Below are 127536 nucleotides of genomic sequence, written 5' to 3'. Positions count from 1 at the left end.
CACAGTTCACTGACTTTAATGAGTTTCTTAGCCATATGTTTATGGTATTTTATATCAGGTTTACATCAGGACTCTGGGCTGGCCATTTCATTATTTCAAAATCTTCCTCTTCCAGGCACTCATTGAGATTATCTGCATTATTCTGTCTTTATCTTTCGGGAATGACCAACCTTTTTGGGTATCTTGAATGAGTTATTGATATTCTAAAGATCCTATTAAACAATATTAACACTGCAATTTCAAATTTACAGATTTAGAAAGACCATATAGAAAGGGTCATGAAAATGGTAAAGTCAGACAGTCAGATATATATGTATATATATACAAATACAATTAAAGTCAGAATTATCAGCCCCCTTTGAATTTTTTTTTTTAATATTTCACAAATGATGTTTAACAGAGCAAGGAAATTTTCACAGTATGCCTGATAATATTTTTTCTTCTAGAGAAAGTCTTATTTGTTTTGTTTTTTTCAGCTAGAATAAAAGCAGTTTATTTTTTTTAAATCCATTGTAAGGTCAAAATTATTAGCCTTTTTAAGCAATTTTTATTTCAATAGTCTACAGAACAAACCATCATTATACAATAACTTGGCTAATTAACCGAACCTGCCTAGTTAACCTAATTAACCCAGTTAAGCCTTTAAATGTCACGCCAAGCTGTATAAAAGTGTCTTGAAAAATATCTATTAAATTATTATTTACTGTAATCATGGCAAAGATAAAATAAATCAGTTTTGAAACACCAGTAACTGGGATGTTTCTGAAGCGTTGTTTATTATTATTATTATTATATCTTTGTTTGTTTTCAGCATACACACACAGAAATAAAGGTACAAAATTTGTCACCATGGTGCTATACCTTTTCAAAAAGTACACTTTTGTATCATACAGGTGGTCATTAGTGTCTTTTCGTGTACATTTTCGTACCTCTATGGTACTATGAAGAACACATTTGTACTTTTTAGGTATTAATATGTACCTTTAAGGATCAGTTAGGAACAAAAATGTACCTTTTGAAAAGGTACCGTCCCAGTGGGAGATTTTGTGACTTTGTTTTTTATTTTGAACCTAGATTTTGTGAATGGAACTCATTAAATACCCTTAAAACTGCTTCTTTACTCATGTTGGGATAACTAGTGACCTTGAAATTTAAGAAAGTGAAGCACAACATTTCTCGAATACCCTCAGTCTTGAGTTGAATAAAATTCACCTTTGCTCTTAATTGCAGTCAGTTAACAGTTATCATTGTTGTCTGATACTTCAGTATGTTTTGTGTTTTTGTGTATGCAGGACATTGGCAGGTATTTGAGAGGGAATTTAGCTTAAGCTGGATGAGCTGTATGTTAATGTTGTTCATTAGCGGGCCTGTTATCAGATAACTCAGCCTAAGGGTCGGGAGGTCATTATGGAGACAATGGGTCAAGCGATGGGGGTCCTCCCAAGCAATTAGGCAAATCTGGTCGGGCCACCCTGCAGGAGCAAACCCCCACTGTGCTGCGTGTGTGTGTGAGTGCAGGTAAGGGTTAATGAAGTTTCCAGAAAAGTTTTGGCTTGTCTGAAGCAGGGGATTTAATCTTGTAGATTCAAATGCCCAAATAGGATCATCACAGTTATTTTGAACCCCCATTCAAAACTGTAAAGCAAGACATTTACATATAGTCATACATGCAGTTAAAAAAATAATTTAAATATGTGTAAAATAATGTAGAAAAGGCATGGCATGGTGGCTCAGTGGTTAGCACTGTCGCCTCACAGCAAGAATAGTTCGCTGGTTTGAGTCCCGGCTGGGCCAGTTGGCACATCTGTGAGGAGTTTGCATGTTCTCCCAGTGTTCGTGTGGGTTTCCTCTGGGTGCTCCCCCAGAGTCCTAAGATATTCACTTGATGAATTGACTAAACTAAATTGGCCGTAGTGTATGAGCGTGTGTGTGAATGAGTGTATGGGTGTTTACCAATGACTAATACTGGGTTGCAGCTGGAAGGGCATCTGCTAATTAAAACACATGCTGGAATAGTTAGCAGTTCATTCCGCTGTGGCAACCCCTCAAAAATAAGGAACTATGCTGAAAAAATGAAATGAAATTAATATTGTAGAAAATATGTAGTTTCAATGATGTTACGTGAGTATGAGTAGGTTACATTGTCTGTTTGTTTAATAAAATATTTTTAATAATTGACTTATTTTTTTTATAATTCAATTATATTATTTGAATAAGTTGTATTTGTGTTTGTTTATACCAAAGAATAAAATTTGGTAAATTTGTTGCAATTAAAAATGTTCAATCCAATCACATTACTTTAATATTTCTGTTTACTAAATTAGTTTGGTCTTTGCTTTTTGCTTTTTGATTGGACATGATTTGAAAAGGCACTTATACACTTGTCTATATAAGGTCCCAGGGTTGACAGTGCATGTCAAAGCACAAACCAAGCATGAAGACAAAGGAATTGTCTGTAGACCTCAGAGACATGAAGGTTACAGAAACATTTCTGCTGCTCTGAAAGTTCCAATGAGCACCGTGGCCTCCACCATCTATCAGTGGAAGATGTTTGGAATCACCAGGACTCTTCCTAGAGCTGGCCGGCCATCTAAGCTGAGCAATCGGGGGACAAGGGCCTTAGTCAAGGAGAGGATCAATAACCTCATGGTCACTCTGTCTGAGCTCCAGCGTTCTTCTGTGGAGAGAGGAGAACCTTACAGAAGGACAACCATCTGTGCAGCAATCCACCAATCAGGCCTGTATGGTAAAGTGGAATTTGCCAAAAGGCATCTGAAGGACTCTCAGACTATAAGAAATGAAATTCTCTGGTCTGCAGAGACTAAAATTGAAATCTTTGGAGTGAATGCCAGCCGTTAAGTTTGGAGAAAAACAGGTACCGCTCATCACCAGGCTAATATCCTCCCTACAGTGAAGCATGGTGGTGGCAGCATCATGCTGTTGGGATGTTTTTCAGCAGCAGGAACTGGAAGACTAGTCAGGATAGAGGCAAAGATGAATGCAGCAATGTACAGAGACATCCTGAATGAAAACCTGCTTCAGAGTGCTCTTGACCTCAGACTGGGGCGACGGTTCATCTTCCAGCAGGACAATGACCCAAAGCACACCGCCAAAATATCAATGGAGTGGATTCACAACAACTCGGTGAATGTCCTTGAGTGGTTCAGCCAGAGCCCAGACCTAAATCCTATTGAACATCTCTGGAGAGATCTAAAAATGGCTGTACACCGTTGCTTCCCATCCAACCTGATCCTGTACCATCCAAGCTTGAGAGGTACTCTAAAGAGAAAAATGGGCAAAAATTCCCAAAGACAGGTATGCCAAGCTTGTGGCACCATATTCATAAAGACTTGAGGCTGTAATTGCTGCCAAAGGTGCATCAACGAAGTATTGAGCAAAGGCTGTGAATACTTATGAAGATGTGATTTTTCAGGTTTTTTATTTTTAATAAATTTGCAACAATTTCAAGAAATCTTTTTTCACATTGTCATTATGGGGTATTGTATTATAGGAAATAAATGAATTTAATCCATTTTGGAATAAGGCTGTAACATAGAAAATGTTGAAAAAGTGTAGCGCTATGAATAATTTCTGGGTGCACTGCATTTATAATGAAATGTATAGTTTTATTTATTTATTAAGGTTGAAGCTTGATCATTGCATTGACATAATTAACATGCTCTTTTTCCAGTACACGAAAGAAATAACTGTTGCCTGTTATTTTTCATTTGTGAATTATATGAAATTGAAAAGAATTAAACAATATTGTCAACAATAAATTTTCCAAAGATTTTGAGTTTATTGACAACAGTGTTGTGGAAAGTTACTTTTTAAAGTAATATATTACAATCTCGTGTCACTTTTTTAAAAGTAAGTAACCGTGTTGCTTAGTTACTTTTCAAGAAAAGTAATTTGTTGTACTATGTTGTACTGTTTTTGTATTACAATTATTATTATTTTTTTTTATCTTGGCAGGATTTGAGATTATTATTATGATATATTAGATATATTAGAAAAGTAAAATTTTGCAGTAACAATTTATAGCTTACTACATGCAACTTTCTTAACCTTAATTGTAAGAAATAAACAAGCCGTTCAGCAAAGAACAGGCAGGCAAAAGTCACTGAAATCACGTAGCTGGCTGACTTCTCGCGATACTTCCTCCCGTTAGCTGACATGATTGTAGTCCTCATGTCAGGGAGGAACGCGACAACAAGTTCCTGAAACAAACATGATAACTCCTAAATACCCAAACTCCGAAAGTTTAGCCTGGACAGTTGGATGATAAAGCGGTGAAATCATGGAGCACATCATAACACCAAAGGTAGGTCTGAATCAGCAGGTGTTCTCGTGTAAAGTCGGCAGATCTCTATTTATTGGTCAGATGTCAGACTCAATAAACTAAACTCTCGACAGATGTAAAACACGTAGAGGAAGCGCTTTGCATCGGTTTGTTAACACGTTTCGAGTTCTTTGGTTTCATTCAGTCTGCTGGTAAATTCATGTAATGCATTTAAGCTCGGTTGGTAAATGTTACACACCGCAATCAAAGTGAATAATCTTGAAGGGGTTTTCAGTTGCAGGAGTAACGTATTCTCTCAAAATCCAGATGCAAGCAGATGCACCCCATCCCAAAATTTGAAAGGCTGCTATATACTTTGTATAGAAACTTAATGTGTACTGAGAAAAAATATTTTAATTATGTTCTAAATCATTTACACTTAATATTAGAATATATTTACTTTCAATTAAGTAACATTGATTGTTTTTCAGTCTACTAAATACAGTTCTAGTACAATATTTCTATATTTATCGTGTTTTCTGTTATTGTTCAGTTATTGAAAATTTTTTATTTATATTAGTTTGCTTTAATTAAGTTTACTTATTTTATTTCTTATATATGATTATAAAAGTATACTTTTATTTTATATGATCCTCATATATTATTTGAATCTTTCTTATTTATTTATATATATATATATATATATATATATATATATATATATATATATATATATATATATATATATATATATATATATATTTATTTATATATTTATTTACATTTGTTTCCCCTAGCTCTTCCGTTTTCTTCATGAACCCTTTTAACATTTAACATGAACCCTTCTCAAAAAACTAATGTTATCATATTGGGTACCATACTGAAAAAAAAACTGCTTAAACCAGCCTAAGCTGGTTGGCTGGTTTTAGCTGGTCAACCAGCTTGGTTTTAGAGGGTTTTTGGCCATTTGCAGGCTGGTTTCCAGCCATTTCCAGCCTGGTCTTAGCTAGTCAGGCTGGAAAATGTCCAGCTAAAACCAGCTTGACCAGCCTGGTTTAAGCTGGACATAGCTGGTTTTGGCTGGGCTCCCAGCCTGAATAGGCTTGTCATCTCTCAGCCAGACCAGCTAAGACCCTGCTGAAAACTTTCAATCTTTCAATTACTAAATCTGTTTGGTGACTAAAATATTATTTGAATAAATATATCTGTTTAATAAACAAATATTCATTTTATGCTGAGCACTGTAGGTACATTTATTTATTTATTTGCATATTTTTTTATTTATGCAGGAATTTATGGATTTATTTACCTGTTTATTTATATATTTGTGTATTTATTTATTTATTTATTTATTTATTTATTGTTTTTGCAGGTTTCTCTATATGGTCGAGGTCCTCTATGGTTTGCCTAAAAGGGCCTTTTTAAAAACCTGGCTGTTTCTATGTATATAATTATTGAAGGAATAGTTCACTTATAACTGAAAATTCGGTCATTATTTTACTTGCCCTTTATTTATTTCAAACCTGCTGTTTTTTTTTTCTTCTGTCAAACACAGAAGATATTTCGAAGAAAGCTGAAAACCTCTAATCCTCGAATTGCATAGTATTTATTTTTCCTTCTCTGAAAGTCAGTGGTTACAGGATTTCAGCACTCTTCAAAATATCATCTTATGTGTTCAACAGAATAAAGTAATCTTAAAAGTTTGTAACCACATGAGGGTGAGTAAATAATACAATTTTGGGGTAAATTATCATTTTAATTCTAACAATCTACAATTTGCAAGTCTGCTTTATCATACATTCAGTGCTGAATTTTTTATTTTGTTAGTAAACATTGTTTGTTCATATGAACATTTCATGTAATCCAGCCAAGAATGAAGGCTGAGTGTGTGTGTGTGTGTGTTTTGTGGATGAGTCTGAGGGGCATGGAGGGGTCAGCTCAAAGGATGTCACATTGAATCAGCAGTTTAGCAGGAACTGTGGTCTGCATTAACAGATGACCCATCTGCTCACATCTGCTCTGCCAGCAAGTCAGTCAGACTAATGCAATCTGAACTGGACCTATCAAGGCTTACCTTAGATTTAAATCCATGCACAAATATAGAAATCCACCATGCTTTATAGAAACAACAGAGATCACACCTGACCAAATAACACCTACTTTTTGGTATCCTCAGTAAACGCATGTGGAATTGTTTCAATCATTTACTTAACAGTAGTACTACTTCATCAAGTCTCAGGCTTGTAAACAAGACAAATACTTCAGACTTTGACACTTTGAGAGTGAAAGAGTATGAATGTTCTTTTAGTGCTGAAGTGGCATCTTATGCGGTTTCATTGCACGTTACTCAGTAACCAAAATCACAAAAGTGTGGAGAGACGGAGGAACAGGACATGCTGACAGTAGTCCTAAGAGGTTCTGCAGGATTTCCTATTATTGTGTTAAACATAGTCTGGATGATGGGTTCTGCTCTCAGAGGGACTCCTGCAACCCTTAGTCTTCATCTATATGTCAGATTAACTCCTGCACTAAATATTCTTCTTAAAGAGACAGTTCATCCAAAAATGTAAACTCCCTCACCCTTTATTCTCCCTCATGTGGTTTTAATTTAGACTTGTATGAGTTTATTTATTACAGAACACAAAAGAAGATATTTTGAAGAATGCCCATGGACTTCCACAGTAGAATATAAATTACTCTCCTAATCCTCCTTTCTATTCAAGAGAAGAAAGAGACTTGGGTTTTAAATAAGTGAAGTGTGAGAAATGAGAGATGACAGGATATAAATTTTGGGGGGAACTATCCCTTTTTAAAAAAAAGATTTATTTATCAGACTTTTATGACAGTTACATGGGCCGTCAGCATCAACGATTCTCATTCACTTCAAATGGGTGACGTCAGGCGTTGTCGAATTGCATTGTGGATCCGTTGGCGCAGCTTCAGTGGCGTTGCTCGTTGCAGAAGTTGGGAACTTTTCTTCAGCCCCAACTTCAGAAACGCCCTCTATCGAGCGTTGACGCTGAAGCTCCGTGTGAAAGACAAAACACAAAGTACAAATAGAGAGAAAAAAATAAATTAATTAATAAAATAATAATAATAAAAAAAAAATATTATATATATATATATATAAAACAGTACATAATTGATTAAAAGAATAAAAAATAAACCACAATATAATCCTAATGGGCATCACGGTGGAGCAGTGGGTAGCATGATCGCCTCAAAGCAAGAAGGTTGCTGGTTCGAGCCTCGGCTGGGTCAGTTGGCATTTCTGTGTGGAGTTTGCATGTTCTCCCTGTGTTCGCATGGATTTCCTTCAGGTGCTCCGGTTTCAAGACATGCGGTATAAGTGAATTGGGTAAGCTAAGTTGTCCGTAGTGTATGTAAGTGAATGAGTGTGCATGCATGTTTCCCAGTGCTGGGTTGCAGCTGGAAGGGCATCCACTGTGTAAAACATATGCTGGATAATTTGGTGGTTCATTTCGTTGTGGCGACCCCAAATTAATAAAGGGAATAAGCCGAAAAGAAAATAAATGAATGAATAACCTTCATATTGTGCAACAAACAGAATATGATGTACCTAAACAATATATGATGTGCTTTCATTTTACAAATTAAGCATATAAAAAAGGTCAGTACAGAAAGTTGAGGTTGACGGTGTGTTGCTGTATTAGGTAAAATAAATAATAATAATAAAAATAATAATAATAATAATAAAGGGAAAAAGAAAAGAAAAAATTTGAGAAAAGGAAAAAGTGCTAGTGCTCATCTGGTGGTACAGGTACAGACTTAAAGTGCAAGATGGGCAACCAGGGCCGGACTGGCCATAGGAAGCATCGGAATATTTTCCGGTGACCTGTAAGTCAGTCTGGCCTGCCGCCTGAAACCACATCCCCACCCCCACCCCCTCTCACTTACCGATTGCACCTTATGCGGCCTGAGCTACAATAAATTTTCCGGGGTGAAAATGCTGTCCCAGTCTGCCCCTGTGGGCAACCATTCATTCTACAGTAACTGCTTCAAGTTTCAGAGATTTAACATGCTCCAAGAATGGCAACCAAAATTTGAAAATTTTATCACTAAACCTTGAAGACTATATTTAATTTTTTCTAATTTAACAAAAAATAAGACGTCTTTAATCCATTGAATATGGGATGGGGGTTGAGAAGGCCTCCACTGCAAAATACACTGCCTAGCTATTAATGACAGAAAGGCTATTCATTCAGAAAATAAAATGGTAACTTACAGTCAGGGGGTAGAACTCCAAATTAACAGAGAAGGATCCTTTTTAATAGATGCAATTGCTGAAAATTAATTAAAAATAGACTCCAAAAAGGACTAGAACTAGATTTGCGGGTTCAGCATGACATTGAACGATCCCTTTAATGTATTTTTTTTTGCAGGTGGAGAACGTGAAACTACTGAACAGGTACACTGAAAAGAAGTCAGCTCTGGGCACTCTTTACTTGACTGCGACTCATCTTATCTATGTGGAACAAACCAGCAACACACGCAAAGAAACATGGGTAATGTTGGCCACCGGGAACAGAATATGCCATGCTCTGTCTCTGAATCTGCCTGTATTCGTCTTTATACTGTATAGTAAAGCTGGCCAGAACGATTTTAAACATGATTTCTGCTGAATAATTTGTCAATCCTACTTGATTTGTTTTTTTTATTTTGTGTATACCACAACATCTAAATAATTTATTGTGAGAAGCTAACACTTAGAGGGGAAAAATCTCAAACCTGACTACAGAATAAAACACACAATAAGATAACAACTTCAGCTCAGCCAAAAGGACTTTGACAATACTGGCAAAAATCCAGTGTTGTGTGTCCTTGTAATTTTCCAAAAGTCCAAAAAAAAAAAAAAAAGAAAAAACGTTTAATTTCTGAAGTTTGTTTATTTATTACAACACTTATTGTTGATTTCTGTAATAGCACCCTTAAAGGCCTTTATCGTGAAATGTATTGTTACTGTTAAATAACATTACTCATGCTGTGAAATTGAATTTTGGTCATACCTCAAACCCTCACTGTGTGGTAGGTGAGAAACAGTTTGAGACCCGAGTGGTAGGGTTTTATGATATTGGAAAAACAACCTGACAATGATTTATTTCTTTTTTATTATTAATTTAGCAAGAAAGCAATATATATTATTATAGGAAACCAATTTCACCTGAGCATTCAAATAGCTCTTTCTGCAAATAAATCAATATATTAGAATGATTATTATTTTGTGGGGAGTGTGCCTGCACAAAATATAATCAACAAATTAAAAGCATAGATAAATAAAATAGAATAGGATGCAACTGATGCATGTTATAGAATAAGATGCAACAGTGCTGTATGTTTTTTGCTAGAATATCGAAGAGTATTCAGGTACAGATTTTGCTTAATCAAATGTAAAAACTAAATGCAGTCTTCACTGTATTAAATGCCATAAAAGGATTAGTTCACTGAAAACGGTAAATCCCCTGAGGCTTTCGTTCATGTTCAATAACACATTTAGATATTTCAGATGAAATCTGAGAGCTCTCAGGCCCCACAAAAACAGCAACAGTTTTGAGATGTTCAGAAAAGGAAGCAAAAGCACTGTCAGGAGATTGCGTGTGACTTCAGTGGTTCAACTCTAATCATACAACGCTCCATGAACACTTTTATGTGCCAAAAACAACTTTATTTGCCAATGCTTTCTCTTCCTTGTCAGCTCATCAGGGTGCGCATTTACTATGGGCAGCACAAAGTTTTGCCATTAGAGTACAGCGCAACAAGCAACCGTCATACTGGCTGTAGTAAATGCACTTCGAGACCTGACTGGACTGAAGAGAAGACATTACAATGTTGTTTTTGCAGTTTTTTGGCACATGAAAGTGTGTTTTCCACTTTGAACCTCTCTGGACCATTGCTGGAGCAGGATGAAAGAGCTCTTGGATTTCATCTAAATTATTTTAATTTATGTTCTGAAGATGAACAAAGATCTCAGGAGATTGGAACAACATAAGGGTGAGTAATTAATAATAGGATTTTTGGGTGATCTAACCTTTATTTTTTTGATAAAGCCACAAATAATATTGTTTCTTCTGCCTTAATGCTTTAATCTTGCTGGAAAAGTTACAGGCCTTAAACACACAGGAGAACAGGATTTGTGAACAGCAGTGGAGCAACAACTGGTGTAATAGGTCACAAGACAGAAATGACATGGCTAATGCAGTACATATATTGATCAAAATATAATTGATGTTATACTGTATAATTCTGGGTATGAAGTAGGCTGCAAACCAAATGCAATGCCATCTTTACAGTATGTAACGTTTGGCTATTTCTTACAGGGTCTTTTAGAAATCCAGATCTAGATATGTCTGATAACAGTGTTTGTGTCAATCCCATGTGTTTGAAGGTGCTTCATCATCACATCACGTCAGTGGAGAAACTTCTGTTAACTGCGTCTGGTTGTCCACTCTTGATCCACTGTAAAACCTTCCAGCTTCTGCATCTGCTGTTTCAAAAAGAGAGGGATTGTCAGGATGTCTATCAGTCACTTCTACGCCTTTCTCAACCTGGTAAACAAACAACACAGACACAATAACACACTCACTGGTGATTAGTTGCAATGATATAATTTGTTGCAATTGTTTTAGATATGAATACAATTGTTTATGTATGCAAGGCAGAAAAAACATACTGTACATCATTTATATAATTTAATTATGTATATGGTATTCTATTTGCGTTTGTGTACGTTTCAGTTTAAGTAATTGATGTTGTTTACAGGTTTGTATTTTTATTTAGCTTTAATTTTAATTTTTTTAATATAGTTTCAGTTTTAACATTTTAAAAAATATTTTGTTTAGTTGCCAATGCACCATTCCTAATTTTCTATATCTTCGTCTTTATTTTAATTGTTTTAGAAAAAAGTTTTAGTTACCGATACAAAACTGGTGCATGATTAATAAACAGTGCAAGGCATGTTTTTATGCTTTCTTATTGGCTGTTCAATTTGGTTTGTTGTGTTGATAGATTATGATATTGTGCATATTGTGCATTTATAATAGTTAGACATATTGCCATCAGCTGATGCCTACTAAGGCAGGGTGTCCGCAGGGTCTTAAAAAGCCTTAAATTTCGAAAATAAAATTTTAGGCCTTAAAAAGTCTTAAATTCGCTGAAATATTGTATTGTAGGTCTTAAATCATTTTAAACGAGTCTAAATTTTTTATGTGCAAGTAAAGCTACCTAATCAGGCTGACTCCCAATTACCAATAATCCATCTCAACTTTTTATTTTAAATTAAGTTTTTTTTTTTTATTGCAAAGAGATACAGTTGAAGTAAGATTCTGTTTAACGGAGAGATTTTCTCAACACATTTCTAAACATAATAGTTTTAATAACTCATCTCTAGTAACTGATTTATTTTTATCTTTGCCATGATGACAGTAAATAATATTTAACTAGATATTTTTCAAGACATTTCTATACAGCTTAAAGTGACATTTAAAAGCTTAACTAGGTTAATTAGGTTAGGTTAGGGTAATTAGGTAAGTTATTGTATAATGATGGTTTGTTCTGTAGACTATCGGAAAAAAAATAGCTCAAACGGGCTAATAATTTTGTCCCTAAAATGGTTTTTAAAAAATTTAAAACTGCTTTTATTCTAGCCAAAATAAAACAAATGAGATTATCTCTAGAAGAAAAAATATTATCAAACATACTGTGAAAATATTCTTGCTTTGTTAAACAGCATTTGGGAAATATTTAAAAAAGAAAAAAAAATCAAAAGGGGCTAATAATTAATCAACTGTACATTTCACAACAGCAGTAAGACATTTTACAGCAAATTCTCCAAATTAAATTAGGGGACATTAGGAAAAGAAAACTAAAGCAACACATCCCTTTACATGATCTTTTATTAATAAATAAAAAAAACTATTTACAGAAGTAACTAGGCCATTATAAAAATCCTTAGTGTTTAGCCCTGTATAAGCCTAAAGTTTCAATCTTAATGGTCTTAAAAGGGTTTTAAAAGTCTTAAATTTGGCTTGAAGAAACCTGCAGAAACCCTGTACTAAGGTGATATATGGCTCATATGTTGAATTAGAAGGATAAGTAGATATACTTGTTATCGCTTATGAGGGAATAATCAGAAGTAACAAAAGGCAGCTTTAACCTTTACTTTTTTGTAATGAGTAATTGACTGTGTTTTGAGACGTTCTCATGAAAGTTTGATAGTTGCTTGTGCGATATCCACAAGCTCATCTTTGTGGTCAATATTGCAATTTAGGGATGATTGAAGACTCTCAATAGGACGGTCTATAAAGTCAAACACTCAACACTAAATCATTTGTTTGTGTTTATTACATGCTGCAAAATACAGTTTTGATGGAGACTGGCCCAAACACATTTGCTCATATTTGCCCAAACATTTGCTCTCAGACTTTAACTGTGTTACTGTATGATTTCAGTCAAAGAAGAGGAGCTTTATGCCTTTCTCTATAACCCACATCAGAATGAGGAAGACCGCAGAAGGGGTTGGGAGTTGATCAGTGTGGTGAATGACTTCAACAGGATGGGCCTCTCCAATGATTATTGGGAAATTAGCCATATCAACAAAAACTTTGAGGTAGTAACATGTCAACCTAGCAAACAATGCTCCTGTTTGGGTCCATTTGACAGTAACTATTAATGAATCATAAAACACCATGATAAACACATGATTTAAGCAAAAACGGTTTCGACCATCACACACTACTGGTTATGAACTAATGTTTGGGGTTAAAAAGAATCTAAAAATGACTCTTGACAACCAAGTCAGCTTATTTGAATGATAAAAGATGTGAAAAAGAATCAAATATTTGAAACTATAAACTATTTTTGTTTTTACTGTATTTTTTAAATGAAATTAATGTAATTTGATTAATGAAATTGTATAAAATGTCTTTCAAAAACTTCAGAAACATTTTACAGACCCAATACTTGACCAGAATACTATTATTTTTAAAAAATTTTTATAATGAATATTGACAAAGCGTTCTTCCCTTTGTCTCTTATTCACAGATGTGTAGCACTTATCCATCTATCCTAGGACTCCCTAAAAGTGCCAGTGTTGCTACGGTAACAGGCAGTGCCAAATTTAGGAGCCGAGGGCGTTTGCCTGTTCTGTCTTACTATCACAAAGATACAAAGGTATACAAGCACATTCACTGTACAATGGCTGTAGTCCACAATCCAGTAACCTCCCTATTTAGACAGCATTTTAAGACATTGAGCCAAATACTAAAGTACGTTTAGGAAATTTGATGTGAAGCATGTTTAAGTTGTCTTTGTTCTAGCTTTTTTGAGAGTACACGAATGTGTTGTCGACTATCCAAGTTTTAGGAAGAACAAATAATACAAATAATTGACTTCTAGTTGATCATTTGGTATCTGAAGTAGCTTAAATGAAAGGCAAAGGCCTCTAGATTACGCTTATTTTACCAAAATAAAATATGATCATGCCTTGATTTTTATTTTTTTAATTAGGACAGTAAAGTCTGACTTTGCTTAGACAAAAGTCTTGCCACTTAACAGAAATAATGTACAGTATAGAATATAAAGTCATGGTGCAGTGGAAAAATAATTAATATTGTGTATGACTCCCATGAGCTTGGAGGACTGCATCCATACATCTCTGCAATGACTCAAATAACAAATATATTAATAAAGTCATCTGGAATGGCAAAGAAATCATTCTTGCAGGATTCCCACTGTTCATCAAGACTCTGAATTCATCTTCAATGCCTCCTCCTTCATTTTACACCAGGCATGCTCAATAATGTACATATCTGGTGACTGGGCTGGCCAATCCTGGAGCACCTTGACCTTCTTTGCTTTTAGGAACTTTGATGTGGAGGCTGAAGTATGAGATCCTGCTGAAGAATTTGCCCTCTCCTGTAGTTTGTAATATAATGGGCAGCACAAATGTCTTGATAACTGAGGCTGTTGATGTTGCCATACACTCTGCAGATCTCTCACATGTCCCCATACTGAATGTCACCCCAAACCATGATTTTTCCTTCACCAAACTTGACTGATATCTCTGAGAATCTTGGGTCCATGCTGGTTCTAATAGGTCTTTTGCAGTATTAGTGATGATTGGGATGCAGTTCAACAGATGATTTATCTGAAAAATCTACCTTCTATCACTTTTCCAAATGATCAACTAGAAGTCAAGTTATTATATGTTGCTCTTACAACTGGGACCTTTGTCAGGTTATGTATAGATTTGGGTTATGCAAGAATGACAAGAAGTTGTGATTTCAACCAAATTATTACCAAATTCTTGTTCTTTGTATTTTGTGCTGCTGTTTTTCAGGCTGCGATCTGTCGCTGCAGTCAGCCTTTGTCGGGTTTGAACTCCCGCTGTGTGGAAGACGAGCAGATGCTTCAGGCCATCAGCCAAGCCAATCCAAACTCTCCTTTTATATATGTAGTAGACACACGGCCCAAGGTATGACCTTTAACCTTAACCTTTCTATATACATAAGGGTGACAAGTCCAGAATGGTACTATAAGTGTTTATCTTTAAACTTTCAACCCTGAATGCTCTGGCATACTTGTACTGTAAGAATGTAATCCTTCACCTACTGACATCTGACCCCAGTTTTATTTATTTATTGAACTAATGATAAAAAATTAGATTAGTACCCAAAGGATATTGGAAACATATGACTTTGTATTATTTAGGTTTTCTGCGATATACATTGCAATATGAGTACAATTTTACTAGATGGCTTTGGAGAAAATCTTGAATTCAGATGAATTAGGGGTGGTTTTGTAAGTGTATGAATCATGTATAAAAGATAATAAACAAATTGCAAGCAAGAATAATTACAATAGAGCAAAGAAATAAGTAAAATAAACAGTGTTTTGTGGTTTTCAGAGAGCCAAACTGTATTCAGATATAGAAATTGATTAATGAAATGTAAATTAACACTGTACAGTCTCTGTATTAATAAGTAAGTTAAATTATTCTTCATTAAAGTTTCAAATGTTTTACATATTCGTGCCCAAACGCTTTAAACTTTCTTGTAATGCCTTTAAAACACATGCAAATGATAGTTTCACTCTACTATGGTTATACTTTGGTAAATCTCATCTATTCTTAACTGTGTTGTACTGATCAACTATAATCCTAACTCAACATTGCATATCCTGCTATGTGACTATTGCGGACACACACGATATTGCGATTGATGCTGAAAGCGCTAGTTTTAACTCTTCTAAGCCATAAAAATACCACAATATGTTTGCTGATATTTCAGAATCATACTTAATGAAAAACAATGCTAAAGTCGGTTATTCTTCTTTGAAAATGTGGGCATCTTTAAAACAGGTATTTCATTCATTAAGTTATAAACGCTGCATCAATATATGTCTACTGTGCACCGGCCAAAAAAATCCAGAGGACTGTTGCAGAAGTTGAAAGGCTTAATCATTTGCCTAGGTTTTTAAGGCCTGTGGCTGTGAGTATTTGAAACATTTGGGCACAAGAAATTTTGATGTTTGGAGGTGTAACAGAGATTAATTGTATAAAAAACATTTTAACGATAAAACTTTCTTACATAGAATTTTTGTCTTGTTTCTAGTCCAAATATCGAAGTTATGATTTTACCTACTCCATTGCCAGATAATATTGCTTGTTTTAAGGAAAAACTCTTAATTTTGACGCATTTCTTCTGAAGGTGAAAACAAAACAATCTTAGAATTTTCTGATCTTAAAATTTTCTGATATTTGGACTAGAAATGCGACAAAATAGTAAAAGTATTTAGCGTGCACTGAAAAAATGCTGGGTTGCACACAATTCCTTCATGTTGTCTCAACTCAAACGAATTAAGTTAACTTCATTGTTTTTACAAATTAAAGTGAAAACAATGAAGTTGTCCCAAAAAACATAAAAATTGTGTAGTTTCAACTCATTTTAAATAAGTAGTTTGAAGTAATTTGTTGAGTGCATTGTGATTATTCAATTTTTGTACCTGAATACTGTTAACTCTCCAGAAACTGGTCAAAAAGAGCTATTCAAACCGTCTTGCAAAACAGTATTCGTTCATTTTCCTTTGGCCAACTATTCCAGCATGTGTTTTATGCCGCGGATGCCCTTCCAGATGCAACCCAGTTCTGGGAAACACCCATGCACTCTGGCATTCACACACGCACTCATACAATATAGACAGTTTAGTTTATTCAATTCACTTATAGTGTATGTCTTTGGATTGTGGGGGAAACCGAAGCACTTAGAGGAAACCCATGCAAACACGAGGAGAACATGTAAACTCCACGCAGAAACAACAGCTTGCCGAGCTGGGCCTCAAACCAGCAACCTTTTTGCAGTGCTAACCACTGATCCACCGTGCCACCCTAATGGTATTCATATCACAATATTTATCGAAGAAAAATAAAGCATTGGATTTTTCCAATATTGTGCAGCCCTAGTTGCTGTCGGCAATCTGTGCGTGTTCGTCATGTCGAATAGAAGCTAGATATATTAAAAAAAACCTGTTCAACATTTTAAATTTGAACCACAGTACCTAGTTCAACACTAGGTGTCATTTCGACATATAACACCTTTAATTCAGTAATAAAGTGTATTTTGTTTTAGTATGCTTTACAAATATTGCATTATTTACTGTTCTATTTATTGTTGCCTGTTACATGTTTCACCAATACTGGAGAACCGGACATGCAACTCTTTTCTCAATTCTTTGGGGGAGTAAACTGCTGTAACCCTGACCCTCTGGAAATAGTGGTGTAAAAATATCTACGTGTCTTTGTCTTTGTCAGTTGAACGCAATGGCGAACCGTGCAGCTGGTAAAGGCTATGAGAATGAGGACAATTACTCCAATATCAGGTTCCAGTTTCAGGGAATTGAAAACATCCATGTCATGAGAAGCAGCCTGCAAAAACTGCTGGAGGGTGAGAGGAAACTCTTTTCATTAGGACCAGTAGTGTAAACTCTATTAGGGCTGCAATAACTTATTAATGAACTCAAACCGACTTGACAGAAACATGGTACTGTTAAAATTAGTTTCCAGTGCTTAAGTTACATTTCAAAAGCCCAGTTCCCACCTGGTATTAACACAAATTGTCAGTGATACGGTTACAAGTTTTCAACTGAGACACATTACTGTTTCTGCCTGGTGTTAACCTGCATTGAAATGCTTTCTTCTGACCACTTGTTCAGCTTTTGCCACGACCCTTTCTTCAATTCAATTCAGTTAACTTTATTGTCTATCCCACAGGGGTTAGAAAATTGTCTTTAGACGCAGGCTCACAGACAACAACAAAAAAAATACACCTACACAATTATTTAATAAAATCCTATTTAAAAAAAAAACAATGGCAGCAGGAACAAATTTCCATTCTACTTAGCCTTTTTTGCTAAAGAGACTTTAAACCGTCTGCCAGACAGAAGTAATTTAAAGGAACCAAATAAAGGATGGGAAGAGTCTCCCACAATAGTGGAAGTTTTTCTTTTTGTCGCCGCTATAAATAAATCAGTGAGAGGTGTTTGTCTCTCACCAGTTATTTTACTCACTACGTTTACCAACCTTAAAAGTTTATTTTTGCTTTCAACAGAGAAGGAGTAAAACCAGGTTACAATGTTAAAAGTAAGGACAGACTCAATAAGTCTTTATCTGTTTATATAATTTTGTTGGGCTGCAATGTTCATCAGTGTGATGCACAAACTCATATTACATCTTATAAACAAGTGGGAAAGCAATTAAATGAAAACCATTTTATGGTAGCAACTATAAATTTAACTATTAATATTTTGTGTATTGAATGTATGAAGTATAATTATCTTGTTTTTGATGTCTCTCGATTAAAAACAACACATTTTTAACTTCCACTGGAAGTGTTTAAAAGTGAACTAACACTCTTTTTGTAGAGTGTCATCTCTATTTTTAACCCTTTAACAGATAAAAATTCTATATTTGTTTTCATAGCCTTCCAATAGTACATTATTTGGAGAACAACATGTGGAATAACATTTTAAATGAAGGACTAAAATGATATTCATTACAATTATAGAATTCAATTCAGTTCAATTCATGTTTAGTTATATAGCGCTTTTCACAGTATAGATTGTGTCAAAGCAGCTTAACATAGTTCTAGTAAAGTCCAGATTTCAGAGTTGAAGTTCAGTTTAGTTTAGTTTAGTGTGGCTTAAATTTCACTGCTGAAAGTTCAAACACTGCAGAGCAAATCCACCGAAGTGCAGCTCCACAAGTCCTGATCCAAGCAAGCCAGTGGCGGGGAAAAAAAACTTCACCAATTGACAAAGTGAAGAGAAAAAAAAAAAACTCGAGAGACACTAGGCTCTGTTGGGCATGACCATTACTCTTCTGGCCAAACTTTCTGTGTGGAGCTGCAATCTGGGCGCCGAAGACTGGAGAAACTGCAGGTGTGAGTAGGGCACCGGCAGGAGGTCAGGCTGGCCCACAGGATCAATGCGGGGACTCGTTTGTCATGGTGGTCTTTCAGGAATCAGTCTCATGCACACCATGACGACCAGAGCATCAGCTCAGGATATGGCCTGGTCCAGGATTATGAATACCTTGGGATCATCTCTTCACAGGTCTTGGATCGCATTAATGGTGCTGCATAATTTCTAGGGACCTCGGAATGAGTATCCCCAGGTGGAAATAGAGAATAAAGAAAATAATTAACATAGCTGCTGTTCATAGTGAATTTAAACGAGATGCAGAAATGAAGTGTTATGAATGAAAATAGCAGTTATATAAACAAATATAGAAAAAAAACATGTAAAGCATATGAGTGTTTCTAACAAAACGTCTGGTGTATTAAGGAGGAGTGTGTCCTACAGATGGTTGTCAAGCCAGCTCACTTGCGTGGAGTACATTCATGCATCATACCGTTATGCAATGCATTGAGTGTTTGCTTTACTAAAAAAATAGGTCTTTAATCTAGTTTTGAACTGAGAGAAAGTGTTTGAGCCTCGGACATTATCAAGAAGGCTAATCCAGTGTTTAGGAGCCATAAATGAGAAGGCTCGACCTCCTTTAGTAGACCTTGCTATTCTGGGTACTACCAGAAACCCTGAGTTTTGAGATCTTATTTCAGAATTATAGAAGTGATTGTTAGGCAATCATATAATAATCAAAGCATTCAAACATAGAGATAATCAACAGATTAATTAATTATCCAAATAATTGTTAATTGCAGCCTTGAACTCTCATTTAGGCTGATGTTTGTAAGTCAGTGCAGTTAAGTACGGGTTGTACCTTCTAAACCTTTAACAGGTGATGCGATTGTATCTGTGTTCCTTCAGTTTGTTCTATGAAGTCTCCCTCTATGAGTGACTATCTGACAGGACTGGAGAACTCTGGCTGGTTGAGACACATCAAATCTGTGATGGATGCAGGCGTCTTCCTCGCCAAGGTATTGACTTCAGTTCTGTTACTACACACACACACACTGACACCTGTTAGCATGTCTTTCTGATGTACTCGGTGGTTTTGTTTTGTGTCGTAGGCTGTGTGTGAAGAGAGAGCGAGTGTGTTAGTACACTGTTCTGATGGTTGGGACAGAACAGCTCAGGTTTGCTCTCTGGCTTGCCTACTGCTGGATCCATACTACAGAACTATTAAAGGCCTCATGGTAATGACACTAACCTTTAACCTCTGCCCTCAACACAGGAGTCCTGTGAACTTTAAGCATCTACTCACATTTATGTCACTACAATAGGGAGGTCATGGCAACTATGTCAATATACCATTAACTATATATACCCATAGGCAACTATGGGGTTATATATAATTATGAAGCTATATATTCACGTTTTTTTTTTTTATAAATCATGTTTATATATACACTACCTGACGAAAGTCTTGTCGTCGATCCCAGTTGTAAGAGCAACATATAATAACTTGACTTCTAGTTGATCATGTGGAAAAGTGGCAGAAGGTAGATTTTTCAGCTGAATCATCTGTTGAACTGCATCCCAATCATCACAAATACTGCAGAAGACCTACTGGAACCCACATGGACCCAAGATTCTCACAGATATCAGTCAAGTTTGGTGAAGGAAAAAATCATGGTTTGGGGTTACATTCAGTATCGTATCATCAACAGCCTGAGGTATCAAGACATTTGTGCTGCCAATTAAATTACAAACCACAGGAGAAAGCAAATTCTTCAGCAGTATAGCGCTCCTCATCATACTTCAGCCTCCACATCAAAGTTCCAGAAAGCAAAGAAGGTCAAGGTGCTCCAGGAATGGCCAGCTCAATCACCAGACATAAACGTTATTAAGCATGTCTAGGGTAAGATGGAGGAGACATTTGAAGATGAATTCAACAAACCTTGATGAACACTTGGAGTCCTGCAAGAACGCTTTCTTTGCCATTCCAGATGACTTTATTAATAAGTTATTTGAGTCGTTGCAGAGATGTAAGTATGCAGTCCTCCAAGCTCATGGGAGTCATACACAATATTAATTCTTTTTCCACTGTAAATTTCTGTTAAGTGACAAGACTTTGTCTAGGCAAAGTCAGACCTTACTGTCCTAATTAAATCATTTAAATTAAAAATCAAGGCATGATCATATATTATTTTAGTAAAATAAACATAACCCAGAGGCCTTTGCCTTTCATATAAGCTACTTTTGATACCAAATGATCAACTAGAAGTCAAGTTATTATTTGTTCCCAAAACCTGGATAGATATATATGGAGATGTATCTATATATCATCATTTATAAATGGTAACTTCATATATACCACCAGAAATTCCAATCTATTACTAGTTTAAACAACTTTTACAGTTTTTGATTTGATCAATAAAAACAGCAATAATTTAACATTTCTGGTATTTTAAAATAAAATGTATTCCTGTGCTGCAATGCTACAATTTTAAGTTGATGTTATTCCAGCTTTCAGTGTCACATAATTCTTCAGAAATCATTATAATATTTGGAATTCAGGAGAGATTTTAAAACAGATTTGTGATTTTGCTGATTATATATTTGAAATTTGACTGTGTAAAAGTCTTCAGTCACTTTTGATCAATTTAATGCATCATTGCTGAATAGAATTGTTCTTTAAAAATATAATACTGATTGCAAACCTTTTCAAAAATGACCTAAAATTTGATTAAACTATAGAATTTAAGGTCTTGATTTTATAGAATTCATTTAGCAAACTACTAAGGAAGTGGCCTGTAAAGTATTTTCATTAATAATTTGACTTTATTTTTTAATACAGGTTTTAATAGAGAAAGAGTGGATTTCTTTTGGTCATAAATTCAGTCACAGGTAAATAACACTTAAAGCATTATTATAGCTCTTCGTAATCACAAATACATAACTACTTGTAGTCATATTATTGAAATGTTTATTATTATTATGACAGTTAAATATAAACCCAGTTGCTAGAATGTAAAAAAATCATTTGTGCCATCATGTATTAATTTGTGTACGTGTTTGTGCTCTAGGTGTGGCCATCTGGACAGCGACCCAAAGGAAGTGTCCCCGGTGTTCACCCAGTTCCTGGAGTGCATCTGGCAGCTGTCACAACAATTCCCCTGTGTGTTTGAGTTCAACGAACATTACCTGATAGAAATACATGACCAAGTCTACGCCTGCCAGTACGGAAACTTCATCGGCAACTGTCAGAAGGAGAGGCTTGACATGAGGTGAGAAACGAATCCACATGCTGAACAAAACAAAATAAAAGACATGCTATTTATTTGTAGTTTTGCTTCAACATTTTGTGTGGTATTTTAGGTTGCATGAAAAAACCTTTTCCTTGTGGCCACATCTTCTGGAAAACCAGCATCAGTATCGAAACCCTTTGTACCGGCGTTCATTAGAAAGCACCATTCTGAGACCCAGCACTTTACCACTACACTTCAAGTACGTACAAGCAAATACATGATTAAACCCACTTTGACTCTTGATTATAAACAAACACAGATGGGTGTAAATTCACAAATTCACACTCAGCTGTGTTTGCTGTAAACAAAATGTTAGCAAATACAAATGAGCTACATTGCTTTTTGTTTACGGAATAGTTTAGCACCGAAAAACATTGTAAAATACAAGGCATAGACGAAGGTGTTAATGAGGAGCTGTGTGTTTGTGTTGATTGCCAGGTTCTGGTGTGGGATGTATAACCACTATGACAGAGGAATGCACCCAAGACAGTCTGTTCTAGACACGCTGCTGGCTCTCACACAGAGGCAGGTAGAAGGAGAGAGAACCATGACGGAATTACAGCGAGTAAGTGGGGTTGTAGTACTCTTTTTCCATGATGGAGATCAAGGTTATTTTAGTAAACAAAAAACTAAAACTATTAATGAGAGAACATTTTTGTTAACTGAATAAAAAACATAGAAAATTCGCAATTAATGAAAATCTGAAATTAACTAAAACTAATTAGTCACAAAAAATTAGCTGAAATAAAATTATAATCAGCAAAAATAATGATCATTTTCAGAATTAAAGGGTCACGAAACACCAAAACACATTTTTTGAGATGTTGACAGTCATATACAGTTGAAATCTTTAATTATTAGCCTTCCTGAATTATTAACCCCCCTGTTTATTTTTTTTTCCCAATTTCTGTTTAACGGAGAGAAGATTTTTTTCAACACATTTTTCAACATAATAGTTTTAATAACTTATTTCTAATAACTGATTTCTTTTATCTTTGCAATGATTACAGTAGATAATATTTGACTAGATATTTTTCAAGACACTTCTATACAGCTTAAAGTGACATTCAAAGGCTTAGCTAGGTTAATTAGGTTAACTAGGCAGGTTAGGGTAATTAGGCAAGTTATTGTATCACGATGGTTTGTTCTGTAGACTATTGAAAAAAATATATAGCTTAAAGAGGCTAATAATTTTGACCTTAAAATGACTTTTAAAAATTAAAAATTGTGTTTATTCTAGCTAAAATAAAACTAATAAGATTTTCTCCAGAAGAAAAAATATTATCAAACATACTGTGAAAGTTTCCTTGCTCTGTTAAACATAATTTGGGAAATATTTAACAAAGAAAAAAAAAAATTCAAAGGGGGTTTAATAATTCTGACTTTAACAAAAGATAAGTTGTGTCATAGCGATGAGATCATTGTGTAAATTCCAGCATGGAGACTGGATGTCTGTACTGGCCGGTACAATGTGATGTCTTTGAGTTTTCATCATTAATTCATGAGGGTTGGTTCGAACCAATCAGCGTGCTCTATTGTGATCAAAGTGAAACTTCATTAATATGCATGATATAGCTTCGAAAGCTGTTTTTACCTGTTACAGTGTTCAGAGAGACGCCACATTGTGTTGCCAACCGTAATTCAAACAAGTAGAAGAAGAATTGTTTGGAGACATGGGTCGTCAGTGTTGTGTTTATAAATGTGCTGCAACAAAAGTTTTGTTTCCATTTCCCCGTCATGAGAGCACAGCTTGCATTAGGACCCAGATGTGTGGATTACAGTGGTCTGCTAACACGTGACTAAAATATGTTTGTAAGGAACATTTTTTTTTTTACCTGAGAGCTTTTCGTATCTGGAAATGTTGAAATCCGGATTTGCCACTCGTCTTCCTTTAAAAAAAAGACGCTGTTCCAGTTCGTGTTGATTGTCCTGTCTATATGGTTTTGGTAAGTGTGTGATCAGTGTTCGTTGTTAATGTTTATTCAGATGGCAGAATATACACTTATTACTAAGTCATAATTACATGCTATTTTAGAATGAATATTCAAAGTAGCATGGTAAACAATATAGAGAGCACGTCACAGGTTGTCATTGTTCAAAAATGAACCAATGTGAATATAAAACTTCACCTCAGTAAAGCAGGCTAGCCGGAATAGCGCTATTTACTTATGTTTTGTTGTTAAACTAAACAAAATCTACATTATCAATGCTGTGAAAGGTTCCTTATGAAACTGAAAATAGTCACATCAATCTTTCGCTGGAATATTTCAGGGGCTGAACAACACTTCTGTGCATATAACCCATTCATAACAACACAATCTACATCAGTTTTGTGTGAATAAAATTGTTTTAAAACATAATATTAACTGTCTGAAATAAATACTTCAGCCATGGTGTCGTCCTTTCTCCAGCATGCAAAAGTAACTCCAATATTGATTCAGGTTTTTTTTAAAGTTTTGATTCTGCATTTGATTTTACAGATGTGCTTTCATGTGTCTCGTGTGCACATGAATGCATGGCGCACATCCACTTGTGCACTCACTAATGGCAGAACTGCGTGAACAGATGCCCAAATCTACATTTGTTGACAGACAGTTTGGGCTCTTTATCTGAATTATGGGAGATGTCAGCCCGACAATATTGAATTGGATGAACATTTTTTTTAGTCTTATGCCTTTGCCAGAATATAAAAATACATATAAATACATTTAAGCCATTTACTTTAATCATTACTATTGGAATATGAAGAGACTTTCAACCAGCACAACAAAAAATGTTTCTGATGACAATCACCTACTGCACCTTTAATTAAACTATTACCATTCTGTAGGATTTTCGCCGTGTATGATTTTCGCTGCATTTTGTGACAGAATAGTCTGTACGAACACGGCTGTTGATGCTATTCTCTGCACCTATCGAGTCTCTGCATCTACTGAGAAATGCAGAGGTTTTTTCTCCCATTCCGTATGTGGTATCAAATTCCATTAAAACAACACTCTTCCAGCTGTTCTTACTCTCATCCAGTATCTCGTTTGTCACGTGGGGCATGCATGAAATGTTCCTGAATGAAAGTGAAAGTGCCAAACTGCAGTTAAAGTTGACAAGTACTTAATTTGAGCCCTTAAAGGGCCATGAAACCCCCGTCTCAGCAGGGTGTTTTCACACCTCTAGTTTGAAAAAAGTCAGAAAAATGGGTGAGTCCAGCTTTATTTAGGTGGGAGTGTCGAAAAAGTGAAGGGTTTGCATGAAAAAGGGAGTTTCGTTATGTGCACAACAGCTGATTTTCACAGCGGCAACACAAACACAGACACAGGGGAGATAGACAGTAATTCAGAGAGCAGCATTTACAGCAGATCTGAGAACTGTGTGGAGCTGTGGCTGTATCTAAATCATTTTGACTAAGGTTTGTCTTTAAAAACTGAAAGAGTACTGCTGATGATACTAACTAACTTAGCCATCTGAATAAACATAAACAACGAACACTGATCACAAATGTACCAAATCCGTAGAGCCAGGAAAAACAACACAAACTGGTACCATGTCTTTTTTTAAAATAAGACATGCAGCAAATCCAGATTTCACCATTTCCAGGTTCGAATAGCTCTCGGGTAAAAAAAGTTTCTTACAAACATATTTTAGTTGCGTGTTAGCAGACCACTGTAATCCAACTGCTTGGGTCTTCATGCATGGGGAAATGGAAACAAAAACATTGTTGCTGCATGTTTATAAACGCAACACTGACGACCCATGTCTACGAACTATTCTTCTACTACTTGTTTGAATTACGGTTGGGAACACAATATGGCATCTGTCTGAACATTGTAACAAGTAAAAGGAGTCTTCGAAGCTATTTCATGCATAATAATGAAGTTGTATCTTCTATATAATAGAGCGACCTGATTGGTTCGAACCAACCCTCATGAATTAATGCACAGACATGCTGAGAACTTGATGACGTCCATTTGTACCGGCTGGTACAGACTGTTAATCTCCTTGCTGTAATTTACACAATGATCTCGCTGCCGTGACACAACTTCAAAATTTCTTTTTAAACCGGAAGAACGAATTTGCTCTGAACAACGCAAAAACAACCAATTTTCACTTTTTTTGTGAAATATATGTGTTCTAATAGTGTTTTTAGCAGCCTGGGACACATATGACTGTCAACATCTCAAAAAATATGTTTTGGGGTTTTCGTGACCCTTTAATGGTGTGGTGGCAAATCTGACCTGCAGCTGTTTAGAGAAGTACCTGATGGCACTTTTACAGACAAACACATTATCTACATTTGCCAAAAAATACAAACTAGACATGTTTTATTACATACATGATCTATAATTTAAAGAGGTTTGTCTGAATTATTCATATTTTCAAATTTTATTCACTTTTTTACAAGTTGCACTTGTGTGGTTTTGGATTAAGTGTCTGTTCAAACAAATGTTTTACTTTTATTACTAAAAGCTTTGCACAAGTTAATGTAAGCTGTGCAAACACTAAGCTTTATTCTGGTTGACACTGAACATGTTCTGTTAACTCTGAATTACTAAAACGAAAGTCTATAAAAACTATGTCTATATTCACAATGTAAAAACTAATCTAAAAGTAACAAAACCATTAATAAAACTAAACAGATTTAAAGAGCCCATGTTATACATGAAATAGGGTCATATTTAGGTTTTAAGGGTCTCCAACAACAGTCTAATATGCATGCAAGGTCAAAAAACACTTTCATGGTCTTATAATCTGCATTTAGTTTTACCTAATTATCCCAGCGACTCCCATATGAATCGTTCAGCGATTCATTTGTACCCAAACCCCTCCTCATCGCGAAGCTAATCTGCGCTGATTGGACTGATGACAGCCTGCTGCGATTGGTCGAAACTGACAGCCTTCAGCGCGAGACAGAGTGAAATGCCCAGCACATAATCAACAATATAAAAGTAGTCACAATGCACACACGCTTCATAGTGGATTTTGGCTGCCAGTGGGTGAATGTAAATACAGACGATGCACTTAAAAAAAACATACGACAAACTATTTTATTGAGCAAAAACTCCAAGAACTGGCGAGGAGCACGTCCCCCTCTACCTGCTCTTTTCACACAGACGCACACACAAACACCTCCTCCTCCTTTGAAGACACAGCACCAATAGAGAGGGAGACGTCCGCGACACCTCCCTCACCACCCGCGTCCTGAGTTATATCTGCGACACCCCACGTCCTCACTTTGCTAACGGGTCACTTTTGTTTTCACTTTCGGGTTGAGGGCGAGGTGATCGTCTTTAACCTAGAGTGGCAGTTCAGCTTGCTGAACCGGCCCTACGCAACACACAACCCTCACCGTTCGCCTAGACTAGAGCGCCAGTTCAGCTTGCTGGGTGCAATTTAGACAGCTCCCTTGAACCTGAGCTAAAATATTTTGAACCTTGACCGTTGCATGTGTGTAGGAACAGCTGGCGATCCGTAAACAAAGCGGCACGCGTCGCGTTTTCAACGTGGCTTTACACGCGATACGAGAATAAAGAGTTAACCTGATACAGTACACGCGGTTACAAGTAACAAAACACAACTAAATACATCATTTGCAAGCTAGAGTAAACGAGTCAACAGTTTTAATCGCACGTACTTACACTGGTGAAATGGGGGAAGAAACTGATTCATGATCCTTGTTCTGACAGTCTTTACTGATCCTTCCTTTAACAAACCGATGAAGTCTTCTTTGTAAGCATGTAGTTTCCAGAATGTTATAATGCTGAGCTTTCATCTTTGGGTAGGCTGTCGATAGTATCCATCTGCACAGCCTGACTTCATTCCACCGGTGTCTGTGTGTGTGCGTGTGTGTGTGTTTGTGTGTGTGGGGCTTTTTTTCTGTTAGTGGGCGGGGCCGCAGGTTTCAAATCTCCCGGGTTTGCGCGTTCAACTACTTGTGTTTCGTAGCTGCGTCATCGCGAAACACCTAATGACTCGTTATCAAGACGACTCGTTTGAAGCACTATGAGTCGACTCTTTTATAGATGAATCAATAGTTTTAAACACTGTACACTTACAGATTTAAGCCTTAGCTGGATATTTCACTTCACTTAGAGCTGTGTTACACACTACATGGAAGGGCATTTTCAAAAACCCATAATATGGGCTCTTTAAACATTGTATTGAAATAAAAGCTCATTTTAAAATGTTAAACTAATAATCTTGAGGTGCTTGATTGGCCTGTCTCCATCTCTTGCTTTTCCAGCAGCTGGCTGTTGCAGATGGAGTTCTGCCTGATCCAGCTGGACCAATCAACACACATGCAGACCAGAATAACCAAAGTGAGAAGATGCCTGCTCCTCCAGTCGTCCAATCAAACGGAAGCTGTGCTCCTTTGATCAATGGCAACGTGAAGGAGGTGGGGCCAGGAGCTGAAAACTCCAATCAGGAAGACAAGGAGGAGCCAGCTGCCAAAGAACACGGTCTGTCCTCTAAAGACAGACCTGTTTCTGTGGAAACAGAACATTCCAAAGAGGAGGTACAGGAATCCTCTTGAGTCGCCATAGTGTTAGCACATCAGAACTGAAATGCCAAAGAACAAATGAAAGCATGCATAAAGTTGTGTTCCCACAACAGAAGCCATCTTAATAGAAAAAAAACAATCATTTAAACTGCAGTGTTCCTCTGCACACCATGTTGTGATGGTGTACTGAGGTTTATATCACTGTGTGGATTGTTTTATCCAGTTATATCTGTTCTGAACATTGTCAAAATGTTAAAAACATGTTTGTGGCATGATGATCAAAAGCTAGGTGCTTTGATCACAGGCAATAATAATCATCTATGTTTTGTTTAAATGCCATTTGGATCATATTTCATCTTGTTTCACTGGAAAAAAACACAAAATGTCACAGGAAAACAAAATGTATTGTACATTTGAAAACCTGAAACAGATTTATTCAGATGCATAGGCGTCTGATCAGAGAATCAGCTTGATAAAAAAAACACTGTTAGAAAATGGATCAAATTATTATTATTATTTTTGCATAAAGGGAATGTTATTGTTTTGCTTGAGAGTGCCAGTGAGCTGTTCATTTTGAATAAAAGGGAATACAGCTTTTTTTTTAATTTGATAGACATGGACAATAAATAATTGTCAGTTTAGCGAAGCCTTTTACATATATTGTTTTTCAGAACAAAATTTTTAATGATGTCTACTGAACTTGTAATATGAGTGTATTGCTAATGCATATGGACATAAATGTACCAGTTTTAGGTCTAGACCAGAGTTTGAGTTCTAATGTGAGATGAAAATCAATGTGTTTAAAATGCTTCATTCATGAGAAGTGTTGGTTTACATTATTTTTTTATTAAACTAAAGGAAAAACTTGTTTTCTGTTGAATAAATGCTTAGCAATACACAAAAGGGAATTCTAAAATATGCAATGAGAGTAACCCATTGAAAGTAACAGACTGTGGTGAGATACATCTGTTGTTTTTCAAACTGTAAAGTTTTGATTTGTGTAATAATTTCTACACGTAATCATTTTATACACTGTTTTGATCATTGCACTGTTTTGTATCTTTTTGTACACCATTCAATTCAAGTAGATGTTTGTTTGGAATAAATATACTTTAATTATAAGAGCGTTATGTGATTATTTTGTTATTGACGCTCTTAAGTAAATAGTCTTAGTGTACATGATAATTAATAGCAAATAGGTTTTCACAGAAAAAGTCAACTACAACAAGATACTATTTACAAATTTTCTATACACGTTGACGTTTGTTCTGTTTATTTTTATGCTTGGGAAACATTAAACCTGTGCATTACTCAAACTGGTCTGTGTGAATCCCAGTGGCGGCGGGCGGGTGGTGTTCGTGGGCACAGCGCCCTCTCTGGTCGCCCGCAGAACATCTTCCGCTGCTCGCCAGTGTTTGGCTTATTATTAGCTCGGTGAGTGTCCTTGAGACGAAAACACACTTTAAATATCTTATATATCGTTATTTTGTATATATGTAATGGTTTAAAATGTTACACTGTGTGTTTGTTCAACAGCCGGCTTGGAGAGAGCGAGTCGAGCTCAGTGTTATTTACAGACAGTGGAGTTAAATCCACCGAGCTCAAAGAGCTGGAGATACAATTTCCTTCCGTATGCGATCAGCATTACTCTTAATATGAGTTTGCGGACATGTAAAAGCTCGTAAGAATGTAGTTTTGCTTCTATCTACGGGTTTTTATCTCGTCTGCTAGCTGGCTAATAGTTAAATGGCCGTTTGTTTTGCTAGTAGACTGTGAAAGGAAGCTAATTCACATGAATAAAGTTAAACAGGAGTCAGGACACGGCGTTCTAATGTTTTAAAGCTTGCATGAAAGATGTGATCAGAGATATTAGTGTTACATCATAAAAAATAGGTTAACAACAGTATTCAAATATGAAGCTTTGGTGTGTTATGCACAAAAAGGGGAATTTTATCACTTGTATTATACCTTTTTGATTTAAATATGTTTAAAATATTTTAATCGCTGTCACTTTCTAATTAGTTCGTTAGTTTATTCGTTTGGTTCTCATTTATAAAAGTTTTAATACCAACACACTTTTGTTTGTTCTATTCTATTTATTTATTTATATATTTATATATTTATTTAGCTTTTCTAACACTAACAACCCCTTTTCTATTTTATATATTTTTACATTTAATTAAACTAACTAGGAATTATGTTATTAACATATTTCTGTTATTTTGTTGCCTTCTATTGTTTTCATTTCATTTAAAATCTACTGAGATGCCTACAAAGTATTTTTCGGCTTGATTTTAGTGGGCAACTCGTGATTTCACAGCATTATTTTCACCTGAGGCACTAAAAGCTCAATAGAGCCATCATTAGACTGCAGCTCTGCACAGGAAGTTTGGCCAGAGAAGAAATTGTCGTGCCCAACTCAGCCTGGCTTATATCAGGTTTTTTTTTTTTTTTTTTTACCTTCACTTTCGTCAATTGGTGAAGTTTGCTCCTCGCCACTGATTTGCTTGGTTCGGGACTTGTGGAGCTGCACTTCGATGGATTTGCCCCTCAGTGTTTGGACTTTCAGCAGTGAAAATTAACCCACACTGAACTGAAAACTGAACTTCAACTCTGAAAACTGGACTGACAGCTTCAATTTACTAGAACTTCTATGTTAAGAAGCTACTTTGACACAATCTACATTGTAAAAGCGCTATAGAAATAAAGATGACTTGAATTGAATTTGTGCATGTTTCTCTACAGGTCTCCTCTATGCTCCAGCTGCGGCCGGTGGAGGAGGATGAATCGGCTGCTGAGAGTCTTGAGCTGAACCGAGCCGTGGCAGATGATGACCATTTCCTGTTGGCCGAGCTGCTGTCACAGGAACGCTACAGGAAGTGCATCAATCAGCAGAGCGGTTGGGGCATCCCTGGTACCCCATTACGCATGGCTGCCTCCAAAGGTATGTGCACCACGCATTTGTATCACATTTCAGTTTGTTGGTATATGACCACATGCATTGTCAGGTTATTAAATGTAATCAGTTACAAATGTATATGTGAACTCACTCTCTGTATGTTTACATTGACAACAATATTTTGTTATTAACATGACTAAGTGACGAGAGTATGATTAAGAATCTAACATGTAACTAGATTTTTCATTACCTTATTCCAGCTAAAGTCATACTTGAAGTGAACAGAAATCAAATGAGGACATGTGGAGTATTCTTATTTAATTGCATTATCAAGTGGAGTATAGAAATTTACACTCCTTAGTTGCACTATTACCATCTTGGATGACTTTTCACCATATTTTGTGACGAGACACACAGTCATCAACACTTATATTATACAGAATTATAGCTTCAAGCAATAATTTGTATGTGTTTACGCATATAGAATGACAAATTATTAACTGCTTTTATAAAATTAAAAATTAAACACTTCAAATTTTATTTGGTACCATGAAGACCAACTGTTTGTGAAATTCTGGAGGGAACACAAAACAGCGTCGCGTGGGGACTTAATAACATGTGCCATTAATCAATCTAGTGCCACATTCCAGACACATGTAGCAGCAGCAAACTGAAAATAACCTGTTTTAAATGTAATTAGCGCTTAAGCAACAACAATAATGGGACAGGCCTCTTCAGATTTGGTTGCTGATTTAAAATATGTAATTTAATTGCGAGTTCAGGAGGCAGTTTTGGGATTACAGGATTCCCCTTTTCATTTAGATAGGGTTTTAATTTTGGATGATCTGCTTGGAGGCTTTGCGAATATAGTCCGGTTGAAATCAAAATTTGAAGCGTTTATTGTGCTAGCTCAGTGTTTTTCTTAAGGTGAATAATTAATCAGTGGAAGTTAATCCACTGAGTTTTTGGTAATCTTCAATTAAAATCTGACCATTTGCTACTGCATTTGGAGTCCTTCTGTTGATTCTGCTTCCATAGCAACTGCATATTAAAGACTGAATTATACTTCTGCGTCCAGCGCACGCGTATGGTCCGGCACAGCCTTCGCGCAGTCCCATAGCCCTCGATGTGGCTGATGTGCACCTCTCAAAAAATTCAACTACACGTTGCAACAACGTGTAGCGCAAGCTCTGTGATTGGTCGGCTTCGCAGCGGTGACTAGTGTGGGCAGTACTGAGAGCCGCAAGCCTGATAAAGCGATTGTTTATAAGTGTCGAGTCCTGTAAAGGAGCTCCAGATGGAAATTTTGTTTTGACCTTATGATTAAAGGCCCGTGCACACCATCGAAGTTTAACGCCTCGTGACTAAATAAAGGGCGCCAATGTGATTGTGCACACCAACGTGTAAAACGGCAGGCGTAAAAGCGTCATTTTTAAAGAAACGCCTCATGCTCATTGTTTTGTTTTGACATGCCACGTCAAAACCTTCTCCACCAATCAGATTGGCACTTTAGTTCACATGCACAGAGCTGCTAAAGTTACAGTAAACAGTACTTGGAGGCACTCGAGCACAAAACTGTCAATGCAAGTGCACATTGAAGAAGATGCCCAGAGGCGATATGAACGTGGAGCTGCTTATTGCACTGGTAAACAATAATCATTCTTCATCGCTAGAGCTGGAGCTGCTACTTGGACCATTCATGCTTGTTCGAATCACCAGTAACTTTAACAACAAGAATGTCAACTTCCTCTCCTTCTTCTTCTGTGTTACAAACGGGTGTCAGAAGTTTAGAGCCATCTAACGTCATGGAGTGACTCTTCTGCTCGACGCTAGTGAAAATTGCTTGGGTTTGAATCCAGAAAAACGACTCGAAAAATGCTGACGATAAACGCAAACGAAAAGCGTTCTGGTATGTACGAGCCTTAAAGTTGCTAAATGAGCGAGTTTTAGCTACTTGTACGTTTAAGGTAGCGTTAAAAAAAAACCTGCGAAAAAAATCATCACAGAGGAACCCAAGAACCTACATGCAGCTAGCGTTTTGGTAGTGGTTTTGCAACACAAACAGCATGCAGAAGAATAAAAGCACAACTAAGTACAATGCGTGCACCGTGGGTCACACCCAGCACTTGACGCAAAAGTAACAATCAACCTATAAACTATTAGTTTACTATGAGGGAATGTTGCACAAAAGAAAGCCCCGCCCCCCTACTCAATATTCCACTTCAGTTGAAAGTACATCAACATACTGAAATAAAAGTCTCACCAATGTCTGGTTCATGCAGACTTTAAAGAGACTTGTCTGCAAGTCAGAATCCAAATTTCAAGTACTCTGGAAAGCAATATGTCCAAGCAGGTAAAACGTGAACATCAAAAAAGCAATATTCTAAAAGCAACTTGGGCAAGTAGTCTTATTCAGAAGAAGGTAAATAGCGAAGACTCTAGAATACACAAGACATGTCACTGGTATAGTCTTGAAGGGGGGAAAGTGTAACAGTCAATATGGCGAATGAAGCCCCGCCTTCTCGTACAGGAGCCAATCATCGATCACTATAGGCTGAGGATTCTCTGGGGGAGGGGCTTGGACCAGACGTGAGATTCTGCAGATTTTGTGTGACTTGAACACTTAGAAATGAAACAGAGATAGTTGTTTAATTTCCTAATATGACATTTAATCATAAGCTTGGCAAGAAATTTGATGTTTCCCCATTCAAACAGAAGCACACTGCCTGAGAGGCGTTTCAAAGATGGCCGCCGAGTGAAAGGACTTGCCTTAAACGGACTTTGTAAATAGTTTGATTACTGATGTAAATGCTTCATTAATGCTGCAACAAAAATCTTCTCTTGCAGGTCATCTGAGGTGCCTGCAGTTGCTTCTGGCTCACGGGGCAGATGTGGACCGTCTGGATGTGAAAGCCCAGACTCCTCTGTTCACAGCAGTTTGCGGCCGTTATTTGAGCTGCGTTCTTGCTCTGCTCCGCGCTGGGGCTAATCCCAACGGCAGTCACCTGAACAATAGCTCGCCCGTCCTCACTGCCGCCCGAGAGGGAGACCCCGAGATCCTCCGTCAACTGCTTCAGCACGGGGCAGAGGTCAATGCCAGGTCAAAAGTCACGCTATGGGCATCGGGGGTCGCTGTGTGCAGCGGGCCGCTTTACCTGTCGGCCATATATGGACACCTGGACTGCTTCAAAATGTTGCTGTTATATGGTGCAGATCCGAACTATAACAGTCCGGAAGAAAAGGTGAACGGTAGGGCCACCCAGCAGAAAACCGTCATGGAGTTGTGTTTGAGACACGGCTGTGGAGTGGAATACATTCAGCTGCTCATTGACTTTGGAGCAAACGTCTACCTGCCCACTCTTATTATAGAGAAAAGCACCAAACAGAACGAAGCTGTTGAGCTGCTGCTAAAAGAGAGAGGTGAGGAAACTCTTTTAGCTGTATTGTGTTTCTTCTTCTTTCCAAATTTTCGTTTTGTTGTTGTTATTATTGTTATTTCTTTCTAAAATGTTAAGATATTTTACCAAGACAAACATGGACAGAACACAGAAGAGAAAAAAGACACTAAAATAGAGAGCAAACAATCTGAAGTGTTTATATAAATATACTGGTCACTGGTTCAAGTCCCGGCTGGGCCAATTGACATTTCTGTGTGGAGTTTGCATGTTCTCCCCATGTTCGCGTGGGTTTCCTCCGGGTGCTCCGGTTTCCCCCACATTTAATTGCCATAAACTAAATTGGCAATAGTGTATGAGTGTGAACGGGAGAGTGTACTGATGTTTCCTTCTTATCTGCAGCTGACATCAGAACAGCAGAAACCGTTGCTACTTCACATGCGTCACTTTAGAGCTAGTATTTAAAGAGCAAATTAGCATACTGTCTAAAATGATGACAAAACAGGTGTTTTTGCTCACATTTTAGGATTATAAGGCTGAACAGCATGAAATGCCTCAGTCTACAGAGATTTCCCAGTATTTCTTTGTTGCAATCGGAAGATCACAATAATAAAAAAGTAAAAACTAGCAGATTACTATGGTATAAATACAGCACTACAACATACAAGACAGAGATCAATTTAGAGTGTCACTCACCTGTTTTATAATGATTTGTGCAGCTGTAGTTTGAAATCAGAAAAGAAAATGCTGAGTTTTTCCCCCCTAAGAACTTATTATGCTGTCTCTGTCGCCATCTATGCTCTGCTCTGCTCTGCTCAGTATGACATCTCCTAAATTAGAAATATTTAAAATAGGCACTATCCTTACAAATAAACTGAATAGTTGCAATCTAAACAACTTAATTCTTGCCTGAAAAGCCTCAAAAGTACATTATGTTGTCTAACAGCTGCAATATTTGTCAAACTGTAGTGAGTTTATTGATCTGCTGTCACTGTATGGGCAGAGTAATACACAAGAGTGAAGAGGCTGTACGAGTTCTGATATTGCAGAATATCACATGACTATCAGCCAATCAGATTCGAGAACCAGACAGAACTGTTGTGTATGTGTATCTATCTATCTATCTATCTATCTATCTATCTATCTATCTATCTATCTATCTATCTATCTATCTATCTATCTATCTATCTATCTATCTATCTATCTATCTCAGTCAGTTACATAATTCGTTTCCTGTGGAAACGTTAGTTTGGTAAACCTGAAGATGTTTTTTGTCATGATTCAAAACATTTACAAACAACATTTATGCAACAATTAGATTTCATCGATGATTCAAAATATGAAATGTAATCATAAGCTTGGCAAACAGTCTGGAGAATTTTTTTTTCAAAGCAATTTTAAAGAGAGGGGTTTCAAGGATGGCTCCCGAGTGGTGACTTTGACAGTATACGCTATCATATTGTCAAATAACACTATCATTTGTTAAATAACATTTTTTTAACTCTCTCTTTTTTCCCAGGCTGCCCAAAGAGTCTTGCTTCTCAGTGTAGATTGACCATCCGCCGACACCTGATACAGGTGAACAAGATTCAGTGTTTGGACTCTCTGGAGATTCCCTTCAGACTCATCAATTATCTCAAACACAAGCCTATGAACACTGCGCTGATTCACTGACAAACCAGAGCCAGCGCAACTGTGCCTTTAGTAAAGAACAGACTCATTTACACAACGACTGAAGCAGACAGTCCACTGCAATCTCAAACGGACTGATACACCACTAACAAACCCTGGTTTACATATGTGGAGTGTTAAACTTGAACATCCTCATACATTGTTTTGCTTGATTATGTGGAGTTGATACTAGACCCGCTCATTGTCATACAGCTCAATCACCCGGAGCTGCTGTAATAATGATTTTTATTGAATCATAAGTGTTTTGTTAATCGATAACAGCTTAAAGGAAGATGTACAAATGTTGCTGAATGTCTTATTGATCTTTATGTAGTGATTTGTCTATGAATCACTTGTTTAGAGGAGATTTACTGCTCTAACAGGCCTCATTGTGAAAGTAGCGTGTCGTGGAGATCCTTCTGAGGTTAAAGACTTCAAAATGAAGGTCGTCTGAAGGATTTAAGACACGGCTGTTGAAGTATCTGGCTAAAAGACTTCAAAAGTATACCGGTCTGTGCTAAATGGGATCTGCATATGGGCTTACGCGAGTGTATTTCAACAACATTATTGCTATGGATGACAGCTGGCTTGTTAGTTTGTTCATTAAATGGTTGAACATCTGACTCTTTGTCTGTTGTTGTTTGCTGTATATGTGCACTTATTGGCTAGTTTGTCAGTTCCTGTCGAGAGCTTTTTGATGTAATATTTTTAGTTAACAGTTTGGTTTTAAAAGCAAGACTGTGACAAGATCTCGGATACAAGCAGCTGAAATGAGTTTCCTTCGCAGGGTGGCAAGCGCACCCTTATAGATAGGGTGAGGAGCTCTGTCACCCAGGAGGAGCTGGAGGAAGTGTCTGGAGAGAGGGAAGTCTGGAGTTCTCTCCTAAGACTGCTGCCCCTGTGACCCGGCCCCGAAAAAATGCATGAAACATTAGATGAGATTGTTAAAGTGCTGTAAGAAATGTATTTTTATTGGGATAACAAAAAAAGAGAAACAATAAATTGCAGATACGTTCAATAATAATAATTCCTTATGTTTGTATAGCGCTTTCCTGTACAATCAAAGCGCTTTACACATGTTTGGGGGGAATCTCCTCATCCACCACCAGTGTGCAGCATCCACCTGGATGATGTGACGGCAGCCACATTGTGACAGACAGCACACCACACATCAGCGTATTGATGGAGAAGAGACAGAGTGATGAAGCCAATTATGATATGGGCAGGAATGGGATGATTGACATGTATTTTAAAATAAAATACAAAGTACTTCAATTTTATGTGTATCAAAGTAAACTACAAAACACAGCAGCCACAAATGAATCAAAATAAAATACTGTATTTTGAAAATACAAAATACTTTAACAAGGGAGGATGACATTTCTTCACAGACCTTCTATCGACAGGTCTATTCGATCAATCCTCTTACCATTAAACTGACTTAGTGAAGTAAACAAGGATTGACAGCAACAGCATTTCACAGAGCAAGTTCAGTTCAGCTTCTCTGCACCTCATTCACCTCTACTATACTTGAATATGTATTCATAAACTTTTGTTTCTCTTTGACTTTAGTATAAATTTAGTACAAATTTCATACATAAAGTCCTGTCCTAAAGATGACCTCTGGATGAACTGTAAAAACCATCTAATGCAGTTAATGAGTTGGAATATACTATATCTCTTCATTGTGTTTTCATCTATTGTGTGGCCAGTAAAATTGCCACCATCTCTTAACAGTCTTATATTTTAAAAGGGTGATATATGAAGAGGTTATTTAAATTTTCTTCTATTCACTTTACTTTGGCTTAATCCCTTATTTATGAGGGGTCGCCACAGCAGAATTTACCGGTATTCCATCATATGTTTTACACAGCGGATGCCCTTCCAGCCCAACCCAGTACTGGGAAACACCCATACACACTCATACATCCACACACCCATACACTATGACCAATGTCATTGATTGATTCATTTTCTTTTTGGCTAAGTCTCTTTATTAATCAGGGGTTGCCACAGTGGAATGAACCACCAACTTATCCAGCATATGTTTTACATAGCGGGTGCCCTTCCAGCTGCAACTCAACACTGGGAAACACTCATACACTTGCATTCAGACACACACTCTGCAGCCAATTTGGTTTATTCATTTCCCCAATACTGCATGTCTCTCGGCTGTGGGTGAAGCCGGAGCACCCGGAGGAAACCCACACCAACACAGGGAGAACATGCAAACTCCACACAGAAAATACCAACTGTGAGGTGACAGTGCTAATCACTGAGCCACCATACCCCTTTATTTTCTTTCATTCTTATTGTAAAAACATGATGTTTTAAAACTACTAACATTTCCAGTTTTAGTCATTTCCGTAAATCATGTTTTGCAGTTGTACACTTTAATGCACAACATAACACATGATGATATCTCTAAAAAAATGTTACCTGTTTTTGCAAATAAGCTCTTCATATCCTGCTGTGTAACAGGGGTCTGGAGTTTTTGACCAGACTGTATAGACTGGAGTATTATTAAATATTTGTGTCTCATATACTTTATTGTGCCATTTTGACATCTCTTCATTAACTGTACAGAGCACCTGCAGATCAGCAACTGGCATTTGAAACAGTCTATGACGTATTGGGAATCACCAATGTAAGACTTATGGTATGTTGCTTGTCTTATTTTCTTGGCATCAGCAATCCACTTAAAACTACTATTATTTGTGCAGTATACGCATTCTCCCAAGATGTGTTCAGTTCTTCTTTAACTAGAAGGGTCCCAGTTTACCCCGTAGTGAATTTCAGTACACCATCTTTAGCTGTTTTATATTTCTAAAGTTCCTCTGCATTTCCACCTGCAGCTCTAAGGCTGGCACTGACTATGTTCTGAAGCTCCTCATCCTGTTCTTAAGGACTGATATTCTATTCCATCTCATTTCTGAATCAAAGATGCTGATGCCGAATTGTAAACTAAACTGCCATTACATATTAGCATTGACCAGCTGCTTAATCAATTCTCTGTTCTGATCTCAAGACTAGGCCAATAACTGAGAAGGCACCAATCAGAGGCCGCATTTTTATGATGTCATCATGTAGACTTTTTTAAAATACAAAAATACAAGACACTAAAGTATTCTGATACAAAATATTAAGCCATTTTCATAAACCCTATCAAATACAAAATACTATTTTGTATTTAAAATACATATTTCAAATACATGTATCATAAATACTTCCCATCCCTGGATATGGGGATGGTTAGGAGGCCATGATGGACAGAGGCCAGTGGGCAAATTTGGCCAGGATGCCGGGGTTAAACCCCTACTCTTTTTCGAAGTACATCCTGGGTTTTTTTTAATGACCACAGAGAATTGGGACCTCAGTTTAACATCTTATCCGAAAGACGGTACAAATAAATATAATAGAAATAGAGTTTTATTTATTGTATAAAGACCCTATATTGTTAAAACTTACTATTGTTGATGAGTCAAAATTATTATTTTGAATATTTAGTTTCTATTAAGTTACATATTTTACTAATTTACTATATTTATTTATTTACATGTTTATTTAGCTAAATGTTTAGCATTCATTTCAATTTATATATATTTTTTGTTTTAATTATAGTAGTCAACATTTGAAGTGGATCAAAAATTATGATGTACTATTATTTAGTATTGTAGTATTATGTATTTAGTATTACACAAGGTTTTGATCCACTTCACATGTTGACTAAATTTTATTTATTACAATGATGTGTTGATTTAAATTCTTGTTTAATTTTTTTAATTTTAATAATATCTAAATTATTTTATAATTATTTATTTAATTTCATTAAAATTTGGTATTTTTTATTTGTTTTTATGTGTTTGTAATTATTTTATTATTATTCTTTACAAAAATATTTTTAATTCTTTAAGCGTCGTTTCTCTTTCCTTTTTACTTGTCGTTACTTTTTAAGAGTATGCAAATATAATAAGGGAATAGATAAGAGTATGCGAAACATTTTGAGAGAAAAAAATAGTAATCAGCAACATACTACATTACCCAAGATGCACTCAGCACGGAAACGCCGCCAGCACCAGCCGCTCCAGCGCTCGTCGAACAAAGTGAATCACAGCCGTGAGCTCCTGCAGCGCTGCGTGAGGAGAAAGCTCATCACTGCACTCTCTGACGGATAAGATGGAAAAATAAGGCGAGTATCTCTAGTGTTTCCGTCTTTGTGTAATAATGACTCGAACCTAGTGAACTTGTGAGAGTGGACGCGCAGAAACAGCTGTTTGCGATGCGAGTTTTGTGAATATGAGCGCAGCGGTCGCGAGCCGTTAGCGTCCGGCTAGCGCGCTCTAGTTGCGCGTTCATTCACGGGGATGATGGTGTCCAGCTGGGGACACTATGTGCAATCTGTTGATAAAACTTCCATTTGTTATTAGTCATGTTTTAGGGGTCTGTGGTGGGTTTAGTTTGTGTGGGGGTGTTGTTCTTTGGAGTGCAGGCTGTGTGTGGGTCTTTTTCCCTTTGTTTATGATGTTCATACAGTGAGTGTCCACAACAGGCCCTTTGGCTTCAGTCAGCTTTTGTTTTGATTGAATCCAGCGGAACTTCACTCTCGTTCTGGGGTGCTTTTCAAGACTCACCGCTTTGCTGTTTTGGAATTGTGTTATTGTAGGTTTCATTTTGTTTTTGCCTTTATTTTTAAAATCATAGCCTTAGCGCACAAATTCAATGATATATTAGTTTCATTTTGGTGTTGGTTTTAACCAACAAACTTCAATAACTGCAAATAATGCTCATTTGTTCAATAATGGCTAACAGCTTTTACATAGTAGTTGTGGGGTAAACTGATGTGATAAATGAAATATAAATGTATTACTGATTTGATTTTATTGAAAAGCTGTTTTTTTTTTTAAATATATAAACATGAATCAGTTTAAATGTCAGTATAAGTCAGTGGTTCCCAAAGTGGGGATCGTGGGACAATAACGGGGTCGTTTGGTGATTTCCAAAAGTTAAATAAATTTTATTAAACTATTGGAATCACCATATTTTATTCATAACCCAAAGACGATAAAAATAGCAGTTAATAGTTACATAAAAAAACAACATCTTGCAAATGAAAAGCCATCTGCCCTTTAATTATTTGTGTTTACGTTAGATTAACAACACAGCAGTAGCATTAGCTGCAGTAGATTGATTTTATAGCACCGGGTTAAACTTCCTGACACCTTTATTGCAATCAAATACAGTAAAAATAAATACAGACCACAACTGATCATTGAGGATGATCGCTGAGTGGCGGTCTCCAAAATTAAACCAAGAATAGACATGTGCTGAAAACATCATGCCCACCAGTCTCTTTAGGTGAGGTTAATATTAAATTAATAAACAACTATAAAAATGATATGGTTGTTAGACTGTTGCACTTTTTTGTGTTGTCAATATGCTTGTGTTTATATAGGCTTATTGTTGTGTGCACAACATTTGTATATTTATAACCACCTCTGAGGAATGTGGGGGTAGTGAGTTACTGGCATTGTTATTTTGGGGTGGCGGGCTGAAAAGTTTGGGAACCCCTGGTCTTAGTTGCAGTCATGTTTACTTGTGAGCCTGATTAAATATTATGTTTATTTATTTTTATGGAATTTTGATATTAAGATATAATCTCTCACAGTGGATTGCATTTTTATAATACAGCAGTGTACATCTCCAATGTTTACATTAAACAATGACAATTTGTAGTGGACAACACTAATTTTGATCAGAAACTTGTTTTGGGACTTTAAAACTATTTGGTGACAATGAAACACACAAGGTTTGTGTTTCTTCTGCTGAATACAGAAGAAAATGAGAAAATGTTGGTTACTGTTGTCTGTAACCGTTGACTTTCATAGTATTTTATTCCAATGGAAGACAATGGATACTGTTAACTGGTTCCCAATGTTTTCCTGTATCTTAGCATATTTTCTTTTGTGTTCAGCAGAAGTATGAAATTTGCTTGTTTCACGTGTTTGAAACAAGTGGAGGCTGAGCAAATGATGAGAATAGGGATGTAATGATTTACCTGACTCACGATGCGAAACGATTCACGATAGTAATTTCACGATTCACATTGTAGTCACGATTTTTTAAACAAATTAAAATCTTTTCTGCAATAACTAAATTGGTATTTTAAAATGAAATCCAAATAAAAAATTGAGTGAATAATACAAACTAAAGAAGACTGGCCCTCTGGCAGACCGGGCAGTTTCCCGCTGGGCCGTCATACTTTTTGGGCCGGGCTGATCATCTACTTCTTATATGATCGGCCCATAAAACACTTAGCAGGCTATCGTTTTTTTCTGCCTAATTAATTGACAATGCTGTTATCTGTGATGCTCTGAAAGTAAGATGTTTCTTTTTCAGACAGACCGGCCCATGTAACATAATCTGCACCCCATTGGTTCTTTTCTTCATTGACATTAGGGCGACCCAATAACAAACTTCCATTTTGGGCTCTGCGTAATCGTGCAACGTCGGTGTGTATTTGTCAAAACAGTCGAGCGTCAAGCCTGTTTCTCACCCCACGCGTGCGTATGGAGGGCAGAAGCCGCGAGCAGGCATTTGCCTTTTGCGTCTACAGCGCGGAGCGGCAACTGTTCCACAGATCAATATATTTCTGTCTATTCGATGTAGTTAGATGGTTATCTGTCTATGTAAATATACTTTTTTTTTTACTTTTCATCTACACCAAGATCAACTTCCTCCTATGCTGTTTCCTTAACCTGCAAGTCTTATTTTACAAATTATAAAGATCCTAAAGAACTGTATGCGTCTCAAGCTCTATGAGGAGTGTCATTCATATATTTTAAGATGCACTCGGTCAGAAGACAGTCGCATGAGATATCATGGCATTTTGTTTTTGATTGTCAGGATGATAGGCCTATATAGTTACAATAATATTTATACAATATAGTTATAATGATATTTATTTATGAGAAAACTAGTGTGCAACTTAAGCAAAACTAATACTATTTTTTTTAACATTTAGTTTTGTAGTTTGGGCCCAAACAAATATTTGTTGCGTTTTTTAACTGATTAAGTTCATTTGATTGACTATATACAATCTTTAAGCTATGTTTGATGTTTCATTGTTGAGTTAAACATTTTTTAGGGTCTCTGACACATTGCTTTTATTATTTAGCTTTATTTTGGTAACCACTATTAGCTGTGTGCATCAGTCTGCAATTTTTGTTATGTTCATTATTTAATATAGGCTCCCTCAAAACACACAGGCACACACAAGATGGACTTCCAATGTGGATTATAATTTTTTTATAATGATAAATGAAACTTAATTTGTCAGCTCTCATCATTTCCTATATATTGTGCTTTTAAAGAATGGGAGTTGGTAACATTAACTAATGGGCAGCATTTTGGTAGCATTTTGACTGTGTGTAGTGGGCCGCTCTGTCCCAAAATGCCAGGGCCGATTTTTTTTTTTTGTCCCAGTCCAGCCCTGCTCTTTATATAAACAAACTAAAACTTTGAATGACTGTAAATAGCTTTTTGCGTATAGATGTCTGTGACATTATTTTTTCACTGTCCTGCATCATATTCCTTGTTCTGTTTGTGTAAGTAAACGTCTTTTTGCAGTATTTGCACACAGTTAGTATTTTGTCTGGCACACCTCACTGCTGTCATTTTACTCTGCTGCCTCCTCTGTTCAAAAAACTTATCGCGATTCATTCAACATTTTCTACCCGTTTGAATTGTCACATAATTGATTCGATTTTCATCCGGTTCACGATGAATCGTTAGATCTCTAGATGACAAAATGTTAATCCTTACGGATGAACTGTCCCTTTAAAGAAACTCTATTATGCTTTATTTAGCAAGACAGACACAAAATGGATCCTTTGTCTACATTGTACACAATAATATTTTGTCTCTGTTTATTTTTCCATGGTCAAACTTTTAAAAATGGGGTGTTTAAATTGCTAGGTGCCTGTTCAACATGTTTACAAACTTGCATGACATTACACAAGTCAACATATTTTGAAATAAAATAAACTATTTTGAATATTGATCCTCAAAGGATAGTTGCTCAGATATGTGCATAAATAACTTTTTTAACTGAGTTTTCTAATGATGTCTTTATTTCTATTTCTTTTATAGGTAGAACATGTCAGATAAACACAGTCCTCATCTGTTCCAGCCTGCCTCTCAGGGTGGAGTATTTAACACCGATATGCTCCATTAGCCACAGTCACCTGTGTCACCATGGAGATCGCCACAAGATGTGAGGTTGGTGCAGTGGGGGGTCCATCGTCAGACTCCGTTTCCCATGACATCCCTCAACCACAGTCACCCCCTTCTGTGAAAATACGGAAAACGGCTTTCAAATTTTTTGGAGGTCGCAAAAGCATCTGTGTTCTACCTAGCTTTTTTGGTGGTCGTGGTAAAAGTCAAAGAAAGGGGTCATCAAAAACAGGAGTAACTAAGAGCCAGACATATGATGGGGTGAGCCGAGCATGCTGGGAGGATTTGGGTAGAAGTAGCAGTGAAGTGGCATCAGGGGACTTTGAGTTCTGCACCTCCAGTGAACCTCAGAAATCACAGGACGATCATGGGAAGTCACAGTCTTTGCCAAGACAGCGCAGGGGTCTTCGAGGACTTTTCAGCAGCATTCGGAGACACAGGAAAAACAAAAATGTTGAAGTAGAAAAGCGTGAGGCACTTGAAATGTCTTCAAGCTTCCATGCCAAAACAGTGCCTGGTGCCCTGCCGAGTGTCAGTGACCGTGGCGATAACCATGGAGACAGTCAGGGTGAAGAGCTGGTGCCAGATGTGCCTAATCAAACTGCAGGCAGTGAGTGTGAACTGCCTTTGGTTGCTACTGAATGTACGATAGATGTAACACTAGTGCCTGAAAAACGGAGGAGCAGAGTAGAGATGGAAAAGAGGAGGAGAGCAGAAGAAGAGGAGAATGGGGAAGTTGAGAAAACTGGCAGACGGGAAGGACTGATGACATATCATCAACCCTTGTCTGCTGAGTCTGAATTGGACCGTTTGGCTGAGCAGAATGTGGACATTCCTGATGGAGAGCCACCTGTTGCATCCTGCTCCTCTGAGAACTTAGTCTTTGGTGATGTGTCATCGTTAAAGAGCTTTGATTCGCTGACCGGTTGTGGAGATATCATTGCAGACCAGGATGACGTCAGCGTCGCTGAGAGCTCAGTGTCTGCTGACAGAGGCAGTCGAAATGCAGGAAAACGTAGCTCATGTTTTGTCACATATCAAGGTGGGGGGGGAAGAGATGGCAACCCCCGATGAGATAGACGCGGATTACCTGCAGAGCTTATGGGAGTCAGAAACTAGTAATGAAGTCTGCTACATCCCCTCAGATAGGGGCTCAGATAGCCCTTCACTCACCCCTGATCAGCAAATCAGCTCCATCCGTGCCACCTCTAGTAGCAGCCCAATGGGAATCACAGAAACGGCCCTCACTCCTGCTGACCTCTTGAGTCCACAGAGTGATCGGCAGGAGTCGGTACCCAACAGTGACGAGGGATACTATGACTCCACCACGCCAGGAATGGAGGAGGAGAGTAGAGAACGTCCACACCAGGAAAGGCTTCCACGGGACAGCTACAGTGGTGATGCCCTCTATGAACTTTTTGAGCCTGATGATCACCTGCTCAGTCCTTCTCTTCCTCCTAAGGATCCCCACTCATTTGTTGGTGCAGCCTTGCAGGCTGATAAGAGTCCAACAAACCCTCTATACTCCCTGGCTTCTACTGCAATAGAGACAGGAGCCATGGAGACAGAGGAGGAGCGCCTGAGCAAGATCCAACATGCCCTTCTGTGCTGTGAGCTTCAGAATCTCAGGAGTCCATCCAAAAACCAGCTTTTGTTCCATTCCGACTGCTTTTATGATGATTCAAACCTTCCAGTTGGTGATGGTAAGCAAGATTTGCAAGAAGTTATCCATCAGCGCTATCCCCAATCACCAACAAGATCCCAGGCTGTAAAAGAGGGAGTCCCTCTCATCAGGGGTCAGGTCCAGGAGAGTTCGATATTCGCACCCCATGCTGATTCGGTGTTTAATCCACAAGCCATCGAGACAACCAGAACGCAGCCTCAATCTGACGATCAAAGCTCATTAAGACCCTCCAGAGGTTGCAGCCAATCCCAAGAAGAGCTGATGGTCTGTTTCTCCCAAGCCTTGGTAGATTTTACTAAGAACACCCGACTTTACCGCAATTCAACTGAAAGTCTTGATGGCTCTGAGTTAAGTTCTCCTTTTGGCCCAAGTCTGAGAGCCCTGCCTGCTATTGTCACATTCGATGTGGTCGATATGGAGAATGAGGGTGAGTGTGAGCAGCAGACTGAGCTTGTAGAGGAAGAGGAAGAGTTGGCATCTCCTTATGAGCCATTCGAAGATGATGGCTGTTACCTTCAACAAGACGCCTTTGCTGAGTGTGACCAGCGTACTTTTGATGCTTATGAACAGAGTCTGCTGCTCAGCAATGCTTGGGGAATTGCAAGCCTTCCTCGGCACCTCAGTTTGGGTCGACCTTGTCCTCCAGTCCCTGCCCCTTTAGCACTAAATCGCAGAAGTCGCTCTCTTGACACAGACAGTCTGGAGTTTCAGACAAGTGAAATTTACACAAGCATAAATAAGTATGACTCAAAAGGCACTGCATTTTCACAGTGCAGGACTGTTGATTGTGCTGATATGGAGTTACCTCGACAGCCCTGCAGGGTTACTGTTGAAAGCTGGAGGCGGGGCTACAGACAGAATTTTGATTCCAGCAATGCTTCTCAGCAAGAACGGAAGTTGCCACATTTTAACCAATCCACTGTCAGACCTTCACACCTGCCCCTAAAGAACAACTGCCGTAGTCGTAACTCCCCTGCTGCCTCTAGAGTGGATGGTGAGGGTGAGATTTTGTTTGGTGGAGGCGATGCGCTTTATCCTTGCAGTTACCCTCCTACAGGCACACATTGGAAAAATCGACCTGTCGGGGTCACCCAGGGTGTGCCACATCTTCGCTCTGAGAAATCTGCAGACCATCAAGAAATTACAGTGAAGAACAGGAGGGGGGAACTTAAGAGTGGCTTCACCCCTCAACCCCCCAAATTATGAACAATATTCCCCATCCAAAATGAAACCGTAATACAAATAGACAAGTCTCGTCACCAAAGACGATGCTGGATGTTTACTGACACTCTTGAATTGTATGACACTCTCACACATACACATACACGCTGTAGTTGCTGTTACTGCCGGATAAGCTATTGTATTCTTTTGTGAGGTATTGTGTAGTTTTTTGAGCTGTTTTAGTTTCTGTGAGTTTAAGAGGACGTGCATTTGTACCTTGTGTGTTACAACAGTTTTCAGCAGGTGCTGTCTATATATAGATGCCATATTGCTTTGCATTTATGTAGCCAGGAATTGCCATTGCAATTGATCCATATTGTTCGAATGTTTTGTTTTATTATATTTGCAAAGAAGACAACGACATTATATAAAATCCTGCAATAGCATTAAAACCAATACAATCTTACAAGCCTATTCAAACATCAAGCTTAGTTTGAACAGATCAACAAATCCTTTTTAATACATTTTTTTTCGATTTCACAATATGCTGTATGTTTCGAGCTATTAATGTTTGCAATTTTGAAATGTTTTAAAGGGCATCTATTTTACCCCTTTTACAAGATATAAGCTAAGATTTGGGGTCTCCAGAATGTGTCAATTTCAGCTCAAAATACCCATCAGATAATTTATTATAGCCTTCAGAATTTACCCATTTTGGTGTCTGAGTACATTGTAGCTGTTTTTGTAGACTGTGGCTTTAAATGCAAATGAGCTGCTTCTCCCCACTCATGTTTATAAACATTTTAAACTTACAAAATGTATAAAAATCATAGAGAGTTGTAACAAATATTTTTATCCCAGTTTATTTGTAAAAAATGTTCTGTGGACATGTGTAAACATGTTACTATAGACACATGGCTTCTGTCAATAAATTCGGTGGGCGGGGAAAACCACACTTCTACGTCTGGCCTCAAAATCACTGGGATTTGGATCCTATTTTAACGTTACATTATAAAACCCAAAAAGTTAAGGTAACTCAAACCATTTGAGAAAACCGATTGCAACAAGCTATTTAAGTTAAAAAACTAATCCTAATGAGTACTGTGAACTTAATTTCCATTTCCATTTGAGTAAACATAGCAGTTTGAGCACAGTAAATCCCGATACATGAAGAAAACTCTAACCAACTGAGTACTGTAAAACCCATTAAGTTGACAACTTTATTTTAGAAACTCAAATCGTTTGAGGAAACCGATTGCTACAAACCATTTAAGTTAAAAACTAAACAATAAGTTAAAAACTAGTCCTGTGAACTTATTCCATTTAGGTTGAAGTACCTTCAACACTGAGTTCAAAACTCTTTTCAAATGAGTAGAATTAACTTTCAGTAAATTTTGAGTTAACTTCACTCCTTTCATTTGATAAAGTTGACTGTTGGGTTTTACAGTGTAGGAAGTTAAAAAAAGAGACTTGTTGGATTATATATCCAACTACAGTGGACACACTATACATGCACAGTTCTGTACAAACAGCTTACAAAAATTCTCATCATAGGTGCCCTTTAAGACATGTTGTTTAGTGTCACATTTTTATTGTTTTTTTTCGGCACAGCACACACTACATTAAAGGGACTGTTCACCCAAAAATGTACTCAAGCTCAAGTGGTTCCAAACCAATTTTTCAGAAAATTTTAAAGAAGCTCAAAACCTGAAACGATCACCTTCTATAGCATTTGTTTTTCCTACTATGCAAGTTAGTTGTTACAGGTTTTCAGCTTCTTCAAAATATCTTCTTTTGTGTTCAACAGAAGAAAGAAACTCCTGATGGTCTGGAACCACTTGAGGGTGAGTACATAGTAAATTAAAATTTTTAGCTGAACAAACCCCTTAATAGAAAAAAATGCACGTTAAATCTTATTTGCCATATTCAATGGCATTTTGTCCAACATCATTGTTGCACATCTGTACACTGTATTTTCTGAAGACTCCAGGAACTGTCTAGATTCTGGATCAGTTCATTTGCTGCTAAACATGATTGTTTGGGAATACTCGAGTACAAAATGTATTAACGTGTATTGTAAGCATATTTGAGTATTCTCTGCGTACATCCAAGTCAGTTCTGGCTTAAAGTCTTCAGCAAATATGATCCATTTAGTTGATAATCAAAGGGTACTATCTTGAGTCATCTGAGACGGAATGTCAGTAAAGCCTTTAATGAAGTAATGTAATTGTTATCTGCTGTTGTACTACAGTCACGATCATCTACCCTCATCTGAATGCCAAAGTCAGCTTAATGCACTTACCATTTTTAGTCAGTGCTTATATTCAGCTTTTAACAATGAATCGACCTTTGCGTTTCCATGCAGGTGAATGTAGTGCTGTTCATTGTTTCTTTTTTTTGTTTGGTACATTTGTGTGACTGAAAACGAATGTCTTTTCCCTTCTTTTTGGACCGACATAAGTGAAATCAGAAAGCTAAAATAATAACTTGTGGTCATTTAATACACATGGATGTACATACACAAGGAATGTTAGAAGTCTTGGCATTCATTTGACTCAATGTTGTCATTTTCAAAGTTTTGAGCACATCCCTATTGCACCACTGCCACAATCTGTTTCCACATAAGGATTCGAACGATGACTGGAAATAAACCTTTGCGACATCAGTGTTGCAAGTTTGTCATTTTTTTCTTAGTATAACCTAATGTGTTGTAGTTTAAATTATGGAGCCAGATCAGTCTCAAAAATTATACATTTGCAAATTATAATTAATACATCCACAACACAATTCACATTTACAAAATCCAATTCATAAGTTCAAAACTCATCAATACACAAATCTCATTCGTAAACTCCAAACACGATTCATAAATACACAAATCTCATACGCAATCTCAAAACATGATTCATAAATACACAAATCATAGATACACAAATCTCATACAAAAAAAGTTAAAAAAACATAAATCGTAAATACACAAATCCCATTCGTTAGGTCAAAACACAATTCATAAATACACAAATCTCATACGTAAGTTCAAAACACAATTCATAAATAGACAAATCTCTTTCATAAGTTCAAACACGATTCATAAATACACAAATCTCTTTCGTAAGTTCAAACGCGATTCATAAAACACAAATCCCATTCGTTAGGTCAAAACACATAAGGATTCGAACGATGACTGGAAATAAACCTTTGCGACATCAGTGTTGCAAGTTTGTCATTTTTTTCTTAGTATAACCTAATGTGTTGTAGTTTAAATTATGGAGCCAGATCAGTCTCAAAAATTATACATTTGCAAATTATAATTAATACATCCACAACACAATTCAAATTTACAAAATCCAATTCATAAGTTCAAAACTCATAAATACACAAATCTCTTTCCTAAGTTTAAAAACATTATTCGTAAATACACATATCCAATTTAAAAATTCTAAACATGATTAATTTACACAAATCTCATTCGTAAGCTCAAAACACAATTTATAAATACACAAAGCTCATTCGTAAGTACAAAACATAAATCGTAAATACACAAATCTCATTCGTAAACTCAGAACACCATTCATAAATACACAAATCTCTTTCGTAAGTTCAAAACACAATTTGTAAATACAAAATCCAATTAAAAAAATTCTAAACATGATTTGTAAATGCACAAATCTCATTCGAAAGTTAAAAAACATAAATCGTAAATACACAAATCCCATTCGTTAGGTTTAAAGCACGATTCATAAATGCACAAATCTCATACGTAAGTTCAAAACACAATTCATAACATACACAAATTATTCATTTGGTAAAAAATATTTAAGATGTTTATTTGTGAATTCACGAATTGTGTGTTGTAGTTATGAATTGTGTTTTGATTGTACAAATCGTGCTGTACATATATGAATTTTATTTTGTAAATGTATTCTTTTTGAGACTGATCTGGCTCTGAACTGATCTGACACACACACACACACAAACACACCACAAAGATGATAGGTGTATGCAACCCCTCATAGGCCTCTATAATGCTTAGTTGATAGTCTAGGGCAGGCAAATGCATCACACCTAAGCGACAGCATTAATGCCTTATTATTTCTTGAAGTGAAGTGCATTGGCTGATTAGCAGTGCTGATGCTGAGTTTGATTGACAGGTGGTCTCTGTTCTAAAGTCAAGGAGGCTCCAGTTGTCATGGAAACTGGTTGAAGCTGTCGTACACGTCGTATCGTTATGAGCTGAGGAGAACACAATAAATATAGGCAGTTCATGACTGACAGTAATTGATGAGTCGTAGCGTATATACCTCCCTCTTTTTTGCCCTATATGTTTCAGGATATGCATTACAAGCCGAAAAAAGGATGAATCAGCGATCACTTGAGCAGGTTTTGGCTCCCTCTGCTGGTTAAATTGTGTAACAACTTTGTTGAATTGAATTTTTTTGTACAGATTTAAGACAAACTGAACAAAATAAAAGTATCCTATACATTTTGAAATAAACTGTCGAGGAGAAAAATACAATAAAGCCCTGGGCTTGTTTCTATTGTGGTCCTTGCTGTAAAAAAGTATGGCTGCAAAATACAGTTAATGCATAAAACAAACAGTACCTCCACATTTTAAAACAGGAACAAAATTATACACAATGCAATAACATATAAAATAAAACATCATCATCCACCATACAAACTAACTATCCTCATCAAACAACCATCTTTTGATCGCTTTTTTGAACCTCCCTTAGTCTTATTTCCTTGATCAATTTTGGAAATAAAAGATTTAAGGAGGTTCAAATAATCAATCAAAAGATAGTTGATTGATGAGGATAGTTAGATTTACTCATACATACCAATAATCTACTCTAAATGTTTGTTTTGTGCTGATGTCATAACAATAGTTTTAGTACAGGTGTTGACAATTAAGTTTAGTCTACATTTAGACTAAAACTAAACTGAAGTTTAATCTACACATGTTTCACAAAGCACTCAGACTAGTTGCAAAGACTCCTTGTAATTGTAAATTCAATTGCCAAAAGGTACACTACCATTCAAAAGTTTGGGGTCAGTATGATTTTTAAATGTTTTAAAATAAGCTTCTCCTGCTCACCAAGCCTGCATTAATTTAATCAAAAATACAGTACAAATTGTACAATTGTGAAATGTTATTGCACTCTAAAACAACTGTTGAAAAGTAGATTATCATTTAATTTAATCATTTATTCCAGTGATTTTAAAGATGAACTTTCAGCTTCATCACTCCAGTCTTCAGAGTCACATAACCCTTCAGAAATAACTTTAATATTAATTATTATTATTATTATTATTATTATTATTATTAATAGTAATACACTGTAAAACCCAAAAAGTTAAGGTAACTCAAATCGTTTGAGGAAACTGATTGCTACAAGCATTTGAGTTAAAATAACTAGTCTATAGGAGTACAGTGTAACTTACTACATTTTAGTTGAAGTAATGAGGTATTTAATGAACTCAATGCCTTCAACACTGAGTTCAAAACTCTTTTCAAATGAGTAGAATTAACTTTTAGCAAATTTTGAGTTAACTACATTCATTACTTTGATAAAGTTAACTGTTGGGTTTTACAGTGTAGTAATAAGAGCAATAATGCCTGGAGTAATAATTTCATTTGAAACTACATACAATAAGAAAGCAGGTATTTAATCTTTTTATAAATATTTAACGATTTAATAAATGCTGCCTTGATGAACAGAATAATTTAAAAAAAAAAAAAACTGACCCCCAAACTTTTGACCGGTAGTGTACATTGGGCTTAATTTAATCTGAAAAGCATGACACTTTACAACTTGTAGTTGGCGAAACTAGAAACTTGTATTTGAGACAGAGTATAACATAGTGGATGTTTTTGCAACAAGTGTTCAAAATGACTAAACCAAGGTCGTTTTGTTAATGTTACGGATTTTTACTGTCACTCACTAATTAGTTTGTTTTCACTTTTTATGTTTGCATATATTTTACTGAAACTGACTTGCAAATGACTTTTGATATTTTCTCAATCTCATACTCAATCTCCAGGTAATACACTGTAAAAAGTGATTAGTTACTTTGCTTAATAAAAGTGAGTAAACCTATTGCCTCAAAAGCAACAAGCTGACTACACTTGTTGTGACTTGGAACTGTTAAATTGACTTACCTTAATTTATAATTCTGCATAAAGTTCAGGTCCTTAATTTTAAGGCAACAGGTTTACTCATTTTTTTGAAGTCAACTAATAACTTGAAAAGCAATGGGTTTACACACTTCTCAAAAGTAAAATCCAATAACAGTGTTCACCACTAAAGCTTTTACAAAAGATGAAACAAAACAGCCCACTTTTATTTTTATAATTATGCACAAAGTCAATGGGTTTACACACTTTTTTGAGGTTAAATCAACTAATCACTTTAAAAGCAATGGGTTTACACACTTTTTTGAGGTTAATTCAACTAATCACTTTAAAAGCAATGGGTTTACACACTTTTTTGAAGTTAATTCAACTAATCACTTTAAAAGCAATGGGTTTACACACTTTTTAAAAAGTAAAATCAAATCATAGTGTTAACCACCAAAGTTTTTTACACAAGATGAAACAAAACAGCCTACTTGAATTAACATAGAACTTCAGATTCTGTGTGAAAGAAAAAGACCCCCCTCCCGTTTCTGTCTGCCACTCCATTAGGTGGAACTCTCACCATAACATAAAGCTGAACCTGCAGGAAACCTGCAGTGTGTAGTTCGGCTGCTTAGAAGAAGCTTAGTCCGCAGGTGAGTCACTGTGCACAACTTGATGAAGTTGGTTTTTACGAAACAAAGTTGCAAGGTTTGAAGCGAACCTGACGCAGCATTCTGAAGCACACATTATAGATGAGTCTGTCTGTTTACTTCCTCCGTTTTGACCGCAGCCAACCAGCAGCGAGCATTCCATTGCATCAAAGCAGGACGCACACGCAGGGTTGCTAAGCGACGGCTCTATTTTATTACGACGGGCACATTATTCAGATTATTTATTGCCCGCTCAACGGTTTGAAATGATTTCCCTGACTGTGATGTGAAGGGAATGACTGTCATGTTGACACTATCATCTTACTGTCAGCATGTAAACGGATGGCTGGCTGGCTGGCTCACCGACGTGCGCATATTGTAAGGTGCACAAGATCTACGCTAGCTTTGGCCTGCGACCAGAGCCGCACATTGGCCATATTTTAATATGACCCATTTCCACATGGTTTGCGTGTGCATGTTGATGATGCCTCCGTTGGCACGGAGCTGTGTGATGAGTCTTTCTCAGGAGAGAGTGCATTACATAAGACTTCAGTCTCTTTCTCTCGCTCCCTTAACAACCTTGGCATTCATCCCAGATGCCATGCAGACACATGGGTATTGGTGAGTTAGTACAGAAAAGCCTGTGTTTTTATTATTAATGCGATTGTTTCTTTTTCGCAAAATAGCGTTAAGAACTATTATTAGCAAGGAAATACCATTTTTTTTAGACTTGGTGGCACTTCTGCCTCCTGATATATTCTGTTTTTGGACATTGACATGTTATTGTGAGAATATGGTGGTATTCCTCCAAGTATATTGGAGAGCCACGTGAATAAGCAGTCAGTGTATGGTGTTGTACCATTATGCTATATAGGTAAAAGTTCTATGATGCTCATTGTTCACTTTGTGTATTACTTTGCACTTGTTAATTTAGATTTGTTAGTGTTTTACTGCATTCTGATGGCCTCTTTCAGTGTCAGAATAAGACTAAAAGCCTTGGGGTTAGTAGAATAAGTTGACATGTATTTGCAGTTTACTAAAAACACAGTAATGACAGTTAGTTGACATGTATTTGTAAAGTTTAGTACTATAATACTACAATGACAGTTCATTGACACATATGTTCTAGTAAACAGATTAAGACAAAAGGACCATCAAAATAAAATGTTAAGCTTAAAGAAATAGTTTAGCCAAAAATGAAAACTTACTGTAAATTCACTCAACCTTAGGGCATCCAAAGTGTTATCATGAAACCATCAGTTACTTGCAGTTAATTTGTCTCTTCACTTGATCTCAATGTATCATCAGAATCCACATGTATTTATTTAGTTTTACCTGTATATATTTTTCACTCTCAAAATGCCTGTAACCGTTGACTTAAATTTTTATAAATCCAACAAAAAAATTCTTTAATTGTCTACTGAAGAAGAAAAGTCATCTACATCTTTAGATTAATAGTTTTGTTTTTATTACAAATTTAATGATCTCAAACTTACTTGAGATCATACGTCATGACTTATATGTGTAAATGTTATCAGCCTGCAGGAGACTTTGAAACCTGCTTTTATCTACACATAATGAGGAGGACATCACTAAAATATTCCACAAAATAATAGTAAACATAGCATCATGCTTCAGTTATGAGATGTGTTCTCTTCTCATGTGATTTATCCATTAAAAATTTCACAAAACAAATAGTGTCCTGGGAACGAGTTAAAGTGCTCTCTCAATTCAATTCAATTCAATTCAATTCAATTCAATTCAATTCAATTCAATTCAATTCAATTCAACAATTGCTTCATTGGCTTGACAAATTTTACAAATGAATTGCCAAAGCATTTATAAAGTTTACATAAAAAAGAACATACACATAAAATAAAAAACACAGTAAAATAGTACATTTACATTTACATTTAGTCATTTAGCAGACGCTTTTATCCAAAGCGACTTACAAATGAGGACAAGGAAATTAAATAAAAGTAGTAAAATAAAAATAAAAAATAAAAATAAAAAAATAAATATATATATATATATATAATGTATTATTCAATATATAACATTATTTATACATATCAATACAAAATAAAAGATCAGAATAAACTACATTTCACAATCAACATTTTAGGATAAAACAGTAATAAAAAGAACAATAATCAGTACATTTACAAGGATTAATTTTTGATCATCTAAATGTGTGTGTGGTGTGTGTGTGCGTGCATGTGTGTGTGTGTTTGCAAGCGCATAATATAATATAATATAATATATATATGCAAAATCCTCTAAGTGCCATCTGGATTTTTTTTTCTACAATTTTTCTCAGCCTCTTATGTTTATGTTTAGTTATTTCATGTTAAAAGTGATAAAAATAACATTCTTTGCCATAAAAGGGAAATTACGGTCGACGCCAATAGCCTAGTGGTTAGTGCGTCGACACATAGCACCAAGGTGCTCACGGCGACCCGAGTTCGATTCCCGGCTCGAGGTCCTTTGCCGACCCATTCCCTATCTCTGCTCCCCACACTTTCCTGTCTGTAAAATCTCCACTATCCTATCCAAATAAAGGTAAAAACCCCTAAAAAATAATTATAAAAAAAAAAAAAAAAAAGGGAAATTACAGAATTAAGACAAAGGTGTCTGAGAAAAATGCTAATATTAGAAGAATTTCAGATGCCACTTAGAGGTTTCTGCATCTACACTCTTCATATATTTACATTAGAAATGTCTGCTTTCATTTATTGTAAATTTCAAATACAAAAACTGTATTTTTCTCAGAAAAATGTTAAAATATGTTTTTATCTCAATATAAACGTCTGAATTAAATGGCCATTTTTTTGTTAGATTAAACAAAAGTAAAGCACTTTTTTTATTTTAAATTATTTGTTATTGTTTGTTTTTAACAATTTATTATATTTTAATAAACATTTTTCTGTAATAAATTGAGAACAAATGTTTTTTATTAGTTCATATTAAATAGCAAGTTTACCAGATAAAACATACTGTATAAATCATAAAGAGACAACTGAGTATTTTCAAGTGGTCTCTTAATTTTTTTCTATAGCTGCAGATTATATTTAGTATAAGATGCCTAAAGGTTAAATCTGCATGAGCTGGAGAGGACATATTGTCTCCAAAAGCTTTTATACACATATATACCAACTCGCATACATACCAACACACACACACACACACACACAAATGCCCCCAAACAAGTCCATTAGTGACGTCCCTCACACACTGTCCTGTCTTGGTTTTAAGCTATGAATAAACTCTTACGTATGCAAGAGCTGCATGGCAGAAACCGCGGGACACAGAGGGGGATGTCGAGGGGAAGAGCATGTCTTGTGATCCCCAGTATGCTGTTACATCATCTCTCCTGCTTCATTGCATAATGTAACAAAAATATATATGTGAAAGTCAGCTAGAAAAATTCTGACAACACAACAACACTGTTGTTTCCTCTCTGCGTGCAGAACTGTGAGATTAGTGCTTTCTCGCAGGGTTCATTTACCTCACAATCAGCTGAAATATGATGATGGATGTTAGAGATCATTTAGCTTCACCTTGAAATTCCACAATGAGGCATTGACATTTCTGAGGTGTGACATATATCATACTATCCTACAGAATGTTATTGCATTCAAAATTATACATCACACAAAGCAGTATACTTATATACAGTATAATAATATCTAGTGCTAGCATAGTTCACCCAAACTTTTTTATATGTTGTTATTTACTCACACTCCGTACAAGGTCTACATTCTTCGGTGGAACATTAAAGATTATTAGCTGAAACTGTGATATGGTAATTAATGAAATGAAAGTCAGTGACTACCGGCACTTTGAGAGTCAAAAAACACAGTCCAAATAAAATGAACACCTGTGACGAATGACAATACAAGAGGTAAAATGATCAGTTTTTGCAAAAAAAGGAACATTGTTTAAAATATTAATACATTTAATCCACAGCTTTGGCATACAGTTTTGAGTACTTCCTTGAGTGTTGCTTTTATATTGGCCTTTTAATTGTCTGTTTGTAGTTACTGTTTTTGTATATTTTGGAGTTTTTAGCCTGTGAAGATTCATTAAATTGGTCAAAAAGTAATAGTTATTGCTTTTATGTCATTTATGAAACAAAATCCTGACAAAACATATAAAGACTTCCAGAACATTATACACTCACTGGCCAATTTATTAGGTACACCTGTCCAACTGCGCATTAACGCAAATTTCTAATCAGTCAATCACATGGCAGCAATTGCATTTCAATGCATTTAGGCATGTAGACATGTCCATGACGATCAGCTGCAGTTCAAACTGAGCATCAGAATGGGGAAGAAATGTGATTTAGGTGACTTTGAACGTGGCATGGTTGTTGGTGCCAGACGGGCTGGTCTGAGTATTTCAGAAACTGCTGATCTACTGGGATTTTCATGCACAACCATCTCTAGGGTTAACAGAGAATCGTCTGAAAAAGAGAAAATATGCATTGAGCGGCAGTTCTGTGGGCGCAAGTGCCTTGTTGATGCCAGAGGAAAATGGCCAGACTGGTTTCAGCTGATAGAAAGGCAACAGTAACTTAAATAACCACTCATTACAACCAATGTATGCAGAAGAGCATCTCTGAACGCACAACACGTCCAACCTTGAGGCGGATGGGCCACCGCAGCAGAAAACCACACCGGGTGTCATTCCTGTTAGCTAAGAACAGGATACTTGGGCTACAATTCACACAGGCTCACCAAAATTGGACAATAAAAGATTAGAGAAACATTGCATGGTCTGATGAGTCTGCTGCGACATTTGAATGGTATAGGGTCAGAATTTGGTATCAACAACATGAAAGCATGGATCCATCCTGCATTGTATCAACGGTTCAGGCTGCTGGTGGTGGTATAATGGTGTGGGGGAAATTTTCTTGGCACACTTTGGACCCATTAGCACCAATTGAGTGCCACAGCCTACCTGAGTATTGTTGCTGACCATGTCCATCCCTTTATGACCACAGTGTACCCTTCTTCAGCAGGATAACACACCATGTCAAAAAGCATGAATCATCTCAGACTGGTTTCTTGATCATGGCAAAGAGTTCACTGTATTCAAATGGCCGCCACAGTCACCAGGTCTCAATCCAATAGAGCACTTTTGGGATGTGGTGAAATGGGAGATTTTCATCATGGATGTTCAGCATGACAAATCTGCAGCAACTGCATGATGCTATCTTGTCAATATGGACCGAAATCTCTGAGGAATATTTCCAGTACCTTGTTGAATTTTTGCTACGAAGGATTAAGGCAGTTTTAAAGGCAAAAGAGGGTCCAACCTGGTACCAGTAATGTGTACCTAAGAAAGTGACCAGTGAGTATGTGTATATATATATATATATATATATATATATATATATATATATATATATATATATATATATATATATATATATATATATATAAACTGGAGTATCCCTGCTAAATGTTTTACTATCTGCCAGCTTTTAAAATTAAGCTTGCCATTGCTGGAATAAACGACACTTTAAAATATAAAAATAGAAAGTGTTTTTTTTAATTATAAATATTTCACAATCTGACTGTTTTTTCAATCAAATAATTGAGATTTTCAAAATCGCTAAAAATCTTACGGACTCCAAGCTTTACCACTGTATTTCCACAAACTGTCTCACGCTCTAGTCATTAAGATCCTCCTATAGGAACGAAGCTGTGATTCAAACAGCACATTAACTCATCACATTAGCTCCCTTGTGTATTTCTGTGTTTGTGTGTGATTTCAGACACACACTGTATGTAATTATGCCTGATGGCAGAGGGTAAACTGGTACAGCACATCTCCTCTCACCCATAAGATCAATGTTTTCCGTATCAAATTACATTAATCCTGCCTATGATGTTTAAATAATAAAAACCTGTTTAAAAATAAATGCTGCCCCTCTAAAAAAAGAAATCAAATGAAAGACCGTACTTGTCTGTGTTGCATAAACAAACACATCTGAAGCGCTGAGATTCATATTTAAAAATCAAAAACACATGCACGGGTGAATTTAATCAAATTTTGCCTAAAAATAAACTCTTCTATTCTTTTAGATTCACTTGAAGAAAAATCCAAGCCGATCTAATGAAAAAGTAAATATGATTATGCAAGAAGACTGATTAAGATATTAGGTTGAAATTAAGTCATCAGTTTTCCTCTTTAATTTTATTATAGTAGTGAGATTGGTTCATTCCGCTGTGGTGGCAACTAATAAATATGGGACTATGCCGAAGAAAATAGATGGATATTAGTGAGTATTGTTTTATAGTGATGTTTTATAGTGGAAACATATTATGGGATTTCTCTATCTTTGGACACATAGCACGGTTGCATGTTTTGCCTTGCTGTGTTAAATGAATGTTATGTGATGCCTGTTTGCTCCTGAATAATGGAAAACGGCATCATTATGGTTTTTGCTTACTGGACATTTCTAGTTCTGCACTGAGCTGATAATAACGTGAGTTCCCTAGAGCCAATAGTTCATCATTATTTTGCATCTTCTATTTTTTTCGGATTATGTAATGTTTGTAGCCTCCTCAATATCAGAGTGAAGCACCCCTTCTTTGACTGATGGTTGGCTCCTCAGAGTGAGCGTGTGTGTGTATGTATGTGTGTGTGCAGCACAAGCGCCGCCCATACTTCAGCTCTATTCATAGAGAGAGAGAGAGAAAGAGAGAGAGAGAGAGAGAGAGAGAGAGACGCAGACTCCCACCTCGCCGTGAGAGCAGTGTCTAACCGGCCGTGCGTTTCTCTTCCATACACCGCGCGTTGCTCACGGGGGCGCGGATCCAGGGTTGCAGCTGGCGTCGGGGGCTCGAACCTGCGGAAAGGACACTGATCCAGGACCGGGACTGACCCTGAGGATGATGAAGGTGAGGATGACAGAGATGCTGCTCCCGTGAGCGCCATTCTTCTGGCTCACCGACAGTCCCTGTTAACGGATATGGGGAGAATAGGATGAGGGGGTCTTTTTTTGGCTGTGGTGTGTATACGCTGGATGAGAAGAGGCCGTGAAAGCGCGAGAGTGACATCGTGAAGTGTTTTTCATTGTACTGACCAGGGAGGTTGCGAGTTAATAGACGCTCCCCCTCGCGCCGCTGTCCGTCCGCCCGCCCGCGCCGCTCCAGTGCTATGGAAACGGGAGAGATGGAGCGAGCGCGCGACAGAGGGGGAAACCCAGCACCTCAGCGCCGCCTCGGGCATGTCAATGACGTTGGAGTATTTTGCGCTCTCCTAAATGTGTCACGGTGTCCGTTAGAGGCTGTTCACCTGTAATTTAAGCGCGACGCGAGAACTGTTCTGTTTTTTTTAATCTCCGTCGCTTCGTCGTGTTTGATTCTGACTCGAGTCCGCGCTTTCTCGTTTATTGATTGTGAGCGACCGGCATTCTGTAGTCAAGTGTCGGAGCGCGCGCGCGCACCTCATTTATTTTTACCGACATGATCGGCAGTGCGCAGTTTATTCGTGTCAGACGCGAACGCGGAATTCGAGGACGCGATAGGCCGGCGATGACGCGGCTCTGGCCTCTGTTTCGGAGGGGTAATACCCGTTAGGTGTTGCGACGAAGGCCGATGCTCCGTATGAGCTGCAGGTAACGTTAGTGTGGAGCTCGCGCAAAAGCTGAAATGCGCGAGTGTCAACGAGCACGTGAAAGCAGAAAGCTCGCGTATTTTGTTTCTTTGGGGGGAAACACTGAGGTGTGTCCGTGAGCTGACCACAATGAGACGCTCTGATGATCACAGGTGCCTGAGTACTCTCTGTGCCTGAGTGCTCACTATGCACCATCCTGCTGTTATCTGTGGATCCTCCGGTGTGAAATAGTTCAGAGATCTGTTGACCTATAATCACACTACATGTATCAGCTATTGAGGGAGCGGGATGAGAGTTTGAGTGTGTATGGAGATCAAACATTGTATTGGGCAAATGCACCTGAATGGGTCAAAGTTCGAGGCTGTGCTTCTTTTTGGTGCACCCTAGTCGTTTAGGGCACAAGTTAGTTTTAAATCTGTGAAATGTCTTTGCACGATTTCGTTTACTAAGATTTCACAGTCCTCTTGTTCAGTTTGAAACGCTAGTGTAGAGGAACAGTCTGTAACTTTGTGTTTTTTCAGTACAATTTGTCCTTAAACTGTGTAAAGAACACTAACATGGGCATTTCAGCTTTCAAATTACCTTGTTGAAAATTATGATTATTCCATGTATTCTAAATTTACTGCAAATAAAAAACAGCTAACCGAAATGATTAAAAATTGAAAGCTGATAAATAGGGCCAGACAGAATCTGCAGACATTTTTTGTTATTTTTGCTGAGAATTTTGTTAAAAATCTGTGGATTTTTGCGGAATGATTTTAGGAGTAACATAAAACGTAATGTATGAAATAAAAGAATAATACATTTTTAACTTTTATTTAATGTTTACAATGCAAATCCAATTAGATCTACTTATTTGCTAAATAAAGCAAGTCTCCCATATAATGTCTCTACTAGAAGACAGAACATATTACTTTACAAATCATATGAACATTTTAATATTATTATTATATCACAATATTATTGCATTTCAAAACTGGGCGACAGTGGCGCAGTGGGTAGCACGATCTTCTCACAGCTAGAAGGTCACTAGTTCGAGCCTCAGCTGGCCCAGTTGGCATTTCTGTGTGGAGGTTGCATGTTCTCCCCGTGTTTGCGTGGGTTTCCTCCAGGTGCTCTGATTTCCCCCACAAGTCCAAAGACATGTGGTATAGGTAGGCTAAAATGGCCTAGTGATTAAGTGTGTATGGGTGTTTTCCAGTGATGGGTTGCAGCTGGAAGGGCATCTGCTGCGCAAAACATATGCTGGATAAGTTGGCAGTTCATTCCGCTGTGGAAACCCCAGATTAATAAAGGGTCTAAACCGAAAAGAAAATGAATGAGTGAATGATGGAATTTAAAAACAGAATAAATATAAATGTACACACATTTACACTAGTAAATACATAGACTCAATGATGGACTAAAAATCTGCGGATTTCTGCACGTGCAGATTCCGTGTGGGCCTACTGATAACTGACACTGTTTGTTCAAGTGTGTGGTTTATACACTGTCAATATTTTGTAGTCATTGTTTGGTCCAGAAGATCCGTCCTCTGTTCATAAATGAAATTTCTGCGTTTTTAACTGTAGATTCAACTCTTGTGTGGATGCTGTATACACAATTAAATCATAGGCTAAAACCATTTATTTCCACTTAAAAATATTTCAGGCCTCATTATAAATCATGTGAGAAGCTGTACGTGTTTAATATTTAGGCAGAGGACTTACAGGACATGTAGGACTTTAACCTCAGGATGTTGATGGTCATGTAGGGATTTCACCATTACTAATGGCGTTACAACATGCTTATCCTCAACCTGACCTCTTTTAGAGGATAGACATGCAGTTGGCTATTCTCATTAAAGATGATTACAGCCATCAGCTAAAACATGAATCAGCTGAATCATTCATCTCTTGCTCAAACCATCGGTCATGGTGGTTCATCTGTTCATGCTGCAAGCACATATTTGCAGACCTGGGGTTTTGTTGTGCGTTGGTCCATAATGGTTCAGATGCATCTCACTGAAGTGCTGAAACCGTTGACTCACTGTCTCTACGGAGAAACAATATTGCTCTCAAAACTTCACTGACGGTATGCTACTTCAGACTCCTAAGTTGGACCCTGAAAGCCATGATACATTATCTCTGTCTGCGCCTCTGTTGTAGTTTAAAAAAAGCCTTTAATGTATGAAAAGAAGGGTTTGCACCAATGACCCTGTAAATTGCTTCATTAGCTGCTCCATATTCCTTTAAAGCAAAGCAAACACTTTGTATAACTGTAACTGCCATGTGATATGAAGCCATTAACACACAGAACATATTAACAAATGCATTTATGCTCTGTAATAGCCTATAAAATAATATTAGGAACAACAGATGGACATTTTTAGCATACTGTCATATGTAAAGCGCACATAGTAATTATGCATTGAGACTAGGGCTGGGCCGTAAATGATATTAAATCAAATCACGATAAAATTTATGGCAATAGCAATGATAAGCTCCTGACTTTTACTCGATATTGATCTAAGAGCCAATCACACAGAAGAAATGTGCAACAATGGGAATCTAAAAGTGTGTTAATATTAGACATGGACCAAATTTTCGGTCACTGAATGTTTATCGGCCGAAAATGTTATGCCTTTTAATGGTCCCTTTAATTTTTGTGGCTTCAGTCATGGTTGGGGTACTCTTTTAAATATGGAAGCATTAACAACTCATATTGACATATATATCGGTATCATTCAATATGGAAACTTATTAGAGATTACATTTTTGCCATATCGCCCAGCCCTATCTGAGACATTAGAGTGGGATGTTGAATGCTGACTGTCATTTTGTATAGCCAGACCGAGTCCCTTTTGCTTTAGCAAAGGTCTGATGCACATGTTAACGTTGAAGGGAAGTCTGGGAAATGTGCTCCCTGTTTTGCACATGATCTCATATAGTTCACGTTATAGGCCCTAGAGACAGATTCTTTTAGTGCAAAATCTTCAATCAGTATATATGCGCATGTTGGTGTATACATTAAAATTTCCGTCTTTCGGATGAGACATTAAACTGAGGTCTGACTCTCTGTGGTCATGAAAAAGAGTACAGATTTACCTTGGCATCCTGGCCAAATTTGCCCACTGGCCTCTGTCCATCATGACCTCTTAACGATGCCCATATCATAATTGGCTTCATAACTCTGTCTCCTCTCCACCAATCAGCTAGTGTGTGGTGTATGGTCTGGCACAATATGGCTAATTATTATTATTATTATTATTATTATTATTATTATTATTATTATTATTATTATTATTATTATTAATAATAAAATAATTGAAGTCATTATTTAAAAAAAAATAGGCTCATTTTATAGTTCCTTAGATGTAATAGTCGAGTGTTACCATTTCTTAATCCATATAGCCACATTTTAGATGTCTCCCTAATCTGACCCCTTCATTTAAGGTTTGAGAGTCTTTTCTAATGTTCTGATGAGGTGATTCAGGTGTGTTTGATAAGGGAAAGGTTGAAAGTGTGTTCTCCATGTAAAAAAAGACTCATTTTACAAGTTCCTTACACTCAGAAATAAAGGAGCTGTCACTGGGGTGGTACCTTTTCAAAAGGTTCATATTTGTACTTAAAGGGTTTATATTGGTACCTCAAAAGTATATCAGTACCTAAAAAGATGAACACTTTTGTGCTTTTTAAGTACTAATATGTACCCTTGAGGTATTAATATTGACCTTTAAGGTACAAGTTTGTACCTTTTAAAAAGGTACCACCCCAGTGACAGCTTGCCTAGCTTTATTTCTGAGAGTGTAGATAAAATAGTTAAGTTTTACCATATGGCCAATCTTCAGGTCTGGTGCGAGTACACTGTGTACTATTAAGACACACAGAAAATAAAAATGTGCTATTTTTAGGCCAATATGTCTAGGAACTATACTGTCATTTCGGTGTAATAATCAAGGAATTTTGCTGCCATACTATGGCTGCAGCAGGTGCAATGATATCAGAGTCAATATACACTCTCAGAAATAATGGTACAAAATGTGTCACTGGGGCAGTACCTTTTCAAAAGGTAAATAATGTTTTTTTGTTACTAACACGTCCTTAAATATATTAATATATAAAATGTAGGCCTGTCACAATAATCAATATATCGGCTTTTCACGCAATACATGAACATAACCTCAGTAGTTTTTGGTGATAAAGTATATATCGCCCATGCATTAAAAACAATTCTGGCAACTTTTTATTAGCTGATAGCGCAACCTCTCTCTCTATTGCAGGTGTCAATCTCAGTATGGTTGAAAAAGCACTAGTATTTACTATAAATTACTTTAGTATATTTTCACGTGAGCGTCTGACAACTGAAAATTGATCTGGTAGCAGATATCGCAGCCTCGATTACTTTTTACCTTACTTTTTTGTTGCATTTTTCCAATGCTTAATTATTCAATTGTTAAAATGACTATAAGTAAATGAAATATTCTTAAGAATCAAATATTATTTGTTCTTTGGAAGAGTGCACTTACATTATGATGCTTTTATATAGTCATTCTGGCACTATATGAGTGGCATAAAATGCTCTTAAAATGACAATAATATTGTTTACGCAGTATATTTTGGTGCAAAATATTGTACAATAAAAAATAAATATTGTGACAGGCCTATTAAAAAGTACAAATGTGTACCTCATAGATACCTTAAAGGTACAAAAGTGTACTTTAAAGCAGGGTTTCCCAACCCTGTTCCTAGAGGCACACCAACCGTACATGTTTTGGATGTCTCTCTTATCTGACCCATTCATTTCAGGTTTTGGAGTCTCTTCTAATGTTCTGATGAGTTGATTCAGGTGTGATTGATAAGGGACAGGTTGAAAATGCATACTGTTGGTGTGCCTTCAGAAACAGGGAAACACTTCCCTAAAGGTATTAATGTCCACCTCTACGGTACAAAATGTACCCTTTGAAAAGCTGACAGATTTTGTATCTTTATTTCCTAGTGTGTTACCAACGTGATCACTTGCTTGCACAGGGAACATGCCTTGCAATAATTTAAAACATGTATAAAAGAGGATGAAGAACTATTTCAGGTGCTGCGTAATATCATTGCACCTGCCACACTGATGGTACAGCAATGTCCCTAGATGATTACGCCTGAGTGAAAGTATTGTTCCTAGTCATATGTACATATTGAACTCAACTCTTTAACTCCAGGGGAGTTGTAAAATATCCTATTTTCCTTAAAAAGTGTAGTGTTCCTTTAAAACAGAAGCTTAAGGATTCACTTTACATCCTACTCTCTAGACGCCAGCAGCCTCTAATCCCGTCCTCTGTATCCATCTGAAAATGCGCTAGATTCTGCTCCCGAACTCTTATGTAAAAGGTGAATGCAGAATGGAGGTTCTGATCTCGTGGTGCACGTTTTAGGGGTGCGCTCTGACCTTTCAGATCAGCGGTGTGAAGTTTTGCGATCGCTCCACTGAGCTGCTGTACGAAATTCACATGGAAAGGCATGTGCGTCCAAAAATACGACTACGCAAGTATGGGAAAGAGCGGGAAAACCAAGAGAATGGCCAGATTTAGAAACATCTGCACTGGGAGCGTAGGCTGGGAATCCACCCACCCACACACACACACTCACACAGTACATACACAGCTTCATGTGAGCTGTATGACACGCACACACATATCTTTTGCATCTTTCATGGCTGAAAGGCTTTTGTGCATTTTCTCTGCTCGTGTTTGTTTTAGGAACAGTGTGGGCAGGCAGTGCTGCATGGGTTTAAAGCATTTATAATCTAAATTTAGACCTCAAGAAAAGTGCAAAATGTTTTATCTGGATGATTCATATCAGAACGTGGAGGGAATAACAGGCTTAAGCAGCATCGTACTGCTAAGCAGCTCAGACTCGAGTAGTTGCTTAAAACATTGGGCTCATGATGTTGCTTTTCTCTCTCTGCATTTGGTTTCTTTTATTACTTTTCTCGGTGAGATATTATGAGAATTAATGGATATATGAGTTTGTTTGTTAGTGTGTGCAGTTGTGAGTGCTTAATCCTTAGCGTAGCATTCTATTTTAATGCAATCTTTCTCCACGTGCTTTCTCCAGTTCCCTCTCCTAGACTCCTTGCCCACTGTACTCAGATTACATAATCGTCCTCCCCAGTCAGGTGTGTATGTGCGTGTGTGTCTATGGTGAGGCAGCATCCTCTGGTCTCTTAGATGTTCTGTTTTCTCTTTTTTCCCCCCTCTCAATGGAGAAGGATGCTGTGCTGTAGTCCTCTGAATTATAGGGCTGTTCTGTCTGTAGTGCAGCAATGATGATGCTGAATGAACAAGGCACTTCATTTTCTGTTTAGACACCTAAAGCTCTTTACTTTGTTGAAGGGAGCTCAGGTGAGAGACACCTGGATGGAGTGCAGAAGTTGTGCTGAAAACCCCTCCATTGTTTTTCTATTGTTGCACCACTTGTCTATAGAACTGTAGATTTGTAGAGCACTTTGAGTTTGAGCTAATGAAGGGGACATTTCCTGGTGAATAATTAAAAATGGAACCTCCCCACCCACAAAAAAGAAACCACATAGAAACTTTAACCAGTCGAGGCTCTGTGTAGTGTTAGGGATGTAGCGATTCACCGTGAGCTGGTTGAAAATTGGTTCAAATATGTGACGATTCAAGCGAATTGCAATGCATGTTTTGAACAGAGGGGGCGCTGTGTTTACAAGCGCAAACTCGCTTTACCTGCACATCAGAGGCAAGCAAGAGGTGGGGCGGCAGAGTAAAATGATAGCGGTGAAGTGCGCCAGACAAAGCACACACTGTGTGCAAATACCTGAAAAAGACGGGACTAACACTAACAGAAAAACGAATATGATGCACATAAACCGTCAGCACAGTGAAAAACTACTGTCACTACTTATAAGCCTAACCACGCGGATGGGATTATTTGCAGCTCCGTTTGCTTTGACGAGTGCTAGGGAGATCACAGTGCAGCAGTAGCTACGTTTCTATCCACCTGTTTTGGAAATGCACACAAAAAAAATCGGTTTATGGAAACGCCTTGATGCACATCAATTTTGAAATGCGCATAAATAATTTATGCGCATAACTGAATAGGATAAGCTTTTTATTCGATAAGAAAAGATGCGCATATACTACAATAGAAACATTTTTACCAAACAAATTCCAGTATATGCATCATGTGATTTTGTTTTGAGAGATCATGTGAGGGTGAAAATGTGTGTGAATGGACAAACTAGCTGGCTGAGCACACTGTAAAACATCTGAAATGTTGTTTTGGTCATTCTAAAACCCCTTAACCGTTTAAACATTGGCGTTGTTATATTATTAATGATTTCCAAAACTGTCAAGAGTGTCTGTGCTCCGCGTCTTATGCCTTCAAATGCTTTATTCCCACATCTTTTATGTGATAATCCTGTTTTGTGCATAAATTTAATTTGCATTTTTGGATGGAAACATAGTGTTTTCATGGCGAAACTGTGAAGATGTTTCTCAGACTGAAAGAGAAAGTTGTCCTGTTACAGAACTAGGTATTAGATTATTTTACCCTCTCCTTTTCAAATTAGTTTATGCATATTTTAATAATTTGCTTATTATTATTGAATATTTAAAATGTTCAAGTTTATCTCTTCTTAAGTGTATCACACTGATACCTATACTAAGTAATTATACAAGTAATATTTATTATTAACCTTCAAAATCATGTACAACTCCTGTCTTTATCCTACTATATAATTAGTAATTTTATAATCAGTTTTTTTCTGCTAATGGTTAGACTCCTGGATTAGAGGGCCCATTGATCACCTTTGTACACCTTGCTCTCTGGTTTAGGAAAGGCCTCTTCACACCAGCCATCTCAGTCACCACTGAAAGGGTTTTTTCATCAGCAGGAGCCATTGTAAATATGCAAAGACCTCATCTTATGCTAGACAAAATACAGTTAAAGTCAGAATTTTTAGCCCCCCTTTGAATTTTTTTCTTTTTAAAATATTTCCCAAATTATGTATAACAGAGCAAGGAAATTTTCACAGTATGTCTGATAATATTTTTTCTTCTGGAGAAAGTCTTATTTGTTTTATTTCGGCTAGAATAAAAATAGTTTTAATAAAAACATTTTAAGGTCAACATTATTAGCCCCTTTAAACTATATTTTGTTTCGATAGTCTACAGAACAAACCATCGTTATACAATAACTTGCCTAATTACCCTAACCTGCCTAGTTAAACTAATTAACCTAGTTAAGCCTTTAAATGTCACTTTAAGATGTACAGAAGTCTTTTGAAAAATATCTAGTCAAATATTATTTACTGTCATCAAGGCAAAGATAAAATAAATCATGTTTAGAAATGAGTTATTAAAACTATTATGTTTAGAAATGTGCTGACAAAATCTCTCTGTTAAACAGAAATTTGGGAAAAAAAATAAACGGGGGCTAATAATTCAGGGGGGCTAATAATTCTGACTTCAACTGTAGATATACTATTTCTTCTTAAAAATGTAAAATCTCAGCACAGTCGCAGTTTTAGTTTGTTTATATTAATGAGTCTTCTTTAGTTTGTATTATTTTTAAAAAATCTTGGAATTTGTTTTTAAAATAGTAATTTAGTTATGGCAGACAATGTAGTATTTTACAAAAATGTGCAGCATTTAAGAAAAAAAACGAAAGGGCTCTTCACCTTAAATTTGTTTCAAATATTTTTGTTAAATGATTGTGACTATCCATCCATCCATCCATCCATCCACATCAAGAAGGCAGGCTAAATTCTCCAAATATTTTGATGTTAGTTTGTTAGGATTGACAAAGTTTTGAAAGGTAATTGGTTAAGCTGCTCTGTGTCTCTGGTCTAACAATGCTTTTTAATGTTGAACTGTTAGAGACATCCAATCAAAGATGGACGTATCTATTTACAGATACCAAACATGATTTCATCTGAGGTGCTTCATTTTTTTATGGTAGAATGTGAGATAATGTATGTGCTAATAGATAGAAATGTTAAATTATATACAGCAAGATCTAGTGATGCAAATCTCATTGTTTCAGTTATTTTTAGTCAAATTTGACATTGGTATTTGGAAACAAAGACAGAATTTATAAAATTCATGTTACTGAATTTGACAAAACAAGAAACTCTCTCTCTCTCTCTCTCTGTCTGTGTATTCTGCTTGTATGGCCAAACCTTCAAACTTAAAAGTTATTCAACTTTTTCAAAACTTTCACACAATTTTACGTTCTAAATGTGAAATGATTAACCCTGGGTCATTCCAAACCTGAATGTCTCATAATTAACCCTTGGTAAATTATTGATCATGAATATTTCTAGGATGTTTTTGACTTCCAACAATAAGTCTTGACTTTACATCCTTAATTTACGTCCATATTATTTGCATATTGCAGTGTCAGTGAATAGGTGAACACAGCACGTGACCTGATTACATTATTATATTATCCTATTATAGACCGTGATCAAGTGTGATTTCCTAAGTAGTTTTACAGATCATAAAGGTAATGTTTTTAACACAATGTGCAGTGATTTTGTGATTATCTGAAGCATGTTAATATGTGATTGGCTGTCGGTTGCTAAGCATCTAACAACAACATTCTAGCACAGCATTATTTCACACAGCACGTTTGGCACTGCAATGCAGGGTTAACACTGCAAAACCTCCAGAGTCTGTATTAGTGTTTCTGTGCAAAGGAAAGAAAACAGTGCTAACCCCACTACAAATGCGAAACATTTGCTCAGGGTTAAAAGCAGTTTTTAGAACAATGAGAACCTGGGGTTAAAGGGATAGTTCACCCAAAAATGAAACTTCTGTCATCGTTTACTCACTCTTCTCTTGCTCAAAATCTATTTGAGTTACTTTCTTCTGTTTAACACAAAAGAAGTTATTCTTTAGAATGTTGGTTGATGGTACCCGTTTACTTTCATAGTCATTTTTTTCCTACTATGGAAGTCAGTGTGTGCTGTCGACTAAAACGCATAAAGATGTAAAACCACACGAAGCAGAATAAATGGGAAGGTAATCCATGAGTGATTATAAACCTTTATGAGTTTCTTTTTTTGTTAAACACAAAGGAAGACATTAGGATGAAAGCTGAAAACCTGTAACCATTTACTTCCTTAGTAATAACAATTACAGAAAAACAGAAGTAAGAAATTCAAACAGGCTTGAAACAAGTAAAGTATTATGCCCCATGTCTAGGGGAAAACAACTACATGGCCAGGTGGTAGATTTCCCAAGGGAAAAAAAGAAAACGTATACAAAAAGATCCCCTTCGGTCAACAACCAAACACGGACAACATGGCCAACATAACAAACAAAAGGATCTGCAAATTAAATGAACTAAATAACCTGTTAATCTTTACAATAAAAATACAGGCAGTTTACCTTCCTCCCTGAATCTAAACGTAAAAGTCAAAAGTAACAAAAATAAATAGGCAGGTCATTCCTACAAACTCAAACCCTCAAAAAAGTTTCAAGCATACGTGAACATTCTTGACAATAATAAAGTCATTGGCTGGAGGAGTAGGGAAACCCAGGAGCTCTCTACTCTCAGCAACAGTCGCACCAAAAATTAGCTCCTCCAACTCTCCCGGAAGTTCCGTTTTATAGCTCTCTGCGACCAGCAGCCAATCAGAACCTAGACCGCATTAAAATGGGAGTCTATTGGATAATACTGTTTTTCTCAATTGCTTTGGCACATTTTTCAAAACTTAACATTCTCTAAACTGTGAGTGCAAATCTCAAAACTGTTTTCTGGAACTTCAGAACTTTATTTCATGTCTGTAAAGTGTAGTTTCTCACCCAAAACATTTCATTCATGCTTCAAAACCTAGTTATCGTGTCAGTAATTTGTCCAAGACCACCAAAACCACACTGCTCAAAATGATTAGTTGTTTATTTACCATGGCAGTCAACCATAGAAATTAAGGTTTAAAAAAAATGAATGGTACAAAGGAAAAAATTAATAAATGAACATTTGTAATTATACAGTTTATTTACAAATGTATTAAGTGCAATCTTGCTTGTTCAATTACTGTCTTGTATATTCTATATTTCTTATGTTACCACAAATACACACACAAACAAATAAACAAACAAATTATCATCCATGAAATACTATTCTTGTTACTGCAGTTCAGGATTGTGAATGTAGTGATTGTGATGTGGGCAATATATATATCCAACCTAACCTGATTGATAAATAGATAACGCAAATTGTATTTCAACTAGAGGTCATTTACCAGTTTAGCAGACACTATAAACAATGTCAGTATCAGTTATTCATGGTGTAAACATGTTTGATAACTAAATAAACAGTTTTGAGTGATGGCTTACATGAAATGACTGAGATGTTGTGAGGAGTTTGACAGTTTAAAGGGCCATGAAACCCCCCCCCCCCCTTCTCAGCAGGGTGTTTTCACACCTCTAGTTTGAAAAAAAAGTCCGTAAAGTTGGTGAGTCCAGCCCTGTTTAAGTGTTCCTTACAAACATATTTGTCACATGTCTCGTGCACTATAATCCTCACGTGAGTCCAGCTGCGCTCTCATAGTGGGGATATGAAAACAAAAACTTCATTGCAACACTGACGACCCATGTCTCCAAACAATTCTTCTTCTTCTACTTGTTTTGGCAACACAACGTGGCGTCTAAACACTGTAACAGGTCTTTGAAGCAATATCATGTATATTAATGAAGTTGCACCTCATACACAATAGAGCGCGCTGATTGGTTTGAGCCAAGCCTTTCTCATGAATTAATGATGCACACTCAAACGCGTCACTTTGTACTCGACGATACAGACTGAAAGAACGAATTTGCTCTAAATAACGTAAAAACAAACAATTTTCACTTTTTTTGTGAAAAATATGTGTCCTAATAGTGTTTTTAGCAGCGTGGGACATATATATGACTGTCAACATCTCGAAAAATGTGTTTTGATGTTTCGTGACCTTTTAAATAAGAATCGACTCATCAGTTTTGATCAACAAGCCATATGCAATTTAATATTTGTCCAGACTACAGAAAATTGTACTTACTGTTTGCACACATAAATTTGTAATTAGCTTAAATCAGTAAGAAATGCCACTTTGAAGTAACAGTAAGCTAATTGTTCAGAGATTTAAACTTACTGTTTTGAAAAATTTAAGTTTCAATCGATAATTGAGCCAAATCAATTAAGAAAAACTGTAAAAGGCGAGACAAAGAAAAAAACCCCACATACAATGCATAACATTCAATTCAATTCAATTCACCTTTATTTGTATAGCGCTTATACAATGTAGATTGTGTCAAAGCAGCTTCACATAAAAGGTCACAGTAAATAGGAACAGTGTAGTTCAGTTTGTAGTGTTTAAGTTCAGTTCAGTTTAGCTCAGTTTAGTGTGGTTTAATAATCACTACTGAGAGTCCAAATATTGAAGAGCAAATCCAACGATGCGCAGCTCTACAGATCCTGAACCATGCAAGCCAGTGGCGACAGCGGAGAGGGAAAAAAAACTTCACTAAAGGCGGAAGTGAAGAAAAAAAAACCTTGAGAGAAACCAGGCTCAGTTGGGCACGACCATTTTAATTTCTCCGCTGGCCAAACGTCTTGTGCAGAGCTGCAGTCTCAGTGGCGGAGGCTGGAAGCTGGCCTCAGCGAAGACTCGTCTGTCTCTGGAGCGTCATAGGAAACAGTCTCATGTTCTCCACTCTTCCATGACCATCGCAGTAGTTGTTCAGGATTCGGCCAGGTCCAGGATATGGAAACCTTGGGATCATCTCGTTGTTGGTCTTGGATCGAATCAGTGACTCTGCATAGTCTGAGGGCCTCGGGAAGAGTATCCCCAGGTGGAAATGGAGAATAAAGAAAATAATTAGCGTAGCTGATGTTCACAGTGTATATCAGCAAGATGCATAACCTGTGTGGAAGCCCCCTAAGTGGTGCACTAAGTGTATGCTTTACTGAACAGATAGGTCTTTAATCTAGTTTTGAATTGGGAGAGTGTGTCTGAGCCTCGGACGTTATCAGGAAGGCTATTCCAGAGTTTAGGAGCTATAAATGAGAAGGCTCGACCTCCTTTACTCGACTTTGCTATTCTAGGTACTACCAGAAGTCCTGAGTTTTGAGATCTTAAAGAGCGAGTTGGATTGTAGCGAGACAGAAGATTGGTTAGATAAGCAGGAGCTAGATTATTTAGAGCTTTATATGTAAGAAGCAATATTTTAAATTCAATACGAAACTTAACAGGCAGCCAGTGTAAGGAGGATAAAATTGGGGTGATGTGATCAAATTTTCTAGACCTGGTTAGAACTCTGGCAGCTGCATTTTGTACTAATTGAAGTTTGTTAATAGAGGATGCTGGGCAGCCAGCAAACAGAGCATTACAGTAGTCCAGCCTAGAAGTCATAAAAGCATGGACTAGCTTTTCTGCATCTGAGATGGATAGCATACTTCGTAACTTAGCGATATTTCTCAGATGAAAGAAAGCAGTTTTTGTGACACGGGATATATGATTTTTAAGAGTTAAATTGCTGTCTAATATGACACCCAGATCTTTTATAGTAGAACTAACGCTAACTTTGTATCCCTCTAATTGTAGATCGAGTTGTGAGATCTGCTGTGTACAGGATTTAGGCCCAATAAGTAATAATTCTGTTTTGTCTGAGTTTAAGAGAAGATAATTGTTGGTCATCCAGTCTTTAACATCTTTAATACACTCAGTTAGCTTGGACAGATTAGACGTCTCGTCAGGTTTAGTTGAAATATATAATTGAGTATCATCTGCATAGCAGTGAAAGCTGATCCCATGTCTTCTAATAATGTCTCCCAGGGGTAGCATGTATATTGTAAACAGTAAAGGGCCTAAAACTGATCCTTGAGGCACCCCGTATTTTACTGGGCTGATTTGTGAAGGCTGTCCATTTATATTTACAAACTGGTAACGGTCAGATAAGTATGACTTAAACCATTGTAGGGCCTGTCCCTGGACACCTGTAGACTTTAAGCGATTAATAAGGATACCATGGTCAATGGTGTCAAATGCCGCACTAAGATCGAGTAGAACTAATAGCGAGATGCACCCTTGGTCAGCAGCTAAGAGTAAATCGTTGGTTATTTTCACTAATGCAGTTTCTGTACTGTGATGAGCTCTGAAACCTGACTGAAACACTTCAAAAACATTGTTGGTCTGCAGAAAGGAGCAAAATTGAGCAGAAACAACTTTTTCTAGTATTTTAGATATAAATGGAAGGTTTGAAATAGGCCTATAATTAGCTAAGTTGCTGGGTTCCAGTTGTGGTTTCTTAATAATAGGTTTAATAACAGCTAACTTGTAAGGATTTGGAACATGGCCTAAAGATAAAGAAGAGTTGATAATGTTAAGAAGAGGTTCTCCTATAACAGGTAGCAATTCTTTCAGTAACTTTGTTGGAATTGGGTCCAATATACACGTAGCTGATTTAGAGCTATTTATAATTTTGTCTAGCTTTTCCTGTTCTATGATTTTAAAGCACTGTAGGTTATTTAGATTCAGAGGCGTGTTTACTGGATCTGAAGTATAAGGCGGTGTAGAAAGTTTAATATCTCCTATTTTCTGTCTAAAGCCTTCTATTTTATCACTGAAAAAATTCATGAAGTCATCACTACTAATTTGCGGTGGAACGTTTTGTTCCAAAGATGACCGATTATTTGTTAATTTAGCGATGGTGTTAAATAAGAATCTAGGATTGTTTTGATTATTTTCTATCAGTTTGCGGAGGTGCTCAGCCCTGGCAGATTTTAAAGCCCTCCTATAGCTGGACATACTGTCTTTGTATGCAATTCTAAAGACTTCTAAATTAGTTTTTTTCCATTTACGTTCCAGGGCACGGGTTGCTGTTTTGAGAGCGCGGGTATGACTATTATACCATAGTGTAGTTTTATTCTCTCTAGCCTTTTTTAGTTTGATGGGTGCCACAGTATTTAAAGTGCTAGTAAAGATGGCATCCATACTGCTGGTTACTACATCAAGGTCATTTGCGTTTGCGGGTGCATTTCGAAGTAGAGAAAGATCAGGTAAGTTGTTTATAAATTCATCTTTAGTGGATGGAACAATAGTTCTACTAGGACGATATATCGGAGCGGATCTGCTAATTTCAGGTAAACACAGCTTATATAGTAAGAGGTAGTGGTCTGTAATATCATCACTTTGTGGTATAATGTCTACATCAGTGCAACACTACAACATAAATAAATAAACTTTAGTCATAACATAAAGGGTGAGTAAATAATGGCAGAATCTACATTTTGGCTGTACTATCTTAATTCTTCCTTCAAATTCAAAATTCTGATTCCACATTATGATCCAGGTTTTTAATTGTTATCTAAAAGGCCTTTACATTTGGCTTTTCAACACTGATCTAAAGAAAGAAGCTGTTCCAGCAGAGAACAGGCGTAATGATTTAAAACAGAAAGCCAGCCTCATCTCTTGTCAGTTCTGAGTTTTATGGAAAGCTCAGTGATTTGGGTCAAACGTTTAACAGATGCCCGTCCAATTAACCCATGATCCATAATCAATTAAAAGAGTGTGAGGTCTGGCTGTTGGCTGAAGGACTGGCAGCGTTGTAGATGTGTGCACCAAAGCATGCACGCAGAGATAGAGCAAGACAGCGAGAGAGAGAAAGAGGAAGAATGTTCCTGAGTACAGTTCATTCATGCAGGAATAAAGGCAGGAGGAATGAAGAGGAGACTGATAACACACACACACAGAGTCATGGCCCTCTAATGCTAGTGTTACTATACTGCTGTATTCTCACTGTTTGTGAACAGATTTCCTCTGTTTGGCTCTAAGACACACTGTTTCATCTCGCTAAATTCATCACGATCCAATCTGATAATCTCAAGGGCTGTTACATCATTTTATCGTGTGTGCGGTGTAATGTTTCAGTGTGTGGTTGATAGCCTACAGCTCTGATACAACGCAGTGCCACATAATAATATCTCGCATGAGAATAAGCTGCGGATGAACTGGGATGTTTGAGGGTTGTGCATGATCCTCATCAGCTGTTCTCTTTTTCTGTTCTGCTGTGATCTGATGCTAGCTGGGACAGGAGCACAGTTTTTCCACTGCAGTTTTTCTGACTGATTTGCATAATCCCACTGCCTACTGTTCCCTTTTGAGAGAGAGAGAAACAGAAGCACGTTGCAACATTATTGAGGTTGCACCGAGATATATTTCCTAACTTATTAGTTTGTTTTAATGTGATAACTCCCACTTATCAGTCATATTCAAGACTCAAGACACACATAAATGAGATGTTTAAACATGTCTTGATTTTGTTACGTTAGGTTGTAACATGGTCAAATATTCAGTTAAGAGTTTAAATGCCATTTAGTCTAACAGATGAGTAAACAGATATTCGAAATAAATAGTTTTTATGAATTGAATCGTGGAGCAAAGAACAAACCAAACTGCAATTGCTGAAATTAACTTTATTAGGTACACCTGTCCAACTGCTTGTTAATGCAAATTTAAGCCAATCACATGGTAGCAACTCAATGCATTTAGGCATGTAGACATAGTCAAGATGATCAGCTGCAGTTCAAACTGAGCATCAGAATGGGGAAAAAAGGTGATTTAATTGACTTTGAACATGGCATGGTTGTTGGTGCCAGTATTTCATAAACTGCTGATCTGCTTCGATTTTTTTTTTTAATTAATTAATTAATTAATTAATTTATTTATTATTATTTTTTTTTTCATGCACAAACATCTCCAGGGTTTACAAAGAAAGGTCTGAAAAAGAGAAAAAATCCAGTGAGCGGCAGTTCTGTAGGCGCAATTGCCTTGATGATGCCAGAGATCAGAGAAGAATGGCCAGACTGGTTTCAGCTGATAGAAAGGCAACAGTAATTAAAAAAAAACACTCGTTACAACCGATGTATGCAGAAGAGCCTCTTTGAATGCACAACACGTCCAACCTTGAGGCAGATGGGCAACAGCAGCAGAAGACCACACCGGTGCCACTCCTGTCAGCTAAGAACAGGAAACTGAGGCTACAATTCACACAGGCTCACCAACATTGGACAATAGAAGATTGGAAAAACGTTGCCTGATCTGATGAGTCTCGATTTCTGCAGTCACATTCGGATGGTATAGGGTCAGAACTTTTGTTTTAACAACATGAAAGCGTGGATACATCTTGCCTTGTATCAACGGTTCAGGCTGTGTAATGGTGTGGGGGCCACGGCCTACCTGAGTATTGTTGCTGACCATGTCCATCTCTTTAAGACCACAGTGTACCCATCTTCTGATGGCTACTTCCAGCAGGATAATACGCCAACCTGTCATAAAGCGCGAATCATCTCAGACGGGTTTCTTGAAAAAAAACAATGAGTTCACTGTACTCAAATGGCCTCCACAGTCACCAGGTCTCAATCCAATAGAGCACCTTTGGGATGTGGTGGAACAGGAAATTCGCATCATGGATGTGCAGCTGACAAATCTGCAGCAACTGTGTTATGCTATCATGTCAACATGGACCAAAATCTCTGAGGAATATTTCCAGTACCTTGTTGAATATATGCCATGAAGTAATTCGGCAGTTCTGAAGGCAAAAGGGTGTCCAACCCAGTACTAGAAAGGTGTACCTAATAAAGTGGCCAGTGTGTGTGTGTGAATACCTTATTGTGTGCAGCTTTTTCGTTTTTTTTTTAAGTAGTTCCAAACACATCACAGCAGAGATTGACGTTTTGTTGAATGAGTCAGATGAGTGAATCTGTTGAGTGAATAATTCAATGATTCACTTATGTAGACTGGTTTAGACTCTGTCTGAAATGCACACTTTAGAATCTTGCCAGAAATATCAGGTCACTTGTTTACATTTTGCCCTTCTCTTTTAATGTTTAAATATATCTCGATTTTGTTATGCTAGGTTGTAACATGGTCAGATATTCAGTCAAGAGTTTCAAATGCAGTTTAGTATAATGGATTGAGTTAACAGATGTTCGAAAAGCATTGTTTTTACGAGTTAAATCATGGAACAAAGAACAAACCAAACTTCAACTGCTGAAATTATATTACATAAATATAAAAATCTTGATAGCTAGGCAAGTAATCACAGCAATACTTGTATTTTAACTTTAAATGAATAACTCATTGCCAGAAACTTTTTTTTGTTTGTTTTGGTGAAAGTAGTTTTAAATACATCACAGTAGAGATTGACAGTTTGTTGTTGAATGAATCAGATGAGTGAATCTGTTGAGTGAATGATTCAATGATTTGCTCATATAGACAGTGGCTCTCTCTGAAATGCACACTTTATAATCCTGCCAGAAATATCATGTCACTTGTTTACGTTTTGGCCTCTCTTTTACAGTTTTTGGTACATTTCTCCGATCAGAATTGAAATTTGCAAAACAGTAAGTGCATTTCTGAAAACAACGCGTGCAAATAACAATTGTATTACCTGCAAAAGCCAGTCTCTTGCTCAAAATCCTTTGTTTATCTCTCAAAGCTAAATTTCTGTGTCAATGAACATGTCACTGCCATCAGAATGGCAAGTCATTGTGTATGAATAAGACAGTCAATTTACTTAGTCATGTTGTCAACACAACAGTGTACTCTGGAGGGGTGTTCTGATGTAAACTATGGCTGTTTTTTATTTTTTTTGCTGTTTGTGCTGTAATTTGTTGACAGATCATGTCATCGTGATACATAGGAAAGGACATTCCTGCATAGCGCAAAGAAACAAAAGTAGAAATGTGAACATTGGAGATGCACCTTCATTTGAAAAAGTCAAGATTCACCTTGGAAAAATGTACCAATTGTAGACAGATTTAGAAATTTCTAGAAATCTAATCTTAATGGAAATGTATAGAAAAGTACATTGACAATTTTATGACAACTTGTTCTGCCATTTTGCATGTAAAGACTTAAGCCATAAACAAATGATTAGATGTGAGGGGAGAGACTATTCAACAGAGACCAAAAGAATACATTTTGTTCAACATGACATAAGCGATTGATTATGTAGGAAACATTAGAGAATTGCAAGTAATTATTTACATACATGTACAAAAGCATTTACAACTTGTTTAAAGGAACAAGAAGTTTTTTAATTGTGTTTAAGTGACACAATGTTGTGCAGATTGAATAGGTAGTTTTGAGAATTTCAATTCTGATCTGAGAAATGTAGCAAAGGCTATGTGGTGGCGCAGTGGATAGCGATGTCACCTCACAGCAAGAAGGTCGTTGGTTCGAGCCTCAGCTGGGTCAGTTGGCATTTCTGTGTGGAGTTTGCATGTTCTCTGTGTGTTTGCATGGGTTTCCTCTGGGTGCTCCGGTTTCCCCCACAAGTCAAAAAACATGTGGTATACTGTAGGTGAATTGGGTAAGCTAAATTGTCCATTGTGTATGTGTGTGAATGAGTATGTTTTGGGTGTTTCCCAGTGATGGGTTGCAGCTGGAAGGGCATCTGCTGCATAAAACATATGCTGGATAAGTTGGTGGTTCATTCCGGTGTAGCGACCCCTGATTAATAAAGGGACAAAGCCAAAAAGAAAATGAATGAATGAATGAATCAATGAATGAAATGTAGCAAAATGAATGAGAAAAACTGTGATGTAAATTTGCATGAACTTTCCTTTGTCACATGCTGTTTTATAAAAGGAAGAACTTTTTTTCAGAAAGTATTTATTGAAATTATGAGACTGTAAAAACCAAAATCTTCAATTCCTTTTATTTTAGAAAAGTGAAGCTAGAATGTCCCAAAGAAGGGAGCTGACATCTTTAATGTCATTTGGAGCCACTTTCATAGCAGTAGTAACCATGAAGTTGAGCATATTCATATTCATGGGTACAAGCTGGAGATTTCCAGTCTCATTCACTTCCATTGATTTAAAAGCTTGATGTCGCAACCCTACAGGCACAGGATGTCAACATGACATCATATTGACGTTGTACCCCAATGTTCCCCAATGTCAAGGGGACTTTGCATTTTGTTTGGAAATGAAACATCAGGCCGACGTCAATGTCCAATGTCCAGCCTAAAATCAACTTAAAATCAACCAAATATCAACGTCTAATCATGTTACACATTGACGTTGTGTGGACGTTACCACTTTGACATCTATCAGACGTTGGATTTTGGTCACTTTCCAACACAACCTAAAATCAACCAAATATCAACGTAATTTGACGCCGTTAATAGACGTCAAAATAACATTGTATCTAGACGCTGGCTAGACATTGAGTTTTGGCCACCTGACGCCATGATCTAAATCTAACCTAATAATAACGTCTTATGATGTTGTGTGCCTGCTGGGAAACTTCATTCATTCATTAATTTTTCTTCGGCACAGTGCCTGATTTATCAGGGGTCGCTACAGTGGAATGAACTGCCAACTATACCAGCAAATGTTTCATGCAGCAGATGCCCTTCCAGCTTGCGTAAAACATATGCTGGCTAAGTTGGTGGTTCATTCCGCTGTTGCGACCCCTGATTAATAAAAGGACTAAGCCGAAAAGAAAATGAATGATGCCCTTCCAGCCACAACTCAGTACTGGGAAACACTCATACACTCTATCATAAACACATACACTACAGCCAATTTAGTTCATTTAATACACCTTTAGCACATTTCTTTGAACTGTGGGGGAAACTGGAGCACCTGGAGGAAACCCACCCAAACATGCAAACTCCACACAGAAATGCCAACTGGCTCAACCACTGAGTCACCGTGCCACCGTTGTTGCAAACTTATAAAATAAAAATAATAGTATAAGAAGTAAATATATGTTGTCATAAACACAATTATTTTAGAGCAAGATGTTTGATAGTTTACTGACGTAATTTTTGGCATGCTATTTCTGCTAGCTTGCCAGTTACCTTTATTTACTCATTAGCTTATCAAGCTCAAATTTAACTTATCAAACAAACTTCAGCAATACCTCAAGTCCCTTAGGTCATTTAGTACCGTTTACTGCTCATTTTGTTGGAGTGAAACAACACACTTATGAAAAGGCTTATCAATCTCCTCCCAAAGCTCCAGAGGGTATTCAAAAGGTTTTGGCTTCACTTTTCAGTTGTGTGCTGCACACCTGGGCTGCTTCCAAAAATTCCATACCCGCCTAAGGAGGTACTTAGTTTAAATAAATTATATACAGTATAAAAATGTCTGTATTGTGAATGTGATCTGTCACCATGTGTCAGTCCAAGTCAAGTAAAGTACGGTTATGTTGAGCTTTATTGTCGTTCTGTTACATGTGTGGACCTACAGAGGAATGAAATGTCATGTCTCGCAGGACAACAGTGCTACATAACTTAATCATAAACACAAACACAACACTGGACACAAGTTATTTTAAAAAAAGATACGTATGCATCTCTAACATATACTATAAGATATACACATAAGACAGGCTATACAAGTACTTTTACATGAGACAGAACAATGATGTGCAGGATATTGTGCAAAAGAGGTATTTAAGGTTTAATATTGTGCAAAAGAGGTATTTAAGGTTGAAGCAAGTAGTGCAACATGATTGTGGTACATTTTAATAAACATGGTTTTCCTTATTGAGTTCTTGTAAGATGGAATTTAGATAAAGTGTCAGGTGCATAGGAGAGAAGAGTGTTTCCACAAGTGGTTTGTCAAGCCCACTCACCTGTATGAAGCACAATTTGAAATGCACAATGCTTCCAAGAGACATGGAGTGATTAATTAAGTGTCTATAGTGCAAATGTGCAACCTGTTGCAAGAGTCAGAGAGATGAGAGGAGTCTTTTCTACAGTTGGTGTGTTAAGCCCACTCACCTGTATTCACAATCCTCTCTTGTGGTTTTAATCTACTTTTTATATGCAGTGCATCCGGAAAGTATTCATAGCGCTTCACTTTTTCCACATTTTTTTATGTTACAGCCTTATTGCAAAATGGATTAAATTCATTTATTTCCTCCAAATTCTGCACACAATACCCCATAATGACAGTGTGAAAAAAGATTTTTTATTAAAAAAGAAATTTGTTAAAAATAAAAAACCTGAAAAATCACAGCAGTATTAATACTCTACCGATGTCTATATGATATAGGCCTATCAGCTGCTGCGACATCGCTTGTATATTGTTTAAATTTTTAAAATCTGTTTTCATTTGGTTTATTCGATGCCTTAATATCTGGCAATTGAGAATTTACCTTCATTTTAATGTTTAGTAGGTGTTTTCAAATAAAAAGCTAACAGAAAATGGTGCATATAAATTATAACATTTACAGCTCTATTTGTTATATAAGATTCGGTTTCTATAACATTTATATTTTATAACAGCAAATTCAGTAGATTAACTATATTAACGATAGCATGCCGAAACTCAAAATGTCCAAGACGTCTTGTAAAAATCTAATTTAAATAACGTTACAGCAGAACAATGTGGAGATCGGCTAACATTATTTTTGTCTTCCTAATTATTATTTCAGACCCATAAAGTGAATTACTGCTAGATACCGATCACCTGTTTTTTCCCTGCCACGGTTAGGCTTGTATCAGCAAACTAATAATAAAGCGCGATAAAACCCTCACCTTACCGAATAAACAGTGATCCGTCAGATCCTGTAGGTCAGAAATTACAGTTTACTGCAGAACAACTCATTTTATCATGGTAAAATAAGACATAAATCGAATAATACTTCAATCTCTTCCTGAAGCTCAGACGGTCTGCTTTGGGAAGCTGTGAATCACAACTGTCAATCACGATGACATGGCCTGTTTTTTATAGCATTAAGTTACTGGCTAAAAACAAACTGTTTACAAAAATGAACCAATATCATCTTGATGACCAGTGCCTTAATTCACCAAAACCATCTTTGGGGAAATTTGATTTCAAGTGTATTTAATTTTTTTATTTAGGCTCAAGTCTCGTTCATTAACACGGAGGAGGCAGGCTTTATGACTTGTACTGCAGCCAGCCCCCAGAGTGCGATCTAACGGCCGGAAACATCACTCAAAAGCAGGCCTGTGGCACACTTGGCCCAAAACATTTGATTTTGAGTATCTACCAATACCGAAACCTGATCCTATACTTCTATAATACATACAAAAGAATAAAGAAGAGCGAAGAAATCAATCCAAGATGTTCCTTATTCTTCATTTAATTCACCTTATTTTAACATTCAACAACTGTTAACAAACAGAGCACTCATGTGAGGTAGCTTGATCATTCAAGTAATAAATAACATAAATTCTTCACTTTTGGACTTTAGTGCAACAGTAAATATAATTTTTTTTTAATATAAAAACGAACAGCACCTCAACTTTAAATACCCAGCAGGCAATCCCAAGTTTACATATCTCACAGTTTGCTATGGCAATGTTGTTGTCATCAACTTTATAATACCTCCAGACCGCAGACATACTTGCGCTTTTCTCTTCAAGCTGCTTCCCTGTTCTACTTTGCCGGCATTTAACCAGTAGCATCTTTGCAACAAAATGATGTCATGCCACATGCGTTTTTTTATCAAGAAAGAGGTCTTATATGTGTATATATACACGTACGTACGTGTGTGTGTATATATGTATATAGTGTATATATATATATATATATATATATATATATATATATATATATATATATATATATATATATATATAGTTCAGAGGACTCGACTCTGTACATGCATATATACGTGTATATATATTATATACACACACATAAATACATATACAGAGTCGAGTCCTCTGTACTGTACAGTACACGTAGCTGCTTAGCATGAAATATAAATACAATCACTGTGTCTAATTAGAAAAATGTTAATGACACAAGTAAATGCATTTGCACACATAGATACATGTCGCCTCTGGTGAAGATTCTGTAAAGAAGATTAAAGGAATATTGATGGTGCGCTGATAATTCAGTCCCCTTAAAGGCTTTGTGTTGTCTGTATGTAATCAGACACACACGTGCGCTTGTGCGCTTGTGTTGGGTAATTCAGAGCCCTGTACACTTGAACAACAGATTTCAGTAATGGAGTTTAGATATCAGATCAGCAGAGAGCTCTCGCATTTACCCACAGTGTGTTGTGACACTGCGATAACAACTGCCGTAGTGTGTATCAAATGCAGTTGCTTTTTACAAATCAAACAGATTTTGCTCTTTCTGCTGACAACATAGCATTTTTTTTCTTTTAAAATGTGCAAAAGAGAATATTTTACAGCCTTGCCGCCTCTGAGAAAGAGAGAGAGAGAGAGAGAGTGAAGGGAAAAGAGCCTGGAGTTGTGGGGGTGAAATCTTGGAGCTGATTATGTATGAGTATTTCTGTGTAGAGAATTACCCAGCCATCATCTCAAGTCGCTGTCATGGGCTTGTATATGTGAAACTCAGCAGGAAGCAATACTATAACGCTTCTCGTCTTTACTCAAGCATGGAAGCCATGGTTACTCAAGCACAGCCTCTATAGCTTTGTGACCTTGTACATTGCCACTTATTTCCTATATGAATACAAAAGAAGCGTGATGATGTCCAGTTCACTTCTGATCTTTTAGAATGGTTTTGTTTGGTTTGTTGTGGAGTTCTGAATTCAGTTATGTCATACACTGTTTGTTTTTAAATGAGTGAGACAAATTGTCAAGCTCAAATTTGATGAAGCTGATAACATGCCGAAACAATCTTGAATTTGAATTATGTTCATTTGTATTATTAGCAATTGTAATTTAATAAAACTGAATATTATATGCCATTAAAATTTGTTTTGAATTTAAATTCATTAAATTGAATTTCTTAATTTGAATTTCCTAACTTTTATTGAACTTAAATTTTCAATATTGAACATCTGAAATTTAAGACTTTTAAAATGTAAAATTGAATTGAATTTAAGTCAGATTTTTATAGACATATATTTAAACTTCGGATATCCAGTTTGCAAAAATACAGTTTTAAGTTTTCAAGATGAAGAAATTCGGAACATCAAATTCGATATTCTAAAATTCAAAAAAGTTTGCAGAAGAATTGTGTCCTCTGTGTGCACATACACCAGTATGCAGTTCCCTGATTGGCCAAAATGCTTGGTTTGGCTTTTTGGTGATCATCTACTCTTCCCTGTTGATCACCCCTGACCTTTTTCCACTGAATCTGAATTTCACAATCTGAATTTTTGAATTTTAGAACATTAAATTTGATGTTCTGAAAGAACTTGAAACTGTATTTTTACAAACTGGATATCTGATTAATGTCTATGTCTATGAATTCAGAACAAAAAAATCTGAAGTTTGAAAATACGTCTTTAAATATCGGATTTAAAAAGTTCTGTTGTCTTAAATTTGTGAACAGATGTTCAATATTCAAGTTATGAAATTTAAATTCAAATTAAGAAATTCAAATTCAAAGCAATTTGTAATGGCAAATAAAAATTCTGATTTATTAAATTACAGTTGTCAATAATTCAAACACAATTCAAACTCAGATTGTTTTGGCATATTATCTCCATAAAATCTGTGTATGTTTTACCAAGCCAATCACATTTATGATATGCAAGACTGAAGTCCTATCTTAAAGGGAGTTCATGTGGTTTTAAATCTTTATGAGTTTCTTTCTTCTCTTGAACACACATTGACTTTTGTATAGGAAACAAGTTTTACTATGGAAGTCATTGGGTGCTAGATACCAGGATTTTTCAAAATATCTTCATTTGTGTTCAATTGAAGAAAGCAACTCTTATCAGGTTTTGAACAAGTGCGTTATGTCAGAATTTTCATTTTTGAGTGAACTGTCCTTTTAAATGTAAAAAGGTTTATACATATTTTTACAGTAACATCATCTGCTTGCTTATTCTTGAATGCTGGCACGTTATTTCCATAGCATTTGATTTGGATTTGAGATTTTAAAAAATCCTTATTTTTTTGTTTCCAGATTATATTTCAATTTATTTTAATATTTATGCTGCCGACTTTTAAATCTGCATAATTTGCATCACTTTCAGTCTGTATAGCCATTCTCAAGACCTAATTGAAATGGCTTGTGCTGTTTTGTACTTTAAGATTTCTGTCCCCTGTATCTTGAATGGTCTGAGAGGGCATAAATTAATATTCAGTGTTCAATTTTGGGTGAACTGTCCCTTTAAATTGAGTTGCGACTGAACGTTTAGAGTGAGTTTGATTGACGTGTGCATTTTGAATGCAACTATAGTCTGTAATTAGTTATCATGCATAAACACCACTTTTGTTCAAGAGAACAGCCCTCAGAAAAAGTTCCTTCACTGATCAAATAAGAGAATGGTTTAAATAACAGCTTTTAATGTATTTAAATTGTGTGGCATGCAGATGTAGGATTTATGTGTTTGTTGCCAAGATGCAGCATTCTGTGACAGTGGAATTTATATGGATGCAATGAATTTCTGTATGAAATATTGTGTTATTATACAGCAGCACTCAAAAGTTTGGGTGTCATAAATTCTATTAAAGAAATTAATACTTTTATTGAGCTAGTATGAGAGTTAAATTGCTCAAAAGTGACAACAAAGACATTTCTAATATTACAAATGTTTCTATTAGAAATAAATGCAGTTCTTTTGCACTTTATAGTCATTAAAGGCTCATAAAGCTGTAGCACAAAAACATTAAGCAGCTGTTTAAAGCAACACTCATAATAAGACATGTGTCCTGTACATCAAAACAGCATGTTAGAACAAATTCTGAAGTGATGTCATAGAAAATAAACTTTTTGATGTGTTGAGTTTACCATTTTTGGGGGTAAAGAACATTTTTAAACGCAACCCTACTTCACAATAAAGAATATTTTCTTCACAATGGCTCAGTGGTTAGCACTGTTGCCTCACAGCAAGAATGTCACTGGTGCGAGCTTCAGCTGGGTCAGTTGGCATTTCTGTGTGGAGTTTGCATGTTCACCCCCTTGTTGGTGTGGGTGTCCTTCGGGTGCTCTGATTTCCCCCACAGCCCAAAGACATTCGGTACAGGTGAATTGAATAGACTAAATTGGCCGTAGTGTATGTGTGTGAATGTGAGAGTGTACTGGATTTCAGCTGGAAGTGCATCCGCTGTGTGAAAAATATGCTGGATAAGTTGGCGGTTCATTCCGCTGTGGTGACCCCTGATTAATAAAGCCGAAGGAAAATGAATGAATGAATTAATAGAAGATATCAAATTCCCATATGGTTATTGTGTCTATTCTAACACCACATCTGCACCTTTTGTTTCAAAAGTGAGCCAAAGCAGTGGGAGAAACAGGGCAAACCTGAAATGAGCTGCAGCGTTACATCTCAACACCCCTGTCAGTTTTGTTTCCAGAGAGCTGACTGTGGAGCGCAAGCCAGCATGTGACTGTTTGATGTTAATCCAGAATGTTTCTGATGTTATGTAACTGTTGTCTTCCTGTAGCTTATCCTGCGTCTGCTCCTTCTCTCTTTCTGTAGTTGGTCAGCGGGGGCTCTGTAGTGAATGCCGAGGCAGTATGGGACCATGTGACCATGGCTGACCGGGAGCTGGCCTTCAAGGCTGGGGATGTCATCAAGGTGTTGGATGCCTCGAATAAGGACTGGTGGTGGGGTCAAATCGACGAGGAAGAGGGCTGGTTTCCGGCCAGCTTCGTCAGGGTGAGTCCATCTCAGACTTGAACACTATTTCAGTCTGATGACCACTTGTCTAATACACACCTGCAGAACCTCGTCTATCTGTTTAACAGGGATGTTTTTTGTAAATAGCAGCCGGGTAAAGCTGTTGCAACACACAGGCCTGTTGAGAAATGAACAGTGTAATAAATGACAGATATTTAGTTGACATGTTTTTAGGCAAACACTTGAATATTGAAGACATTCTGTCACACGTCAGTCAGAGAAGATCACATTCTTCCCTCTAACCTCCATCTTGAACCCAAATTCTTCTTTGTGTTGCTGTTGTTGTTGTTTCTCTAAGGTGGAGTCCCACCCCCCTCAATCCAAACAGCTTTTTTATATCAACCCTGTCGCTGCATCACGCCTCACAAACGCCACGGCTAAGGTGCGTTTTTTTCAAAACCACTGCTTACCGTTTGACCGTTGAATGCATCCCATCGCTTACTGCTCACATGCTGTCGCTGTGTTCCAACGTTTCGTTTTTCCGCCACAGTCGTTGCGCTTTGCTTCCATGGCAACTTATCCTCATGACAGTTTGGGTCTGTCAGAAAATAATGAAATACAAAAGTACATTTTGTAAATGTAATGCTGACTCAATTACGACATTTAACGATTAACGACCATCAATATTTCCCTCTTTTCTGACAGTATTTTGTGACGTTTTTGACTTTGTTACTGTGACTTGAAAGTATGTTTGGCTCAATTGTAGCCTCGATGACTGTTAAAAAATCTTTTACTACAGATTATTTACACTACTAAAGATATTTACGTCCACTGGCCACTTTATTAGGTACACCAAACTACACTGTAAAAAATGCTGTGTTCCACACAAATACTTCATGTTGTCCCAACACAAACTGATTAAGTTAAATGAATCATTCTTACAAATTTAAGTGGATTGAACATGAAACAATTAAGTTGTCCCCCCCCAAAAAAAAAATCTTAAGAATTGTGTTGTTTCAACTCATTTTAAATAAGTAGTTTGAACAAGCATCAAAAGTGATTTATTTATTTATTTTTTTGAGTGTAGTACTAGGGTGGACCCCCTTTTTATCCAGAGCTGCCTTTCCTTTTAGATTCAACAAAGGTGCTGGAAACATTTTGATCCAGCTTAACATGACCACATCACACTGTGTCATCTACACATCAATGATATAAATCTCCCATTCCAGTACACCCAATGGTGCTCCACTAGATTGAGATCTGGTCTTTGTGGAGACCAGTTTAGTTTTGTGATCTCATTGTCAATTTCAAGATAGCAGTCTGAGATGATTCGAGATTTGTAACATGCGTGAGGTATTACCCTGCTCGAAGTAGCCATCACAAGGCACACAGTAGTCATTAAGTGATGGACATGGTCAATAGTAATGCTCAGGGAGGCTGTGGTTTTTAAACGATTTCTCAGCTGGTGCTAAGGGGTCCAAAGTATTTTGAGAAAATATGCTCCACACTATTACACCAGCACCAGCCTCAACCTGTGATACAAGACAAGTTATATTCATGTTGTTCTGCATCAAATTCGAGCCCCACCATCTGAATTTTGCAGTGAAAATCTAGACTCATCTTTTATTATGCAGGTTTGGTGAATCTGTGTGATTTGTAAGCTTGGTTTTCTTATTTTTTTCTGAGAGGAGTGGCATTGATGTGCTCTTGTGCTGCTAAATCTCATTTGCTTAAAGTTTTGACATCATAAATGCTTAAAAATGGTCACTGGCAGACTTTGGTTGTAACAGTTGGTTATTTGAGTTACTGTTGTCTTTCTATAAGCTGCATTGTATTCTGCTCGGATCATCAAACAAGACATATTATACCCAAAGAGCTGATCAACTCACTGGATTTTTTTTTATCCCTTTAAGTTATTCTAATGTGCTCCCCATTCGTGTGTTCAGTTTGAACCTCCCTAGATCTTTTCGACCATGTCTAGATATATAAATTCATTGAGTTGCTGCAGTGTGATTGGCTGATTGGATATTAGCATTAATAAGCAATTGAACATGTGCTCTTAATAAAGTGGCCATTGAAGGTATATAAAGAGAGGTAGGGAGAATGAAACAAACGTATGATCGCCCCTTAATTATGTCAATCCCTTTAGTGTTTTTTACAGCATCTTTCCTCCACCCCAGTTCTCAAATTGTGTCAGGGGTCTAAAAGTTGGGTCCCAGTTCAAACACCACCTACTCTGCTTTTTCTCTGTGTATAAAGTGAGCCACTCTTATGCATGAAGTCTCCAGTCTCTTGTTGTCTGTTGTATTTTGAGTGTTAGTTTGTCAGTGATACTATAAAACCCAGGTTTAATATCACGAGTAAAGTGCTTTAAAATGTCATGAATAAAAAACAGGTGTTCTGAACATGCTGCATGATAGAAATGAAATATTAATGGTGTATGAGCACAGTCATGCTTGATATTATGCATATACATGCAGATGTTCTGGCATATACAACCCTTTATTGCACAACATTCACTTTGAGTAACACATGTTCCTTTTTAATAGCAATAAAATTCTAATTTATTTTTTTAATTAACTTACAAAGATAAAGCTTTATGATTCATTTAATTTCATTATCTACATTTCATAGTATTATTATAAATGAATTTATTATTCAGACCAGGGCAGCATGATATTGGAAAAATCTGACATTGCAAGATTTTGTTTTTCTGCGATTATATATTGCGATATGAATACAATGTCTCCAGATCTTTCATTTAGTTTGATTGAATTTGTAAAGTTGCTATTCATGTATAAATTAAACAAATTGCAAGCAAAAATAACTATGGAGCAACGGAAAATGCTAAATAAAGAGTATTCAGGTGCAGAAATTGAATAATGAAATGTAAAATAACACTGTATAATCTTTATTGTGGCAACGCAGTGGCGCAGTAGGTAGTGCTGTCGCCTCACAGCAAGAAAGTCGCTGGTTCGAGCCTCGGCTGGGTCAGTTGGCGTTTCTGTGTGGACTTGCATGTTCTCCCTGCGTGGGTGTCCCAAAGACATGTGGTACAGGTGAATAGGGTAGGCTAAATTGTCCATAGTGTATGAGTGTGAATGAGTGTGTATGGTTGTTTCCCATGGCTGGAAGGGCATCCGCTGCGTAAAAACATGCTGAATAAGTTGGCGGTTCATTCCGCTGTGGCGACCCCGGATTAATAAAGGGACTAAGCCGAAAAGAAAATGAATGAATGAATGAATCTTTATTGTATTAATTCAGTAAAATTATTTTTCATTAAAGTAACTTTTTTGTCCCCTAAATACTTTAAACTCTTTTAAAATGCCTTTAAAACACATGCAAATTATAACATTTTACTCTTGTTATGGTTATATTTTATACAAATCTCACGTATCCTCAATTATTGTGCTGATCAACTATAATCCCAAATCAACGTTCAAATCAGCATATCCTGATATGTGACTATTGTGGACACGCATAACAATGCTGAAACGATATATTGTGTAGCCCGAATATATTGTTTAGACACAAAAACCTTTATTCATCAAGAATACAGTGAATTGATCAAAAGTGACGTAAAATAACGTACGTTATTTTAGAATAAAATAAATGTGGTACTTCAGAACTTTATTGTGCTGTATGTAATGTTTTGACTCTTGTAAAGCATAAAAACACCATAATATGTTTGCAGATATTTAGGAAACATGCTAAGTGAACATTCTTGTTTATCTGAAAAACAATGCCGCCCAATGCCACTTTAGTCAATTATGTTTCAGCACCCCAGGTTGTCTTGATGGAAAACCGCATATTTCATTAATTCATTCGGAAAGGCTCTTAAAGCATGCGTCCATGACCAAAATGTGACCTTCGGTGGACAGTAGTAGACTCCAAAATGAGATGCAGATTCAGAGTTCCACATGAGGTTATTAATTAGCAAATAATATAAATATTATGAACATAAACATTAGGTGAGCAGGTTAGGTTCTAACCCCGTGCCCAAACAACATGCTGTGTGTTGAGATTTGCAGTGATAAGCAGTTTGGCTGTTTGCACCAGACAAATGTTGGAATATATAATCAATTCTATTCGTGTTCAATAAAAAAGGTCCGGAGAGGTTTTTCTTCAATGTTTAACATATTAGCAGTTTATATAATACAAATGAATAATTAGACTCGCAGAATTCTGTTATCCTCAATGCAATGCAAGAGTTACATTCAGGGGTGCGCAACCTTTTTTGATTTTCTGACTTATATAGGCAGCTAATATTAACACGTGGAGTTTCAATAGTTCACACTTAGCTGATGATTGATTATAAAGCTTGTTTGGCATGCTGTCCCAGGAGAGAGCCCTGAGCTCATAAGATCCTCAGGTAGATCTCGAGAACTCCCCTGCTGTAGTAGCTGGTGCATGTTTTTGGATGGTGGGAGGAAACCAGGAAACCTGGGAGAACACCATGTGAGCACAGGGAGAACATGTAAACTACGCACAGAAACATCAGCTGGCTTGGTAAGGACTAGAACCAGTGACATTCTTGCTGTGAGGCAACAGTGCTAACCACTGGGCCACCTTGCCACCCATCTAGGAATGGAGGAGAAGTAGGGGTGAAAGGAGGGATTCTTCAAAACGAAAATGACTGCTATATGGAATTTAGGGTATTTATAGTGGCTTCAGAATCGTCTGATTGGTAAATCATAAATTGGATAATGCGGGACCAGCCGTAAGCAATCATAAGCATGTGATCCTCTCGAAAATAGTTTATAAATAAACTTCACTTAATTAAATTCATCACCTGTCAATCATTCTCCAGTCATCCGTTGGCCGCACCCATACATGCGTCCTCTTTTTCTTCTAATTCTCTGCACAACGTCAAAAGCACAAGACTTTTCAACTGCAAATTCTGTGCTCACAGGAAGTTTCGCTCTAGAGCTTAAATTAAATTTAAACAATCAGGCCTTTGCATTTCTATCAGCTTCATCTACTTCTGCAAAAATGCTTCAATTGTATGCAAAACATATCACACTCAAGAAGTTTGGTTAATATATATCACCTTAAGCAATACAAATACAATTGTTTAATGAAAAGAAAAAGAGACAAAAAATAATAATAAAAATAAGAAAATTCTTTTCTCCACAATACAAAACACGACAGAAATTTAAATACAGCCATTCAGAAGCACAGAATATGCTCTCACTCATGAAATGGTAAGGTTTATAATCTAATTAATACACATTAAACCTCTTTAACATTATTAAATGCACATGCCGAATCACTGTTATGTGTTGCTTTACACTAAGTCACAGTTCTAAAGTTCAATTTCAAATGGTTTATTTTATTTTCAAGATCTGAGGTGAACTATCTGCTGCTGCTTTCAGTAGTATGGCAATAGATGTCATGTAAAATGGCATTCAAGCTCACATTATTACCATTTAACACTGAATAAAGCACATGAAGTTTACCTGAGGTGATTATTGTCAGTTTTCTGTTGTTCAGCTGGCGTTTCTAATATATCAATTTGGTGTTGGTTAGGACAAAAACTCCTTTTAGTATGGAAAATATTCCCTCTATTGTGTGCCATTGAATTTAGAACAGGGTTTCAATCAGCTTTTAGGCTCGATCGTCAGACTTGAGTCAGACTCACTTTTGTTGGTCAATCTGGCAACGTTCACTTACATTTGTTTTGATCCAGAAATGCAATACCTAGTTTAACCACTGGGTGCCAAATTTACATTTTACATAATACACCATTAATATTCAATAGCAATAAGAAATGTTAATGATTTCAATTAGATCATGTGACACTAAAGTCATAAAGCATTATACAATACATTTGTTTTGTATTTAGCAGTAACAATTTGAATCCAATTTCATTCAAGTTATTTTAAATTCTTTGTTAATGCATGCAATAGAGAGTTAAACACTGCTGTCATGTTCATCTGGTTGCGATACAACTGCACCTGAAACACAGCTACTGTATAGTGCGGTCCTTCGGTCTGCTTTCTCTGAAAAAAGCCCAAGCTTGGCACTAAAATATGACCATAAACCCTTTTAGTGGGGATCATGGGTGAAAGGATAAAAGGAGGTGTAGGCTAGAGATGTGCTTATGAAAGAGCAGTGTGTTGGTAAAGGTGGAGCGCTCTTTAATGGGACTTTTATGTAACTTGGTCCTAACTTTGGCTACATACATAGACCTTCCTAAGTGCATTTCTCAGTTCCCACTTTTTGCTTTCTTCCCTTTCCTCCCTTTCTAACAGTCGTTTTCCTCCCGAACACACACTCACGCAGATGGCAGCTTGTGTAATGCACTCTCTTGGGCATGACAGGTGTGAGAATATCTCTTCGCTGTACAAAGAATATCACCTGTGTCCGCACAGACAGATACATATTTAATACACGCACTATATCAATCTGTACAGCACGACCCTTTGGGCGCCTCTTATGCAACACCGAGAAAGGACAAGCAATAGACGGGCGGAAAAATGAGATGTACGCGGTGGAGTCTGAAAGCGTTATGTCACACCAGTTGGTGGCGCTGGCCTGCAGGTTTGGCGTCTCTCTCCTGCTGAGACCTGGAGCTCTTCTGTCATCGGAAATCATTGCTCACTGTTTACTCACAGTCCACACGCACATCATAAACTGTGCACGCATACCAGCATCAGCAGTGCTTGGTGGTTTTTTAATGAAACGTTATGTGTATATAGGCTTACATCTGAGGTATGCTTAAATCTGCATGGTTGCAGTTTGTTATTTGTGCACCATTAGCAGAACCTATTGCAGTTTTAAAATAATGAGATGTGTGCATTTTTTGTTGCCTGACATGGCATTTTCATGCGGTCAGTTCATAATGTAAATTGTTAGCAGGCCTGCCATTTCTTAAATTGTTTGGTGCTGTTTGTAGTACAAAAGCTACATACCTAAATTCATAGTATTAATATAAATTTATTTATTACTCAGACTGTATAAAATAGTTCAGTTTTGGGTCAGAGATTTTTTTAGACATGAAAACCTTTATTCATCAAGAATGCAGTGAACGTCACAATAATAGAATGAAGTAAATGTGGTACTTCAGAACTTAATATTTAATAATAAGAAGAAATGTTAATGATTTCTAAAAGATCATGTGACCCTAAAGTCATAAAGAATTATATACAATACATACAATGCTGAAACGATATATTGTGCAACCCTAAATCAGACAGTATAAATAGTTCAGTTTTGGGTCAGAAAGATTTTTTTTTTTAACATGAAAACCTTTATTCATCAAGAATACAGTGAATCGATCAAAAGTGATGTCACAATAATAAAATGAAATAAGTGTGGTACTTCAGAACTTAATATTCAATAATAATAATAAGTCATAAAGCATTACATTACAATACAATACAATACAAAACATTTGTTTTGTTTTTTAGCAGTAACAATTCATTCAAATGCGGCCCAAAAATTACATTCGTTATTTAACATTCTTTGTTCATGCACGCAATAGAGAGTTAAACACTATTATTATGTTCATCTGATGTGCGATACAAAAGCTACATACCTAAATTGGCGTTTAGCATGACAACAGATAAATATATATATTACTATTTTTATGCCTTTATTGCCTTTTTATTATACATGTTTGGAGGTTTTCAAGACCCCCAAATGCTTCGTTAATATCTACAATGGTAACACTTTATAATAATGTTCCATTATATAATAACATGAACAAGCAATGGACAATACTTTTTATTTTATATACAATTTATTACAGTATTTATATTTGTTAGGTCATAGAAAAATAAAGTCATTCATGGCTAGTTTTTCTTAATTCACTGTGCATTAAGTAATGCTAACCGGCACAAATTGTGATTTTTAAAAAGCATTAGCGCATGTTGATCTATGATTATAGTTTAAAAGTATTTATTTTGTCATTATTCATGTTGGTAAATACATTAACTAATTGAATCTTATTGTAAACGGTCACCTCTATAATGTTTTAAAATTAAATAATTTAAAATGTAAAATAATTATCTCAGTCAGATTGCAATATAAATGACTGTGCATACATTTTTACATGATTTAAGGTACAGAATTAAAAAAAAAAATGAATATATATATAAGATGAATGTAAATAGTTCCATTTATGGGTTCACTGTGACCCTGAAAAAGGTGTTTTTTTTATTGTTAACAAAGCATACAGGCTGAAAAAAAACAATATAATGAAATATATCAATTCAGCTACCTCCACCCCCTCCCTTGCGGTCTCTTTTAACTGGGGCATCCAATATATAGAAGTTAGCAGAAAAAAAAACAAAAAAAACAAATACAAAGTACAGTATCAATTCAAGAGTTCACACTTAGCTGATGATTGATAATTAGCAAGTTTGGCATGCTGTCCCGGGAGAGAGTGCTGAGCTCAAAAGGTCCTTAAGCCCTGGTCTCCCTCCCATTTGCAGGGTGAGAGGGGAGCTCTGAGCTCAGGTAGGTCTCGAGAACTCCCCCTTTTTTGATAACAGCAGATGACAGAAAATGATTGCTATGAAGAGATATGCTGCTGGATGCGAGTTTCACTGTAGTGCTAAATTTAGATTGATCAATTCACTTATAGTGCATGTTTTTGAAATGTGGGAGGAAACCGGAGAACCCAAGGGAAACCCAGGCAAGCACGAGAAGAACATGCTAACTTCGCACAGAAACGACAGCCGGCCTGTTTAAGGACTAGAACCGGTGATGTTCTTGCTGTGAGGCAACAGTGTTAATCACTGGGCCACTGTGCCGCCCTGTGAAGGGAAAGGTGGAGGAGTAGGGGTGGAAGGGGGGATTCTTTAAATCGAAGATGACTGTAGTGAGAAACCCTGGCTCTTTATAGTGGGTTAGGAGTCTTCTGATCATAATCAGGTGATCCTCTCGAAATCAGTTTATAAATAAACTTCACTTATACAAAATAAGGCAATCATTCTGAATCCTGATCATTGTTATGTGCAATAAACATGGAGATTTTGTCAGCAGCTGAAGTCAATATCTTTAGTGTACACATTTGTACCAAGTTTACTTGAAATGTAGATAATTCCAACATTATAAAGTCCTGATGTTGTTCCAACCACTTGAATGTGTCCAAATTATGTGGAGGCAGCCAATGTTGGGCTAGTAGTTTTTGCAGAGGTTAAGCCAGCCAGCCAAACAGCTTTTTGCAGCTTGGTGAAATTCAACACAGAATCATCACTCAGTAATAGATTGGAAGGATTAAGTGATACAGGATATTCAATCATTTTAGATAAGATAACACAGACCTCATTCCAAAATTTTAGGCCGCATATGAAAAAATCATATGAAAAAAAAAGACCCAAGTTCCTGGTCAGGGCATTTATCACAGAGAGGACTAAAGGAGGTGTTGATACGATGTCTTTTGCGTGGGATCCAGTAGACTCTATGACAAAAGTTATAGTGAATGAGTTGGTGATTGGGATTTTTAGATGAAGTAAGAATATTCTGCCATACTCTTTCCCAGTCTGTGGCACCCTATTCGAGTTGACAGTCAGTTTCCCAACTGCGCTGTATAGCTAAATGCTTTGCTGTTGCCTCTAAAGTCTTTCTGTACACCCATGAGGTAAAAGGATTAGTGGAGGACAGATCAAAACAAGCAATGATTGGATGAATGGGAAGATTGTCCTCCTAGGGAACCCCATAGGCCTTCATGGCCAATGTTAAACGCAAATAAAAAAAGAGAGAAGAAGGTTCCGTTTCATACCGCTAACAAAGTTCTTGAAAGCTTAATATGCCATTAAAACCAGAATATTTTTTAGTGTATAAATGCCTTTCTGCATCCAATTCCTTGAAAAAAAAGGTGCACCACCAGATCGACAATCATTATTATTGCAAATAGGTGTATGGATGTGCCATTTATATAAATGATGAATGTCTTTTTCCATTAATCTAAAATTTACTATCGTATTGCCAACAATTGGACCAAAAGCTTGAGAAGATAAGTGGTTTTTAGAAGGGATTAATGTATTAATTTGAAATAATAGTAATTAAAATAATGTATAATTAAATAAATAGATTCTCAAATGTTTCTGCAATGACAGAATTAGTGATTCAAATCAGAAAGTCTTTTTGACTGAGTATTGTCACATTTTTGGAATCACATTACACTAATCATGTTGTTTTTACCTTTTTATTGCATCAAATTCTAACATATTGCTACTCACTACTACAATCACTACACAGTGTATGTTTCTTTAGCAATAGTACAGTATATTTATCACGACACAGCAAACTGAAACTCATTTGAGCTTGTGGTACTTCACTAGTGAACGTTTGCTGAGGCTTACGAAATCATTCACTTAACATTTTCATATAACCTGACCAGTTGCTAATTATAAACTTATCTCCAATCATTTCTTAGTGTAAATTTAACAATTTGAATCACCCAAGTCAAAGAGATGCAAAAACGCTGTAATAACGTCACCTACAAGGGTTAGTTTGATCTTCAGTGTAAGATGCTGACACCTTTACACTGTATCCTGGCTTCTGCTGTGTCTTGTGTTTCTCTTTACTGTTCAGTGAGGTTGAGTCATGAAGCATAAAATGAGACGTCACTTTTCATTAGAGGGCAGGAGAGAAGAACAGGCAAAAAAAAACAGATTGCTCTGGGAGGAGAGAGAGGCTAAAATAGATTGGACACTGAGAGGAAGGAAAGGGAAGATGGAAGTTTGTATGTGCGCAGGTGTGTGTGTATGTGTGTGTGTGTTCAACATCTGCGTCATCAGTGTTCTACTGATTCCTCTATTTCTTCAAACAGACAGCCGTAGCAACACACACACACACACCCACACATACAAAAACGCTGTGTACCCGGGCACCAGGATCCCTAAACTAAGCCTCTAGTTTGACGAGGATGAGGACGGACAGCTAGCAAGGGTAATGCACTGGAAGGTTGCGCTGAGGCAGAGATTTCTAGGTATACAAGTATAATTTGAGATTTTAATGAGAACTTAATCTGAGAAACATCCTTTAAGAGATTAGAGACCATATCCATGACTTTGTGTTGAAAACCGAGTGCGTGAGACAGAGGGAAAGAAAGCGAGAGGGAGTTATGCAGGACATGGTTTCAGGGTGAATAGAAACTGTGACAGGCTTATGTATTTATGAAAATCTATTTTTAATTTTGTTGTTTTTTTCCAGTATTTGCAACTCCTAGATCAGGTCAACAGTGTTTGTGTGTGTGTTTGTGGTTGGGGGGGGTTGCTATCTCTGATATGCCAAATGTCCCTACAAGGTTAAACAAACCTGGAGAACAACCAGCAGTTTCCATGAGGAAAATGCCTAGGCATCAGGGCCGGTTTCCTGATAATGGTGTATCTTGGCTCTTCATAACGTTCTGTATTTGCAAGGTTATGAACGCTCGTAATTTCAGTGTGTTTCCCTAAAGTGCATGTAACATGATTGTGCGTGGACTAGTTCTAGGTGTAACTTATGCCGAGTTCATTTTGATTTTAACTTGCCTACAGGTTTTGAAAAATCATCAACAAATGGCTGAAATCACAGGCAAATCGGTGCTCGTTCATGCAAGTAACAATCACACAGTGAACTGTCATAGACACGATCTGAGAGAATTGCTGATGAGTTGCTGACATCCGTGAGATATTTGGCATGCTAAATATCTGGACCTGTCGGCCATTCAAATCATGCCATGCCAAGTCAATGCGTGTTCTGATTGAAAATAACATCAACAATTACCTACAGCCAATGAGAGAGCAGCATCCACTGGTATGGCTATTTGCAGGCCAGTGGGAGGTTGGGGGAGAAGTTAAAAGGGCTTCTTTTTGGTCTATTTGGACCCAATAAATGGAGGATTGTCATTCCTCTGTGGCGACCCCAGATTAATAAAGGGACTAAGAAAATGAATGAATGAATAAATAAAGCGCATACCAGCAGATTTAGGCACAAAACGGCTTGAAAAAGACTTAACATTTATGCATAACAAATGTCCAATACATCGATGGGTTTATCACTCTTTTTCCTATAGTTACTCAAGCATATTTTCTTTTCTCTTATTTCTTTTATTCATATTTTTGTCATGTGTATTTATTTTTTGTTTGTTTTCTGCACTTTTTATTATTTTGTTTATAAACTGCAGTAGAGTGTACAATACCTTAATTATCACACCCTATATACAATTTTGAAATATGGCAATATATGCAAATTATGTAAATGACATACAAGTTCATGTTTAGATTTGACATATATAAAATATGTCATAACTGCAACATATATTTCCAGAAATATTGCAAAAATGTCAGTTTACATACATTTCATCCATTGAAATTCTAAATATATACATGTGTGTTCAAATACAATAGCTACAATTTTATATTTTTGTTCATAGCCATATATTAGATTTCTCTTTAGGACGGCGCTTGAATACAGTCACAGGTGTAATCGTGAGGTTATTGTCCTCATAACTTCTTACAGAGCTGTGCTTTAATGATTTCTCCAGAGTGTTCAACCTAAGTTATGATGTTTTTTGGAATCAGGTTATAACATTAAGGGCACAAAATCATCACAATGCTTTTGGGAGACACAGCCAAGATCTCTTTTTTCACTTTTTTAAATGTTCAATTTATATACATTTCATAATCTACAGAACGTTTTGCACTATAAAGAAACTTTTGTAGAATTCAAATGTGCCATGGATGTTAAAGGTTTCTTTACAGAAACATCAAAGTGAATAAGGAACCTTTATTATTATTTTTATCAGCATATTCTCATTCTCACTGACTCAATGATTTGTTCACAACAGCTAACAATTTATTATTAGTGAGTAACATTGTAAATGTCAGAATTAGTTTGTCACACAATCTATTGTTTGCATGTAGATTGTTGTCATTTTATGAAAGCCTAATCTCTTTTTGAAGCTTAAAAAAAGCTCTAGTCCCTTTGTTTATAAATGCAAGGAAAAAAGGATCAGGATTTTTCACAAATGAAAGAAAGTGATAGAGGTTTAAAATAATCAATTAAATCAATTAAATAAATATGTAAGTAATGACAGAGTTTATCTTCTTATATGTTCTGACCCTTATATATGGTGAGATTTTAAATCTTTATGTACGGGCCATTCTACCAGAAATGAACATTATCTGTCCCTGAAATAAAATCATAAATACAGTGAATAAAAAACATTTCATCCCAGAAATTTCTAAAATGGACTGATGGTTGAGTTCTGTGAGTTGTTCTGTAGAGGAATATGTCATTCATTTGGTTCTCAGATTTTGTTATTTATTAAAAACACTTTACACTGTACAATCTCTGTCATTGTTCTTGTCCTCAGCCCAATTAGAACTAGAGCTTTAATAGTGTATTTATGCTAAAAACTGTTTTTTCGAAGAAGAAAAAACCATCAGAAAGAGCAAGTTTAAGTTGTTATCATTGACATTGATTAAAAACATGAAATTATGAATACATTCTAAAATACATACTACAAATATATAATACAAATACATTTACAATTGTCCCCATGTTTAAGTCAGTTCTGTCACATTTGCGTGATATGTAACATAAAATGCGTCCATTACACGTTTTAGGCTATGAAGTGACATCATTTGATGGAGAAGCTGACGATGATCAAGGATGCGTTCTATCTAAATTCTAAATTGTATGATTTTATGCTTGTTTTTGTATGAATTTTTTTGAGGATGATAAGCTTAAGTCAGGCCCTATCACGTTTTTTATAAGTTTTATAAGTGTCCCTTACAGTCAGCAGTTATTTTGTTTATGCTGCTTTTATTAGACTGTTGATAAAATGCAGACTTTATTTTGTTTATTTCATACATGAGGATGAATAAAAGATTATCTGAATTTTCTTTTTTTTTGTGAGTAACACATAGTAAATGTCAGAATTTGTCACACAATCTATGAAAGCCTCATCTCTTTTTGAAGCCCCATTTAGGATTTTTTTCCCCATCAAAATTAACTATTTTATGTATATATATGTATATATATATATATATGTATGGGTTTTTAAATGTGTTTTTTAACACTGATGAAGACAGCAGAAGTCAATGGTTAATTGAAATTATTTCGCCTGACATGTTTTTTTGGTCCAAAATATTATAGACATTTAAAAATAACTTATTTTAAAGCAATAATCACAATACTGTGATGCTGTGAAACCGTGCTATTTTTATCCAAGGTTATTATACCGTCAGAAACTTATACTAACCCATGCCTAATGCAGACTTCATCTTGCTGTTTGTACTGTATGAGTTTTTTCATTTTATTCAAAAATATCACTCAAAAATAAAAAATGTACTCATTATCATTTACTCATCCTCGGGTCTTTCCAATCACTTTTATTTTCTTCTTCAAGAAATTGTTTAGAGAAATGTTGTGTAGTGATTTTGTACCTAACAGTAGAAGTCAGTTGCTTGGTTACCAATATTTTTCAAGTCCTACAGGTTTGAACAACACGAGGATGAGTAAAAGATTATCTGAATTTTATTTTTTTGGGGGGTGAACTACCCCTTTAACATTGATATCTCAAAAACATTCCTTGATAGTTTCAGAAATAGAGTACAGAAATACTTGTAGCTCAGTATCAAACTGAATGCATGGGTTTTTATAGTGTGTCTGTGAAAAAAGAAGTTTGTGCGTGTACGTGCATGTGTATTCACATCAGTTGGCTCACCTGGGAAAGCAAATGATAAGTTACATAATCAGGGCAAATAAAATCACATCAGATTCTCTCAACCACACACACACACACACACACACAGCCAGAAACACACATACATACCATGCTTCTAACTGTGCGCACATCTGTACTGCCCTCTGTCTCTGGCTTATGTGTGTGTATCTTGGCAGTGTGTAACCAACCGGTTCAAATTGATTCGTTTATGTCCTTGTGAAAACAGATGTTATAAGCATTCAATGTGGTAAATTGCAACTGGGACCAGTGCCACCAGAGGGCGCAGTCTGACTTTTTTATTATCTGTTATTTTTCACTTCACGTCAATGTAACTTTTAAACCCTGAAGCTTTTAAAAGCCCATCTCGACACGATAATGACCTTATGAAAGCAATCACGCAGGCTGTTAACTCCGGATGCTCTGAGCTGGATGCTAATCCAATGTGAGCACAATTATCATGATTACATTAATTGATAATAACAGGACTTGAAGATCAAGTCATGTCTGTTTTAATGTGTGTGTTCTAGTTATGGGTAAATCAGGAGGAAAACACAGCGGTCGAGGTTGCCGAAAGCTCCAGCGAGGTACAGAACGGCCATGCGGAGGCCAGTCCGAACCCCAGCACAGACTGCCTGTGTCTGGGCCAGCCCTCTCAGAACCGAGACCAGATGAGGGCCAATGTCATCAACGAGATCATGAGCACAGAACGACATTACATCAAACACCTGAAGGACATCTGTGAGGTAACAAACACAACTGTTTGACTATTAGTTTTGGCTGTTTTTTGCTGAATTAGACACCACAATATCTGCTGGTTTTAGGCATGATCTGTCCCACACTGAAATGTAAATGACAGAAGGCAATGGGGTGAAAAAATCAATCATTTTAGCTCAAATGATGTGTCTTAGCAGACCCCACATCTAGTCCAATTCACAAAATCTTAACAGAAATACATGAATGAATAATATAGTAATTTATAGTAAATTCTATAGTGTTTCTGAACCATATTATAGCAAAGTACTTGAATTAATCGGTCATGGTAATTCTAAAGTAACTGTAACAAATATAGTAATATTAACAAATTACACAAAACAGTAGTTTTCTGCAACTTCAGGGTATATTATACTACAAATCAACACAGTTTACTGCAGTAAAAGCTAAAATGTACTGCAGTATTTATTGCAGTTTATCAGGTCACTATAGTAAATACTAGAGTATGCTGTAGCATTCCTTATCAATGAGTTCTAAAGACTATAATATATACAGTGTAATACACTGGTTCAAAAACTGTAGCATTTACTATAAATTACTATAGTTTTTTTTCACGTGAGGAACCTCATACTCTTAAGTAGATAATGACTGGTTAAAAGTATTTCCAATATGGTATGAATGTGTTTTGCATGAATGACATCTTGACATACTATATTTGCTATAGATGTACCACTTGCACTTGATAGTAAAATAATTTCCCATTGTGTACACACTTCAGAATCTCGTCAGAAGAGGGCATCTATGCACTTTTGCCTATATGAGTAAGGGCTGCACACTAAATCATTTTAGAATCGATATTGCAATGTGTGCATTCACAATAGTCACATCACAGAATCTGCCATGTTGAATTTGGATTATAGTTGATTAGGAGCTGCAGTTTAGAGCATGATATATGAGTCGTTGAAGATTTTTACCATATACAGTTGAAGTCATAATTATTAGCCCCCCTGTTTATTTTTCTATTTAACGGAGAGAAGATTTTTTCAACATGTTTCTAAATATAATAGTTTTCATAACTCATTTCTAATAACTGATTTATTTGATCAGTTTATCAGTAAATAATACTTTACTAGATATTTTTCAAGACACTTCTGTACAGCTTAAAGTGACATTTAAAGGCTTAACTAGGTTAATTAGGTTAACTAGGCAGGTTAGGGTAATTTGGTAAGTTATTGTATATTGATGGTGTGTTGAAAAAAAATAGCTTAAAGCGGCTAATAATTATGTCCTTAAAATTGGGTTTAAAAAATTAAAAACTGCTTTTATTCTTGCCGAAATAAAACAAATAAAACTTTCTCCAGAAGAAAAAATATTATCAGACATACTGTGAAAATGTCCCTGCTCTGTTAAACATCATTTGGGAAATATTAAAAAAAAAAAAAAAATTCAAAGGTGGGCTAATAATTCTTGACTTCAACTGTATACTGGAGCAAAAGTCAATCATTTGAATGTGTTTTTAAGGCCTGTAAAGCATTCAGGCACAAGAAATTGTTCCATTTGCAACTTAAATAAAAAAAAAGTATTATTTATGCAATAACGACTATGCAGTGCTATTTTACATTTGATTGTGAAACTTCTGTATCTGAATTCTTAACAACTATTTTGTTATTTAAACCATCTGGTGAAATTTTATTCATATAGCAGAAAAAAAACCTTGCAATGTAAATGCAGCCCTAATATCAGTACTGGACAAACTACTTTTGTCAAATAAGGCTTTTCTCTATAGTAAGGAAGTGTTTCACATGCATCTTGGCATGTTTAGTTTTTTTGGTCTTCCATAATGGGTTTTGTACAGAAGCTCTTCAATATGCCACTTTCAAACATGGCAAAATTGGTGCTGCCAGATGTAATTATGCGTTTAATGATGTTAATGATGGTTGTAACACAGGCTCACATGCTTCAGCCTTTATTTTTGTGTAGCTTTAAAAACTTAATTCAACATACATTTGATTGCAGTTTCTATATAAAATGAAACAACTTTTGGTCCTTTTCACACTAATGATATTTAAGGAAATAATATAGACAAATAAATGATTATTCTAATGCAGTTCTTTGCACAATGCCAAATATATACACCACATAATGCCTGGAAATGTACTTTTTTAAATATGTTTGCCTCACCTATCTAGTTCCTTATGGACAATTCCTCCACTCTTCTGGTTTACTCGAAAGTTCACTTTGTCTGCTGTTATATTTGTAATGCGAAGCACTCAGGTTTGAGTCCGGTGAATTGCTGTTCCAACAAAAGAGTTAAAAGCTATGTAAAATTGAGGTAAAACTACTTCGCAGTGCTCTTTTCCCTTAAGTTTGCTTTATTGATTGGGTTTAAGGAAGGGTTTAGGTTAGTGGTTTGCTAGGTGATCTGTACAACTGTCCCCATCTTCTCATAGAGGTGTCCTAGAGGAACATAAATCTGAAATGTACAAGAAACACTCTAAGTAACATATTTCATGTTTGCAAAAATAATGTAGACAGCACCCTCTAGTGAATTTGTCATCTGAAACACACAAGAAAACATACCTGCTGCAACGTATTGTACGCATTGCAAAATGTAGGCCGAGGCAGGCACATATTTCCAATAAGCCTATGACGGAAGTTTCTCTGATGGCAATGCAGCCAGCATAAAACATACCACATTGTAGCCATTGTTTTTTTCTGGAAGCTAGTTCTGCCTTCTCAAATACATCATGCATCTTGTTAAAGACCCAAGTGATGATAGATTGTGAAGCAATGAGTAGATTAACATGTTTCTGTTATTGGAGAACAACTTTTAATAGAATCACACACCCCGATTTACTGTTTGCGATAGTCATAAGTGTTATAAGCATGGGATGATAATTGGTTTCAAGGTTTACCGTGATTTGGAAAAGTCAAGGTTTCAAAATCGCCAAAGTTTTCTGTTATACCATTCCTAAGGTATATGCAAGTTTTTTTTTTCTTTTTTACATGTTTTTCACAACTATTTGATTTAGTTTTTCAGGGCAACAGTATCTTCAGCAGAAAAGGAACCTCTACATCAAAAGCAACTGGTCCAAAATATTTCAAAAGTTTCTTAAAATAAAATATATTGTGTTTAATGGGGGAAAAAGTTGTTGTGTTTTACCCCAGACATTTAAAAAGAACTTATCTAGGAGCAGTAATCACAATACCGTGAAACCGTGATATTTTTATACAAGGTAATCACACCGTCAGAATCTTATACCAGCCCATGCCTAGTCTGTTATCGGTAATTTGTGCTATTATCTTAACCAATTTTCCCTTGCACAAACATATCTTATAACAAGCAATAAAGAAAAAAATTATTTTGTTTAGGTAAAGTCTCTTGAACCTACGTGCCAGTGTACATTTTGAGGTGATCCTTCCTCACAGTCACACAGTCTGTTGCTCCTGCCGGCAAACCTCTATGCGTGTGGTGCACAATCTGCGCATGCAAGCTGAGTAGCTTAATGCCGTTCAATGCTGCGCTCTGCTTATTGAAGTTAAGCCCGTTTCGTCACGCTGTGTGATCGCGATTCAGTGCAAAACAGCTTACAGTTTATTCTGCGTTTGGTGCTTTTAGCTGTCAGAAGAAAAATGATAATAAAAAATGATCGTTTTCGATGTTAAGTATTTAGGTTATACAGGGTTCTTAACATTTCATACATTTATATTTTACATGTTATTATTTGGTTGCAGACAACAAGGGTATTAGAACATTAACAGCTTTTGCTACCTCAAAGGATTAATTAGTTAGTGCTAATTTTATTTGCCATCGGAATTCGTCAATTGGTGAAGTTTTGTTCCTTGCCACTATCGCCTCTGGCTTGCTTGGTTTGGGACTTGTGGAGCTGCATGTGCATCGATGGGTTTTCTCTTCACTGTTTGGACTTTCAGCAGTGAAATTTAAACCACACTGAACTGAACTAAACTGAACTTCAACTCTGAAAACTGGACTGACAGTTTCAATTTACTAGAGCTTCTATGTTTAGCTGCTTTGACAGAATCTACACTGTAAAAGTGCAACAGAAATAAAGATGAATTGAATTGAATATAATGTTTAAATATAAATGTTTGAGCACATTGGAATCAAAACCGGGAAAAGATACTGGGAATCAGAATCGATAAGTGGAATTGGAATACATAAAATTGAAATGAAGCATAAAATTGAGCTCTACTCATTTGCACCTTAATCTCCACTGCTGTATGATCTGCGTTAGACATTGTGTCAATGTTCTGCTGCAACTGTGTTCTTTACTTGGTTCCTTGTCTGTAAATCACTTGCAAAACTTTCCAATCTGATCAGCACTTTTAAGGGAATGCACTAATTTGCTAATTTTAGTAAATTTAGTCCAAAATCAGCATAATCCGACTCACTGACTCTGATAACTGACAAAATCAGCATCAAATATTTCCTATAACACACATAAACACAATAGAAACAAATGTTAACATTAAAAGTAAACATCTACAGATTAAAAATATAGCATTGCTCAGGAAATATGTTCTTATGAGAGTCAGATGAGACATGTTTGAAGATATTGAAATCATATTGTGAGTGCAAATGTGACTGTAGTTTGTGACTTTGCTTAAAACCATATGTGAGATATCTTCAGCAAAGATTTATTAAATCGATCAAAATAGACTATAAAGACATCTGCTGCTTTTAAAATATCAGTTTCTGTGGAATTCTGAGGAATCACATCCATGGACCCTTTTCACAAGACTGTTATGGCGCGTTTAACAGTCATCACAATCTTAAATCCTTGAAAGTTTCTAATATTTTGATATTTTAAAAATGTATATGTATTTACGTATGTATTAAATCATCTTTGCGTCAAATTACAAAAAACTAATTACTTTACCGCTTACACAAGGTGTTTCTAATGCAGCATCTATGGAGCAAAGAGTAAATTTGACGCTATTTTCTCTTCTGGCTTCCATCATCAGTCTACAGTTTTTTTTTTCTTTTTCTGAAAGTCTTGATAGCACCATCGTTGCATTTAAAAAAAAATTATTATTTTAGCAAATGAGATTGTAAAACAATTATTTGTTGTACTCTCTCATTCACCTCGCTTTAAGTTTTCTCAACTATGATGACTTCTGCTGCTGAGAAACCCTGAAATGTGAAAAGGGTCCGTTTTGGAACTGGAATAATAACAAGAACTTCAAAAGCACCAAATCAGCGTATTATAATGAAATTTGAAGGCTCATGTGACACTAAACTCTAAAGTGATGACTGCTGGAAATACCACTATGCCGTCCCATAAATGAATGATGCTAAAAAGTACTAAAAATAGAAAACAGTATGTGACTCTGGAGCACATCTTGTCTGGAGTCTTATGTTGCATGGGTTTATTTTTGGAAACAGCCAAAAATACATTGTGTGGGTCAGAATTATTGATTTTTCCTTGATGCCAAAAACCAACTGAATATTAAGTGATGTTTATAGGAAGATATTTTGTACATTTCCAACTGTAAATGCATTTTGGATTATTAATATGCATTGCTAAGCACTTCATTTAGAGATTTTTAAAGATGATTTTCTCACTATTAGAATTATTTTGAACACTCATATTCAAATAGTTGTATCTCAGCCAAATATCATCCTGTCATATCAAACCAAACATCAATGGCAAGTTGTTCAGCTTTCAGATTATGTATGAATCACAATCTTATTGCTGAATTCGTGGTCCAGGTTCACATATAGACCCTTTTCACATTTCCGTGTTTCTCCACAGCAGAATTCGCTTGGATAACTTGGAGCGCAGTGAATGTTATTAAGACTTTCAGAAAAAGGGGAAAAATTGTGTGAGACTGATAACCGAAGCTAGAGGAGAGAATAACGTCAAATTTACTCTCAGCCCCAAAGACTCTGCGTCAAATTACAAAAACCGAATTACCACTTGTGTGAGTTTTGTAATGCAAAGATGATATAATACATACATAAATGCATATAAATGTTTATACGTTTTTAAAATATCAAAATATTAGAAACTTGAAGGATTTAAGATTATGATGAGTGTTAAACATCTTGTCTTGTGAAAAGAGTCCAGTATCATTTTACTGTGGTAAATGCAGTTTTGAGCATCCACAATCTTCAGTATAAATCTGTGTTTGTGTTTCAGGGGTATCTTCGTCAGTGCAAAAAGCGAAGAGACATGTTCAACGACGATCAGCTGAAAGTGATCTTCGGAAATATAGAAGACATTTACAGATTCCAGCTAAGCTTCGTCAGAGACCTGGAGAAACAGTTCAACACTGAAGAACCTCACCTCAGCGAGATCGGACCCTGCTTTCTGGAACACGTCTGTATTCAAACACAAGATGAATCACACATTAAATTACTCCGTAGACATGTTGAGGAACTAATTGTTCAATCTCATGTTTTTTTACGTGCAGCAAGATGGATTCTGGATATACTCTGAATACTGTAACAATCACGTTGACGCCTGCATGGAGCTCACGCGATTGATGCGGGACGCACGATACCAGCACTTCTTTGAAGCGTGTCGATTGGTTCAGCAGATGATCGACATCGCCATTGACGGCTACTTGCTCACACCGGTTCAGAAAATCTGCAAATACCCTCTACAGCTGGCAGAGTTACTGAAATACACGGTACAAGAACACAGGTACGCTAACTCCCAGTGCACCCGCAAAATATATGACTGTGTAAACGATGAATTTTCAGCTGACATATCTGCTTTCCACTTATCATTTTGACAGGCCTCGCATTTTTTTGCTCTTCTTCTTGGCTCATTCTTTTCCCTTTCTCTCCCAGTGATTATCGGTACGTGGCTGCTGCGCTAGCTGTAATGAGAAATGTCACTCAGCAAATCAACGAACGCAAACGAAGGCTTGAGAACATCGACAAAATCGCCCAATGGCAGGCCTCTGTGCTGGACTGGGAGGTGGGTGGCTGAAGCTTTTCATGCAAAGTTCATTAGTTGGGTGGAAAAGAGAGTAATGGAGTGGTCGAAGCTGAAAGATTGGTTATTATTATGAAAATTGAGCTGTACTGAATTCCCTAATGGCCAATCGATTGGAATAATTAAGTTTTTTGTCTTTGAAAGAAGCGTCTTGTTAAGATGCTGATGGTCCTTTATTATTCATTATTGGTATGAACCTTCAGAAACATTTAAAATCTTGATCATTATGATTCTTTGATTAGTAGCGTACTTATTCATTTATTCATTTTCTTTTCGGCGTCGTCACTTTATTAATCTAGGGTCGCCACAGCGGAATGAACAGCCAACTTATCAAGCATATGTTTTACGCAGTGGATGCCTTTCCAGCTGCAACCCAGTACTGGGAAACATCCATACACACTCCTTCACAAACACACACTACGGCCAATTTAGTTTATTTAATTCACCTATAGCGCAGGTCTTTTAGAAACCAGAGCACCCGGAGGAAACCCACACAAATACGTGGGGAACATGCAAAATCCACGCAGAAATGCCAACTGACCCAGCTGGGACTCGAACCAGCGACCTTCTTGCTGTGAGGTGACAGTGCTAACCACTGAGCCACTGTGTTATATGCAGTATGCTTGATATTTGCTAATTTCAATGTTAGTTTCCTTGTACAAAATGAGATTATTTTATCATTTTTATTCTCTCGCTCTCCCTCTTTTTCGGTCAGTACATGTTGTACTTGTGTATATCGATTGAGAGTGGAGCTTGCAAACAAGCTGGTAGATGCTTTACAAAAAATCCTTTTGTATGAGGAACTACTTTCTTTCGCCGTTCATTCACATCTGCAGCTGACACCAGAACAGCAGAAACCGTTGCTACTTCACCAACGTCACTTTAGAGCTAGTATTTGAATGATTATCTTGCGTAATGTCTAAAGTGAAGACAAAACAGGTGATTTTGCTCACATTTTAAGATTATAAGGCTGAATGGCATGAAATGCCATCAATCTACAGAGATATCCCAGTATTTCGCTGTTGCAAACGGGAGATCACAAAATGAACCCTGAAAAGGCCAAAGCAGTGCAAACACTACCAGATATCTGTTGTGTTTGTGATAAAGTAAAACGCTAAAAACACATGCGGGATGCGGCCATTTCTTATTTCTTTCCTTTTACTGAACTAGTCTGCAGGAACGAAAACAGGAGACCTATTAGAAACAGATGGCCAACCAAAAAGTAACTCCTGGTTATACAAAGAGTGGGCAACATAAAATACATACATTCCGTCAGCGCCAGTGGTGTAGTGGTTAGTGCGTCATGCACATGCACTCCGGTGCTCACGGCGAACCGAGTTCGATTCCACCTGTCGGTCCTATGCTGATCCTTCCCCTCTCTCTGCTCCCTATGCTTTCCTGTCAATACTCTCTACTGTCCTATACAATAAAGTACCGAACCCCCCTAATCACCCCCCCGCCCCCCCGCTCGAAAAAAAAAAATACATTCCTTATATGTGAGTACAACCTCACACTCAACGCCCTACAATTAAATTAAATACAGCACTACAACATACAAAAGTGAGAGATCGACTTAGAATGTCATTCACTAATTTTATGTTTAAATCAGCTGTAATTTGAAAATATGCTGATTTTTTTCCTCTAAGGCAGGCATGGGCAAACTCGATCCTCGAGGGCCGGTGTCCCTGCAGAGTTTTGCTCCAACACTAATCAAACACACCTGAACACCCTAATTAGTGTCTTCAAGATCACTAGAAAGCTACAAGCAGGTGTGTTTGATTAGGGTTGGTGCAAAACTATGCAGGGACACCGGCCCTCCAGGATCGAGTTTGCCCATCCCTGCTCTAAGGGCTTATACGGTCTCGGTCACCATCTTGTGGATGGACAACACAACTGTTTTTGCTCTGCTCAGTGACAGGCTGATGGTTGCCGATGTGCTGTATCTCACAAATTATAAATATTTACAATGGGAACTATCCTTATAAATAAACTGCATAGTTGCAAACATAGTTCTACAAACAAAGCAAACATAGTTTCTTGACTAAAAAAAGCTTCAAAAGTACATTGTTGTCCAACAGCTGCAATATTTGTCGAACTGTAGTGACTTTATTGATCTGCTGTCACTTTATGTGGGCTGATAATGCAAATCAGTCAATCAGATTCGAGAATCAAACAGAACTGTTGTATAAATATACATATATACAAGCAGCATATTTGTACAAGCAACTTGGTTTTACAAAAATTACAGTAATAATAATAATAATAATTTTATTTTGGCATTCATGTACATTTAACTTATAAATAGCATCTTTTCAATTTGACTTGAATCCATCATGGCACAGGTTTTATGCATATTATTGACATGCATGCTTTCACCATAGATGCCTTATTTGATCCGAGAGGTGCGCACTGACCCAAGAACATATAAGAGTCTCACTGGTGTCAAATGTAATGATTAATTTGTTATTGTGTGCAGGGTGAGGATATTCTGGACAGGAGCTCAGAGCTTGTGTACACTGGGGAGATGTCCTGGATTTATCAACCATACGGACGCAGCCAAACCAGAATCTTCTTCCTATTCGATCATCAGATGGTCCTCTGTAAGAAGGTGAGAGACCGCACACTGAGTTCAGTTTACTTTATCTGGGACATATGGGTCTGGAAACAAAGTTTAAAGAACAGACCATAAAGTCATGCTTACTGATTTTTTTGACCAACTCAAATCATGCTATTAAAAGTATGTTGAGACAAGATAGACACACGTTTTCTTCCAGGCTGTTTGATAAAACTTCCTGTTGATTGGAATTGTTCTAATTAATCAAATTGCCTTAATACTGGAAATGGGCATTTTCCATGTCTTTGCTGTATTATTATTATAGCCACTTCACATTTTGTAAAGCTCAATGTTTTGCCACAATTCACCAGTCTCTTGTAATGACTGAGGGATTTTTGTCCAGTGTTTTTCCTCATTTTTATGGCCATGTGAATCTGGAGGTCATGATTGCCTGTTCATAGTTACCCATGTGTACTAAAAAGATAAACAGTTGAAGAATAAGATATACAGAATAAGATACACAGTTAAAGTCAGAATAATAGCCCACCTTTGATTTTTTTTTTTTTTTTTCTTTTTAAAATATTTTCCTAATGATGTTTAACAGAGCAAGGGAATTTTGACAGTATGTCTGATAATCTTTTTTTCTTCTGGAGAAAGTCTTATTTGTTTTATTTCGGCTAGAATAAATTCAGTTTTCAAATAGTCTATGAACCATTTTAAGGTCAAAATTATTAGCCCCTTTAATCAAATTTTTTTCCCGACTGTCTTCAGAACAAACCATTGTTATACAATAACTTGCCTAATTACCCTAACCTGCCTAGTTAACCTAATTAACCTAGTTAAGCCTTTAAATGTCACTTTAAGCTGAAAAATATTGAAAAATATCTAGTAAAATATTATTTACTGTCATCATGGCAAAGATAAAATAAATCAGTGATTAGAAATGAGTTATTAAAGCTATTAGGTGTAGAAATGTGTTAATCTTCTCTTTGTTAAACATAAATTGGGAAAAAAATAATCAGGGGAGCTAATAATTCAGGGGGGCTAATAATTCCGACTTCAACTGTACTTAAAGGCATAGTACACCCCCCCAAAAAAAATTCTGTCACCATTTACTCATCAATGTCAATAAATGTTTTTTTCGAGTCATTGTGCATGTGTATGTCCAATGCCGCCAACCTGATTTCACCAAGTAAGACATATTCCTAGATTAACATCTATGTTGATCCTGGAACAACGTTCCAATCAGCCCATCAGAATTAAGGGATAGGTTTACTGTTTATGTTAAGTTTAGGCTTACGGTTAGGTTTGTGCACTTGAGAGACATGAGTATTATTCAACCATTATTCCTCTGATTTTGGGAATAATTTACAGTTATTGTTTGGTTTAGGGGTAGGTAATAGGTATGGATTACATTTTCCAACAAAAAATGATGTTCCAGGATCAACATGGATGTCAATCCAGGTACTTGGCAAAATCATGACGTGCATGTCAATGGCTGCTAGTTTCTACATTCTTCTGAATATAAAAGTTTAGAACCACTTGAGTGTGAGTAAATGGTGAGAAATTTTTTTATTTTTGGATGAACAATCCCAGTGGGCATCTTGATGTTTAAACAGTACCAAAAAACACTTCAAAAAGGCAAATCCAATTGATGTCCAAACTTTCTCGTCCATTTGACATCCACACAGTGATGCTCTTCTGACCACCAAAACAATTTGACCACCAATGACACAATATTTGGACCCTATTATACACCCGACGCAATAAGGCGCAATGGGGCATAAGAATTGGATGTGTGTTTGGATATAACTCAATAACCACATTTTGTTATTATTGTTAATTTATTCATTTGCGGGAAATTAGAACTGAATTTAGAAATGGTTTTAAAACAATTTTTTGAGCTTAACAGACAAGATTAATTATGTAGGCTAATGGATGTCTTCAATGGAGTGCATAAAACACTGTCTTTTTACTCCACAAAAGTAAAGGAGTAAAGTAAAAAGTAAAAGCAAAGTAAAGAGAAAGTAAAGATACCGAATGGAGGAGGCTCGTTCTTTATCCTCGTGCTGCAGATGGTTTGTTTAAGTTTTCTCGCAAGTGAAGCGATCAGTTTTTCCACTTACAAAGTCTGCTATGTAAATAGCAAATGCGGCATGGCACGACGCAACTGACTCTTAAAGGGAACGTGAGATGAGACTCTGATAGGTTGGTCTGATTGATTAATGCAGGTTATGCTCAAAACACACCCATAATTCATTAAGAGAATAAGCACAACCCTGTTAGACCATGTGCTGCGGGGCAGAGCGTATTTTTCCATCCTTAAAATAGCAAAAGTAGATTTGAACACACCCTTAATGCTTTTGTGCCATGGCTTTAGTTATTGCACCTTGACCATTAAAATAGAGCCCCTTATTATAATATAAGTACAGGTTTATTCATTCATTCATTTCTTTTAAGCTTAGTCCCTTTATTAATCTGGGGTCACCACAGCTGAATGAACCGCCAACTTATCCAGCACATGTTTTACGCAGCGGATGCCCTTCTAACCACAACCCATCACTGGGAAACACCCATCCACACACACACTCATACACTACGGTCAATTTTAGTATAGCCAATTCACCTGTACCACATGTCCACGTGAACACGGGGAGAACATGCAAACTCCACACAGAAATGCCAACTGACCCAGTCGAGGCTTGAACCAGCGACCTTCTTGCTGTGAGGCGAACGTGCTACCCACTGCACCACCATGTCGCCCCAAGTAAAGGTTTATTCATCTGAAAGCTTTAGTTCCAACTTTACACTGAATTTTGTATCCCTACAATGCATGTACTGTAAACTATCCTGATGTCAAAACGACATCAATTAGACATTTAACAGTGATGTCAAAATATCAAATAGATGTCAATTTTATGTCGTTTGGAGTAAAAAAATATATTTTTGTTGTTTTTTGATGCCAATGTGAGATGTTAATTTGATCAGAAATAAAGTGAAGACTGTGATGTTCTGAAATAATTACATTTTAAAAGAGCTTTTTTAAATATACTTTAAAAAGTAGTGTATTATTTGTATAATAATTTTTGACGTCTCCTTTGACTTGTTTTTTGTGTAATTTTAACATCTAGGTACCTGTTGAGATCCCTATAAAATATTGTGCAATTCATTTATAAATATGTTGTTTTTTAATATGTAACACTGTGCTGTGTTTGCTGCATGAACAGATAGATTTCAGCCTTTGAGGAAAGTTAGCAGGCAGCTGATGTTGCTCTTATCACATTGCACTCTGTATCTTTCACTTAGAAAGCAAAGATGCAGAACCAAACCAGACAGGCACAGAGAGGCAAATAACTGATTAAATTATGGTCGTGTAGTGCAACTGAGGGTTTTTGATTTGTATTCTAGCTGGAGGTACGAAGCCGTTTGTGCTTCACTGTCCTCCAAACACCCTCAAGATCAAAGCACGCGGCCCATTTTTAGCCTCTACAAAAAGGTGCAAAAAGAGCTCGCTTTAGCACCTTCTGACTTACACAGACAGTTCAGCAACATAAAAAACACAAAGACGACCAGTTCAGTAATGTAAAAAACAGACAACCAGACTCAAATCCCTCAGACTATTAGTTTAGCAACTAATCAGTCAAATCAACACTTGCAGAGCATGCACACAACCAATTAGCAGCTTTACTATTTATATTCAGTTGTTCATTGGTTACAGAGTATTCCAACAGACATGCTGTCTCATGATTTATGTGTTATTTATGTATTTAGAAAGTAACATTTATGTACGTATAATATCTAAATGTACAGAAATAAATATTATAGTTTTATATGACAACTTTTATTATACAAATATTGAAATGTTTTGGAATGGTATTTTTTTACTTATGCAGTGCTCAGCATAACTGAGTACACCCCATTTTGAAAATTTATATTTTTAGCAATTTCTCAGTGAATATGTATTTATTAAACAGATATATTTATTAAAAATAATATTTTAGTCACCAAACATATTTAGAAATTGAAAGATAGAATTAAATTTAAGCTAAATATTGAAAAAAGATTACAACCTACAAATTTTACAAACTTTTTTAATTTGTATTTAATATTTTTCTATAACATATGCTTCTGGGTGTACTAGTTTTTGGACCGTTATCGTAAGTTATTTTGTTAGATAAGTTCCAGATTTGGCTTCAGTACTGACTAATCTAATGTAAATGCCAAAACTGATATTTTTAATAAAACCATGATTTAATCAAGATTATCTGATGAAAGAAAATGTTCAAGAGAACCAAATATTTATTCAAAATAGATAGTAAATATATACAATTGAAGTCAGAATTATTAGCCCCTCTGAATTATTAGCCCCCCTGTTCATTTTTTTTCTACCAATTTCTGATTAACAAAGAGATTTTTTTCAACACATTTTTCAACATAATAGTTTTAATAACTCATTTATAATAACTGATTTATTTTATCTTTGCCATGATGACAGTAAATAATATTTAACTAGATATTTTTCAAGACACTTCTATAAATCTTAAAGTGACATTTAAAAGCTTAACTAGGTTAATTAGGTTAACCAGGCAAGTTATTGTATAATGATGATTTGTTCTGTAGACTTTCGAAAATTAGAATAGCTTAAAGAAGCTAAAAATTTTGACCTTAAAATGGTGCTTTAAAAATTAAAAACAGCTTTTATTCTTGACGAAATAAAACAAATAAGACTTTCTCTAGAAGAAAAAAATATTATCAGACATATTATCAGAAAATTTCCTTGCTCTGTTAAACATTATTTGGGAAATATGTAAATAAGAATAAAAGGGGGGCTAATAATTCTGATTTCAACTGTATATATTTATATATACTATAATGTTTTGTTTATTCTTCAAAACCCTATTTTGACTTGGTGTAAAATTTTGTTATATCATCCAAATCATATAAAACCAAAAGTGCTTCAGGGGTAGTTAATGTGTCGGTGCCCTCTGGGTAAGGCATTCATAAAGATAAACAATGAAATCATAAGTCCAAGGCACTTGAAAAGTAAGTGAAAAAATTCAAAAGACTTTATTAACATGGCCATAAACAGCACCTATGCGTTTTAGCATTACTTGCACTCATCAGTGTAACAAGGTGCCGTAGGTGCTGTTTTAAAGAATAGCCATGTTAAAAGAGGCTTTTTAATTTTTTCACTTACTTTTCAAGTGCCTTGGACTAATGATTTTGTTGTTATTATATCTGTCACAATCACCAGCAATCCAGGCTTGTAGATCGCTGGGAATCACTCACTTTCACTCAGGACTACAAATCTGTCACAATATGGACTACAAATTCTGTCATGCACCACACACTGACACCTGTTCTGTTTTTCATTTAACTTTAAAAGCAGCACAGACACACACACTAGTTGCTGAGTCTTGTTTAGCTGTGAGCATTATGATGCGATTTTCCTTGTTTAGCCTAGCCTTGTTTAGCCTTTAACCCTTTGCTTTGTCTGTTTGTTTTGATTCATTGTTGCCTGTACTGACTATTTGCCTGTTCTTTGACGCCATTGTCCAGTGTCCTTCACATTACATTATCATAATTGTATATTTTTTTAATATTATATCACTCGTGTGTATCACCTGCATCTTTTGGATCATTACTGATACATTGCTTGCACTTTATTTTACAAGATGTGTACTTAATGTGTACTTGCCTAAGAAAGTACTGGTTTATAAAAGGTAACTACATGGGTAAAGCATCAGGGGTAGATTTAGGGATAAAAACTAGTTTTTACCCAGTTTATGTAGTGACTATTATATTACATATTATGAACATGTAAAACAGGATTGGGAAATAAAGTGCTACCATTGAATTCAATGATCCTTGTTGTTTGTGGAAAGGAACGGAATTGAACAAGTGATATATTACAGGTTTAATGCTGTGACAGAATAATCAATCAGTCAGTTTCATTCTCTTAGTAATTTGTCTGGGATACCAACTACAGACATACTAATAAAGTCTCTCCACCTCTCCACAGGATCTCATTCGCAGAGATATTCTCTACTATAAGGGGCGGATTGATTTGGATCGATACGAGGTTATTGATGCAATTGATGGCCGAGATGATGATTTTAACGTTAGCGTGAAGAACGCCTTTAAACTGGCCAACCGAGACACAGACGAGATCCATTTGTTCCTGCCCAAAAAGCTGGAGGAGAAAATCCGTTGGCTTCGGGCATTCCAAGAGGAAAGAAAGATGGTTCAGGAAGATGAAAAAATTGGTGAGAACCTTCATGTCATAGTTCAGTCGTCATTCATCTTTGTGTGGTTTTCATTTTGAATGCCATTATTTAATTTTTATGTATGTTGAAGAATGTTTAATTCAATTCATGTTTATTTCTATACCCCTTCTACAATGTAGATTGTGTCAAAGCAGCTTAACATAGAAGTTCTAGTAAATTAGAAATGTGTCAGTCCAGTTTTTAGAGTTAAAGTTCAGTTCAGTGTGGTTTAAATTTCACTGCTGAAAGTCCAAACACTGAAGAGCAAATCCATCGATGCATAGCTCCACAAGTCCCAACCAAACAAGCCAGTGGGGACAGTAGCAATGAACAAACATCAATATTAACATAAATATTTAGAGCACAGTCATTCACTTTTACAGTGATCTAAATTTGTTCGTTTTTTTATTCTGAATGTTTATAATTTTAGGATTTGAAATCTCAGAGTATCAGAAGAGGCAAGCCGCACTGACCGTTAGGAGAGCTACCAAACAGAAAGGTATGAAATATTGAAGTGTTTGACACTCACACTGAATTTCTACATTGTTTCTGGTTGTTTAATTTTTTTTGTTATAGTGTTACTATTAGGGCTGTGTAATGTTGACAAAATTGACCAACTAAAGCTGCGGTTACACTAGAGTTTAAGCATGTGAAATTCTGTCGTACGGTGCTGTGAAATGGGGCAGGATTAAACAAGATGATTAGTTGTTAAAAAATGCGAGCAATTGCTCCATATTCAAAATTTCTGTACCGAGAGGTCATGTTTTGGTCCTCTATTGGTCTCACGCAATCATTTGATGCGATTTCGCAGGTCAGAGTTCACCAAGCTTGAACTTTGCAGTGCACCGACATGCAAAACTTTTTGAATGAGCTTGTGTTTCTGGTCTGCCACAATCGCATGTGTATGAATGGAAGTCTATGGGCTGAAAAGTGTAGTGTGACCATGGCTTTAATGTAAAATATGAAGATCTTTAACTTTACAAGTGTTATGCATCAGCTTTTATGTTGATCTTTTACATTTCATCATAAAATCAAGTAGAATAAAAGTAAGCAAGCGAATAAAATGTATTTTTGCACTACAGACATGGCTAAAATAAAAAAAAAACAGCACTTAAATGTGTTTACACTGCAATTAAAATTGCATGCTGTGAGATTAGTGATTTAAAAACATACCTACAATACATTATGGGATTTTGGACGTAGCAACTATCTTGAGTGAAAGCAAGGATATTTTCTACACAGCATCATGGGTGAAGTAGTGCATGAATAATGCTGTTGTACATGGTTTTTAAAAAATGTAATTAATTGGAAACAAATGAACACTGATACAACAGTTCGGAGCTGAGAAAAATGAATGGCAAATATGACTATTCAATATAGCCGAATATAGGCTTTCTTTTACGCATCATTCCAAGATGTCCTTGCTGCTGCCTGCAGCTTGATGACGTAAGCGATCGTCAACTATGTAGCAGATCTTGTACTGCCCACTAAGGTAACGCCCATTCTACTGTGATGGTTGGGTTTAGGCTAGGGGGAGGTGTAGGCGATCGTCTACTACATAGTGGACCTTGTACTGCCCACTAAGGTAGTGCCCATGCTACTGTGATGGTTGGGTTTAGGGTAGGGGGAGGTGTAGACGATCGTCTACTGATAAGTGGACCTTGTACCACCCACTAAGGTAGCGCCCATGCTACTGTGATGGTTGGGTTTAGGATAAGGGGAGGTGTAGGCGATCATCAACTACGTAGCAGACCTGGTCAACTACGTCATCAAGCTGTGGGCTGCAGCGAGGACTGTCTCCATAATTCTCTAAAGCGCATAGTAACAGTAATAGAGGGTATAAATATGCAGTTGCTACTGTATGTAAGCCCTCAGGTTGGCGCTCACTCCAAACTTGGAAGCAAATGGTCAGATTTTCATTGAAGATTACCAAAACAAACTAAGTAAACATATGTAAACACACATATACGTATACAGTTTGAAAACGGACATCATTTCGAAAATGAGTATTTGTATGCATTTCTCAGTGAATATGGGTAATATATATTGGTGCATTTAACAAAACAGATTTATTAAACAGATATATTTATTATAATAATATTTTAGTTACTGGACATCTTTAAAAAATATAGAAAAATAATACATTTAAATTCATATGAAATATTGAAAAAAAATTATAAACTGTAAAAAAATATTTTATTTTTTTTACTTTTTTTGTTTCTCTTGAATTTTGATCTTGAATTTTTTTATTTAATATTTCTCTATAACATAAATTTGGGTGTTCATTTTGAAGCGTTATCGTAGGTTATTTTGTTAGATAAGCTCCAGATTTGGCTTCAGTACTGACTAATCTAATGTATATGCACAAATATAACATTGTATAGCTTCCTATAGAAAAAATGTATTTAAATGAGAGATTTTTGAGGGGTGTACTTATATATGGTGAGCGCTGTATGAACATTTTCATTTCAAGCAGACTTTACCACAGAGAAGATTTGAGTTAAATGTTTGTGTATTGTGTGTGTGTGTGTTCTCAGGTGTGGGTCGGTCGGTTCCACCAGCATACCCACCTCCAGTGGACCCCATGAACCCTGGGCAGTACCTCCTTCCTGATGGCTACGGGCAGGCGGACGGATACGAGTACGAGCCCAAACGCAGCACATCCCCCTTCTGGCAGAACTTCAGTCGGTTAGCACCCTTTAAAAAATAGACCACACATCCACCAGGGGTCAGATATTCTGCCCCTGTATACTTGGAAAAGCACTATTCTATTTAAGATACATCTGCGGGACTTGAGGACAGACGCAACACACAAACTACAGGAAAGAGGACGGACCTTGCTTTACCGGGGTTTACCAGGCGTATTTCTTTTACTGGGGTTACGGGGACACCTCGCCGGGCCGGCTGCACTGAATTCTGCACACCACATCATCATATTCATCCAAGAAGAAGATCTCACATACATTTAAAACACATTTTATCCCTCAGCGCTCTCTTTTTAGAGAGCCTTTAAATTCTGAAAGCAGACAAAAAACACAAAATCACCTATGGTTTCTTCTTCTTCTCTTCACAAATTGACAGAAAGTGAGTCTTCACCTTTTAAAGCACTAAATCACCGTAAAGACTCTTGCTCTCTAGCGCCGCCCTGGTGTTTCTCCGTGCACTGTGACTATTTGGGGCATTCTCTCTCACCCAGTCTCTCTTTTTCCTCTCTCAATCTCATACTCCACATGTTTTTCCAACAGTTTCCACAAGCTGGTCAAAGCTGAAGATTTTTTTTTCCTGGACAATTTCTCCTTGGATGGAACCTGCTGCACTTTTTAGGTCATTTTGCATGAGTTTCAGTTCATTGCAGGTCTTTTTTATTTGTGTGATTCTCTTTGTACGGGTCTCAAAGAACAGTGGATCACACTCTGCAAATTTGTCACACGAGTTTCTAATATGGATCTACTGGGGATTTGGATATTGGAACAAATCTGACATTCCGAGAATCTACAATCAATCAATCAATCAATCAATCAATTAGTTTTGGTTTGCTGGAAACCTTGAATAAACTACAGACCAGAAAAGCCGAAAGAGGATCCGCACCTCTGTAGCGTGTTTACATCAGAGCCTGGTTTTTCTTGAGGTCTCGATTTTGGCTTGATCATTGATTCCTCTTTCCTATCATCAATCTGACACAAGACCGGATCAAGTAGGAGGGTAAAAAAAGAGTAATAATACCACCTCTGAACCATGTTTTCATTTTCTGGGAGATGATACCCAGACCAGGTCGACTGTAATCCTGCTGTTCAACCTCGTAACGACGTGCCAATTCATCTCTAACATGCCAAAATTGTCTGGTTGCCAAATTTTCCTCTAACAGGTGCATTGGCATGTGCGAATGCCAACCCCATGAGCTGGTACCCCGCCATGTGACTTCTCAGGCGAAAATTAAGTCAGTGAAATTTGGTTATCGCTGCTAGGATTAGCATGACATAGCGTTTCAGTTCTCTTTTGATTTCATTTGGTTGTTTTTGGTTCTCTCTCTCTCTATATATATATACAGTATATATATACATATATATATTTATTTTTTTCCCAAAATAAAGGGACTTGTGCAAACTTTAATTTATGGTATATTCGGGTTTTGTCTGATAACTTTCAAAGGATAGTATTTAGTCCAATCACAATATTTAAAGTATTGCTATAAAACATTATTTATTCTATTATAGTGTGGTATTCTTTTTTCCATCTTGATCCTCTTTATATATTTTACAGCTTCTTCTGGAGTGCTAAAGACCCTTTTAGGGCACAAAAAATGAAAGAGGACAGTATGGAAGAAACACATCACACATGTGTACTAAGTGCCACATGAAACTATTATTATGTTACAAAGGAAAATATGAGTTTAATATTTTTGATCGGTGATCTGATTGAAATAAGAACATTATATCATTATTTCATAATAAACTTCATTATGGAGAAAACAGAGTTGAACTGAATATGTGCTTCTTCTGGTCTTCTTTGATTGTTCTTTTTTTTAGATGTTTGCTAAACACAGTAATGCTTTTTGTATTTTTAAAATAACTAATGTACACGTAAGAATACACTACCTGACAAAAGTCTTGTCACCCATCCAAGTTTTAGGAACAACAAATAATAACTTGACTTCTAGTTGATCATTTGGTATCAAAAGTGGCTTATATGAAAGGCAAATGCCTCTAGATTACGCTTATTTTACCAAAATAAAATATGATTATGCCTTGATTTTAATTATTTAATTAGGACAGTAAGGTCTGACTTTTCTAAGAAAAAAAAGTCTTGTCACTTAACAGAAATAATGTACAGTATGTACTCTGCAGTATGTACAGTAAGTCATCTGGAATGGCAACAAAAGCTTTCATGCAGGACTTACAGAGTTCATCAAGATTCTTTGGATTTATCTTCAATGCCTCCTCCTTCATCTTACCCCAGACATGCTCAATAATTTTCATGTCTGGTGATTGGTCTGGCCAATCCTGACCTTCATTGCTTTCAGGAACTTTGGTGTGGAGGCTGAAGTATGAAAAGGAGCACTATCCTATTGAAGAATTTGCCCTCTCCTGTAGTTTGTAATGTAATGGGCAGCACAAATGTCTTGATACCTCCGGCTGTTGATGTTGCCATCAACTCTGCAGCTCTCTTGCATGCCCTCATACTGAATGTAACCCCAAACCATGATTTTCCTTCATCAAACTTGACTGATTTCTATGAAAATATTGGGTTTATGCTTGTTCCAATAGGTCTTGTGCAGTATTTGTGATGATTGGGATGCAGTTCAACAGATGATTCATCTGAAAACTCTACCTTCTGCCACTTTTCCAAATGATCAACTAGAAGTCAAGTTATTTTTTGTTGCTCTTACAATTGGGGTCAATGACAAGACTTTTGTCAGGTAGTGTATGTTCAGAATAATAGGATATATGCAGAAGTATGCAGAAGGACTTAATTTTTCAGTAACCTTGGTCAAACGCTTCTGGTGAAATGTATGCTGTTACAAAATCGGTGTGTTTAAAGTCTGTTTTTTTTAAAAATCTACGATCTTCACTGCCTGATTGTTACACGATATAAAGTTGCCCTCAGAATGTACAAGAAGCACTGCATTAAATTACATTTTCCGTGCCATGTTTTTAAAATATGAAAATTAATTTTACCCCAGTATTTTATTAGAGTTTCTGTGCTAGCCTGCTGATCCTGTCGGCCCGTGCATGTAAACAGATTTTTATCTCGTTTTATGCTTGAACAACTAAATGAATGCTGAAGTCTATTTAACTGGTTATAATTTAAATACATTACAACATCGATGCCATAAAAGGAACTGTATAAAGTTGAAAAAAGTCACTTTCGCTGTTTAGTGGTATGGGAAGAAACTCCAGTGGCTGAGAGAGCTTGACGTACTGCGATTTAAGAAAACACATGCAACTACAAAAAACGTCAGAAAATTGAGAAAAGATCTTCGTCTATTTGACAGCACTCATGCTGCAAATCCTCACAACGCAAACACATTTTTAAAAAACGCACTGCATTTGCACACAACGCAAACAAATTATTAAAACGTGCTGCATTTTCTCACAACACTATTTGAATAGCACGGAACACAAAACGTAACGGACCCGGCTATTCAGGTTGGATATTTAGACAAAAAGGGAATCAGGATGTTAAAATAATCAAACAAAAACTCACCTTTCAAAGATCACCTACAACTTCATTGAGCAATAGTCACAGCACAGTGGCGTCCGTCACGTTTTTGGCAAGTGTTATGAAAAAATTCAGCACGTTTTTGTAAATGTGTTTGCGTTGTGGTGATTTGCAGCACGTGTGCTGTCAAATAAATGAAAATCTTTTCTTCATTTGCTGACGTTTTTTGTAATTGCACGCGTTTTCTTAAATTGCAGCACGTTAAGCTCTTTCGGCCACTGTAAGAAACACTAGCTATGCTTATACCCTATAGAAAACTGAATTCAAAAATAGACTTGATTATCTTTTTATATAATTAAAATGAAAACCACATTGTCACCCCTTCATTGGTTTGTGTAAAAAATGTCAAAATAATATTTTATGAAGCATTTTTATTGGTAGAAAACTAAAGCCATATATCTAACCAATTTGTGTTCCAAATTTGAAGTTGATATCACAAAAACTAAGGGTCATTTGAGATTTTGTTTTGATGTTATACCGAAGATATCCACTGTGTGACACCCTAATACCCCATTTAAAAAACAAAATCCATTCTCTTGACAGAAATTAATTATTTTCTGTTACATTATCACAGAACTGATAAAAAAAAACATGAAACCTTGACTTTGTAACAACAGTAACTTTGTAATATGGAACTGTCCAAAATATTTCCCATGAATTATTTTTTTAAAAGGATTTATAATAAGGAAAA

General features: G+C 36.5%; 4 protein-coding genes across 6 annotated transcripts; all 4 read left to right on the top strand.

The window, feature by feature from the left end:
* Positions 1-4176: 4176 nt before the first annotated feature.
* Positions 4177-29579, top strand: mtmr8 (myotubularin related protein 8). Of its 2 annotated transcripts, none has more exons than XM_056457607.1 (14): positions 4177-4324; positions 8686-8808; positions 10686-10848; positions 12748-12905; positions 13340-13468; positions 14637-14771; positions 17106-17238; positions 19619-19728; positions 19822-19947; positions 21552-21601; positions 21781-21981; positions 22073-22201; positions 22441-22567; positions 28241-29579. In XM_056457607.1, exons 1-14 carry the CDS (start codon positions 4301-4303, stop codon positions 28526-28528), a joined length of 1896 nt encoding a protein of 631 aa, XP_056313582.1. In that variant the 5' UTR covers positions 4177-4300; the 3' UTR covers positions 28529-29579. The 2 variants fall into 2 exon arrangements, with proteins under 2 accessions (XP_056313582.1, XP_056313581.1); XM_056457606.1 differs by having other exon boundaries at positions 28238-29579.
* A 286-nt stretch (positions 29580-29865) lies between these two features.
* asb12a (ankyrin repeat and SOCS box-containing 12a) lies at positions 29866-37083 on the top strand. The gene is made up of 4 exons (XM_056457605.1): positions 29866-29929; positions 31241-31439; positions 34242-34814; positions 36309-37083. The coding sequence occupies exons 2-4, from the start codon at positions 31250-31252 to the stop codon at positions 36461-36463; spliced, it is 918 nt and encodes a 305-aa protein (XP_056313580.1). The 5' UTR covers positions 29866-29929; positions 31241-31249; the 3' UTR covers positions 36464-37083.
* Positions 37084-44612: 7529 nt separating this feature from the next.
* Positions 44613-50202, top strand: amer1 (APC membrane recruitment protein 1). Its single transcript, XM_056457604.1, is given in 2 exon segments — positions 44613-45736; positions 45738-50202. Coding segments are annotated over 2 exon segments (2868 nt in total). The 5' UTR covers positions 44613-44713; the 3' UTR covers positions 47583-50202.
* Positions 50203-61057: 10855 nt separating this feature from the next.
* Positions 61058-125088, top strand: arhgef9a (Cdc42 guanine nucleotide exchange factor (GEF) 9a). Of its 2 annotated transcripts, XM_056457601.1 has the most exons (11): positions 61058-61222; positions 89319-89498; positions 89818-89901; positions 104655-104870; positions 111003-111182; positions 111277-111509; positions 111659-111788; positions 114283-114414; positions 120383-120626; positions 121057-121125; positions 123164-125088. In XM_056457601.1, the coding sequence occupies exons 1-11, from the start codon at positions 61214-61216 to the stop codon at positions 123334-123336; spliced, it is 1650 nt and encodes a 549-aa protein (XP_056313576.1). In that variant the 5' UTR covers positions 61058-61213; the 3' UTR covers positions 123337-125088. The 2 variants fall into 2 exon arrangements, with proteins under 2 accessions (XP_056313576.1, XP_056313578.1); XM_056457603.1 differs by lacking the exon at positions 89818-89901.
* The last annotated feature ends 2448 nt before the right edge of the window (positions 125089-127536 follow it).

The sequence above is a fragment of the Danio aesculapii genome, chromosome 5 (genome assembly GCF_903798145.1).
Source record: "Danio aesculapii chromosome 5, fDanAes4.1, whole genome shotgun sequence".
In the NCBI taxonomy this organism is placed as follows: domain Eukaryota; kingdom Metazoa; phylum Chordata; class Actinopteri; order Cypriniformes; family Danionidae; genus Danio; species Danio aesculapii.
Note: the sequence above shows the minus strand (reverse complement) of the source record. Positions and strands in the feature narration are given on the sequence as shown.

Excerpts from the sequence above, each read along its gene's own strand:
- mtmr8 (XM_056457606.1), top strand. The coding sequence starts at position 4,301 with ATGGAGCACATCATAACACCAAAG. Across the intron at positions 8,809-10,685 it reads ACACACGCAAAGAAACATGG|GTGCTTCATCATCACATCAC; the intron begins GTAATGTTGGCC and ends ATGTGTTTGAAG. Across the intron at positions 22,202-22,440 it reads ACTTTACCACTACACTTCAA|GTTCTGGTGTGGGATGTATA; the intron begins GTACGTACAAGC and ends GTTGATTGCCAG.
- asb12a (XM_056457605.1), top strand. The coding sequence starts at position 31,250 with ATGCTCCAGCTGCGGCCGGTGGAGGAGGATGAATCGGCTGCTGAGAGT. Across the intron at positions 31,440-34,241 it reads ACGCATGGCTGCCTCCAAAG|GTCATCTGAGGTGCCTGCAG; the intron begins GTATGTGCACCA and ends CTTCTCTTGCAG. Across the intron at positions 34,815-36,308 it reads GCTGCTGCTAAAAGAGAGAG|GCTGCCCAAAGAGTCTTGCT; the intron begins GTGAGGAAACTC and ends CTTTTTTCCCAG.
- arhgef9a (XM_056457601.1), top strand. Across the intron at positions 104,871-111,002 it reads ACCTGAAGGACATCTGTGAG|GGGTATCTTCGTCAGTGCAA; the intron begins GTAACAAACACA and ends TTTGTGTTTCAG. Across the intron at positions 111,510-111,658 it reads TACACGGTACAAGAACACAG|TGATTATCGGTACGTGGCTG; the intron begins GTACGCTAACTC and ends TTTCTCTCCCAG.